Source organism: Poecilia reticulata, chromosome 14 (assembly GCF_904066995.2).
Source record: "Poecilia reticulata chromosome 14, P_reticulata-male-v2, whole genome shotgun sequence".
In the NCBI taxonomy this organism is placed as follows: Eukaryota; Metazoa; Chordata; class Actinopteri; order Cyprinodontiformes; family Poeciliidae; genus Poecilia; species Poecilia reticulata.
The window spans coordinates 25,691,209-25,835,387 of NC_088843.1; the positions used below are offsets into that span (position 1 = coordinate 25,691,209).

A 144,179-nucleotide genomic window follows, 5' to 3' on the forward strand; every position below is an offset into this window, starting at 1 on the left:
TACGAACTGGATCCCATTAACCAGCAGACATCAGCATTACATTCAGACCTCAGTTGACCAGACAATAGAAATATCACAGATGTTTTGTTTGTTGAAGTTCTTTGTGATTTTTATCTTGAAAGGTGCCATATAAGCAAAGTTCAATTACTTATTTACTACAACTGTTTTAACATTTTGTATTGACATTTATCAGTTCCTGGTTAAACAGAACCAGGTGTGTAGAATGATTATGACAAGTGGATCCGACTTTAATCCTTCAGCAAAGACTAAAGCAAAAGAACAAAATGTACTGAGACTGCAGGATGATTATAAATATCCACATTTACCTTGGAAGCAGCAACACTTTACAATCTTTAAGTGGACTTGAAATCTTCAGGGTCTTTTTCACTTTAGCTTTTCAGTTAAATGTGGTTCCTCCCTACCTCTTGACCGTCTCATTCCTCACCTTCATCCCATTGGTCCTTCTCAACTCTCCCTCCCATGTCCCTCATCTCAAACACCTCAACCCCTCTCTCTTCATCCCACTCATTTCTCATCCAACTCCTGTCAATCTTCATTTTTTTTGTTCTTCTCATCTCTCATTACAAGTTCCTTCATCACTCACTTTGTGCTCATTCATTCTTTCACCCCAGCCCTTATCATTCATCCTGCCTCTCCATCCCTCCATCACTGGACCTTCCGTATTTCATCCTCAACTCCTGACATTCCTCACTGCTCATCTATCCAACTGATCACTTCCGTCTGTCAAGTCCTGCATCCCTTAACCTTTGTGAAATCACTCAGTCTGAGTCTTCATCTCTTCAGTTGATCCCAACAAAATTCACAGGGGCTTTTCTACCATAACATCTACTGACATTTCTGAATCGTAATACCTGCCAGTGAAGTGGAAGTCAGAAGACATTTCAGGGCCTCAAATCTATGTGGAGCAAATAAATAGCATGTGAAAATCCTGACTTTTGTAAACAAATGCATACAAAATTGTAAACTTTTGGAATAACCTTGTAAAATGTTCATGGCGTCAGGCACATTTTCTCGTGAAAATGTGACTGCCCACATTGGAAGTAAAATATAGAAAATTAGGAATTTTGCTAAATTGGCTGTGCTGATGAGATCAGTTTTGACCTATCATACCCTCGTTAGGGTATTCTAATGAATATTCTTCCAACTCATTAGGGGAGTTATTTCACTCAATTTGAAAAAGTGGGAGAGTTCTAATAACTTGCAAGTTAGATGTCTGACTGGATCTTCTGTCCAAGCAAAGTCTCTTAAAATTGAGAACTTTCTGAACTTTCCTGTTAGCAAGTGGTGCATTTTGTCACTTTTATGGTTGACATTCCTGAAAGGTCCTTGTGAGTGAAACATCTCCCTTTTATAGTAAATCAATGTGAAGTTGAGAAGTGCCTGCTTTGAAAATGGCACAAACCCCAGAAATCCCTAGCAACCTCTCCTACGGACAACATAATAAGGAAAAAAAATACATGATATGAATGAGTTTGACTTGCTCTTTTAGAAGCAAAGGTTAACTTTTGCCTTTTCACCAATATATTTGAATCCAGGAGAATGAGAATGATGTAGGGTGATGGCAGCAACTGAACACACAAAAGTCTGCAGGAAACAGACTAAGGCTAGAAAATAATCTTTTACTGCGTATTTTAGTTTTAGAAAACATATCATCTTTGTGCTCATAAACTCTGATGTAGTTCTGAGTTTACTGGTTTGGTGCAAAGACACTTGTGAGCAGTGCCATCCCTGGTAGACATTTGTGACACAGAACAAAGCCTGGTCAAAGCTTCATTAGTCAAACCTTTTTGTGGACAACTTCCACATTTACATTGCCAATAACTATGTACAGATTATGGTGGTATTTGAATAGGTTCTTCATAGAAAGCAGAATCCAAAAACGTTGTGAGAGTCCTTGAAGATGCCCTGGCTTTTAAGAAGAAAGGATTCCAGTAACTGGTCCTTCCTGTTGGAACTGCATTCAGTAGTGAGACAAAGTTCCACTTTAGTCACCATGGATTTAGTCACCAGCAAATAAAATACATTGGACTTTAGTCACAATGTATTTTATTTGCAAATACATTTGCAAATAAAAGAATGCAAATGTATTGACCCAGGAATCCAGTGTGGTCCAGTGACAAAAGGAATGTCATTTGCCAGTAGTGGAGACTACAAGACCACTGGCCTTGTTGTAGGCCAGTGGTCTACAACAAGGCCACAACAAGGCCCTAACCCTTTTAGATGTGTCTCTTGTCTTACAGGTTTGAATTAAATTGTGAAACTGCCTCACTTGATACAGTCAACGTCTACAAGACTCTGCTAATGAGATTCTATTGGAGCTAAATGTGCTGAAGCAGAGAGACATCTGAAAGTCACAGGTCAACAGCCCTTGAGGACTGGAGTTTGAGACCACTGTGGGTAACAGGACAATAGAAGACCTCCATCAAAAAATGAGGCAGGGTACAACAGTTCACCAGTTCATCACAGGGCCATACAGACACACACAGGACAGAGTGACCACTTAACTCAGCAGTCATGATTTTGGACTTTGGAAATAATCTGGAGTACCTGAAGAGAACCTACATATGAACATAAAGTAAGCATAATTGTGTAGGCAATATGTCAATTACCCAAAGTCCAAGGAAAAACTTTGAAAGACTCAGAAATACCAGAGAATTACTGATCAGATTTTTAAAGATTACAATAAATTCTGGCTGCTTGCAGGGGAAATATGGACAAATGAAGAAAACTAAGTTCCTTTTACTGTTGTTGGGTTTGTAAGGAAATGTGTGATTATTTCCTTCACACACCTTCATTTTTTTCCTTCTTAAGTCTCTTGTCTGACAACAGAACTGAATCCAAAAGTAATACTTCAAAATGGTCACAATCTCAAAAAAAAAGTCAACCGGCAGCCCAGCGCCTCAGAGCGTCATTAACAAACTGTGTCATTGGAGCATCTTCCCTTTTATGCTGCGCAATCATAGTGATGCGTCGACCCACAGAGAGCCACAGAGTGAGTGATGCCTTTTTCTCTTTTATAATGGGGCCGAGCCTAATAAAGAAACTTAATGGAGATCTTTAATGGAAGACTGTGCTAATGTAATAGCCTGATCTCTGTCCTAGTTACAGCTCATGAGTCTGAGGGAATGCTGATTATTTGGTAATTAACTGGGAATAAATATAAAAGGGGAAAAAAAACACTGGTCAATGGAGAATCATAACCTTTGCTGATTAAAGTCTAGGACATTCACATTTGCAATTGCAAAAGAGGAAAAGAAATCCAGACACATTTTAATTAGGACTTTATAGCACCAGCACCATGCTTACTGAAACTGTGTAATCATGTCAAAGCTCCAATAAGACAGAGGCTATAAAATGTTCACCCAAACCCTGAACGAGCTCCGTCAGAGTCACCATGACGAGCTGAGCGAGAAACGAATTGCAAAAGCAATAATGGTCGGGCGAAGAATGAATCACAGAAAACTGGGAAACTATAAGAGTTACCAGGCCTGCAGAGGGAAATATGATTAGGGATTAATGTCGGTAGAAAGCGCATTTTTGCACCATCGGTTGCAGAAACGGTTAAAATGATACAAAGCCAGCAACAAGAAGCGACAAGAGAAAGAAATTAGGAAGCTGTGGGCACCAGACGTCGCCGGCAGAGTTATTTAGGAAACACGATGGCAGCAGGAATGAGCAGCCGCTTCGTCCACCTGCTGCTCTGGTCGCTGCTGTTGAGATGTCACAGACTGACTGACTGAAGGCAAATCAGGTCTGCACAATGAAGGAGAAAATTCATAACAATGTCATCTAAGACATCTATGACATTAGGAAACGATATTTCCATTATTTTCATGTTACTTAATCTTTTTTTTTTATGAATTTAAAATGTTGCTTTTAAATTACATTTAAATACATTTAAAGTTATTTAAATGTATGAGGAATTGATGCTTACTGTTGTGGCGGAAAGGTGACAAAATATATGATTATCATGATTGTTCACACATTTTCTACATCCGCTAATGAGAAATTACTGTTAAATTACTGACATCTTATTTTATTGCACTTGTGGCAAACGACCCGACACAGAAACATTCCTGCTTTTGGTTTTCATCCCGTTTACCATGTAGGCAATGAGCCGTGTTGCTGTGGTGTTGGAAATAAAAACTTTTCAGCCACTATATGGCAGATTCAAAGGATAGATCTGGTATATCCCTATACATGGATATATGTTTTTCTAAAGTGTTGTGCATTGACTGGTTTTGTCTCTGCTCTTATTTTCTGTTAACAGGAAAACTAACCTCAGCGAAGATAAGATACTGATGACACCCAGCCCAGCAGAACCCCAGTTTGAAATGATATCTCTTTAAATGATGTCGTGTTGGATTTCACTTTGCAATTTATTTTATAAAACACACAAGAGAGACAAAATTTCCTCCAAATATATAAACCTTTTTATTTTACAGTTTCAGCAAAATATCCTACATCTCCAGTTGCTCTGCACAGTTTGGTAAATATCTAAATACAGTTTGACAGTTTTAATCTCAGTAGAAAAAATACGGGATTTTTTTGTCCAGTTACAAAATGTACACAACATAATTCCCACATGTAGGTGACAATCTGTGACAGGCTGACACATTAAAAACTCTTAGAAAACAAGCTCATCCGCCAATTTCCTCTAAACTCGACATCCCGGGAGAGAAAAATAATAATAATAGTAATAATAATAATTTGATGTTACAGTACAGATGAATGGCACATTCACAACAGAGTTTACCCTCTAATGCTTGGAAATTACTGAGTAAGTGCCAGGAAATATTTTGTGTAGTTAAACTGCTTTTATCCCGTCATTCTGAGTCATGGTGAATTTCTGCAGTTGCATTATATTAGTTTGAAGTGCTTCACCTAAATACATGGAAAATAAAAATAAAGTGGAAGTCAATAGACCCGTGAAGGTCCAAAAGAATCCGTTTCATGTTTAAAACACACATCACAGGTGTAAAGAAAGAGTTCAGGGCTCAAATAAAACCTCCTGTAAACATAAAAGGACACAGCAGTTTAATTTACAGGAACAAATGTTCATGGAAGCTGCAGCTTTGGTCTCAGACTGAACCTCGGGAATCCTCTGAACCAGGTTTCAAAGAACTCAAATCGTCACACACTCTTAGTAATGAAACAAACAGTAGCTGTTTACATGAGGTTTGCATGAGAGTTGGTGGTTAATCAGAGCTTGGCCAATACAGCATCACTCAGTGAGCCTTTGCTCAAAGCTGCAGGGATAAAGGAGATCGGGGCGTGCTTAGAAGGAGGAAGTCAACAAATTTGTCCAACTTTTATCCTTAAATTAGTTACTGTGGTGTCTGCACCAAAACCTGAGACTAAGCATCCAGCTCCTAAGCTTATAAATCCTTCACTGTCTGAGTTTTCCGTCAAGCTGTGCTGCTCACACTGCACTTATTTAAGTTTGTCTGCCTGCAGCTTAAGACTGGGTGTGAAGTTCTAACAGGAAGAGCAAATCACTTAATTATATGTTTTTAAGATATGAAAGAAAAGAGAATACACCCTCAAGGAATATCACTTGAATGTCAAATGACTCAAAGTTAAATCATCTCTCCAGCTGTGGTTCTTGCATTAATGGCTCCCTGGGTGAGTCCTCCTCCTTACGCATATCCATTCTTTTTCTTTTGACAAATAGATTTCAGATTTTCCAAATGAAAACTGAGCTTTTACACAATCTAGGATATGCTTTCCACTTTATCTGTTGTTTTCATGATTCACTCAATTCCAAGGAAAAGCGTGAAAATGCTATTTTCCATGTCACACATAAAATGAGGATTATATAAAGAAACATAACACATCTAACCGAGGTCTTACAATGCAGATTACATTTTGAACCAAAGATGATTTAATTCACATCATGCTCCTTTTACAAACAGAATAAATATAAATCTGCAATTTAAATACAAACTTCATCATCATTAGCCTCTTCAAGTATACAGCCACATTTTATTACAATGTTTGGAGGATGGCCAGGCTGATTCAACTGGTTATGCTAGTTGCAATAAAAACCTTATCTGGGACAACTAATCATTTCATTTTTTTAAAAACTTGCACCATCCCTTACCAATTGACACCCTGGGTGATGAGCCCCATTGCTAGATCAAATCAAAGACTTGAGTAAGATGAGAAAAAAAAAAAAAACTCCTCGACTATCTCATGCGATTGGAAAAGTTCACCAACACAAAACAAAAGTTTGTTGATGGACAAAACAGGTTACAAGGCTGCATAAACCAGTCATAGAACTAAAAGGCAAAACTGCAGTCAAGTCATTGCAAAAATGAGGAAACTGAAAGTGAAAAAAGGATAAAATATCTTTGAAACAGTTGCAGCTTGTTTGAAGGTATGGAAAAGCAAAAAAGTCGACAAAATTAAAGAATAGTTAAAAATAATGTGTACAGCTTTGTGCACAGCTTTGCAAAAGAAGATGTTGCACACAAGATGAAGCTAATAGAAGTGAATGTAAGCATGTTTATTGTTGCACTAATTCAAGGAGCACAGGGTGAGTCAAGTACTGGAGAAAATTAAATCATAATATGGGACAAAGGGAGTGATGGGCAGGGGGGACAGATGGGAAGACATTTACACGTGTGAGTGTTCAAAAGACCAAAAAAAATAATAATAAAAATTGACTGATTACTAGTCTGCAGAAATGTGGAACAGGAGAATTTATAGGATACAAATACAAGCAGAAAACTAATTTATGACATGCAGAAAACCTGAACAACGGTGGAAAGTGTGTATTATCAGAGAAGTGCTGAGGTGATTCAAAGGTAAACATTAAGTGTTGAAAAAATAAAAAAAATATATATTTCCAGTATTTTTTTAAGGTAAATAATTGACAATGGAGTGTTATTTCCAGAAGTCATTCCCAAATCAGCTGCAGTGATGAAACTCAAACCATGCAGCTGTGGAGCAGAAGAGTCTGTCTCTGCTTTTCAGCCCGTAAAACTTCACAAAGTTTGAGATGTTTATACTAAACTTACTGTTTGATTCTGATCCTCTGAAAGTTTTCATTGAAAAAATAAGAAAAAACAGAAAGATAAAAATCAAGGCTCCTTTGCTCAGTATGTCAGACAGCTGAACTATTTGCACTGATTTGTCTGATTTCATAGTGTAAGACACCAAACCAACAGCTGCCAGTGATCATCACTATCCAGATTCATTTTCATTAAATCAATGATAGTCTGGCTCAGTACTTACTCTTTTTCCTTTTCAAACTAAAATATTTTGCCTGGAGTATCCACCACTCTACCAATCATTCACCTCTGTCCTGATCTGTCCAAGTGAATATGAGTTAGAGAACAGAACAGTCATCATGTGGCATCAGGCTGTGAAAAGGTCAGACGCCTGCAGGACTTTGGTCTGGCTGGGTTTATGAGTCGGTAACCGAGCTTCTGCAGTGATTCAGTGAATCACGTGTCGCACCCTAAACATCTGATGATGAACGGATACGTCCAGACATGTCGCTGGAAGGTCAGTGGCAACTTCTGAACAGACTCAGCATTTCCACCAGTCATTTCAACTCTCCAGATTAATAAAGTAAAACAAAGTTCCTGAAACATCTGAAACCAGAAGTTAAGAATACTCAAACATTTTTTTTTCTCTCTCTCTCTGCTGAAGTTAAATATGACCAAACTTTTATTGTGTTAACTTGGTTAGAACTGCCAGAATTGCCTGTGGTCCTTCGTATTTTGTAAATGCTAGAAAACTTGGTAAGAAAATTTTTTAGAACTAATTTTTTTTTTTTGTAAGAAATTGACACAAGTCATACATTTTAAAAGACAGTGGTCTGATGCTGACCAAACGTATGTAAACTTTTGAATTTGGGGAAAATTACAGAAAAAAATTCTAAAAAATGTTCTCACCAAGTTTTCTGGTATTTAGCAGAACTTGTTTGTGTCTTTTTTTTTTATTATTTATATGTACATATCTGATTTCAACATTTTCTTTTGCTTTTTGTGGGGAGGTCTGTATTGTCAACCCGTTTCCTGTGTTTTGTCCATAAATCAAACTATTCAACGTGAGAACATTCTGCTAAAACTGATGGTTCCTTTGCAGAAGAAGATTAACATGATTGAAAGAAAAACAAAAAGAACTGATGTTAATTTTAAGACCTTCAACCTTTTTCTCAGAATTCTAACTTCTCAGGATTCCAACATTAAAGTCAGAATTCAGTTTTTTCCCCTGTAACATTAAAACTCTTCCATATTCATCAATACAAGGGACAAAAAAAGTAAAGATTGCCTCTGAAACTTACATTTTAGCAGATTCCTTGAAAGATATTAATATGGTTATAATTAAGACACTAAGTTAGTACGAACATCTCAGACACAACAGGTGACCGAATGCTACTTTGTGTTTTAAGAACTTTTTAACCTCATGAATACTAATGCGTCAAGGCGTAAAGTATTTGTTTTATTTTGTAGTTCAGATGAATGATATATATGGACGCTGTTTCAGTTGTCATTGTGGTTCTAAAGTTGCTAATTTAACAGAATAAATTTCCATCTTTTTTTTTTTTTTGCTTTGTTTAAAATTCAGTTGTACTAAAGAAGAAGTGCTGAGCATATAGTAGCTTGCAGAAGCTTTAACCCTAATAATTTTTAAAGTGTTGCTATTTAAAACAAATGCTAGCAAGCTATGCTAGCTACAACAGCGAACAAACTCTTCCATGCTAGCATGGTTATGTTTGCTGGGTTTCAGTTTTAAGTACTTAAAGTTAATTGTTGTTAAATAATATCAGTGAACTGGGATACACAGCAGACGAGCAAAGAAAGGATGACAAATTATAAATAATATGAAAGTGAGCCGGGCTGCACAGTGGCGCAGCTGGTAGAGCTGTTGCCTTGCAGCAAGAAGGTTCTGTGTTTGATTCCTGGCCCTGGTCTTTCTGCATGGAGTTTGCATGTTCTCCCTGTGCATGCGTGGTTTTTCTCCGGGTACTCCGGTTTCCTCCCACAGTCCAAAAACATGACTGTCAGGTTAATTGGCCTCTCCAAATTGTCCCTAAGTGTGAGTGTGTGTGTGCATGGTTGTGTGTCTCTGTGTTGCGCTGCGACAGACTGGCGACCTGTCCAGTGTGACCCCGCCTCTCACCCGGAACGTTAGCTGGAGATGGGCCCTGCAATGAAGCGACTTCTTCTGAACGTTTGCCGCGTAAACTGCTGGCGAAGCACGGCGAGTCTTTTAGAGGAATTAAAAGCCTTTTCTTGAGTGTTTGCTTCACAGCTGATTGAATAGAAGTATGAAATAGTGCAGATGCATTTTCCCTGCATAAAGCACCTTTTTCTTACATAAATCTGTAAAAGCCTTTTTTCCAGATTTTTGCATGCTGTTGGTTGATGTGTTCATACACTAAAAATTTTGTGAGTTTTTATTTTATTATTTTATTTCACTTTAAAAGAAAATCAGGAATAAAATGTATATTTCATCCTCACTGATCAGGACAGATCCAGCAAAAAAAAAAAAAACCTGATTCTTTTCAGCTAACTGATGCATCTCCAGTTTGTTCACAGACAATAAAGCACTTGATCTGAAGAAAAAAGAAAAAACTTGTAATGAAGCAAAATCATTAATTATTTTCCAGCTGATTTACTGAATCTCTCCAAACTGAGTTAGGAAGTGTGGAGCATCCCAGAAAAACCCAAAAGGAAAACAAACTTTATCGAAACAAAGAAAACATCAAGGTGAATCTCAGAAAATAAAGAAAAATAAATTAACAGACAAAAACATCTGAAATTAGAACCACCACCAGGTCTTTCTCTTTACCATTAAAGTACTTTGGATTGAACACAGGTGAGAAAAAAGAACCAGAATCACAGCAACTTGCCAGGATTAAGGTCTAGGAAAGGCTGCAGTTAACCTTCGAAGGCAGGAGAAACTATGGTAGGAAAAACATTCTCTGTAGGTTTGTGCTTTTGGAGCACGCCAACTTTGAAAGCTTCACAGGAGTCAAGAATAAACAGCGCTGCCTTCACTACACCGCAGGTCATTTTAGCTTCATTTTAAAGTCACAGAAGCTCCACTGTGACTGCCTGAAACGCTCTCTGTCACTGTGAACACAAAACCTTCTGGTTTCCAACTAAAGGCACTAAGATTTCCATTCAAGTTTATCTGAATCCCAGCGATAGCTCGGTGAGGCCATCCGGAGTAATTCAGCCAAAGTGATGAATCAGCTTGGCTGGCGGCCAATCGGGCCCCGGCCTGCCATGAATCAGCGGGCCCGCCCGTCACACAGCCGGAGAACAAGACCCGCTGCTCGGCCGTCTGTGACGAGGTCGTTCCAGTGACTGAACTGGGAAGCAGCAGAGGACAGCTTAGAAACGTTTACATGTGGGGGAGAGCATGGGGAATACATCCCAGGTTTCAAAGTTGGGTTTGAAATCGGCGAGGGGCAAAAAAACAAAACAAATGTGCAACGTTTTACTGTACCAAGCAGGACAGATCCCAACATCAGACGGCAGTCGTGTTTGAAGAAAATAGAAGGCCAACGCGGCACGGAGACGAATCTGAGAGTGACTCATGGGTAAACGTTGGGAGGGCAGAGAATAAAGGGGGGAAACGAGCTGAACGTGTGCAGAAGGTGGCAGTCTCGTCCCCTCGGTCTCTCTGTCAGCTCCGCTCATGGCGTCTCTGCCTGCAGACGTAGAGGAGAACCCATTTGCTGGCTGATTCTCGGAGTGGTTCTGCCTGGCTTCACCGGGTGTCAGGATGACTTTGGCTCAGCGCGAAGCCGCCTCCCTCCCCTCCCACAAGCTCCCCCAGGGAGGTTGTCAGAGCCGGAGAGACATAAGGGGATTTAAAAAGGGAGAGAATGGAAAGGGTGGGCAAAATGCAGTCGAGCAGGGAGATTGAGACGGACGGAAGGGCAGAGGCACATCGTGAGGGCCAGGAGGGAGGGCGAAACAAGAAATAGGGGATAAAAGGGAGAGGGAATGATGAGGAATTTTGGGTAATAACTCAAAAGCAAAACCAGGAAGTGAGACAGACCCGCTGCCAAAGCACAACACCCTTAAGTCACTTTTACACCATTAATCAGAATAAATTTCAGTCTCTCCTTTAACTTCTCTTTACGATATCCCATCTTGATTTACTTCTGGCACCTTTGCAAGAAAAAAATAACAGCCTTCCACCCCCAAGCTCCAGGACAACAGGGAGCGCTCCTGTTCACAGCAGTAGCAGCAACGTCGGCGGCCGATTCCACGGCTGCACGAGTCCAGAGTCTCTGAGCTGCACAGACTCAGTTCGTCCCGCGGTTAAAGTTCTCCAAAACTGTGCTGTTGGTTCTCTCAAACAGCCACTGCTGGCTGGGGGACGAGGGGTCACACGTGTTCATGAAGACCCGCCGCTCGTTGGCGTTGCTGTCCACGCAGCTGTTGCTGATGGGGTGATAGAGGTTTTTGTCCTGGAGAACGAGAAGACAGACAGATCAGAGAAAGGAAGGATGGAAAACAACTGATGGGTTTAACAGTAGAGTCCAGTTCTCAGATCTGTATTGACTATTTAAAATGTTCTTCAATTTTACAGTCTGACACATCAGTACAATGTAAAAATGACCAGCCTTTAGCATACAAGTGTGTGTTTGTAGATGAGATTTAAAGACATCAGCATTGAGATGACAGAAGCAACTGTTGCTAGAAGCAAAGAAACTATATAAAAAACATGTTAATTACATTTTTTGCACAAAATCATCCTTAGATAATTAAATTTTAACCTGGTCAGTTTGGAATTAGCCGTTTGAGGACTCTGTCACTTTAAATCCAACTAATCTGCTGCTGGCCACGCCCCCCAACTCAACATCTACACTCACCAATGAAAATTGCTGCAAATGGATAAAACCATACATCTTTGAAAAGCAGAAGTGGAGCCTACTGCACAACTAACAAGAATGCAGCAAGTGGTTTCTGGATGGAAAGTGAACAACAAAGCAGTTGCTTTTTCCAGCAGCCGTTGTACGCATGCAGCAGTAAAACCTGCTGACCAAATGAGCTGGAGCTTTGCTTGGGTTGCTAGGTGACTAGAAGGGCACCACTGGCATTGCTAGGTGACGAGATGGACTCAGGTGGGGTTGCTAGGTGAGAGACAGTGGCTGCTGATTAGTGATGATATATCCTGGGAATTTTAGAAACGGCTCATTTACGGACACCAGAAAACATTAACTTATTACCAAAAATAAGTTAATGTTATTAACTTATTTCAGAAGCAGTAGAGATCTAAATAGAAATACAAAAATATGTAGAATATGAATTTTGCACAATATGTCCCCTTTAATAAGTAATTGCTGGATAGGATGAACTCTGTAGTGTACATGATTTTTGAATTTGTAAAAGGAGCAAATCATTTTTATTGTACATTGATGCACTAAAGATGGTTGTACTTTGCGTTATACCATAACTGTTGATTAATTTAAGACTCAGACCAATATAAATAAAATATGCTGCTTTCTTACAGCATTCAACAGAAAATAGTCAGCTTCATTTTTCCAGCTCAAGAAAGACAGTAGAGTACCTTCCTATAGCGCCACAGCTGGTTCCCCCTCATGCCGTGGCAGTCGTACAGCGTGACAGGACTGTGGTGGGAGATGGCATCGAAGCAGAGCTTTTTGGTGTGCATCGGGTCACCCACCCGGATGTCTTCCCTCCAGCCAAACGTGAACACCTGCAGGGAACACAGACTTCATGTTGGATCAAAAGAGACAAATCAGTGGGAATCTGTAAAAGTTGGAAAGTTCAATAACAGTCTCAATCAAACCAGAAAGTATTGCTTTGCTGTGTGTTTTTACTAATGGTTCAGCCATTCCGGCTCTCCGACCGGAAGAGTTTCCTCGCTTCTTTTGTAGTGAACCAAAAAAGATCTGACAAGGACATCCACTTAAGGACCTCCTGTGATTTGCAGCAAATCCATTTCTCCTTAGTGCCAAAAACGACTCGCAACCATGTCACAAATTAAACTACAATGCGTCTTTGGACAAAAGCAATTAAACTGTCGAAGCCATGAAGACGTCCAGGAAACAAAAGGGGACGTTCAATCCATTAAGGTTGCATTATGAGCTCAGTTTAAAGATCCTTGGTGTGACACACAAGAACAAACGCAAGCCTTCTGAGACATGGGAAGGTAATGAAGTCTTTGCCTGTATGTGGCGTTCATGTGTGTTTAGCCAAGGATGATGATTAATAAAGAGACAATAACAGTGGCTCAATCTATGGGGACAAACCTTCAATCTTCTTCAATGCCACTTTGTAATAAAAACATTTGAGGTGAGAGAGACAGTAAGGTTTATTATAAGGATATTAAGGGAGCTGGTCAGATTGATGCAACTCAATAACACCGTGATATAAATAAAGCTGAAAGAATTATGGATCTATGAGTACAACTTGCAATACGTTCCAACAGATTTGTTCACTATGTGAGATATAAGAAGGTACATTTTTGAACTGACTGGCCACCAGAAAAATATGAGACTTTGCAGTGCAATCAAGAGACCTGATTTGTTCAACTCAACAAACCAAGAAGATCTGACTGATAAAAATTACGTTATGGGGAGGATAAAGGTCACAAGACTCTAACAGCTGCATATATAGAGACGCATGATGCAGATGTTCTCTGTCTTTATCCAAATGAATGTTTGGTCAGACACCAATTAACTAATTGAACTACAGTGATAAGAAGTCTTAAGCTGTTGAGGTACAGTCACAGGGAGCCGAACATGGCAGAGATAAGAAAATTAATTACCTGCAGCAAATGGGATGAGAGAGCAGAGGCAGCTTCAATTTCTCTTGAAATAACTTAAATAAACTTAGTCACTGTTAGACAGAAATGATCAAGAATAAATGGTGACCAATAGGAAGTAGACTACTTTTTAGTTATTAAATCAAATATATTACGCCACAGAAACTAGAGCTATCACATCAAATCCACTGATAAAGACCCAAAATAAGATATTTAGTAATTATCAGTGATTCACTTTTTCTTACAGAAAATGGTTGACCAATGAGGATTTGGTGAGGTTGTCACAGCATATACATGATCAATAAATTAAATATTTCAATAAAGAAATACCTTATATTTTTTGCATAATTTGTTTAATTTTATCCTGATTAAAAAAATAAATAAACAGGAAACATTTTCTTATTTTACCAAAATACAGACATGGTCAAAACCTCCCATTATAATGAGACTATTATATGGAGTGATCAGATGCAGTTTTATTTTTTGCAAAAGTATCTCTTCGCATAATGTATTAATTTATTTTTTAACAACTAAAGACTTTTTTTTATTACAGGTGAAGCTGTGAGAGTCCAGCTGATATTACCTAGTCTAATCCAAAAACTGAAAGTTGTACATGAATGTGCAGATATGATTTAAACCAGTGTCTTCTTGTGTCAGCAGTGAAAAACGTTCCGGTATCAAAAATGCAGGAAACCAGTGAACGCAACATGGTAGCTAAAAGACTTCAGGATGTTTAAAAGTGTCCTTCAGACTTCAGGACTGAAAGCGCTGCAGGTTATTGCTGCCAACTGTGTAGAGTTTGTTCAATATTGGCATTATGGGTGTGAGAACATCTTCCACACCACAGCAATTTCTTCCGCAGCAATTTCTTCCAACAATATAAATGTTTGTCTGACCAAAAGAAAAAGTGAAGAAACAAGAGTCAACAAACTGATCAGTCCCACACTCTAACAGGATAGGAATAGCTAGAATTGGGTGCTGGAGGTAAAATCCATCCAACTTGACACAGATAAGGTGAAATGACTGAAAACATTGATTAACCTAACTACATTGGACGGATTTGCAAATCCGTCCAAAAATAAAACTGTTTAGAAACTATTTTAAATGATTCAAAGAGTGATACAAACATATAGAAAATATAAACCAGTAAAATATGTCGGCTAATTCTTACCTGTCCGTGACTCCAGCTGACATCAACTCGGCCCTTCACACAGTTCTCCAGTCGTATTGGACTTCCAGACACAAAGTGTTTGCTCTCCATGCACAGTCCACTGGCCACGTTACGGACCTGCAGTAATAACGAGAAAACAACCGTCACAAACAAGACTTTAACCTGCAACAGTCCAAAATGCCCAATCACATGTACTCTATATTATATTGTTAGTGGTGTCAGAAGTAGTGAATAGAACGAGAAATACATCATTCCAGTAAGGAAGCATAACATTCTGATAAGTCAGGCAAACCAGCTTATAATTCAGTTTAGAGTTATCTGTCCTTTAGCCAACAAATCCATGAATGGGACAAACTGTACCTCTCCCCACGCGGCAGCAGGGGGCTCCACCGGCGGGTAGTGTTTGGGCAGATCCCAGGCCACCTCATTCATGAACCACTTGAAGTTCTTGCAGTTGAGTTTGTTGCGCAGCTCCTTTTGCGTCGTGACGTCTCCGGCCGACAGGTGGCGGTACTCGGGCCGGCGCTGGTAGATGTACTCGGCGTACTCGTCCATCCACACCTCCGCTACACGCTTCAGGTTCTGGAATTAAAAACAGTCTGATATTATTCTGGGAATCTTGGTGTAAGTCAGATTATCGTTCTTGTTGAGTCAAAATCCACAAGGAAATCATAACATGCCGGGCACCTCTAGGCACAGGTACCAAAATTACTAGCAAAAATACATAAATACAATGAAAACTTCCATGCATGCTTCTTCCAATGTGGTTTCATTCTGAAACTTTTGTAAAGTAAGAACTGGTAATTTCCAGTTTTTAATATATATGTAGCAACTGCTCCATAATATAGATAAATTAGAGATTAAACTAATGTCATTCAGTGAAATTAGTATTTGAGCCCAAACGAATCATGACCTGGAACCCAGAAGAGTTCCAAGTCAGGAATTAAATTTTCTATTGGTCATTATCAAAGTTTGCAAAAAAATCTCAGGAGGAAATTTCTTCCTAGCAATTCTATACTGAAATCACTAAATCTTTTAAAAGTGTATGTGGAGGTAAATGCTGCATGTCACCCTGAACACATCATTTCTATGGTAACCCACAACAGGGGCTGCATCGTGCTTTGGGCCTGATTATCTGTAGGGAGGCAAAGAAAGGTGACAAAGACCAGAGAAAGAAGATCACAGCCAGATTTACAACAGTGAATCTTTTTGTTGCTTTGTTTATCATGTACACATTTACACAGGAGAGGGAGAGTTGGATTTATGGTCCAACACCTGGAAAAGTAAGAAAATAAAAAAGCTGTTAATTATTATTTTTTAATTAACCAATTACTAATTGGATAACAAAAGGTGCTTAATTGGAGATTATTTTATTAAATTTTTTTATAGAATTTGAAGCCAAGACTGCCACCTGAGAAGTAGTACAGAAAAAGGAGGGTTTTTATTTTTCTGAATTGCAAATGTATATTTTTTGCACAGTTTTGGCTTAATTACTGAATATGTTGTTCTTTCAGCAAATGACCTTTGTTTGAGTCTGCATAATTAATTACCAAGTTAGCTGACTAATCGGTCATCCTTTCAGTCCTAAACAAACCGAACAACTACAGGTGTTGCACGTTTGACATATTTTTTAAAGTGAGCCGTAAATGCACAGGTGAGAATAAAACACTTGCACAATCGGAAATCCAACCATTTGAAGCCTTGTGGGTGTAAAGGCTTATTGAGACGAGCTGCTTCTGAAGTGTGTTTGCATGTCTGGGAGAACGCGCTGGAACCTTAGAGCTACGAATGATGAAAGGAAGAATAATCTGGGTTCAGCGCGGCTCCCAGGGAGGAAGAATCGCATCTCCTCCAGCCTTCAGAGGTACAGATGTTTTGGGAAAGTGCTTCCAGCCACACACAAAGCCCCGCAGCACGGCTCATTGCCTGCAGCGAAACTAAAGCTCCGAGCTTCTTCAGGTGAATTTGAGTGCAGCGGCTGGTTTTCCCGGCAGGCTGAGTGCATTCAGAGAGTCCTGGGATCCTCTGATCCACTCAGGACCCAGACTGTCAGGGAAGTTGTCTTTTTATTCAGAACCACAGCACCTGCTGAAGGGACTTCCTGCTTCTCCTGGGCAAGCAGGTTATGAGAGAATTACAGGAGAAAGACGATTCCTCTCCAAGAAATGCTTTATAGTGAAATAGGATGAAAAAAAAAAAAAAAAAACACTTCCAAACATTTCATTACAAGATGCTCCAGGAGGGGGAAGACACATATATTAGCGGTGCACTGATTGCAGTTTTCCAGCCAATCTAAAAAGCCTGACCTACCAATTCTGTTTCTGGTCGATGCTGATTTTCTTCTCTGAAATGTAGCAAGAAAGTTGCTGTATTGGCAACAGAGGGGTGACAACTAACAACCCGCAGACAATCCCAGGATGTGGATCTGTCAGTCAAACCTCTCTCACAGCAGAGCAAAAGAAGACGGTGATTGATTTTTAGACTTTTGCCCTGAACACAACATTTCTATGGTAACCCACAAAAGGGGCTGCCATAGCCCCTGTTGACAAGGAAGACAAGGTCAGCTTCACATGTGAATATCGACTAAGTAAGATCTCCCAAAATTAAGGAAGCCTTTTTCTGCGGCCCGGGTGGGGTGGGGGCGTGAACCGTCAGATAAGGCTTCTGCATGTTGGTGTTCCCGCTAAATCCTGAATATATCCAATTAGGGTTGCCATTCCCTTTTAATCACAGCCTGTGGGGTTTTCCCTCACTGGGAACGAGAATACAACCTGTTGAATGTGACAGGTAGCCAATCAGAAAGCGCGGTGACGTAAGAACAGAGGGGAATCCCAAACAGCGGATATATCGCGCAACTGTGAGTCCGGTGGATATCGGAGATAATATGTGGAAATGTTTATTATTATATGTAAAGGTCATTATTATATATCATTATGTTTATTCAGTTAAAAATGTTAACTATGAAAAAACACAGTTACCTCCAAATCATAGTGCAGCAAATAGAGCGGCTGCTCCCGCCTTTTCTTTTTGTTACATCTTTTATTTCTTAAAATGACTCCACAAACTATCACTATTGTTTCTACATCGTCATCCGTGTTTGGTTATTCTAAATTCCAGTATGCTATGTTGGGAGTTTTGTGGAGTTTCTTCTGGAATCGCGATGTTTGTGACTCGGTTCGTGTTGCCTCTGCCGTGTGGCTGGAGACACGAACCGATCAAACCTGTGGGACTTTTATCAGCTCTGTGGTCACAGAGATTTGGAGAATCGGCCGACAATTCTTAAATTTTGCTGTCTAAACCAGACTTAAGACTCACAAGCTCTACTCATCTCCTCTCGACCACTGCCCAAACGCTCTCTGACTCTGGTCGCTATGGTAACGTTTACATATCCCGTCAAAATAAGATACAGATGCGCCACAAAAATGAACATTTTACTTTCGTGAAAATTTTAACTAATAATACTGACTAACGGAGCCCTGAGCTTGTTTCTCTGCAACGAGATGGTCCCTTCTGGGAGTGACGAGAGACAATGACATCCGAAGTGTTGCTTATATGCACAGCCTGCTTGGTCTCTACGTGGCGAAGCAGTTTGAAGCTTCATTGCCTCATTAGCAGCCGGTTGCCGCATGTTACGCAGAGCGGGGTTGTAATGTGGGACTCACCTACCGGTCCGGGATAAATCCATTCTCCTGTCTCTTCTCTGGGCCTTTTCCCCTTTGCAAAGAAACTTTCCAAAGACATCTGATCTGTTTCTTACTCATTTTGCTGCTTGTGGCCTCAGCGTTGTTGCCAAGTAACCGAGAGAATCTGGTTAAAGGATTTTCAAAATAAAAGATCCTCCAGACTCAAATAATACATAAAACGGAAATATTGAATTATTTCTTGCGCGGCCCGGTGCCAATTGGTCCACGGACCGGGGGTTGGGGACCACTGCTCTAAAGCGTCTGCTGGACGTCTCTTCTTTAATGCTGCCCTTGCAGAAGTGGAAATCAGCATGACCCTCACAGAGCCTGGCACTGGGACTGACAACAGGCTGGATGACCTTTTTCCTCCTTGGACTGGAACACATGACATCACTTTATTTACAGAAATTGTGTTTTTCTATCAACAGTTCCCGTTTCCACTCTCTGAGGATCCATCAAGTCAACATAAAGGTTTTTATGCATGACAAAATCTGAAGTGTCTTTAGACTGAATGTAAATCTATATTGTAGTGCTGGATAATGTAGTAATTCCACGTTGATGTGTTTTCCTTAACTATTAATTAATTACACTTGCTGCAGAGTCGTGTCAGTGACTGGTTTTAAACTTTGGCCTTTAAAATTCCTCAAACTTCAGCATGTTCCTTTATTTAATAAGGAAGTTGTTATATCATAAATCTGCCTTTAATGCACAGTTTTCTGAATCTTGACTTGTTTTTAAAAACACACAAAACTTTCACTGCTTTTGAGTCAAATTTTGAAAATCTCTCTCAAACATCTCTTGCCAAGGACCGTTTTTGACTCCCGTTTATTTTGTTATTTGCAAACAAAAACTCGAGCTAATAACACAAAGAATTAAATACTTTAAATCAATTCTCTTGTGCCTTTATGGACACGTAAAACTTGCACCGTTTACTCAAATTGCTGCTCGAATGGACTTTATACACCTCGTTGCAGCTCCAGATGTGGTCTCTGTTCCATACAGACACAGCAGCAACACGGGTCAGGAGGTTCAGTCATACATTCAGCAGAGCAAAACACAGAAAGGTGTCTGAATGAGTCATGTATAGTGAAGAATATTCCGCTCCAGGCCAAGTGAACATTTCTCAACAGTCAGCGTCATGTGAGCTAATTATTAGAAAATATTAGGTTACAGATTACAAATGGAGAGGTTTTGACGCATTTTTGAGCTAAAAGGTGAAATACATCGCTGACACAAAATACCCAATCCCAATAAACATTTCCTGATATGATATGTTTCAAGGTTTAGTATGAATCAGAAATCAACAAACTGCCTGGCCTCTCTCCATAAGCAATAAATCAATTAAATCGCATGATAAATAAAATGGGGTCCATAATTTCCTTTTGCATGATTCGTCTTTTTTTCTCTTTTCTCTATATTTCTACCAAAAACTGAGACAGGACTACAAATTGCAGTTTTATTTTATTTTTTTACAATTGCAAAAGTTCTTAAAGTTTTCAATTTGAAAGACTCTGGTCTGAAAACTATAATTAACATAAAAACAATTTTTCTACTTTTTGTAATCAATCCATTTTAATGTATGTCAAGCTTTATACATTAAAAATCCACAGGTAGCAGAATTTAGGTCAGTACCATTTTTCTGAGCTAACGTTAAACCTTTACCATAAAAATTTGCACCAAGTCTCAAAACATTTGTTGCTACTGGAAATCTGAAACTAAATCACTCCCACATCCTCCTACATCTTTTGAACCTCTTCAGGGTTTAACTTTTATTTTTTATCTATTTAAAAAAAAACAACATAAAAATATGTTTATATTAGTGCTCTTTAATCAAAGCAGCTTTGGTTGTTGCAAAAACAGAATGCACCAAATAATAAAATTAATTTTCTTTAAATTTTCAAAGGATAACATTTGTAGACAAACATTCCACTGCTGGACTTTATGTCCAACATTGGATTATGATATAGACATAAACAAAGCCTACACACACAGCTGGAGATTATAAACACATTGTCTAAACAAAGCTCTCTGTTTATCTGTTGACATCAATATGTCATTAAATGATGTGGATCTTACCCTGGCCAGGCTAACGCCTCCCGGAACCTTATAAGGGACGTATTTCCTGTAGATGTGTCCCACCCGGGAGCAGGGGATGTCCTCCATGCGACCGCCACACATCCACACCTACAGTGACATGACAAGAGGGGGAGTCAGCAGAGATCTGTATCAGAAAATGTTGTTTTGGACTCGGCTTTATTTGTGCGTCAGATTAGAAAAGGTGAACAGATCAGAGATGAAAGACTAAACAGCACTGCAGAAAAAAACAAAAGCTAACTGGGGTCAAATTCAAAAGAATAGATTAGCAGGACCAGAAGGTGTGATGTGTGCTAGCAGAAAAACATGGAGCGGAATGTTGGCAGCATGAGATTTCTACGAATCTCAATGTGTGATTCCAGAGTTATTGTAAAGGAATCCAATCCTCCAATTACACACACAGCTTATAATATGAAGAAAAGTCACCTGTGCTTAGAAGAATTGGAGTCTAGAAATGGAACACTAATTGAGAGAAAAAGAGGAAGCCTTCAAATGCACACTGAGGGAAATCTTCAGCAGCAGGGACTGGCTGATGAATTACTTTAAAAAAACTGTAAACTGTCAAACCATGTGGAAACCATCAGACAGGAAAACAACAAAAAATGCTACAGTAACTACAAATATCATTTTTCTGCTTATTACATGCTGATATGATCATTTCTATTAACTTAAACCCTTAGATTCTGTAACAATGTAATATTGTGAACCTCGTCCAAGCCCATCAGTTTTGCTTAAATCGTCTTTTTTATGTTGCACTTGCAATATAAAAACAAGTGTTGCATCTTTAATCCAATAAAGTAGGATTAAAAATCTATATAAAATCTTAAAACATTTCACAAATGAGCAAGCAGTATAGGCTGCAGAGACAAATGTTAATGGAAAAATAACAACAAAACAGCAAAAAAATATCACTCTGGCAAATGCAATACTCTCTTGAAGCTTGGATTCTTAATTATACATATCCATATCAAATGTAGAAACTCACGAATTAATCTTTTTTTTTAAGAAAAATCTCTTTTCAATCCCACTTACATCTTAAAAGTGGATTGAATGGAAGGAAAAAGCTTAGCTTGGTGATGTTTGTTTGAGATTGTGTTCGAGTGGATCACATAAATTTCATTCAAAAGTAAATCATTTGCAGTAATGTAAGTTTTGTGCATGTTAAGTTAATTTCATTCAATTCTAATTAGCAGCAAATCATCAAAGAGGCAAACATTAGAATGAAGAAGCAACAGAAATTCAAAGACGTCTGACAGTAAATTCAATTGTTGACAAAAGGTTTCTACTCAATAAATGCACAATGTAGTTTAAAGAACAACCACAACAGCATCACACTGCAGCATATGTCCAATCAAATCCACCTTCTCAGCAGTGGCCTTTGTGCTTAATTGAGTGAGACGACAAAAGTCCTTACTCGTTCAAAGTATAATTGAATTACTGTGACGGGCAGTTGTGTCTGTTTGTCCGGAGCTCACTGACAGAGGCAGCCAAGACGAGTCACAAGCAGTTACAGAATAATTCATGCTGAAGCGCCAGACAAAAACATAATCTAATATGGAACTCAGAGCATGATTAATGTGGAAGCTCGTCCATGCGATGCTTTGTACTCCAGTCAAGAGCAGAAATCATAACAAGGAACGCTGCGTGCTGCTCAACAAGTCTTAAAGGTTTTTCATGAGCTGTGGATGAAATGCTTAAATATTCTACAAAAGAGATTCATTTTGTAGAGCTGTTTAGCAAAACTTGTGTGCACAGATTAAACCAATAACAGCTAAACATAAATGATGCTATAAATGCTTCTCAGATTGGATGGGAAGTCATTCCAAAAACATACTTTCATTAGGAGAAAGAGAGGAAGAAAGAGAGGGGCACTTCCTAATGCTCCTATTTTCCTTAAATTTGTGGTACTGGCACCTTTAACCGCCACAGAGTTGCAAATCAAGCTTAAAGCCTCCTTCGAATTATTGGCTTTCCTTTTCAATTTGGCATGCGACCAAAATAGCTCCAAAGTAATGCTGCGAGCTTTGGCTTCACCGCTAATTTCCTGATGTTTATGTCTGTAGACATTCATTAAAATTCAGTCAGTCCAAGGATATAAGTTAAGTGCCTTGAGATAAACACTTGGTGCCATTTAAGCTAATTCAGGGCCCACAAATGGTGGAACATGACATGAAAACTGATGGATGTTTCTCTTTTTTACCATTATCATTGATTCATTTTTAGATGGCTGAAAAGAAACCATTACACAGAACGGACGCTCCCAGCTCAGATAATAGGAAAAAGGTAATTATGTAAATTGTGACAGGCATGAGTACACTGTCACTGCTTCTCAACATAAAACATATTCAGTATTTGTTCACATTGCTGAAGCGGCTCTTTGGAACTACATTTCTTTATTTACCTTGAAGGAAATCTCGTACTGCTCTCCTCCCCAGATCTCCAGCCCGGTGTCGTATCCTCCCAGCTCCCAGAACCACTTCCTGTCCACACCAAACAGTCCACCTGCCATCACCGGAGACCTGGAAGATGAAGACAGCTGACAGTCAGATAAAACAACACAAATACAAAAGGAAAGCAAAAGAAATACTTAAAAAAAATAAATAAAAAATAAGGCAATAGCTTTTTCCTTTGACTATTTTCATAATTTTTTTGCATTCAAGTATAAATAATTACTCTAAACTGAGTAGATGATCAAATGATTTTGTTGTTACTATGCCAACAAAGAAATACTAAAATAAATTGGGATAGGAGTAAATGCCATCAGTGGGGAAAGAAAAAACAAACCTGCTTTAATATTTTCCCAAACGATTATGTTCCTAGTCCCCTTCCACAGCACAGTAACACCATTTTATCAAATTTCTAGCAGTGATTCACCAATCCTGTATTGTCTTCATCCAACACTGAGGAATGTGGTTAAAAAGTCCCAGGCTCAAGGGACACAAAGGCTACGTTCACACAACAGGTCTAGATGCTCAATTCCTATTTATTTATTTTTTTTGCTGAAATCCGATATGTTTTTCTTGCATTCATGCTACTAATTAACCCAACTGCTGTCTGACTTGTGTACGAATGGTTTACGTCTCCAAAGCGAAGAATAAGAACATTGACGTCACACAGCAGCGGATTGCTTATGGCAGTAATGATGGATGCCACCGTCTATAGATTGCTTTTAAAGCTTATTCAGTAATGGGAGCCGACTTTATTGTCACAAGATCATAAGTCGAAGGAAGCTTATAAAAGGAAGTACAACTATAGCGAAGACCTATTGTGAAGCCTTGGCTGGAACTTCTGTAGAGAAGTCTGATTGGATGTGTAGTCAGAACCAAGAGTGGTGGAACTGTGATGTGATGCGCTTCACTTCTTTCATCATTTCATAATTGTGATGTATGTCTAACATCAATGACATGAACAGAGGCTTTAAAAAACAATCAGACATGGATATAAATTAGTACCACATATGGAAGAGGCAAAGTTCAGCTTTTCTGTGGGTGAAAAGATCAGAATTGGGTCATTCAGACAGCTGTAAAAAAGCCTAACATAGGTCACATTTCGGCAAAAAAAGTGGACTTGGGATGCATTTGAATGAGCAGTAGGGATGCCCCGGGGTTCCCTACCAGTACAATGCATCTGAAAATAAAGAATAATGAATGTTCTCAATGTATGAGGTGCGTTTCCTGTTTGTTGATGAAGCTTTCAAGGTTTCCATAGAATACAGTTTCATTTTCATCAAGTCAGACTAATACAGTTCTCTTATGTCTGTGGATGAAGTCATAATCCATCTATCCATTTCCTGCTTCACCTTCTTGAAAAAGACTAAGACATTGAAACGCCTCCACATCAAGCACAAAGTTATCATCAACCTGACAGGAGCCAGTAAATAGTTTACCAATTAGTGTAAAATAAAAAGCAAATTAAAAGACACATGAAAAGATTTGTAGAGTGTACTCTAAAATGTTTCTTTAAAACTCAGCTAATCCAATGTAGTGAAAACACATTCAGAATGTGTTTTCTTAATAGCACAGCTCCTATCCAAAGTGCAGTCATTGGAAATAAGTTGTGGTTTCTTTGATGAGAAATTTTAAAAGCTTTCTGCTTGTCTGAGCAGTGCATCTTGTAATCTTTCCTATTACAAAATGGAATAGAGGGAAAAAAATCTATAAGGTCTTTCTTATTTTCTACTTTTACCCTAAACTGGAGAGATTTTTTAAGTAATCCTACAGTTTTCATTATTTGGATAAAGGTGATAGAGATCATGTCACTGGTTTTGATCAATATAGATATTCCTCTCCCTGATAGAAAAAGTAGTGGTTAATTTTGCCATGAGTAGAAGTGAAGTAATAGCCTGGATTCTTGATTTTAGGGTCTATCTGGGAGATTTAAAGTGTTGCATAAAGTGAGGTGTATCTAAAATATTTAAAAGCAAACAAGTTGGGAAGCTAAAACACCTGGATGCAATACTACTTGATTTGCACCATTCATTTTCCTTGGTGCTAACTATCATTTCAAGAGAGATGAGGAAAACTGTTAGCTTCTGCGGTAGTGCTCACACAGTTTCCACTGATCATATGAAGGCATTTTAAAGTATATTTTGTGCTTGAGCAATCACAGTAGTTTACAGCATTTTCAGAGGGCATCTCGAGTATTGGCAGATTTCAGCTCCACAATATACCCGAGTATTTAAATATACACCCTATATACATACATAACATACAGTATGTGGCAAATGGAAAGGAAAACCATCTTAGCATCCCAGGATATTCATAAAAACCTAGAACTATGCACATTTAAATAGAAGGTACTATGTAGTGGAATGATTTAAGTAGAAATTGAGGCTCTTTTAATTCATATTAAATGTAATTAAAAACAATTTATTAGGGTTTGCTAACTGCTAGTTAGAACTTTAAAAAGACGTGCTGCTCATGTTAACGGCTCATGTTCAGAGACTAAGACCATTAGGTGTGACTCAGTAACACAAAATTAAAAAGACCTGGAACCCAATAAGAATTTAATCAATGTTCTTCAGATGTATGCACAGTGGGAACAGTCTCTTTTTTTCCAGGCACAGAATGTTCTCAACATCTTCACATTTGACCCGTGGTGCCATTCAGGAGAGCTAATTTTCTGCCGAGATGAGTCTGTTCATTGAAAAATGAGACAGAAGCTGAAGACTGATGAGATCTGCCTTTACCAAGACCACGATCTGTTACATCGGTCTCGCCTACGAAACGCTGTTTATTTTCCAATTTATCCGTCCTTTCCTCCTTCCGTGTGTTTTGAACAACACATCTGTATACATGTTACAGACACCTCACTGTTAGGGCCAAATTGCATATTTTCTCTCATCTTGCTACAAATCCTTAGATATTTTCCCCATTAATTGAAAGGCAGCATAACAGAGAGTCAGTCAGCTTTTGTTTGTCCAGTGAAAGAAACCTAAATCAAACATGATGGTAACAGAGACACACACCGTCCCTCGAGACTGAAACACAACCAGACAGACTCTCCTCATCATCGGGCGACAAAGGGTAAACAACGCCGGCTGCAAGGGGAAACAAGGAGGAGTGGTGCGTTGTGTGTGAACCGTGTGGTCATGTTCAGCGGAGTGTGTGAGGCTTGCAGAGGCATTGCAGAGACACTGTGTGGGCACTGATTTGCAGGGTGGAGATTGTTAGCTCTTGCTCACCGGAGGGGAAAGAAAAAAAAAAAACACACTTCACCTCCCAAGAGTTTTGCAGAAGCAAACACAGTTTCTTTGGGGAAGATTACTTTTCACAAGGTAGTTTATTTTAACCATGTGCAACATGATGACTAACATGAACATGTTTAGTTATACTGTAATAAGAAAATCCCTACAGTATATAAGCTTCAGGAAATTAGCAAGTCTTAATAAAAATGAGAAAATCTCACACAGCAGAAACTTTGAGTCTGAAAAGCAAGTTTCAACTTTGTAATTTATGTTGTATTAAATAAAATTTACTCTTGTTTTTCCTTTATGTACACTGAAATAATGTGCTACTTTTTTACTAGAAGTAAAACATTACATAATAATGCATTCATAAGTTTTGGGCCCAATATTTGGTACTATAATGGAGATTGTTAATCATGCTGAATAATTATGTGAATGCCCAAAAGCCCACAGCCACATTGGAAACCAATGAAACTAAACATGTAATTACGCAGTTTTTTTTTTTTTGTTTTAACCAGAATTCCTACAAGCTTCACTATATTAAATTTGAGACTTCTAGTGCAGATTTAAAATAAATTATCTGAATTATTCCGTTAATAACCTACATTGATTCGACTTCAAACCTCAGTAAGTTCAACACAATCCTTGTGTTTTAACTAAATCTGCTAAATACTATAAATAAATGTCACCAGTGCATTGTTATTTTCAAACCAAAACAAAAAGAGTGATGGAAATGTATTTAAGAATCAAACGTACTTACTGAAGAGACAAATACATAAAATCTAGGACTAAGTAAAGGAAATCTGGGGTCTTTTAAATTCCTAAAATATAAGAATTTTCATTTAAAATATATTTTAATGACACCACAGTAACAGCATTCAACTGTTTTGCATTTTTTTAAAAAGCACCTTTCTATTCAACATAGGAATGTTAGTTTGCTTGAATAAACAGTAAGTACGTGTTCTGTTCTGACAGAAAGGGTGGGGAGGAACCAAGGACACAAAAACAAACGTGGCAAATCAGAAATAATGAGTAAAAACACCCCAACTTAGTATTGATAATAATGACGATGAAACAAAAGCAAACTAGATGTTCCTGCTGCACTCAGACACACACCAGCAGCAAATATGTTAAAACTAAAGAAGAATCATAGTTGTTGGGTGGTTCTTGTGTGACTGCTCCCATTTTATAACTAAAATAGACATTAAATTTAACAAAATGTAACATTTTATTGAAGACTTATTTTAAAAGCTGACAGGTCAATTAAGGTTAGTTTGAAAGTTGTATTTTATTGTTGTAAAAAGAGAGTGAAATAAAAACAGCATGCTATAAAGCTTAAAAGAGTCATTTTTGCTCAACACCTCCCCTTTAAAACTGTGATGGTTTACACACGATGGAGGCCTCTGCCAAACCAGGTTGTGTTTTTTAATTAAGTTTAAGGTGTATTTTACATAGACAGTAAACATAGTTGTTACTTCTTTTTATGCCACTTTTCACAAAAACAACTTCAAGTGCCCTTTGTAAAAAAAAGGTTTTAGCACATTTATGTAAATATAACAGTTGACTACATAAACACCAGATAACAACATAATTTCCATCTGTTAGAAAATAACAAGCCACTTCTCAAAACCACACAAAATGCCCGTAACTGTATTTCCCTTCATCTAAAATGGTAATGAGTCGACCTCCTGTCACCACTCTCAGTGCTGATCGTGTGTTGCTAAGTGACTGCATTGTGTAAAGCTGTATGGAAACTAATGGTCAAAGATTATACGAAAAGAAGACGAGCAATATTTGTTCAAGCTACAATATCCACAAGGTCATTGTTTATAAAATTTTTTTAGATAAACATTATTTATTTAATAAGGTTCAGCTGACATTTCCAGGGCATCTATACTCTGGTAAAAGACCAACTTAAGGGAAAATAAGGGAAATTTAAGTGCCGTTCATGGGGTTCTGTTTAGACACTGTAGTACTCGGGGAAGTCCAAGTACTTCCCCAAATACAAATGTATATATATTTTAAACAGTTTTCACTTTATGAAACACTTTATGAAACAAAAGACCAAATCCAAAATTCAAAATCCCCCCAAAATTGAACAAAAGTTGGAAAAAAATAAGACATAGACACATTTGTCACTATGTAGGTGGAACATAACAAAATTGCAATGGTGATTAAAAAAGAGAAATTAAAGGTTATAAAAATTTTAAAATGTAAACGAATGAAATAACCCCCCCCCCAAAAAAAACAAAACAAAAGAAAAGATCTGAATAACTTAACACTGACTGAAACTGCCCTGAAGATGGGAACAGAAAATGAAAGTGATGCTTGGTTACTGGCTACATTTGGACCAATTTTTACTGGTTTACTGGTTTAATTAAAGATCCGCTGGTCTAAAACCCTTCTGGTGACAGAACTATTGTCTGGGACAGAGTATCAGTTTCTTTAGATGGAGGAAAAATCCAAGTCAATGGACCATTAATATTGCTGCTCACAATTTAGGATTAATTAGAAATGCTCTTGCTTTTATTCTTTATTTCAGTCTGTTGACCTTGAAGGAAGACTAGAAGCTTAAATTTGCTGCTAAGGAACAGATGAGAAAAAGAGAAGGCAGAAAATGGAAACAACAGGTGCTTACATTGACTAAATAGTCAATGACAGACAAGAAGATGGATAAAATCATCCTCACAAGCATTTTAACACGCACACAAGCACACACCTCCATGATGGATTTGCCATCCCACTGAGCCTCATTTTCTGCAGCAGCAATGTCAATCAGAAAGAAAATGAAATCTTTGTGACTCAAATTGAATTTGCACTGATGAAGGTCATTTCATTGAGCAAGAAGAGCAGACTAATTCAAGAAATGAGGATTGATTCTGATTGTTCTGCAGCTTATTTCTTCTTTGGTTTCTTATCTTCCTGCACAGACCCCTCTGCCTGATGATACCTACAGTATTTTTAAATAGTCTCTGGCATCCAAACAGACAAATGGTCACTCAAATAGTGTGTCTGGCATTACATGCAGTTATTTGGCCTGGGAAAACTGCAACGTTGAGCTTATTTGCTCTGGTTGCCGTTGCTAAAGGGCGATGCCGAAGAATGACATTACAGCAAAAAGTTTTCACTGAGAAGTACATGACAAATAATAATAATAAAAAAAATAACTGTTTTGGAAGTCAGACTTAAAAAGCTATATATTTTCTGTCAATTCAGTTTTGTAGTGTAAATTATTTATTCTCAACCAAAAAAGTGTTGTCCCCTTCCAGATTTTATTCTTTTTGCTTTTCTATCACACTCAAATGTTTCAAACAAGTGATTACCACCCTTTGAATCATGAATGAATAAATTAAACTAAACATGTTCAAGTAAAATCCAACTTGACTTTTACCTGACCTGCAGCTATAAGAAATACTTTAAAAATATCCACTTAAATGGGTGAAAAATATCAAAAGCAAATAACTCAAAAAAGTAGAACAACAGATCAATTGAAAGGAAAAAGTTACAAAGCCATTTCTAAAACTTAAGGATGTAGCAAACCAAAGAGAGAGACACAATCCACAAGTGGAGAAAACATGTAGCATGGGTTTCCTTCACAGGATAATCTGGTCAACTACAATAATTCTGATTATAAACTGTGTGCAGGGTAATGAACATTCACTCCCAGATCGCCAGGTGAACCCTACATATTGATCATATAAGAATAAATCCCGTAACCTGACAGAGCACAACACTGGAGTCTACAAGATAAGAAATACTATGGCACCAGTTTAAAGCAAGGGTAGGCTTTGGAATAACATGAGCTGACTCTCAAGCTCCAGCTATTTGTCTAAGTTTTACTAATTAAGGGGTTATATGAGGGTTAATGCACTATATGGAGTTGCTGCTCTTCTGAATTTAAAGCAATCATTGGAGGTATCTGATAAAGATGGTGGTTTTTCATCCACTCTTTACTTTAGAGAAGACCTAAAACTCTATGTATGTATGTATGGATGGATGTATGGATGGATGGATGGATGGATGGATGGATGGATGGATGGATGGATGGATGGATGGATGGATGGATGGATGGATGGATGGATGGATGGATGTCATAAATAGACAGAGATGACATCACTGCTGTTTTTAGACCTGTAAAGCGTAGCTGTGGTGACCTACAAAAACTTCGGCAGACTCCTTCTAAAACGTCTGAGAAATCCCAAACTGCACTCAGTAATGATCAAAACAAATTTACATATTTCTGATTAGTCTGACTCCAAGCTAGAACAGTACCTCATAATATATTAAAGTGCATGAAATAAGGAGCTTGAAGTTGTTAGTTTGAACAACTTTGAGTGCAAAAATGTAAAGAAAGCAGAAACCTCCCCATACATCCGCTTTCTGTTTACTGAGCTTTCAGCTGATTTACTGACAAGCTGCAGCAGATTACATTAATAAGCAGCAGGGATTTTTACCTCTCTATTTCTTTGTACAAAAAAAGCAGCATTTTGGCATTTATCCTTTTCCAAAAACCTAAAAAAGCTCAATGCACTTTTGAAAAGGAAAAATGTAAAAGGATTCATCTTCTGATGTGAGCTTCTGGAGCAGTCCTGCACCATGCAGGTGTAACTGTGTACTTGAACAGAGAAAAGCTGACAGAAAACCCAGATGAAAGGCCGCCACCCCCACTTGTCCCACAGATGTATGCATTTGTGACATAATCGGATAATTGTGAAGAATATTTCTATGAAAAAAAACATTGTGAGATGTGTCTAAAATAACTCCACTCACTCGAACGGCTCACTTTGGTCGTGCTTCTGCAGCTGAGGAGGGATGGGGATCCGTTTGTAGTACATTTCCCAGTCAAAAGCCCCTCGCATGGCGTCGCCTGCCTGCGTTTCGTAGCCGAAATTGTCGTGGTCGATGACGTCTATCATTGGGCAAACGATGGTCTTCCTGTTCTGGGCGATTCGGTCTGAGTGGTCAGAGGAGAATGCAGACATGTAGGCAGACAGTTAATAGCAACAGACTGGCTTTTTGCTTTCAGAGCTTTAAGGAACAAAAACAGGCCGGCTCTCTGGGAGCTGATAGAGAGCCATCTCTCTGCTGATTCAAACACCCAAACACAATGAATGCAGTGAGAATAAAGAAGTAAATCTTAAAATAATCAATACTTTCAGAAAGAAAAACAGCCTTTGGTTCATTTATTGTAAATGGTAGACCACAGATCAGAGTGCAACTGCGTTTCCTTTCAGCGTTTTCATATCAAAGAAAAAAAAAAACATCTAGAAGCAGAAAGAAGGTCCACTCACTTTCTAATGAAGCACTTAGGATTACCATGGCCTGGAAAAATCTGAATTCTTGGAAAATAAAAGATGGATGAAGCCTTGAGGTATGAAATGTGTATTCAATGTGACAGGGCCTTAAACTTTCATTCTTTTCCCCCAGAAAACCCAGAATCCTTCAGCGTTTTCTCAGAAAGTTTAGGCTCTCACTATTTTCACATCTTTTTAGCACAACAAAAGATTTTTAAATGTCATATAAAAACAATAAGTTCAAAACAAGTGAGAGCTTGGAAAGTGACAATTTAATGATCAAAGGAAAAACTGGTTTGGATTAAAGAAATTAACAAAACACATTTTAATAAACTCAGATCAAACGGCGCAAATTTCAGCAAATTGTAGTTGTTGACATTAGTGCCTAAAACAGTGTGATGGAATAATCACAATAAATATGAGAAGCTCGGAGTATGAAAGTGTTTATCCTTTGAGCAGTCATAATGTTGCTTTTTATCACTTTAAGTCAACATCTTATAAGCAATAAGTGGATGATCTGACCCACCACCTATTTCGATCAAGTTGAACCATGAGAGTAAAGTTAATTTTGAAATGCACGCCATGAAGCTCAACCTCTAACATGTTAGCTGAGGTCAGTAGAGTCTAACATGAAGATCTTGTCAAACTCATAAATATTAATCCATTTTGAATTAATGACAAGTTACAATTTCCTTCTCTTAGGTGAATGTTGATGTCTTTCCTTTCTGGTCTGATGCTATCACAAACCTGTCTGTTACAAACCATCAAAGTGCCAAAACGTTTACATGCATAATGTAAGAAATATCATCGCAACACATAGCATACATTTTCATTGTTGAAAATAAAATCTGTAAAGCTTTTCCATGAAGCTGGACAAGAAGTTTTAAAAGGTTGATTTCTGACTCAATCCAAATTATACAGAGTCCAAATAAAATTTTAAATCAGTTCAATTCAATGCAGCAGAATAGAGTGAGACGTTGTCAGAATTTCCTGAAGGAATCTAAAAAAGTTCTGGTTTGCGTTGTAGTGTTTCGATGAATAGCTGCAGAGAAGTGTTGTGTGTTCATTAAATTATTTAACCCAGGCTTTTTCTCTAGTCTTATTACAGAGTTCTGTCCCTGCTTTTACTCACCAAAATTTGAAGTTCAATTTAAACATTTCATGAGGGTTAGCACACAGAGACACACACACACGCAAACACACTCACATTAACTTTACTTATTAACCAAACTTGCACAGTTTTGTGAATAAAACAACAAACGTAGAGAAAACATGCAAACTTTGTTCAGCAGGGCATGCAAAGCCAAGACTTGCCCCGGAGAACTTGTTGCTATGAGACAAAAAGAGTTAAACAACTAAGCTACAGTAAGCAGTATAGTTTTCTACCTTTTGTCTTTTTCCATGAGCTCTTTGCAAAATGAAGCGTTAAAAATAGTTTTGTTTGCATATAAAATCTGCAATGAACATGCTTCTCTCATAATTCAATTTGTAAGGGGCATGGCTGCAGAGCTCTTCAGTGAGGTGAATATTTAATAAAATAAAAACAAATGATACACAAACTTAAAAAGTTTTCACAAGAAAGCCAAAGCATATGACAGGGGTAACAAATCAGATTTGCTCTTGCAATTCTCCAAAGACGTCTTAGCACATCTTTGGCAAAAATGGTCAAGATGGTTAACATAACAGTTCTTGGTAATGAACTGCCATTTATCCATCCATTCATCCATTTTCTTACACCCTTGTCCCTTAGTGGGGTCGGGAGGGGTGATGGTGCCTCTCCAGCTAACGTTCCGGGCGAGAGGCGGGGTCACCCTGGACAGGTTGCCACCCTGTCTCAGGGCAACACAGAGACAGACAGGACAAACGGCCATGCACACACACAAATCTAAAGAAAATTTAGAAACCAATTAACCCGACAATCATGTTTTTGGACTGTGGGAGGAACCCGGAGTACCTGGAGAGAACCCATACATGCACAGGGAGAACATGTAAACTCCATGCAGAAAGACCCAGGCTGGGAATCGGACCCAGAACCTTCTTGCTGCAAGGCAACAGCTCTACCAACTGTGCTACTGTGCAGCCCAACTGCTATTTACGAGGTGAAATAATGAGAATAATTATTTTAATTCTCATTAATTGCCAAGAATGGTTTTTGACCCTACAATTTTCCATTCTGACAAAAACGTCTTGCCGATAGCCCTCAATCTCCATGTGTCAATAGCTGTGGAAAATTCCACTTTTCATGCAGTATAACATCTGAGGCAACAGGGCCACAGCAGTGCTGTTTTAAAAAAAAAGTTGTACTTGAAGGCATGTGGATTTGCGTGAGAAAACACGCATTGTGTGTGTCTGATTAGGGCGCATGCAGTTGGAAAAAGTGGGATAACTTTGCTGAAACACCTTGTTTGAGCTTCCACGGTGTCTGTAGCGGCCCCGGACTGGAAGCTGTTTATTGTTTTTACCTTGGAATGGCCAACGGCCTGTTATTTCTATATCAATTTGATAAAATAGGAGTTCCCGCACGTCCCATATCTGTGTCCTCTGTTAACTTTTTCAGCAGTTAAAACAGTTTAATCCGTTGCTAACAAGTCATAACTTGTTTTTCCGAGCCGCCTTCAACCGCAACATGAAAGCTGAGACGCTCGCACTGGGTTTACACCTGTGAGGCAGCGAAGGAGACCTGCTGCTGCTGCGCAGGTGTGTGTTAGAATCATGGCAGCAACCCAGCAAAACGTAAATAACTGCACAGTTTTTTTCCCCGAACTAACCAACTGAGTTGAGTAAAGCTGTTGGATGCAGGTGATGATAGCTAAAAGATGACTAGCTAATATCAATGCAGCACGTTAAGCTTGTTAACAAGTAGCCTGTATGCTACTGATGTAACTGTTGTCTATCTTCAGCTACGTAGATTCATTTTGTCCCCCCAAAATAAGTTGATGCCCCTCCTGTTAAACTCGTCTGGAGCCGGGGCTGGTCCGTAGTTCTCTAGATAAGAGCGCTGAACAAGCAGCCGTGTATTTTGCCACCTGGGCGGTGCGGAGCGGTGAAGAGACGCTGAGGGAACCGTATCTGATGCAGTATTACAAGTATTTAATTTGAGTCAATAGAAAACGCCTGGTAGCTGATTAAATCCTACTAAAACAACAATTCTTTTACCATAAAATAATTGAAGAAAATTAAAATTGTTTGAATCTTAGTCAACATAAATGCTGCAAAAATGTTAGAAATCCACCAATTAATCAGCCTGAGATCTGCCGATTGCCAAATGATCAGCTCTGATAGAGAGACAGCAAGTTACTTTGAGAAATACCAATATTTCTTATGCCTAATGATTAAAACCATAAAAACAAAGACATTCTACCATATTTAGTCTATAAATAAATCAGCAAAGTATAGGTACTGTGTCATGCACTTTTCTTGGTATTATATTAAGCAGATAGAAGTTATGCTTTGATTAATGAATGGAGGTAAGTCTGGTTCCATCGTCAAAGAAAACCAAACATCGATAACCAAAAAACCTGGTCAGTTCATCTGTAAATAATATGAAAGCTAATAAACACACACAGAGCTCTGACACACACAGAGCCCTCTATATGACATGGATGAGTTTTTTTTTTTTTTATTTGCAAAACTTCACAAAAGACTTGCATTATCTCCCAATGATGTCACAATGCAAAGAAATGTAATACTTCTGCAATGTAAAGCAAAATAAAAGATTTAATAAAATATCCCCCATGTCCCCCAAGAGGTTCTGTACTAATAAAAAGCTAAATCCTTGTTAAGTCATTCAGGTTAGTTGTCCGGCACCCTTCTGAACAGCTATCTTTTGGGTCTTGATTTCTGTACATTGAATTACAGTGATGGTGGTGAAGCTGAGAAGCTTTCCTCACCCAGCAGAGGCGGTAGCCAGTTGACGTTTGCCTCGCAGTGAGAGTCCAGGAAGGTGATGACCTCCCCTGTAGCGGCGGCGGCTCCCAGCAGCCGAGTCCTGATCAGACCCTCCCTCTTCTTTGTCCTCAAGATGCGAACCTTCGGCAGGCGTACCATGTACTCCTCTAGTGCCACTTTGAGGTGCTCTGGAAGAGAAAACATGAGGGCAGAATCATCAGATTAATTCAGATGGCTTCCAGTAAATTAATACCTACTGACACAAAACGAGAGACGCTTTTAAAAGCTGTCCTCGAACATGCCCTCACAAAGCAAGATCAAAAGAAAGCCATTAGGCATTGCTGTGAAGCAAGACATCTGCCTGTGCCACATGCTGCAGACTGAACCCTTCCCCTTTAGGCCTCTATATCATAACACACTCACCATAACTAAGAAAAACTTCTTACTTCGTTTACTGTTCAACACTTTTTCTATCTTTACTGCAGTCATTAGACAGAATGTTAGCCTCAAGAGTCAGAGTCCAACTGTGAGTGATGAAAGAAAGGATTAAATCAACCCCTCCTAACATGTGCGAGCCATAAAGCTCTTGGCAAAAACTACCGCTTCCTTCCTCTAAAAATTATGATGCTCATCATTTTACCAAAATTCATAATGTGCCACCAGGGAATTATAGCTGCTATGTCCTCAGATAATCTCCTCACTTTTCTTTGTCAGAGGGAAGATTACTCAAGTCCACAGAATCATAAAGTTTATTTAAGTCCAACCAACAGCTTGGAGAACAAGACCAAGAGCAAAGGGGGAGCTTCTTTTGCTGAAAAAAATACATCAATCAGTCAAATGAAAACTATAAATGCATGTTTATTTTCCTCAGTATTCAATCAAAGCTGCCTTTGACAGATCAATTCGGTGGCAAATGGAGCTTGTAAATCTTTCTGTTTGAATGTCAATCACATTCTGACGAGTCAATAGAAAGATAAAGTGAAATCTGAGAGCGAGCTTTTATTCACAGTGCGACTGCAGTCATGGCTGTTCCAAAGCTGTCCATACTCATCAAACCAATCTTAACTATTTGGAACTCCATCAACCTGTCCATAACATACATTGTCTGAACCCATGAGATTCCATCCATCATCTGTTTTGCAGCCTCCGTTTCAATCCTCAACATCTTGCTGAAATTAATGTGCCTTTAATTCCATCTTTGTTGGCAAAAGTCTTGATGAGACACCATATGGTACAAACCAACCAGCCAAGAATGCTTTCATACACACACAAGTCTGTTTATCATGGGTAAACACAAATCAGATGCATCTGAAAAAAAAAAAAAGACTTTTCTCCACCTGAAAAATAATTATGTGTCAGCAGAGTCTTATAATCCATCTGTCTCTTGGAAAATAAGCTGTTTAACTGCGTCCAAGGCTGCTCTGGACAGTAATTCAGAGGGAGTAAACATTCATTGCCTTCAAACAGTTAAACTGCCTATAAAAAAAAACATTTTTGAAAAATACACTGGTAATGCTGCTTTATGTATGAGATTTGATCATTTAAATTAGCAGTTCTCAACGTGGGCGGTACCGCCCCCCAGGAGGCGTTCAGAGGACGGCAGGGGGCGCTGGCGGACATTTTTACAAAAGGGGGGCGCTGGGATGCCTGTGGGGGGCGTTTGGTCGAAGGTAAACTTTACACCTTAAATGCACAACAATGCCAGTTTAGACTTTGAGCAACTTGGTAAAACTGTATTGTGTAACATAAAATCATGCTTGGCTGCAACTGTATCGATGGCAGCTCTTCTTCTATTCAGTGTTTGTTAGATTTTGTTAGCTTCTTGGCGCAGCTCCATTCTCCTGCTAGTGGTAGCTAAAATCACGATACCCTCACTGTGTATCCCTCTGAAAAATGAACCCATTTAAATCCCTCCATGGGTGATACCACGATAGAGAGCGTTCATTTTATAGCGTCAACACCGGTGCTGTAAGTGGTCCGATCAGAATCGGCCGATTTTTGTGAGAAAGTGCATGATCGGTGATCGGCGATCATTGGCTCTTGTTGCCGATACCGATCACCTGCATCTCATTTCGCAGCCTGCCTGTGCAGCTGGTCTCCTCTTTCCTTCACACTGCGCAAACGCGCAGCAACAAATCCTAAGTGATGTGGAAATATAACGCACTGAGTGAATGGGGACGTTTGCGTGTTGCGGCGTCAAAATGCATCAACACAACGAAGCTAATACAACATAAAAACAATGCCATACTTGATGGAGTTTGGCTACATCGAGGCTGCAGTAAAAAATACATATGGAGGATCAGATAGCAGGTAAAGCAGCGCACAGCTACAAACACTCACCCGGATTAGCATGATGGTCAGAAAGTTAAACGAATAACCCGCAAAATTATTTAAGTCTTTGAGCTGCGATGTAAGACGCTGGTTCTGCTCTCGCAATTGAACCGCTGCTACGCGCTACAGGTAGTAATATTTCACAGACGGAGCACCGCTTCTGCTCCACCTGATAGTGACTCTCACACCAAACCTCTGTTTAAAGCTGCAGCATCTAACCTAAAAAATACATTTTACATACGTATTAAAACTTTCGCTGTCCTAACATGAGACAGATAATCTCTAAAAAAATAATCAATCTCCCTGCTCTGCATAATTACTCCGCTCAGTCAGAAACAGCCATTCAGAACTAGCAGTAATCAGTTAGCCGCCATGCTATCAGGAAGTTTTCATTTAGTAACTCTGGATTGTTTATTGAAATGGAACCTGTATTTGCCTTTGAATGTTAAGTTTAATACTTGAATTTTTTTTGGCAATGTTGAGAGGTTTTATTTTGGCTCTTTGCCTTATTTAGCCTCTTCAGAGCCTTCATATGTTATCAGTCTGTCAAAGATAGTATTACCGATAGCAGTACAATATGCACAATGCCTGTTTTGTTTAGTTTTCTTCTTGGAAAAAGTTATTAAAAACAAGTTTTTGTCTAAATTAAGGTGAATTCATGGTTCCTTTTTCCACATAATGTAACCGGTAGTGTTTATGATTAAAAAAAAAAGAATAATAATTATGCGATCGGCCCTCATGGCTGATCGGTATCGGTAGGAAAAAACCTGATCGGCACATCTCTACAAATAATCTTTTAAAACCTGTTGCCTGATAGTTTAACTCATATGACACAAAAAAGAGTCTTCTTGTTTTGTGTCATTGAATACAGGTTCTTTAAGAGTTTTTGTGGCCATCTCCAGTGGTTACTAGCGAGGCGGTGTAAACCCTGAACAGGTCACCAGTCTATCACAGGACGACATCAAGAGAGACAGGACAAACATCCATGCACACACAGACACCTAAGGGCAATTAAGAGAGACCAATTAACCAAATATTCTTGTTTTCGAACCATGGCAGAAAGTACCCAGAGAGAACCCACACATTTACAAACAAAACATTCAAACTTCATAAAGAAATACCCCAGAGTAGGGATGCAAACAATTAACAGACTTATGGTTAATTGTTGATTCATGGTTTATTAGACTAAAATGAATTCCAATATTAACTAATAACATTAATAACATCGGTTTAGACCTTTTTCAGTGTTGTAGTGTGGCTGCCATTCAGAAGAAGACGCCACTGGCCATCCTTAAGTGGAGCGAGTTGATACAGAAATAAAGATGGTGGGGCATTCCTTCCTGCTTTGCCATATTTTATCAATACGTCAAAGCTTATTGTAAGAAAACCACAATTTCCAGTTTATTCAGTTAATATGGAATAAAACTGACAAAACATTTGTTAAAATAGAGCTTTTTTACATGTATCCTTTCACATCTAAAGTGTTAATGCACTGAGACCCTTCGCAGTTGGAAAAAAAAGTAAAAAACATTTACCGGTACCCATAATATTTAATTATTTTTTTTTTTGCATCCAAATCCAACTTCCTGTATGATGTACCCATTTTATAGATAACTTTCTTTTAGTGAATGAGTTCAGGAGTCCAAGACCTGCTGAGGTTTGTTGTAGATGGAGATGAATCCAAAACACCCTTAACAATCAGTAATTCCTTCTTGGAATGCTCACTCCTTCTTATGTTCCTCACTTCAACACATGTTCCTCCAAAGCAGCACTGTGTGGGTTTTAATAGTGCAATTGTCAACCTTTCCTACTCAAATCATAATAAAGACAAGCTTCCATATCCATTAATTTTGTCAATAACTTTGTAACTGTTCACCATGGTGAAGCATCATGTGTGATTAACTACAGTCTGTTTATTCAAACGTTGATATGAAACCAAGGACAAACAACTCAAATCCAAGTTCATTAATGATGTGATTCATTCATTTAAATAAGATGGTACTGTCTTTGCCTTTACAGTAAAATATGATTGAAGCTAAAACTATATTTTTTAAAATAGTTCTGAGAAAAAAATAAATGTATCTCTACATGGCTTTTTTCTTATTTTGGTATTTACTTTCCTCTTTAATATCTTCTGCAGATCCAAGCTTCACATTTTTTAAATCTTTTGAAGAGAACTTATGGGAGGCTTAATGTTTGTTTGCTTAATTGTGTCTCTTTCCGTGGCTGAGTCAATGGCAAGGCTTTTGTTAAACATGTATTTGGTTCCTCAATGTTTCGGCTGAAATATAGAAGTACTTCTGGACCAATATTTGTGGAATTAGCCGTTTTTTCCCCTGCTAGTAAACTGTTCAACTCTTGGCTCGATGGCATAGATAGAGCCAGAAAATGAGCATTAGCAATGACAATTTCCCATATAAAGTATATAAAGTACTTCAGTGTTTTGGTGCGACATCCTTTTCTCCCCCAACAACAACAACACAATTCTCATTCTGTGCATCTGGGTTTTGCTGTGTCCTTTTCCTGGGCTACTACTTTCTTTCCTAACTGTTACTAGCTCTGCTTTTTTTTTTTTTTTTGGTATTTCTTTTCAGAAACTACCAATAGCTCAGTACTAAGGTGTTCCTTTAAGTTTAAGGTCTTCTTCCTGACCCATACTGAGGCCTGGCTCTTATATGGGTTTAATATTTTCAAAAATGAACAGTTCCTTTCCACGGTCACCATATGCTTGCCAAGAATGATACTGCTACAAAGTCTATGAGTAAATACAGTGTGCTGGGATTCAATTGGTATGTTTTGTTCAACTGATTTGGACTAAATTGTTTTAAAAACCAAGACTGAACTGAATTAATTAGATCTGAATTTGACTATCATTGATTGTGTATGAATGATTTGGACCAATTTGAACTGGATCCCCAGGCTGACAGACAAAAGCAGGAAGAAGAGCAGCCAAAACCACAATGATCCACTCTGGCTAACCTCCATTCTTCTTTCTCTTCTGCCTCCTGAAAATTATTTAATGACCCTCAGTAAATGACAGCCCTTCTCCTCGAGTCAAACAGGCCGCAGATCAAAAGCGTTCAGACAAGAGTTGGTCCAGTCAGATGTTATTAAAGCTTAGCAAAGTGAATTAGAAGAGAACAGTAATCAGGACCTGACTGAGGGATCCTGTCCATCAAACTACCACACTGTCACAAATACCTCTACTGGTTACGCTTGATGGTCTCTTATGGGATTGGGTCTGTCCTGAGAGGTCTTTAATTAAAATCAATTACATGAGCAATATAAACAGATTTGCTTGAAAACCGAGAAACATTCATTATCACAGTGATTATAAAACCTGTTTATGACATCAAGGTTTCAGCTTTAGGCTGTTCAACTATCATTAAATGCTTGTTAATGTTGAAAACAGAGCGTCCAGTTCTACAGGATTATATTGTAATGAGAAACAGCAGATAATAGTTTACTTAGAATTTGGACAGTTATATTAAAGAGCACCTTGAGTCACTCTCCTTGGACCTAAGATGTGTTGTATAATCACATTCAAGTACTGTTACAAAGCACAAGAGAAGGGTACTGTTTCTAGCAATTTGGCTCAACAACACTGAAAGATGCTGGAAGGATGGTTTGCAATAACATCTCTTTTCAGCTTTGATCAGCTGTTGGTCTCTTTAATGGAATCAAGTAAGGCTGCACAACATATCGCACATTTGTTTTCACTGCAACATCACTTGCAGTACAATTAATGTTGGCTATTTCTCTCAGTAGGAAGCATTCAGACTTTGTATGTCTGTACTATATTTGGTGTAATTTGCTCAATGCAGGTTACAGAGGTGATAAGGTGATTCAGTCATCAAAAAATCACAAGAAAGTTGTTTCTATGCCAAAACAGCAGATGAACGACAGAGGTCTTTTTGATAAACCTAGTTGAGATTAAATTATTGAATTTTCACCTCACACCACCAATTATCTGGGGCATATGTTTGCTATGAACCCAAAGCAGAAAAACATTACCACTGTTTAATCATCTTACCCCAAGTCGTGTGGTTATGGAACCATTCACCGATACTAATGCATAATACAAGTTTGCCTTATATTATACTGAATTCTTCAACTTTCACATATTTTTTTATGTCACAAACTATGTATTGTATTTGTATTTTATGTGATTGAACCAGAAAAAGCAGTGATTTTTTTTGTGAAGTGGAGGAAAACGAAGCATGGGTTAGCTGTGAGTGGTTTAACAGATTATTGAGTCAGAGGACAGGCTCTTCACAGACACTCTCCACTTTGTGTAGCGCCATCTCATGAAATCCCAAAGAAACACATTGAGGTCAGTGGTTGTAATATTTAAAAAATGGGAAGGTGCAAGAATACTTTTGAACCAGTTGGTTTCTGAAACATCATGGCACTGTTAAAAAACCCTTAATTTGATTACCTTCCAACACTTTGTCAGCATTTTTAAAGAAAATTTAAAGTAATGTTTGAGAATGTTGCTCAAATTAAAACTTTAATTGAAAATGATCATTCCCCCCCCCCCATTTTCTTGTATTGAAAAGAACAAACTGACAGGTTTTGGTCCACGTTGTTCCTTATGAAGAAAGTATTTTGGCAGTTGGAGCAGAAGGAATGGTTACTCTGACTCAACCTACAACTACTCTGGTAAAAAAGGGATCCAACAGACAAACTTTTGTCCCTGTACCAAATTATTGGAAAAATAGCAAAACCTTTGGTTTTTGCCAATTTAATTTGGTTTAAAATTAAAATACTTTAAACTTTGTAACAACTTAAATTGCATTTGCTAAATGATGGGTGAAGGATAACTCTATCCATAAAACTCGTATTACTGAAAAGTGACAAAGAATATTTTGCAAAATAACTATAAATTAATTATGCACCAAGTTTTGTAACAAGAGGAAATTGTCCAGTTAGGAAAAAATTTGGTGCACATGTACAAAAACAATACAGATACTGAATGATTTAATATGAGAACACACATGGATGAGGGGCATAAGTGTTGGTAAGAGTCAAATAATGTGTCAGTAGAGCAACATACTCAGAAGGTCACCAGACTCCAAGGCATTTTTATTAGCATTTACATTTTGGGTTGGCATGAGGTTAGGTGATCATATCGTCCACCTTGTCCAGTATGCAGACATCATGGTTTTTCATCTCAGTTTTTCGAAAATCAGGTCCATTGTGTTGAAAGAAGTATGCTTCATATGCAAGACAACGGCCTGATACAACCATCCAAACTAAGCTAAATTTAAATGAAACTGTTTCTGCTGAGTGGGTAACATCTTGTTGAACCTTTGTTGTCAGCCAGTGACCTTATTTTACATATTTCATGAATAAAACTAAAACTGTGACCCGACTGAACTTAATTTTAAAAGTGTTTGTACCCAACATCTACCCAGAAACGGTGAAAGTTCACTATCACCTTAAAAAAACCTTCAACTTCACATATTTAACATCCCATCAACTCGTTGCAGCTTTAAAGTGCTGCTATTATGACATTGAAATAATGTCTAAGGGGCTCCACAGGGTTAGTGTCACACCAAGACGGGCCTTCACCTTCATAACATGGCAATAAATCAGCCCATTAGCTATTAACCATTAGGAAATTGATTCAAGCTCAACTTTTACCCTCCATGGGTAGATTCTTACGAAACATTTCCTAATGACAGGCGGGAAGATTAAACAGCGAACATTTGCGTTGCATGTAAAGCCGATTCAGGAAATGATTGGGGAGCACGAAAGGTTGCGGTGTCTAATTATGAACGGTTAATTTGACTGGAATAAATTGGAATAAGGCTTGTCTAGTTTACAAAAAAACTGTCGAGGCAATAAATCACTTTAATGAGAAGCGGCTGATTTTGGCATGCATATCAGTCACTGTTTGAATGCAGAATCGAGAACACAAGGAGGAATCGGACATCAGTGACATCCAGGTCACTGCCAACACCCAAATGTCCACTATTATCCCTCAGTTTCTCCAGCAAGGACCCATTTACTGAAAAGTGTAGTCACAGTTATAATTTTACCATGCATATATTAAAAATTTATTGCACCTGCAACAAGTTCACTTAGACTTTTCATTTATAGATGCAATCATCATGCCCTGCAGAATAGTTTTTAGCCCTTCTTGGTTGATGCAAGGAGGTGCGAAGGGGGATTTAGATTCAATTAAGCTGAAATTACAGTGGAACCAATACTCTATCCAAATCACCTTTCCAAGGTGCCTGGATTGCTTCCCAGAAGCTTTGGCAAGGTATGCGAGAAGCCAAGCTTCCAGTTTATTGCTCCAAAACATTCAGCTGCTCCTGCACACTCCATCACACATCCCCCTGTTCTGCCGAATGCCAGGCTCCAAGCATGTGGAGCTGCTTTTTAACAACTGTCATTAAAAGGAAGAAAAAGGGATGCCAGGCAGTTTGAGGACTTTTTTTCCCCTCGATACAGACAAACACTTCCCGCATTACACCAAAAGCACATCCCTTATGCAGCTACCAACCCTGTCCGGAGTGATGTATTACATACATGTGCCTCACCGTCGCATCACAAAATGATTAATCTGATAAGCAGGAAAGGAGGGCAGGAGGTTTCATGTCTCTGTGTGCATTCACAGCACCAGCACCTGCAGCAAAGGAGTGCTGTTCTTCAAACCTAATTGTCCATTTTTAGTCTTTGGACTAATCAGATTTGACTGAACTTCAGAATTTAGATACTTTTGTTTATTTTAACCAGTTACATCAAGCCTTTACAGGCTCCTTTTCTATATGTGTAATGTATATCTGACTAGGAATCCATTGTGCACTTATCAATCTAATGAAGAATGTAACCACTATATGGTTTTAGATCTGTGCATCAATATGTTTACCTCTGAAGGGGATCTCAGGAAAGCCTCTCTCTTCTCTGTTTGTTTTAAGTGTAATTGCTCTCATGGGGAAAACATGATAAATATGTGTGAATTGATACATTTAGGGAGAAGCTCTTGTTCTGACAGCAGTTTAATGGTTTGGATGTTTGGGGGTCCACTAACGGTGCTCTATGAAGACAGTAAGGTTTGACCAAAACTACGAGCAAAACAAAGTTAAATACCAGAACAGAATTGGAAAAAAAACAAAAGACATCTAGGAAGTCTGACAATAGAACAAAGCAAGGGCTACACAAGGTGGAAAAAGTGACATGACAGAGGAAAAAGCAACTAAACGGCCTTCATAAAACCAGTAACAAGAGACATAGTGACTGTTAGTCATCGCTAACACGACAGCACTGATATTGTGTTCGGTCAAAATCAACAGAAAACATCCCGTCAAGCAGCCACTGCTGTCGCCAGCTGTAAAAATATCCCTTAGGGTATTGTTAGTCCTCGAGAGTCATTTTCAGTGTGAACAGCCGTCTGCCAAGTTATAACAGAGAGTTCAAGTTTTCTCATTGATACTGCTGGAAACCTCGGCTGAAAGAGGACAAAAATTAAAAGCAACCAGATCTGCAAATCATTTTTCACAGCAGGTTTTATTTTGTTCTGAAAGTCAACTACCAGACTTTGCATGTGATTCCCTTTTAATTATTTAGTGCAATTCTTTGTAGTTTAGTCTGTCATCTTCAGATTCTGCAGTAGCGAGAAAACGGCCACTAAAATTAGACTTTTCTAATTCAGATTCAACGTTTTTCTAAAGTTTTGTAGATAATGAAAAAAAATATAACTTAACAGTTGGAAACAAACTTTATATGATACTGTTTCCAAGATTTTCAGACTTGGAAATCATTTAAATCCTAGACTTTTCCAAGACGTTGTAGAAAACAAGACACTACATATTAATGCTAAGGCAGATTCCTTTGTCTTCACACACAGCATCAGTTGCTCATCTCCCAGACTTGTCCCCAAGGTGAAGCCAGCTGGGTAAGTCGAAACAGAAATGCATAACACAGACGTCGCTCTTGCTACTTTTGATTCCTCAAACATGTCGCTGTAGTTTCTGATCTTGAAAGGCAGAGGAAGCTTGTGAAAAAAGGGTTGGAAATAAGCAACCAAACCAAAGCTAGGGTTCAGGATCGGTCTTGTCTACAGAAAGATTCTTTTCATTTGTGTTAAAGCGTTTAGTTGTTCTCTGAATCCACCCACATCGTAATGATCAAACATCTGTACCGGGTATTGAGGGATTCATGAGGAAAATAAATGCCAACTTTTAATTTACTTTGGATAAATTTTTTCTGCTTAGTTGTAATTGGTACAAGCTATAAAACTTTGATTCTCCTGTCTATTGATTCTCTGTAGGAGGTGTGCGTTTTTTTTTGTTCGCCCACTCATTCTTCCACCCTCCTCATCTCTTCTTGGTGTCCTGGAATCAATAGGTAATTGTAGTTTAAGATCCACACAGCATTTTGGAAACTGGGACATTTTTATTGTTGAGCCCAAGATCAGGGAAGCTGTAAATAAAACAAAACAAAGCAGAGAAGCTAAAGCAGAGCGCAGAAGGCGAATTAAAGAAAGAAAAGTGGCCACAGAAACAAGGGACACAGAGGCTCTGTGACCATTAACACCAATTTTCATTCATCAAGGCCATCCGCTGTCTGCAGATCAGTAGACGGCTCATGCAGCAAGCACAACCCCAACATCCATCCTGAATAATAAAACACCGGTTTCCATCTGACTCAAATCGGTGCATTCAGCTGACATGCAACTATTTTCTAACGATTCTTCCCGGTTCCAATTTACCAAACAGCTAAAGTGGCCCCTGTGTTCTCCAGGGAAAGCTATTTAAAAAGAAGAACAGCCCAGACATCCTCCCTGTCTCTTCAGTCATCCATCTTATAATTCTCCTCTCTTATTTTCATGAACGTATATTTACAGTTTTGGTATTAGGATTGCTCCAATTAAGCATGAAGAAGGTCACTTGTTTCTGTTGTAAAATGCTGGTGGCACTCCTCGGAGAGCAGCTCCACTTTTGATATAACCAGAAACAATAATACTAATTATTTTTTATGCAACCAAAACAGAACACTGTAACATGACAGGCATCCTCCATCCCTCTGTTAATCTCCGTTTGCATGTTTGGACACTTACAGTTGCTAATAAAGTCAGATGCCCCACAGAGTGGAGCAGCTCTGATCTCCAAATGCACTTTAATTAAAAGGGTAAAAAACAAAATAACTTGTTAAACATGTTAGCATGTTTTCCCATGTAGACCACTGGCTTTCACTCTGGTGCTAAAAATATGGCTTTAGATGAGAAAAATCAATTCAGGAAACACAATTAAATCACAATTTGTCTGAAGATGATCCATATGTCCTAGTATAGTAATAAGAAACACAATTTAAATCACATGTGAATAAGTTTGTTCACACAATGTGATCAAAAAACAAGTCGCGTCATCCTCCTCCTACCACTTCCTGTCATCTTTGTCTTTTCTACCAGTCGTAGCATTCTGTTGTTGATCATGTGACTCGTGTGATTTGAAAAAAAGTGTTTCCATTGCAGTTTTGTGAAATAAACTAATTCTTATACGGCCAAAAATTCCCCTCATTCTACTAGTACAAATATGTTTTTTTTTAGAAATTGCAGTGTTTCCATTAAGCAAATTTATTTCACCGGTTAAATAGCACCCCAATAATATTTAAATTAATAATATTTTAATATTATCCAAACTACCATGTAATTTCCTCAGGATCAAAAAAGCACCACCTAACTTGTAGTTGGGAAATACTGGCAAGTGCTTTTTTAAAAATATTTTATGACAGAAAGGCATATTATGGTGAACTTTAAAATATTTATTAATGTATTTATTTTGAGAATTATCACATTTAAACTTCAGTTGAAATAACTGAAATAATTATTTTGGAACTTAGATAATCAATATTTTGTCTAGTTAATCACATTAATCTACTTTAATGATTTAAAGGTAAAAACGAAAAACCTAAATGTGATCAGTTAAAAGAAAATGCAGACAATAACTGAACATAAGCATTCAATAAGTGAGTATAGTTAGTATATTAGATTCTGTCTCAAACATTTGTGAGGCATTTGTGTTGACTGATCCAAAAATGTGAAACTTAATGGAAACAATGGAGGAAGAAAAGCCAAGCACATAACTGGAAAGTGTTTTTTTTTCATCTTTTTTTTTTTAAACAGTTTAAAGAAATTCAGAGGGGAAGTTTCTGACCACATTATACAAATCAGCACAACAGATTTAATCTCCCTCAGCTTGTATATGTATCACCACTCACAATCAGTCGACTAAAAGCAATTTACCGAGAACCAAACGCATTCAGTTCAAGCCTAATTAGAGTAAATAAACTAATTTAAACACAATTATTGTCTAATGTGATTAAATTCACCTGCAATTAAAACAACAGATTAAGCAGGACTTTGTATGGGAAGGTTAAAGGAGGACAGCACAGATGAAGCAAATCGTTAATAAATGTGTTTTTAGTCAAAATTCTCAAAGGAATTCAATCAAATTTCAAACCATTTAGTTGGTCACTGACCTGAATGATATGATGTCTAAGATACCAACAAATGTCTAAGGAGAAAACATCTTGGAGAAGCAATATTGACGTTTTATAGGTTTTCAGTGTTTAATGAAATTACAAATCATAATAGTAATGCCATCGGCTACAGACCGACTGCTGTACCACGAGTAGAGCTGAAACAATTAATCGGCTTTATCGGGATTATGCAATTATTGAAATAATCGTCAGCTAATTTAATAATCAATTAGCTTCATTCCTCAGAGCAGGAATATATACAAAATATATAAATTTTACATTTAAGATATAAGAAAACCTTTTTTGTGTGTCAATTTGTTTAACCCAGAACTCCTCAAGTAGCACAGTTTTAGCTTCATGAGGTTTAAAATATTTTAAAACAAACAAAAAAAGAAAGAAAAAAAAAGAAAACCAAGAAGAAAGGGATACGCTTTTCACATTGTGAGGTTAGAAGTAGGGGTGAACCAATTTATCAGCCAGATGATTTTCCTTAATTTCAGGAGCTCTGTTACTGGCTGATACTTAAAATGTGAAGCAGATCTTATCCACCGATCTTATCTACCTCAGCAAAGATCTAAAATCAACCACTGTCCCCTTCTAAGTATTTTTTAACTATAAATGTTTTAACAATTGTTGTATTATTGCATTTTAGGCAATAAAATCAAAAAATTTACAAAAAAATAAAAATAAATGATTAGTATATTTTCATGCATTTCAAATACTGTACAAAAAAGCTTGAATGGTTAGATGAAAAATCTGCAGAATGTGCCATTTTTTTTATCCAATGAATTGATTAATCATCAGAATAATTACTAACATAACTGGCTAGGCCAGCCCTAACCATTTAGATAAAAACCTACATTTTGTAATGTTTTTTCCATCTCTTTCTTTTAAAATCAATTCAGGAATGTTAATCTATTTTGCATGTCTTTTCATCGTCCTTCACCACATCCTGGTGTTTGCATCCTTCACTGGGACACAGGAGGTCCCTTGTTGAGTCGCCACCTGAATGCGTTTCAGCTGCTGCGCGGCCCAGACACGGCCTTCTGCTGTTCTGAGGTGTGTCCGCCCGGCTGTATTCCATTTCGGCGCAGTCACATAATGGAGCGTGTACTTGCTCACCTACATGGTCGGACATGCAGATGACAGATGGCGAGCGAAGAAATCCGTGGAGAAAGTAGTCCATTAGCCGAGCTAACCTTGAAAGTATCGGGGAGGTTGGGAAGCCAGAGCGAGCCAGCTCTCCCCTGCAGGGAGAGTGAGAGCTGAACATCCTCCCTGCACGGGCTGCGGAAATTCAATTACAGCCTAATGAAGAGTGAGCTGACCTCCCTGCACCATCACCACCACCCTGCAGCCTCCCTCCTCTCATCCCTCTCACCCAGCTGAAGCTCATTATTTACTGTAGCTGGGCAGGTTAGCATGGCAACCTGATTTCACTGGAGCCAGATCTGTCCGCAGAGCATCTGTGTCCCGTGACCTAACCCCATTTGTGTTGGACCACATTCATCTTATTCAGTTTTATTTTAGTCCTCTTTATTATGTGTGACCAACTTCGTTCTTTCATTTTAACAGATGGAGGCCAAAATTATTGTCAGATCTGTCACTCATACTCATGGCAGCCGGCAGCTTTTTTTTCTCGGTTTAATTCAATATAGAAAAATATGATCAGATTTAAAGTCAATGACACAAAGTCCAATGTATTTTGGTTTGCATCCATTAACACCCAGTTTAATTCAGGTCAATAACTTCCAATTCATTCCAAATGTAATGCAATTTAATTACTTTAGAATAAAAAAGCAATAATTTACCATCATCCCTTTGCTTTAACTTGTTCTACCTCAAAATAGTTCAGAGCAATTCATGTCCAAGTATTGCTAATGAAAAAATAAATAAATAAATAAAATAAAACATTCCACTGGTCAATTTCATTCAGGTTATTTTATTAATAAATTGCCTAATTTATTAAGAACTTCTCAGACTTAATTAGAGACAAGTGTCTGCTGTGTTGAACTCATTCAGACACTGGGATCTTTGGTCTGGTGGTGCCACAATTCAACCAAAGAAACTGAATTTATTATTCATTTATTTAATAAAAATAATAATAAGCAAAACATTGATGCAGCTGTGGAGTAGTGGATAGTCACAATAAGGGGGAAAAAAAAAAAGTCAATTTGTCCGACTTCATTCTAATAAACTCCAGTATAGTCAAGCTTTAATGAAACTAAAATACCTTTAAAATATTATACACATGCTTCAATGACCTGAATTATCCGACAGCAACCCACCAACTCATGACCACTGTGAACGTCTTAGTGGATCCTCTTTGAAATTTAAAAAGCATGGCTATGAATAAAATTTGTACATTTCTGTATCTCATTACGTCCTTCAGGTCCTTCTGGCAGCTGGATCAGACTCCAGTGTCAACCCCTGACCCTGAATAGACAAAACAAGGCTGCATAATTGAATATGTCACATGGGAAAATAGTCCCAGGTCTTGATGAGTGGCGGTGAAAAGGCCAAGGCGGCAGTGCAGATGCTGACCTGCATCCATGTGAAGGAAACAGGATGATGTTCTGACAGAACCTTGAATAAGTTCACCCTCACATCTTGTGACTCTCCCTAGGTGTTGCTGAAAAATAGTTTTCTGCCCTCGTTTAGACTGTATATTATTTATTTCTAGGAATACAACAAATTCCTAAAAATAAGTAACACATATAGACCCGTACCAAAGCAATCCCTCTCCGTCACTCTTTAATTCCCAAAGAGTCTAACTCGATTTCTCTACAGAGACAGGTAATTCCCATGTTTCAGCTTATTTTGCTGCGCACTGGAGATTTCTGTGCTGCTACATTTGTGCAGAGCATTTCCAGACTTGTCCAGTGACGGCACGCAGCTGCGTCCAGTGATCACACAGAGACACGTGCTATATCAACAAAAAGAGCCCTTTCACATCGACCTGGCAAACGCAGCAGTTTGCCTGGCTGTGCAGCAGGACGTTGTTCATTCCTGACAAACCATAAAAACATAGATTCAAAGCTCACATGAAGTAAATAAATAAAAAAAATAAATGAATTAATCTAAAATGTTCAAATATACTTTTTAAATTGGTGATGAATTTTGGTTACTTTCAATAATAATGACAATAATAATGACTGATATATATACATGTATCAGTGACGTGCGGTCAGGGTAGGCAGGTGAGGCAGAGCCTCACCTGTCATCATCGAAAAATAGTAATAAAATCATTTATATTGCTATTTTCAGCTTATAGTTTGTACTATAAAGCAGTGGTCCCCAACCTTTTTATTACCGCTGACCGGTCAAGACTTGGAAATTTTCCTGCATGTCAGTGTTCCCGCTAAAGCCTGAATATACCCAATTAGGGTTGGGTTGCCTTTCCCTTTTTATCGCAGCCTGTGGGGTTTTCCCTGACTGGGAACGAGAATACAACCTGTTGAATGTGACAGGTAGCCAATCAGAAAGCGCGGTGACGTAAGAACAGAGGGGAATCCCAAACAGCGGATATATCGCACAACTGAGAATCCGGTGGGTATCGGAGATGATATGTGGAAATGTTTATTATTATATGTAAAGGTCATTATTATATATTATTATGTTTTATTCAGTTAAAAATGTTAACTATGAAAAAACATGGTCACCTCCAAATCATAGTGCAGCAAATAGAGCGGCTGCTCCCGCCTTTTCTTTTTGTTACATCTTTTATTTCTTAAAATGACTCCACAAACTATCACTATTCTTTCTACATCGTCATCCGTGTTTGGTTATTCTAAATTCCCGCTATGTTGGGGGTTTTACTGGATTATCCTCTGGAATCGGGATGTTTGTTACTGGAATCGGTTCGTGTTGCTCCTGCCTTGGAGACACGAACCGATCAAACCTGTTGGACTTTTATCAGCTCTGTGGTCACAGAGGTTTAGAGAATCGGCCGACAATTCTTAAATCTTGCCGTCTAAACCAGACTTAATACTCACAAGCTCTACTCATCTACTCTCGACCAAATGCTCGCTGACGAACATTTTACTTTTGTGAAAATTTTAACTCACGATAATGACTAACGGGAGCCCTGAGCTTGTTTCTCTTGTCACTCCCAATGACACATGAAGTGTTACTTATATCCACAGCCTGCTTGATCTCTACGTGGCGAAGCAGGTTGAATTTTCATTACCTCATTTGCAGCCGGTCGCCGCATGAAGTTTCATTACCTCATTAGCAGCCGGTCGCCGCATGTTACGCAGAGCGGGTTTGTAATGTGGGACTCACCTACCGGTCCGGGATAAATCCATTATCCTGTCTCTTCTCTGGGCCTTTTCCCCTTTGCAAAGAAACTTTCCAAAGACATTTGATCCGTTTCTTACTCATTTTGCTGCTTGTGGGCTCAATGTTGGCCCGCAAGTAACCGAGAGAATCCGGTTAAATAATTTTCAAAATAAAAGATCCTCCAGACTCAAATAATACATAAAACAGAAATATTTAATTATTTCTTGCGCGGCCCGATACCAATTGGTCCAAGGACCGGTACCGGTCCACGGACCGGGGGTTGGGGACCACTGCTATAAAGTACCTATTTTTTACTTAGCTTAACCAATTCTGATGATTTTTTTTTTCAAAATCGCTGGATTTTCGTATTTTCCCATTCAAATGCTCAGAAGTGAAGCCGGTGAGGCAGCAGCGAGTTGAGCCTCACCTGGGATTACGCAACCTCTAGCTAACTGCACTGGCTGCCATTCTATGAGAGCATGCTCGTCCTGTCTGTACGCCGGCAATAAAATGGCTGGACTACCTTTGAGGGGGCAAAATTTAAAATGTGTGCACACACATCTATCTATCTATACAGGGTTTCCCCCAGTGTATTATAAGCCTGGCGGCCCGCCATGCTTTACTAGCCCCGCCGCCCGGCTAAGCGTTGTTTATGTTTCCAGGGAAAAAAAAAAAAAAAAAAGCTTTTTTTTTTTTTAAACCGGGCTGCAAGCGTCTCTGTTGCACTGAGCATTTCACTAGCAGAGCAGATTTATTCCTAAATGATAGGTTTATAGTTTATGCATTTAAACCCGACAGCGCGCGGATCAATCACACAGCTGGCGCCTCTGCGCTTTGCCTTAGTGGGATCGCGCTCGCCTCCTATCACTCAAACTGGACACAGGCTGACCTGTATGGATGTTTACATCAACTTACTGTGATGAATTATGATCCTTTGGAGAACTCTGGGTAAGAGTTTAAAACCCGCCGCGTTATCTCTGGTTGCGTAGCTCTATGTGAACCGCAGGAATAACTCGGCGAATTCAGAGGTTCGCGTTGTGGAGCGGTGAGAATGATTTATCTTTGTGAACGAACAATTATATGCGGCGTTTACATCTCAACACGCTGCCCAGCGTGTGGCTCTGTGTCTGTCTTCTCTGTAAAGTTTGTCTGTGGCCCCGTTTGGCCGGAGTGTTTGTGGATAACGACCAGCGCTAACCTCAGGTGCAGCCCGGTGAGGAGCTTTCGCGCTCTCCAGTCTGTAACGCATCACGCTGATTTTATATTATTTTATTTTATTTTTTTGTATTATTTTTCCGGTTACACGATGCATCAAACCATATCAAATGCGTTGTCTACTTAGAGTTAATGCACTCGGCCGCACTGAGATCTGAGAAACTCGTCCAGAAACTCGACCAACAAAACAGTTTCTGTGACTCAACAGTTAAAAACTCAACAGACACGAAATGAAAGAGCTACTGAAGCCACATTAGCAGCACTGAATTAAATATCTTGTTTGTTGCGCATCTCTGCGCAGTGCAGCGGATTACCTCATCATGGAGGGCCGGTCCAAGGCTGTTTAAGGTCTTGAGCAGACTTTGTCTTAGGGGCCCTTCTTGCTGCTAAAACATCAGCACCTCTAACAGCTTCTGTGTTAGATTTAGTGAAATATACACTCTAAAAAGTGTTTTTTTTTTTGTTTTTTTTTTAAATAACAAAAGTTGTTTCTTTTTGTTCATCTGATGAGCTAATTTCTGAATATTAAATCAGATGATCTGTTCAGTTACTTTAGTAAACTTTTCACCAAATACTTTTCCTTGTATTAATTATAGATCAAAAGATCTTGCCACGTTAGCGTATTACTTTGTGTTTCTCGAATGTTGTTCTTTGTGCTCATTTCATTTCTTAGCTTTTCTTGGTTTGTGATGTCCTCTTCAGTTTTTCTCTGCCTCCAGGCTCTGTTGCATCTATTCTCACCTGTTCCATTTACTTGATTATTCCCATGTGTTTCACCTGATCTGCCTCTCATGTGTGCTCTTGATTCTTCACTGTTCGGCGCCGGATTCTTCGTTTTCATGCCCAGATGCACATCTATTTCCTCGCTCTGTTCCATATGCTGTTTTTCCCGTTGTGCTTATTAAATTTCATGCCTCTCATCAGCGACTGTCTCGGGATCAGTCCTAGACAGTCGCTGAAGGTTGAAGGTTCACCACAAAGGTTGACAGGTTGTGTGTGCGAGCGGAGCGTTGCAGGATGGGAGCGGAAATGTGTGTCTTTAATGTTGTTGGTTTTATTTATTTATTTTTGCACAAAGCGCAGCTGTAGGGGGAGCACAATGATGGGGAAACGCAGACTAATATAACACCTGTTACAACACCGGAAAAATGCCTCGGTACGCACCGAACTCTGGAAAGAAAAAGTCCTGGAACGGTGAGGGGTTATGTGTACCGGTGCATGCTGACCCACTTAAAGCAGTGTGTGTAGCAACTGAGTATAGGCCTGTTACGATAACAAATTTTGCTGAGCGATTGTCTAAAAAAATTATTGCGATAAACGATAATATTGTTTCGATACCTTTTGACACTGATTTAATGGAAATGACTAATAATGCATGCAATTTCCTGCCATAGACAGATAGCTACACTTTATTTTCAAAAGAACACATAACACTGGAACTGATAAACTAAATAAACAAAACAACCAAAAATAAAATGGATTCTCAGTCTTCATTAACAAAAAACGTACTTGAATAAAAAGTTAAGATAAATCCAAAATGGAAATAAATACTGCATTCAACCAAAAGAGTGGAAAATATGAAGTCTGTATACTATATTGCCCTTCAGTAATCACTAGATTTAAATAGAAAAAACGGGCAAATCCGACTACCTAATGCAGTAGTTCACACTACACCATTTTTTGCCCCTATTTTCCAATCTTAGATCGATGGCTGATCTAAGATCATCGCTGGTGATTTCGTAACCGATCATCCTGCAGTGTGATTTTGATCGTCGTGGCCGCTTCGATCTAAATCAGGGGTTTCCCCCGACTGAGAGCTTAACGCTGAATGTGGCAGGTAGCCAATCAGAAGGCGCGGATTCTCCTCTGCGCTTTCTGGGGGGAAATTAGGAAGGGGAATCCCAAGCAGCTGACACGGCGCAACCCGAAGTCCAGCGGACATTGGAGATTTTATGCGGAAACAATATTTATTTAACATTTCGTGCAAAGAATATGGAAATGACAAGGAGAGGAATTGGAGCTAAATCCGGTAACTTTTCAGCTGCTCTTCGATAATGTGACATAAATAGGTTATAACGATTTTCATTCAGTCAGGACTTTACGCTGAATCTAGTCACATTAATCACAGGTAGATTCTAATAAAGCATTGATTAATACCTGATATTAAAATTAGTTAACTGGACTTGTAGCCATTATTTTGGGCTACAAGTCCAAAATAATGGCTGTGTGGCTGAACACCACACAGCACAATCGAACCCGATCGAACCGTTATACCTAGGATTTCTGTCGGCTAATGTGTCTCAGGTTTTGAAAATAGGCCGACAACTCGTGTCGTGTGCGCTGGACATTACACTAAGGAAATGAGGAAGGGAGGGTCAGTGGAGAGCAACGGAGCTGAGCCTTTTTTCATTCAGTGTCATCAAGAGAAAGAATAAAAGGCAGGAAGAGACGATGAAGCCGATCATTAAAATGAGGTCGATAGGTTTAATTTATCGTGCGATTAATTGATTTATCGTTTATTGCGACAGGCCTAACAGAGTTACATTTGCTAACAATTTAGGAGTGTTTGATTGAAGTACAGTGGGGCAAAAAAGTATTTAGTCAGCCACCAATTGTGCAAGTTCTCCCACTTAAAAAAATGAGAGAGGCCTGTAATTTTCATCATAGATGTACCTCAACTATGAGAGACAAAAGGAGGAAAAAAAATCCAGAAAATCACATTTTCTGATTTTTAAAGAATGTATTTGCAAAATATGGTGGAAAATAAGTATTTGGTCAATAACAAAAGTTCATCTCAATACTTTGTTATATACCCTTTGTTGGCAATGACAGTGATCAAACGTTTTCTGTAAGTCTTCACAAGGTTCTCACACACTGTTGGTGGTATTTTGGCCCATTCCTCCATGCAGATCTTCTCTAGAGCTGTGATGTTCTGGGGCTGTCGCTGGACAACACGGACTTTCAACTCCCTCCACAGATTTTCTATGGGGTTGACATCTGGAGACTGGCTAGGCCACTCCAGGACCTTCAAATGCTTCTTACGAAGCCACTCCTTCGTTACCCGGGTGGTGTGTTTGGGATCATCGTCCTGCTGAAAGACCCAGCCACGTTTCACCTTCAATGCCCTTGTTGATGGAAGGAGGTTTTCACTCAAAATGTGACGATACATGGCCCCATTCATTCTTTCCTTTACACGGATTAGTCGTCCTGGTCCCTTAGCAGAAAAACAGCCCTAAAGCATGATGTTTCCACCCCCATGCTTCACAGTAGGCATGGTGTTCTTTGGATGCAACTCAGCATTCATTCTCCTCCAAACACGACGAGTAGAGTTTTGACCAAAAAGTTCTACTTTGGTTTCATCTGACCATATGATATTCTCCCAGTCATCTTCTGAATCATCCAAATGCTCTCTAGCAAACTTGAGACGGGCCTTGACATGTACTGGCTTAAGCAGGGGGACACGTCTGGCACTGCAGGTTTGAGTCCCTGGCGGCGTAGTGTGTTACTGATGGTAGCCTTTGTTACTTTGGTCCCAGCTCTCTGCAGGTCATTCACTAGGTTCCCCCATGTGGTTCTGGATTTTTGCTCACCGTTCTTGTGGTCATTTTGACCCCACGGGGTGTGATCTTGCGTGGAGCCCCAGATCGAGGGAGATTATCAGTGGTCTTGTAAGTGTTCCATTTTCTAATAATTGATCCCACAGTTGATTTCTTTACACCAAGCTGTTTACCTATTGCAGATTCAGTATTCCCAGCTAGGTGCAGGTTTATAATTTTGTTTCGGGTGTCCTTTGACAGCTCTCTAGTTTTGGCCATGGTGGAGTTTAGAGTTTGACTGTTTGAGGTTGTGGACAGGTGTGTTTTATACTGATAACGAGTTCAAATAGGTGCCATTAATACAGGTAACAAGTGGAGGACAGAGGAGCCTCTTACAGAAGAAGTTACACGGCTGTGAGAGCCTGAAATCTTGCTTGTTTGTAGCTGACCAAATACTTATTTTCCACCATATATTGCCAATAAATTCTTTAAAAATCAGAAAATGGGATTTTTTCCCAGATGCAACCAGGAAAAGGGCAACAAATGTTGCATTTTTGTTGTGTTGAGCTAATCGTGAAGCAGAGACGTCAGGAACTGCAGCTTACTAAGGAGAACATCTCCGCTGAGCCACAGGCTTATCGCATGCATGCCACGACAATTTACGCAGAAGTAGTTCAGAGTGTGTGTTCTGCACTGTACATAGACATGGGTCAACGGTGCTGATTCGAACAATATTTAAGCATTTTTCCAACATTTCAAAACAACAATTTTCTTGCTGAGCTATTGAAGAGGCTCGTCTAGACAACAGTAGTGACTGTGTTGGAGCTGAAAGCACTGTACTGAGTCAGCTCCCTGTTTTTCCACAAGGCCAAATCCCTCACAAATGCAATTTATTCCATCCTCCCCAAATGAACACACACACACACACACACATATATATATATATATATATATATATATATATATATATATATATATATATATATATATACACAGTTTTTTCCTCAGGGAATGTATACCTGTGCATAAAGTCTGAGATTTCCGAAATACTTTATGCATATTTTGGGTTTTTCAAACCCAAAATATTTTAATAACAGAGCATCAAGAAAAAAAACAAAAAACAGCAACTTTCCTGTATCTAAATTTTGGCTACAGTTTTAGCAACTTAATCTTGTTCTCTCTCACAACCTGAATAGACATTTTGATATTTTAGCAGCCTGGTGCTGAAAAGGGGTATCAAACAAACTAAAGTTTTCTTTAATTTTCCAGGGAAAAGTTTACCCTAAAAACGTAAAGTTGTCAACAGACTGAATATAAGAGTATAAACTTCTGCTTGCTTTTATATTACCAAATAATAAATTATTTGCTTGCAGGTTGTTAACCAAAAAGGTTCAGTCAACAAAACAGAAGGCGGTCCTTCAAATGAGACAAAAAGTAAAACAAATATTTAAACTGAAATAAGTCTTCTTCATACAGTATACTGTCTTTTGCACATTACCAAAACATCAGCCTGTTTTTCTAATAGCATCTTAATCTTTACTCATCAAGCTTGTGCAAAAAAACAAGAAATTTGATGTTCGTTCCACTTTGCTCTCACTGACTACATTAAACTGAACTGACTAATAGGTGGTGAAGCTAATCGTTTCATTTAAATTGTTTTATTCCATTTAAAACCCATCCACTTTGCATCTGTGTCAGAGATCTCCTACTTCTGATGCTTTTTGAATATTTTATACTTCTGAGAGCAAATTAATCATCTTTAGCCTCATCACCGCAATGCAGCTAAACATGATCACAACTACATTTAAGTAACTGTTAAACAATTACACACTAAAACACTGTAATGCTTAATTCCTCATATACTCATTTTATTCCCTCATATTTAATGCTATTGAGTCTCAGACGGCCGTCTAATTAATCCCATTGGGATAAAGAAGGAATCCATCAGAAGTCAAAAACAGGTTTCTGTTTCCTGCTGCGGTGTGGCTCAGCCGTCCTGCTGAGCGCCACTGTTACAGAACACAGTTAACCGTGATGTAGAAATCTGGACCCACATTCTTCTCATTTTAATGAAACCCTACATTAAAGCCGTCTGAGCACAATAATAAGCCAGAGAGAAAATGTGAAATATTTGAAGCTGCTGTTTGGCTGACGATAATCAAAGCCACCTATAGCCGTTTCTTTTGTAATCTACTGCATCAAAAGTTGCTTTAATCATCCAAAGCAGAAATTACTGACAGCATGTTCATGATCTGGCCAGGTTTTGTATTTTTTGCTATGAGGCAAAAAGACAATAAAAGACTAGTAAAAATCTATAGCGCTCAGAAAAGACAGCATCACCAGAAGAGAAACACATCCAAAGAAAATGTGTGATCTGTGACTTTCCCAAAGGCACCGAACATTTGATGGGATAGCTGTAATAAACTAACCTAATACTCTAGATGTGGATTGAAGTCTTTCAAACACCCAACATGACACTAGTTTGTGTGAATATGTTTGGTAAATAAAAGCTCATTTGTGATGGGTGCGTATTTTAACTGAAGCTCAACAAACGAGGAAACCTGAAAAATTCATCAATGTTTTTCTCCGAACTTCAGAGCTCTGCTCATAGTTTGCCCCAAAACTGTAACATGTTGTTAAAATGAAAGAAAGCAAAAAGCGTACAACCAAGAGATATGAGGTACATATTCTGAAATCAAAATGTTCTGTTGCACATTTTCTACAGTTAACAGGCATTTCAATAAAATGCAAGAAACAGTTCCAGTGTATTTGGAAAAGAGTCCATGCTCTTCCTCACTTGTTTTTGTTCAGTGACATATCATCTTTAACAGTTTCTTATAAAAAAAATACCAGAAACTAGCCTGTTTGAAACGTTATTGCTTTACATCTGCTTCAGTAAAACTGTAGAAACCGAGATACAATTTCTCAATATATTTTTAACATTTCGCAAAGAAGTCTTGAAACATTTTTTTAAGCATCTACTTCAGAGTGTACATGTTAAAAAAAATCAAATAAAAAACACAAAGCCTTTTACTGACATTTTTCCTTGAAGGGAAAGTTTTTGAAAAATAAGTTGAAGTGAATGTTCAGAGTCAGTGAAGAATGCTTTACTGTGCATCATAATAGCAGCCTGAGATGACCCTCAAAAATATTACATACAAGACTACACACACAATTCTGTGAATCTAAGAAGCAAAAATCTTGAGTTGTCTAATTGTCACATTAGTTACTTTATAGTGTTATAATTAGGAGTGCCATCGAGCAAGCAGGTATCATAGAAACATAATATTTATGCCCTTTTTGGTAATGTCAGACAATCATTTATTGACTCCCAACTGATGATGTTTTTTTTTTTGGCTTAAAATTAAATGAACGACTGAAAATGAAATGAAACTGTTCTCACAGTGTGTTATGTAGAGCGATTATAGACTACAAATCACCAAGCAAAACCAAAATCGACTAAGTCTTGAGACCAGAAGCAGTCACAGGATGCTAATGGAAGTGTTAGCATACTCATACAAATACCCAGGACTAATTAGAACAATTTCAAGACTTTTATTTTAAATATAAACTATGTTTGTATTTAACCCATTGAACTGGGTGCAAGGGGATACACAGTAATTGTGCCGTTCCTTCATCTGCCGTTGGTCTCGCATGCCATTTCCAAATTATGATGACTGCTTGTGCACCTCTGGATTTTTTTAACTTTTAACATTTTTAATACAAAAACATGGTGGCTGCTGGTGGACTATCACAGCTCCCCTTACAACCAGGCTTGGTACATTTACTAGGGGAAATTATGTTCCTGGTTTTACAATAGAACACAATCCACAGAAATGCTTTCATTTTAAAATAATTTTCATTATTTCTAGATTAAGAAATATAAAAAAAATATCACAGAAAAGTCTGAAATGACAAATTGTGTGTTGGACTATTAATTCCATTAAGGTAAAATCAGATATATACATTCCACTAATAAGGTCATTTATTTTGAAATATTTCATTCACACAAAATAAAATGGCATCGCCTTAGCACTTAGCATCCCCAGGAAGCAGATTTGTAAAAATCTGGGTCGCTCAAAATCAGCACATATGCCCTGTGGTCCACTGGAAGCAGAAATCATGACTTTCCTTTTAAAATTCAATACATGTGTCTGGGAATCTAGATCACACAGTTGGAGGTTGGTGACAAAAAAGAAAGAAAGAAAGAAAGAAAAGAAGAGAAAGTCCAACTAAATGTTGTAGACAACAGTCAACAGCAAAGCCACTGTTCCTCATATTGATCTTTTTATCTCAAGGAAACTGCAAAGTCTGCAAATAATAAAACATGGGTTCCTCACTGTAAGCAGCATCTTCTACATCATGCCGGCATGTCATCCATTTTTAATAAAGACACATTGATTAGTGCATTTCTATGCATGTAAAGAGGCTCATTTTTATGTTAATAATTTAGAATACCTACAACAAAACAAAGCAGTTAAGAGATAATGGTCTTTTTTACTTCCTTTATTTTTTATGTATAAACCACTTATTGCTCTCACTGGTAGTTTTTGCCCTCCTAGCAACCTCAACTGAGTGTATGCTGTAATTTCAGCTTAATAAAGAATAAAAATACTCTTGTCTGACATTTTAATACATTTCCAGCTGGGTGTGCATATGACTCTACTTAGCAGTACAGCTCAGACATACTGTGATGGATGATTTGAAGATATATTTGGGAGCAGAAGATTAATTTTTAAGCCACAGAAATCATTTTCCCTGTTCTCACCCTTTAATCAAAACCCAGCTGGTTCTATGGCTACCATCATATCATTTTATTGTGGCGGTTGTTGAGAAAAAAATTAAATAAATAAAAGGTCCTGCTGCTTTTTCCTGTGATTGATTTCTTGCTCCATGACTGCTGAATGTCAGCAGGGATGAAAAAATAAAACAAAAGATACCTACTTGCTCTTTGATTGAGAGACAAACACTGAAAGGTGACATTTACTGCTGCGCACCGTTTTCCATTGAGTAAAGTTTTCCAAGTGTGCAGCGGCAAAGCTGAGCAGAGAGAAAGGTCAGTAACAAGACAGGCTGAAGTGTCGGAGGCTGAATGGATGAGCTAGCTTTGGATTTAGGAGGTTTTGTGATCCGATCCGCACAGAAGAACATCACAGTCACAGCAAAAGTCAACCAAATAAAAAAAAGAAAAAACAAGAAAACCTACGGCACAGACAAAAACTCTTACAACTCTTCAGTGCACAAAACATGAACATTCCTGCTAAAATTAAAGTACACAAATTTCCCATTCAATGATTTTATAGATCAGGACGCAAGTACCTACTCTTTAACCAGGTTTCTAAAATTGTTTCAAATACACTAAAAAGGTGCATACTGTAATTATAATAAAAAGTTATAAAACTAAGTAATCACCCTTTTCAACAGAATTCGTAAAAGGAGGCAGACCCACATTCTTCATAAACTAATATTTTAAGCAGTACAAGTGCTGTTTAAAATGCACTTTATCAAAAAGCTCCCTTTTTGGAGAAAACCCAATTACAAAACGGAAAGAGATCAAGAATGGCTTAAAGGGACAATGATATGTAAAAAGTTGTGTCTGAAATAATGCAGTTCTCTCAGAGAACAAGAGCAGATCTAAACTGGGGAACTTTACAGCATCTATTAGCTGACGCATATGCATGTTCAGAGTTCAGCAACTGGGTAAGACTCATACGCTTCCTAGGAGGCATAAGAAGGAGATCAAAACTACAGGTTCCGGTGCTGGTGTTATATCTGTGACTCAGTGTTCTGCCTGAATGAACGGCATCACGGAGGTGAGCGTGGGCGAGCAGGAGTGAGGAAGGTAGCATGAGGTAAAGAGAGAGCAGGACGACATCACGCTAATCCTGGAAGGTGTAAAAAAAAAAACATTACAATGGCTGCATTTACAGCTAATTTAACTTGAAAATACTGCTGAAAGAAGAACTGCATATGAATATATAAAAATCTTGAAATGATGGATAATTTTTTTTTCATACAATTGGTTCACATAATTTCCATGGTGTGAGCTGATATCTGTCTGCTAAACAGAGGAGCAAACACACAGAATTATTTTGTCATTTTCAAGGAAATTATTTAAATCAAGTTCAGTAAAATGGAGCTTTTTTTTTTCTCAAATTTTTTCTCAAATTCCAAAGGCCAACAATGGTGAATGCATATGGTGTTTTCTCTGCAGGAGCTCTGACTGAGTGGCCTGGTGTTTAATTCGTGTGTAGGCTCTGCCCACTCAGCGTAATAATGATGTGCATCTGCTCCTGCACATCACTCCCACAGTGATGCTGGAAACTCTCAACACTTGAGAACTTAGTCCATCCACTTTCACCTTCACTCTGCCAACCACTTCATGGTATGCTTTATTCAATCCAGTGTTTCCAAACCAGCTCAAGTACATCTTCAACCTAAAACACAGATTGATCCGCATCGATTAATCTTTTATGTTACGTCCTCAACCGCAAGGTTTGAAATTTTTGCAGCATTTCTGACTAATACTTGTTAACAGCTCAGTCCAACATGGATAAATGAGCAACACACATGAAAAAAAAAGCTTTTCCTCCAATATAATTTTCTTTAAATTCACAGTTTTTATATTTATTCTCATCCATTTCATGCTGCTTCAGCTGCAGGGCAACAACTCAGCAGGTGTGATGGAAAAGATGAGGACCATTTCCTCTCAAGTTAAGAAATAAGATGATGAAACAAAAGAGTTTGTGCTTTATGAAGCTACTTATTTTACAATAAACTAAAGCTAAAACACATATAAGCAGTTTTTTTCCCTCTGAGTCATAGGAAGTCTGTGATAGCAGATATGTACAGATGCTAGAGCAAGATACCTCAAACTTGCTCTAAATACAGTTTATTGGTTCAATTGGGGACCAAAATTGCAATATTTTGTAACATTTTCAGATGCTGCAGTTCGCTTTCACTGTGTCAAACAAACCAAACCCTTTGAAAAACCTGTTCACCCCCTCGCCTGTGTTGGCGCTGCACCAAGAGCCACTGAAGGTAAAGACATGGAAACCTTCTTCACAAAATGCATACAAAAATAGAACGGCATCAGATTTTAGTGGTTGTAAGATTTCTCTTTTGTCTTTGGCAAAACACCAAGAGCCATTTATCTCGCTAGAGCCAGACTTGCGCATTTGTTTCGGTTGTATTTACCCAGAATGCACTGTGCAATAGTTTCTTTCCTGCTTTAGGAGCGTTCTCCGGTCCACTTGGCGTTCACATATGTATTTGAATGATATCAGAGTTCACTTCAGCCAAACTGAATCCACTTTTTAGGCAGAGCAAAGTTTGCTCTTTTTTTGGTCTGTACCATAGTCTGGCCAGGAAATGCACTGGAATTCACCACGATAATGTAAAAAAGCAGCCATAGTCGGACAGAAAACTGATGGAATGTGATAAAGCCAGGAGAACTAACTATTAATCAAAATCACTTTAAAATACTAAAAAAAAAAATTCTGTCTGCTAGAAAAGTGCAAAGAAATAAGAAATAAAACATATAAGAACTTTGTGTTATGGCAAACATAAAGCTTGGGGTAGTTTGTCTACTTCATTAGGTCATTCTCCAGGCAGGAGTCTGATGCTGAGTGTTTCCTTCCCCATAAGGAGAGCTACAGCTGAGCTAAGCAAGAACACAAATACCAACCATCAGGTATCCTCAGAGTCAAATCTAAACAGATGCAATAATTATGATATTAATGTTCTGAAACACCGCTCTGCAGCAAGGCTATAATTACACAACACAATGCGGGCAGTGGTTACTAATTAGCCAGTCAGAAAATAAAACTTTAAAAAACATTGCTGTTATCCACGTGTCACTGGTGAGGCGACAAAACGAATGCGTCAATTAAAGACATAGGCCAGGGTATGATGAGCTAACGGATTTTCACACCATGATGATGGAAGTGACAGCACTGGAAAAACGAAACGCAGCTAGCTGCTGAACTCATAATAAAAAGCTCTTTCCCACCCTCTCCCTGTATAACCCCAGTACATTATTTAATATCTAAGGTAATAGGAAAGAGGACAGGAAATTATGCATCCTGCAGTCTCCATGAAACGGGCCCATGATGAATATCTTGTTCTCACATCTACTCTGATAACGCCACACTTGTCCGTAGATTTATTATGCAAGAGTTCAAAGCTGGAGCTTAACTCCAGAGTTCAAACCGATTAAGCTGCCGTCGTGAGACAAACTGTATTATTATTCTGCAATAACCTCGCCAACAGCAGCAGGGTCACATCATCACTGTACGCTCCCAGGTTCCACGCTGATAGTTTGTTTAAAAAATGAAAGTTAGAAAAGGTTAGCATATTTAAAAAACTGTCAGATCATATCAGTTCAAAGAAAAAGTAGATGGTGCATTAGGAGCAGGTTCAAATAAAGTTTAGTACTTAAAAAAATGATTTGACTGTTATCAGAAAATAGCTAAGATATTAGCAGGTCAAAGCTCTTCTCAGTGCACTTTGTGCACATGTTGAGGTTGGGCACCAATGCAATACTTCACTTAGTGGAGCCGTCTGCAGTAGGTGTGGTAAAGAACTGGCACTGCAAACTTGTTCTCCTGACTCTCCTGTAGAGGGGCCTCCGATTCATTCTAGGAAACATTGCTTATTTGTGAATTTGTTTGTTGAACGTTTCTGAAATATTCAAACTAAAAGGCAGAATGGGAAGGCAAAATGCATCGATATATATAGCGGACAGTATTTATCAAGCTTTAAAACGTTTTCAAAAGCTTGACATTTCTTTGAGGTTGGAAACAGCCTAACTGAAACCATACCATATTCATAACCAAAATCTGAAGATTTTTCAAATATTTTTTGTAATCAAGAATGATTACAAATGATTACACATTACAAATCCTGAAAACAAGTAGCTTTCCAACAAATGAAACAAGAAAGACTGACATGGCCATTCAGGACCACTTTCATTTTGAGGGAAGATAAATAAATCTCTCACATCTCTGATGTAAATATTCTGTGCATCCTAAACGAAACCTGCAGGACGAGTCTCAAAAGTTGTGACTCACCGGCACGTCTGTATGTTCCTGTTTAGTTTATGAAGTACACACACAAGTGTCTAGAGAATCCATTCGGTCCCCTGCAGAAACAGGCTGGTGCTTTTATTTCTGGGCAGATCATTATTTGTCTAACAGTCAACAGACTTAGCAAACAAATGACTCAGTGGTTTGTGAGGATGAGCAGATGTCTGTGTGCAAAGTAAGAGATATGAAAAAAGAAGACATGGTCCAGAAAAAATACAAATGTCAGATCCCAACACCGGCAGCTGTGCTAATGAGAGTCTGTGTGGGCACGTCGGGGTGTTTTGCATTCCATGTGTACCTTTGTCGCTGAAGTCGTCGACGAGGATGATTTCTGCGATCAGCTCTGGAGGAGAGCGGTTGAGCACGCTGTGAACGGTCCTCAGTAGAGATGACCAGCCCTCATTATGAAACGGGATGATGATGCTGGTGTTGGGCAGCTTCTCTGAGTAAAACTTCTTTTTGCAGCTGCAAACACACACAAAACATAGACAAAGGTGTTAAAGATGTCGGCCTGCATCAAGATATGTTGTACAAATTCTTGGTTTTTAATGACATGTAGACTGCAGTCGACAAGATTCATGCCAAGATGCAGAATGTTCTGCACGTTGTGTTGTTGTCATGGTTGACATGCTTCAGTGTCAAACATGCTTGAGAACATATCTGTGGAGTGACAGACATGGATGGGTGTGGTCCAGATTTTTTTGCAAGAAAGTAAGAAACTGTTCCAACTACCAAGGATCCCATTTCTCAAACCTGCCTCTACTTTACTACTTAAGAGTGTTTAACATTACATCTGTGACTGATTTCAGAATCTCCGATTCAGCATGGTTTTTGGAACGTGGGTTTAGTCCTGAGTTCTAGAAGAGCAAACTATATTTTCACCCTTGCAGAATTGCTAAAGGAGTCATACATTTTTCTGAGTCTTAAGAGGATTTATGTCCATTTCCTTCAAGGGATCTTGTGGGGTGCGGCATGTATGTACCAAGTGCCTGGGTTGTTTACGGTCTTTCCAGTTAGTGTATACTCAAAGCAAAAGCTGTGTCCACATTCTAGGCAGTAGTTTAAGCCTGTTCTCAGGACTGGAGAGGTGTGCAGCTAGGTTTGAAGAGGCCAGGGTGAGAGTTAGCAAGTTTGAGAACAAAATTCTCCAATGGCAAAGGTTCCCTCTATGTTGAGGCTTCAAACAAAATAGTTCAAATATCTCAATATCTAGTTCATGAGTGATGATAGGACAGAGCGAGTGATGGATAGACTGACTGGGGCACCACTACAGTATGTCATAGTGAAGAAAAAGTTGAGGCACAAAGCTAGCTGGTGATTTACCAGACCATATTCTGACTCTAACCTTTGGATCATGAGATATGGGTGATTAGCAGAAAAACGAGATGCCAGATACAATCGGCTTCCTTCAAAAGGTGGCTGATCTCAGCTTTACAGAGAGGATGACAAAGCTACTCTTGGATGACAGAACCAAAGCTACTGCTTCTCCACAGGGAAAGGAGTTAATGTTGTATAGAGCTTAAAGCTTGAGATTGTCCATATCAGTGTTTATTAGCTGTAAGCAAGATTCAGGTAGAAATGCTTGAAATAAATCATGCTTTCTGTAATAAATATATGAGTTTCATTGTTGAAATAAGTTAAAAAAAATATTTGGTGATAATATTTTATCAATTTCTAGTATTACATAGCATCACTTCAGGACGATGGTTCATTTGATTGGCCATATTTAAAACTCCAGAGGTAGTTTTTCACTTTTTGACAATTTGATTTGAAACCAAAGCAAAAAACATCCAAGCTTCAAGATTAGCAAAGAAACAACAAGAACTCACATTTGGCCACAATGCTCCTAAGTAGAGCCCACAACATCTTTTTCAGCAATAGAATGACTTACACGCTCCTCTTGCTTTGACTTCAATAGCTAAATACTATTGAAGTCAAACTATATGACTTTGGTTTTTCCTCCACTGCCATTCCAAAACCTCTGTTTGCTAATTGGTCCAGTTGATACTCAGCCAGAGAAATCCAGCTCAATGGGAGAAATTCCTGACAGAGAACTGAAGAGAGATGACAATAGAGTGGAATTGCATAGGAAGGCAATGGCCAGGCTATAATAAATGTGTTGGACAAAACATTTCCATGTCATTACTACTTTTATATTATTTTTTTAGGTCATTATTGCCATATTTGAAATGCTAATTGACAGAGAAAAAGAAGCCTTCTCCTTCCAGTGACACTGGCCTTTACCTAATTGTAAAGCTGTGCTCTGCAGCAGTCCAACCTGAACAATGTGTTGCTCTTTTAATAGGATGTAATGAAGCATACCACCTGCTGCTTTGCCCTTCAGTTGCTTTTTCTTTTCTCTTCCCTCTCTGTACGCTCTCTGTGAGATCAGAAGGGGAATCTGCAGAGACTGTAATTACCTCGGAGGCTCTCAGGCTTGTCTGGCTCTCGCTGCGTCTCTCCATCGCATCATTCTTGTAGCGAGCGCGAACGAGACAAGTGAATGAAAGCTGTAGGAAGGACCCGGGCCCGCAGAGAACCCAGGTGGCACACGGTTGTCAGACACCTGTCACTCTCCTGTCGCTTCGACTGGTCTAACTGATGCCAACATCCATATCGTCGGTCCAAGAACCTGACAATAATGTGGTTCTGTTGAAAAGATTTAAGCCCCAAACCATTTCTGTTGAGCCTGACTTTCATTTAAATCTTGCCAGGACAGACAAAGCAAAAACTGCTCTTTAGAGAGTGATGACATGTCTTGGCACAAGATGGTTTTACAAAGTGAAAACGTTAAAATTCCACCAAAATGATGGCATACTGTTTGCCAGAATGTTTAAGCATTTACTGGACATGTTTCAGTCACGCTTTTCAGAGTTTTACTGCAGTAAAATAAATAAAAAACTGCTTAGTCCACCTTGAGTTTGCAAAGTTGAACTGCAATTTTTTGACAGCTGCACCGTGGGAGCAATAACAGGATCTGTTTGATAGAGTGCACTTCAGTGACGCCACCCTGGTGGAGACTGTGGCGCGTGGGATGGAAAGCATGTTTGATGTAAAAAAGAATCCACATAAGGTCACAGGATGTGGGAGATTTATAAGTCTGAGGGATAAAAATGAGAGAGAGCATAAAACGTAAAGTGGGGACCTTGAGAGTGAAAGCGTTTAAAACTGCTTTCCACATGAAAGTGACAGAGGAGGTCAGAAAGAAGCACCTGTCAGGTAGAGGAAGGCGCTGAAGGCTGATCTGAGACGAAGCGGGTCAGCGGGTCTGGAGGTGTTTAGACGGCTGTATTTATAGTGTTTCTGGTGTATTTTTTTAGTACTTCTCTTCTGATAAGTCACAGGTCTGTGGGAACAAACTCACCTGTCTGCACTGCAATCACATGTCCATATGGTCCCTAAGCACGATCGGTTTTTAAATGCATCACCCTGCTCGGGTTTGGAAGAGCCTACTGTGAATCAGAGATGCAGTTAAAATGGGCTGGTGGCAAAAATCTGCCACTTTTCATTTGGAACTGCTAATTTATCTGGACTGAATGTATCCTGACAGGCCCTGATCAGTGATTGCCTGTCGGTAAACTAAATATTTCTTTCTGATTAGTGAACGTACCCCACAGAAATGTCAGCAGGTCACACTGAGAGCAAACATTTTTCAACAACTCTGTGTTGAAGGAAGAAGCCTCAAAGTTAGCCACATTAAGATTTTTAAAAACAAAGTAAGGGAAAGCACAAAAGGGGAAGCTGGAGAACATTTAGAAAAATGTATGTTTATTCTATGGAGGAATAAACTGCTGTCTGAACATTCAGCCAAACGTATCACAACAAGGTCATCAGTTACATGCTTTCAGGTTAATGTTATCTGTCATGGAAGACAGATAATGTTTGCAGTCATGTGGAAATCTCAAAGTTATGGAACTGGTCTACCAACCACAGTTAATAAACACAGACACTGAGTAAGCAGTAATGTTCATATATTAATCCATCCATTATCTTCCCCCTAATCAGGGAAGATAATTGCCTCATGTGTGAGCAGCACAATATTTTTTACTCATTCACTTGGTTTTATTTAACCAGGTGAGTTAATAAGAACATTTTCTTATTTACAGTAACAACATGGCAATATAAAAAAAAGCAAATAAATAAGACATGCACTACCTTCAGCCCAGACTGCAATTATAAAACTTCTATTTTTCCAATCAATGCATATTTTTTATGATTACCTGCCCTTGTTGCTCCTTTACAATAAATTTCATTTACACTCAGAAACTTGTGTTTAATAGTATACCTTTTTCTTTTCTTTTTTTTTTTTAGAAAATCAACAACAACCTGCACCAACTGAACTAAGAGTGTTTATGTTTTCAATACAACGGATAACTTCAGCAGGTGATTAATTTCTCCCCTCTCTGGTAGATGGAGTGCCAATCTGTGAAATAAACTGCTGTGGTCTTTGGTTGGAATGAAAACCTGCAGACGTTTGGCCCTCCATGGCCTATTTCAGCCCTGATTCAGATAAAACTGCACACACTGGCCCAAGGTGTAATTATTTTTATTGAGAAATGATTTTTTTTTTTTTGTGTGTGTGCCTGGGGGAAGGTGAGGTGTGCGTCTTAAGAGAAGGTGGGTTCTTTTGTGCTGTCACCATTTTACAGGCTGATATGGCAGACTGAGATAAGGTGGAAATCATTAACAAGACCTCATCTGTTGGAAAGCCGAGTTTTAACATCTTCAGGGAAATTAAATGTGAACAAGAATGTTGGCAAAAACAAAAAAAAACTTGAAAACTTCTGAAAATTGGTTCTTTTTATCCAGAAAGAGAGGAAGCTTAGTTACTTGGTGCTGCTTGGGTCAACATTTAATGGTTTGTGTTTGTTTTTCACTATAAATATTTTATGAAAATTTTAAATTTTAAATTTCAGGTTGAATAAAAAAATATGTAACAGTTCTTTCAGAACAATTCGATTCAAAGTTTTGCAAAAGTCCAATCATCCAAGATGTATTCATATCTGCAAACATCTGATAGCTAAAAGTCACACTGCAGCACTAAGTCAGGCTCCAGATATTTTTGGACAAATTTCGCAGCTCAAAGACAAAGTGCTATGAAACTGACCCAAAATAACGCTACTTAATCTAATGCTACAGCAATGCTGGTGAAATTCCATTATATTGCCTACAGTAATGCATTATGGTCTGGAACAGAAACACACTGCAGTTCAAACCAAGACAAGTTTCAGCTTTGAAATGACGTGTGCTAAATCGTCTGTCATTTGTAACATAAAATACAATAGAGATACAGGTTAAAGCCTGTACTTATCAAGTTTTAAATATACAATAAAGTCTAACCTGCTGTTAAGATTTTGGCCAATTTCAAAAATTATTCTAACCTCTGCCACACATACAAACTCATCTGATTAATTTTTTTCAAACTAAACTATTAAATGTAATGAACACAGAGAGTGAAATAAAATGTGTTATAGGTTATTTATTAGTACTAGCAGTTTTGAATACAAAGAAAAGGAAAGAATTTGAGTTGTGATGCATTACTTGTATGAAAAAAAAAAGGGATTATCTGCTGCGAAGTATCTAAAATTGATCAAGGGAAGACAGACCAATTTTCATCACTAATGCAGTGTTTGTCTTTCCAGTCATGTTAGAAAAACCACATAAGCTATTTTAAACAACTGTATGCATATATTTTTTTAAATGCTGTAAAATTATGTCTGTTTCCTTCTGGGCCTTTGCCAAGTTTAGGAGGTAGTTTATGTTTCTGGCAAATTGAAAGACATGTGCATTCATCCTTTTTTTGTAGGTTCTGCCTACATTAAAATGACAACTGATGTCTCTTTAAAGACAACACCTAAAGCCTAACAGAGCCAAAGTCAGATAAACCCCAGTGCCTTGCAAACTATGATATTAAATAAGAAAATTTGATTGGAAGCAACATTTGTTCACAACTTTTTGCACAACAAAAGTTTTAAACTTTCTGTTGACAACGCTGGTGCTCAACTCACTTTGGATGCCGAATGTCGGGGACAGAGCGATTCAGGGAGATCCTGTCACTGACGTAGATGTTGAAGCCGTTCTCCCTGTAGGCCTGGTCCACCCTGTCAGCATCCGTCAGCGGGAACGGTTTCCCCTGCTCACCGTTTCCTAAAACATGTGCACACACCGTCATGTCATGAACACTATGGCAGATAAAACCCTCAAACTGCAGTTGTTGCTGTTCTTTTTCCTTTGGGCAGAAAATAAATTGAACTTAAAGACAAAAAAATGCAGTTTTATTACCATATTTTCCGCACTATAAGGCGCATCTAAAAACCTTCAATTTCCTCAATAGCCGACAGTGCGCCTTATAATCCGGTGCGCCTTATATATTGACCAATACTGAGCCACAACAGGTCTAGCAACTACGGTAAGCAGCCACTGACTTCATTTTGCCCGTGGAAGAAGAAGCGCGTGGTGCATGTTGGGATAATTGTCAGAACGCTGGTTTGTTAATAAAGTTTGACTGACCCATCTACCTACGGACTTGATAATCAGGTGTCTGCAGATCATTTAGCATCACGTCCTCCACAAACATGCTGTGCGCGAACAGAGCGCCTTATATATGAAAAAAGTTTTAAAATAGGCCATTCATTGAAGGTACGCCTTATAATCCTGTGCGCCTTATATTGCGGAAAATACGGTATTCTCAAAAGTTATTGTGTTGATGTGTGGCCAAGGCTCAGATGCAACTGGAGACCACAGGCTGGCCTATTTGATTGGAAAATAAGAGCTTTATGAAAGGAAGTTCCCCCTAAGACAAAGACAGGTTCCTATACCGAGGGACCATTTAAAACCTACAGGACAGCAAAGAAATGCAAAAAAGGAAACATTTTTTAGATTAAATACTTTTGGAGTCAGAGGTAAAGATCGGCTGATACTAAAAATTGTTTAGAGTCACATTTTTCCCCGTCATTAGAGAGGCTGACAAATACATCTAGCCATAAACAATAATCAGAGATTCTGGATGCCCAGAGACCTTAATCAAGCTACATCATCTAGCAGTATAATCTATTGAGTAGAAATGACACTATTTTACCTAAACATAAAAAAAAAGATAACTTTTAGTCTTTGTGGCTCATTTCAGGTATGAAACTATTTCAGCTCATTTACAAGCTGATTTCCCTGGAGTGGTAAATTACAACCAGTTGGTGATTGTGGTCAATGGTGTAAACTATATTTTGATGTTGAATTTACATCACAGCAAGAACAGGACATGGTGTGCATGAGAGAAACATGAGGAGGGACCAAGAGATGCTTTGAACCAACCAGATCGAGCGGCATCTCTTCTGATCGTCTCATAGTCATGCCAGTCTTTCCGTCGTACACCATCACGTCCCACTCTGGCGTCCTTCCCCAACCTGTTCACCCCCTGCAAAGAAAAATACTCACAATTAGGGCAGATAGAGCATCAAATAACCAAATAACTTGACTGTAAAATGTATGGAGGGAATCTATGTGATTCAATACTTTGCATTTAATCAATTTAACTTGGTTACATCTGTAGCAACAGGTTTCACAGGGAGGAAATACTACCACACTGTATGCTACTTGAAAATTAAGTCCAATGAATTATGAACGAAGGTATTAAAGAAGAAGTCATACACAAATGAATGTTAGCAGAATGTTTCTACAGCCAGAAAACCAAAGCATTTCTGACTGAAACAGAAGTTCTTATGGACACAATCAGTCTTCAGAACAAGTCAACCCAGCATCTCAATTAATCACTCATGCTTTGGTTATAAGGTTATAACAATGTCAACAAAACGGAGCAGTAATGTGACTCAGCATGTCTTTAAACACTGATTTGTAACATGTTTGCAAGAATGCTGAATCCTGCTTTCATGAAATTGAGATCTTGGAAAATAAATCTTGAGCTTTAATTTAATGTGACAAGGTTATTAACACATATGGTTCTGAAATGAAGATTTTTTTATTATTCCCCCAAAAAGTTCAACCAAAGCATCAGTCTGTTCCAAATTAATCACAAAAACTTAAAAAAAAAATAAATAAATAATCAAAATGGAGTTTGAGGGACGTGGTTTTAAAATGAACTAAAAGTTCTCTGGTTTTACAACCAGGCCACACACTCAATAAGATTTATCTTCCCTTGATCCTAAGTCACTATCTGTTTCAGCTACATTATTTCTCCAAGGTTTCAGCACTCACTATCTAACAGTGCTCTGCTGAGAGTTCATCCACAGAAAGCACACTCTTCTATTTCATGCTTGACAACCCTGTGAGGGGAATATCAATGCTGCGACAATCAACTCTGTTGAGGCTTTCTATACACAACCACACACATACAGAGATACGTCGCAGCTCGGCATACAAAGACGGAAGTTGTTACTTCTTGCACTCTCTCATTTCACACGCAGAGTGCTTTCAGTGATTCCGTGTCATGATTACCGGATCACAAGACAATGGAGAAATAATTAGCTCGAAAAAGAGGGGGGCAGCAATTAGTCAAACACTTTAAGTACATGTGACATGACGGAGTGCATGACATACAGTGAATTAAAAATCCAAATGCAGAATTGGTGGAACAGGACTCTGAATAGCACATGGTGGAGCTGAGAGCTTCCCAGGTTTTTAGACAGACTTTTTGTATGACCATTGTTTCTTTGCAAAACATGAGGACAAGTCTAAGCATAAAAAAACGCAGGAAAAATTAGACAGTCATATTTTGTCCCTACTGATTATGTTATGACATTTGATAAACATTAATTTGGGTTATCAAAACACATCCTCAAGGGTCCATTCTTGGTCTTCTTTCATTTAACATCTCACACTGTATGCATGCTGATGTCAACATATTCATTTATGTGTAAAATGTTTTTGTGCTAACCTAAAATTTTTCCAGGTCACTCTGGTGAAAATTTGTACGTGTTGTAGCTCACGTACTTTAAAATGTTATTTTCTTAATTTTATGTATGCCTTGTGTGTGACCCGAGTTATATAAATAAACTTTCTTCACCTTGCTGGACAATCTTTAATTTGAAGTTTGGGAAGAGTTCACCGTAGCAAAAATGGAATTAAAATGTATAATGACAATTTATTTCTGTTTAGAAGTGCAACAAGTGCATGAAGTCTGATAAAGAATAGCATTTATCTATGGGAATTTATCCATGTCATTATAGGGTTTGTTTAAATCCATTTATGAAACCTGATCAGCCACCCAGTGGACCTGATTGATTGCTGATGACTGCAAACCAGAACAACTGAAAAAAAAACACTGGATCATGCTGGTACCTCTGCAGGCTTGTGCAGTGGACATGATGAGTTTTTCAAGAGTTCTGCCTTCTATCAGTCTTTAAAGAGTTACAGAGCCAGTTTGGGTTACGTACGCTGTGGATACCTATGTATTAATCACTGGGCTGCACAGTGGTGCAGTTGGTAGAGCTGTTGCCTTGCAGCAAGGAGGTTCTGGGTTCGATTCCCGGCCCGGGTCTTTCTGCATGGAGTTTGCATGTTCTCCCTGTGCATGTGTGGGTTTTCTCCGGGTACTCCGGTTTCCTCCCACAGTCCAAAAACATGACTGTCAGGTTAATTGTCCTCTCTAAATTGTCCCTAGGTGTGCGTGTGCGTATGCATGGTTGTGTGTCTTGTTTGTCTCTGTGTTGCCCTGCGACAGACTGGCGACCTGTCCAGGGTGACCCCGCCTCTCGCCCGGAACGTTAGCTGGAGATAGGCACCAGCGCCCCTCCCGACCCCACTAAGGGACAAGGGTGTAAAGAAAATGGATGAATGGATGGATGGTACTAATCACTGCAGTTTTTTTCCAAAGCAAAGTTTGTGCCGTCTGCTTGATAAAATGCAGGTGGCGACTTCTTTCCTCTTGCATTGCGATTTATGCTACTGCTGACATTAAAATTAGCTTATTAGCCCACATTATCCTGATTCTTCCAATGGAAGCTTTTACATGCCCTGCTTTATCCTCCCTTTATGCAATATCCAACTGTCTAAGTCGAAAGGACATATTAAAAAGCTTCAGGCTGCTTGCACAATGAAAAAGGTTTCCTAATATAGAAAGATGGTGTGAAGGAGCTTCATATAGGAACCCATGCTACTCTACTCCTGATTTCCTTCTTTCTATCCAACCCTCCCTTAATTTGACCTCGCGTTTCCTTACTCCATCGCAAGCAGACATCCTCGGTGTGTCACATAAGGGTCTGACAAGCAGCAGGAGTCCATCTGAGCAAATTTATACTAAAGAGAAGCAAGAGCGTGCCGCCCCATTTCCTCCTGATTAAAATTTCATCGCACGTCGCCATGATATTCCTCCGGGACGTTTTGCGCTGCTCGACAAGACCTTGAAAAACAAGACAAGGAGAGGGGGGGGGGAAACTTCTCAGCTAATGCATGCACATGTTTGGTTTTGTGAAAGTAGAATGTGGGCGGGTACTGAGACCAAAGACAGAAATTGAGACAGACAGTGAAAGGTTGAGCGTAAAAAAGAATCACATAGAAAAACAGTTGCAAACTCAACAATGCCACCATAAAACAGTCAGACAACAGGAAGACTTCTTAAAATCCATTTAAAGATTAGAACACTGGGGTCAGAAAGATAAACTTTGCATGAATCATGGATGAAACACAAAATGTGGAACATCACTAGTTTAGTACAGATTCCAATCTTAACCCAACTTTATTTAAAATACTTTGACCACAAACTCCTCTCTTTATCACTGACTGCAAGGTTTCATTTCTGAAAATATAAAAAATAGTGTCTGGTCCAGTGGTTCTTAACCTTTTTAGAGGTACCAAACCCCCAGCTTCATATGCGCATTCACCGAACCCTTCTTATCCCCCCCTCGCCGACACATAAAAAAACATGTGCGGTATTCTGATTTAGTAATGTAATTATATTAGCCGTGTTACCACCCCCACGCCACTAGAGGCAGTAGCAACCCCGAAAAGATGTGACTAAGGAGCAGATTTAGACTATAGAATTTGGTAAAAACGGTGAGTTTTGCTGAAGTAATTAAAGACAAAAGTTCAAATCCATATACATAATATAAGAGTAGACCCCGCATTGGCTGCTCCGGCGCAGGAAATACGGCGGCCATCTTGGAGCGGTCGTCCCTCCTACTTTGCTCAATCAAAACAACAGAAGATGCCTCAGCACTGAGGGATATTGTTGTTCGGATTGATGGACTATTGATGTGAGGGCTCCACAAACAACATTTCACAAGTAAGATGGACATATTATTGTGTATATATTGTGATTAGAATATTACTTTACTGTATTTATGTCCACTGGCGAGATACCAGCTAATATTAGCTACAGTGCTTGGTGTAATACGGGGTTCAGCCCCGCTATGAAGGCTATCTGAGATTCTGTAAAGCTAAAGAGATTAAATATTCTCTAACATTTACTTAGATTATCTGACACAAGAGCCTATATTAGAAATTAAACAATGTAACACATATTATAAAACTTATGTGTTGTAACATTCACCAGCAAAGTTTAAACAGGTGGTAAAGACTATTATTTATATGTAATTCTTTCACAAGTAAGATACATCCCAAATCTTCCATTTTTGTTTTGAAAGTTTCCTAAAGACACGATGTGAGGAAGAAGAGGGAGATATCTATAAAGAGAGACGGATTCACTGCAGCACGGATGAATCTCACATCGGATTTTGGACTCAATCTCAGCTGCTGAATCTAGCTAGAACTCGTCGGCTGAAAAAAAAAACACACACATACATACATACATACATACATGCATGCATGCACGCACGCACGCACGCACGCACACACCCACACACACGCACACACACACACACACACGCATACATACACATACATACATACATGTATCCAATATATATTATTCAGTATTAATCATTATTTATTTGTGTTTGTATAGTTATATAAATATGTATTATTATAATAAATTATACACACAGCCGTTCACGGCTGTGTGCTTTGTAATATGCTCATCAAACATCGATATCAGAATATTCTATTCCTATTCTATTGTTGTAGCCACTAATCATATTTAAATATGCTGAACTATGTATTAAAAACATAATTAAAGAATACAATTGTTTATAAATGTAGCTTTGATAGATGTTTGAATATGGTTTCCAGTAACAAAAAAGCATGTTATGATCGATTAAATCGCTGATACGTCATTGTACCTGCTAAACATATAACGCTGAGTGGAGTGGAGTACCGCTCCAAGATGGCCGCCCTAAATCTAATCAGCGACAATAGGGGAGAGCGGTCCATGAGGCGTCTATCCTTATATTATGTCTATGTTCAAATCCATGCTGAGAGTGGAACTCCTTCAATCAGTGCTCCTCCGCAGCGCTGATTGGCTAATCAATGTAACGTGATCCTCTGGAGCAAGTGATGGCAAAGCGGGGCGAGTCATCACGACTTGTGCGCAGCCCTTACGTCCGCGGCAGAGGCTCCGCCGAACCCCTGAGACCGACTCAGCGAACCCCTGGGGTTCGATCGAACCCAGGTTAAGAACCACTGGTCTAGTCATATGTTACTGGGGATTGCCCAAAAACAATCATACATTTATAAAATCCTTCTTACTGATAAGGAAAGGTTGATTTCTATTGTGAGGTGGGGGTAAAACAAGCCCAAATCATCAGCCCTCCATCACCGTACTGACTTTGTTTTTTTTCTATGGACGCAGCAGTGATGTCACAGGGGTAAACCACACGACTCATTTATGGAGCCCTTAATCCTTGACGAGTCTTGGTCTGTTGACCTTAGTCGCATGTTTTCCGCCTCTCTCTCAACCTGCTCTCCTGTCTGATCACTGTAAAAAAAATGCCTTTAAAATATGATCAGGAATTAAGTTGATTTTGCTCACATGAAATAAATAGTTTAGTGTTTTTGTAACAAATGATGGCATATAGAGAAGACTGATATAGCAAATGACAAAGTGAAGCTGGACCTTTTCCCCCACCAAGGCGAACAAAATACTTTTAAAACATGCAGTTCTACTACATATTTTTGACTCCAGCTTTGACTTGTCATCAACGATGTGAATGTGATAAACTTTTTGGAAGATGGAGTTAAATTCATCTCATCCAGCTCTCAGTAATATAGCCTCACTGCCAACAGACTCACAAAGCCCCACCAGCCCAGATGAGCCTCTGAAACTGAGCTGAAAACAAGGCCAAGCACAGTCATCTGTTTCTGTGCTGCACCACACAACGGAGAATTGCCTTCCCCTACTCTGCAAGTCACTATCATCACAAAGCTAAGGCTCCAGGCTGACACAAACTCATTCCACTGTGGGCACTTTTCCGCTCTGTTAATATTCAAGACGCAGCAGAAAAACACTGATAGGACACTGAAGGAGTGACAACGTGATCCACAGTGGCTGTGTTGTCTCCATTCAACATTCTCAGAGCAACTGATGGGAATGTAAAGTCTTTAAAGTGACACACAAAAAAGAATAAAATAATGCACACACTGCAGGTTGGAAGGGAAACTTAGAGAGCCCAAAAGTACAGGAGTATAAATCCTGTCAGCAGGCAGCATGAGGCCTCATTAAATTTAATGTAGCCTTTTAGTGGTCTATTTAACTGATGACAAAAGGCCAGTGTTTGCATATAGTTTCATAAAAAGAAACTTGTAGTTTCAGTCCACACATTTCTGAGCATATTTGCATAAGATATGGACACACACATTGTCAATCTGAGATAACATTAGTTCTGTCCAAACTGCCCCAATCAAAGCCCATGAACGTCTCACACCGGATGGCTCAACACAAGCCATGCGGATGTTTTCATCATTGACACAATGATGAAAGGTGCATTCAGGTTGTCCTGTTCAACAAGTGAAGTCTAATATTTCCATATTTCCAGGTTTAGTCACCATGAGGCTGCTCAGAAGAAAAGTGGGAAAGTAATGCTGTTCAGTCTGTCTGGACAAACTGTGGGATGGTGATCATACCAGGAAAATTGTCAGCTTCAGTGCAAGCATTTTTCTTATTTTAACAGTGATCCTCAAAATGTTCAATATTTGTCAGAGAATACCATTTAGCGACATTAAGATTTAAAACTCCTCTAACTGTGCAATTGTACAAAATAAATGTTTTGGACTATGGGGGCCAAAATTGCAACATTTGTTACATTTTAAACTGGTGCAGTTCACTTTCACACAACACTGTGTCAAACGAACCAAACTATTGAAAAACATGTCCCCCCCGTCACCTGTGGTGGCGCTGAGTCAAAGTCTACCAAAGGAAATGACATGAAAACCTTGGAAGAAAACATAAGCACAAAAGGTAAACAAAAATGTAGTAGCATCACATTTTAACAGTTGTAGGAATCTCTCATCTTTGATAAAAGACCCTGAGTCATTTTTCCGTCCAACCCTTGACTTGAGTGTTTTGTTTTGGTTGTATTTACCCAGAATGCCCAGTGCCATAGTCTGCATCTCGCTTTTGGAGTGGTCTGTGGTCTGTTTGTATCCACATGTAAATATGAATCGTGCCAGAGTTCAAGTTAATCAGAGACCTAGGTTTTTAGGCAGACCGGAGTTCTTACCTTAAAATAACACTTAAAATGTTTTTCTACAGGGCTAATAATCTGGTAGGACAGCTGCACAAGTACTGATTCATACTATGTTGTAGAATAATAAATCAGTTTGTTCTACAACGGTATATTTCAAATTTAAAGTTTTCGGGGGAATTCTTGGAAACTGGATTCAAAATTACGATTTCTATAAAAGAACTCTGGTTTGACCCTTATCGGTGTCGCCTTGAGGATAGAAGTGGTTCCACATCAATTTGGTATAAAATCAGCAGGTCAAAGATTTAAAGATACAAAAGATTGGAAAACGGCCACAAATTCTGATTGGTGGATCTTTGATGGTAAACATAATATGAAGTGATTCCATAAAATAAGCTGAATGAATTTTATAAGGGCCTGCTTTCAAAAGCTTTCATTCTGTGAAAATGATGAACTGTAAAAATATTGAGTAAAGTGTATACAGGTGTAACTCTACCAGCATCATATTAACATCAACACAGACCCATTTTTTTCCTTCTTACAAAAAATAAAAGCTCTGAGTCAGCAAACACTTTGAACAAGAAACATAGAAAAGACAGGAGAAAAACAACTGCAGCAACTGAGTGGCGGTTTCAGAAAAATAATAAATCTGTGAATTTTCAGTCTGAGCCAGACACAATTAGTCATCACCCAACCTGAACACACAACTGATGGATATTTAATGAAAAGCTGTTTAAATTGTTCTGTTTTTACAGACTTGGATCAATTCAGCTTCAACTTTTAAGGAGCTACCATGAGAAAAGGATCAGATGTTTTTCTTAGCAATCTCCCCTCAATTTCTCAAGAAACCCAAGAGTTCAAATCTATTTTACTATTTTTCACAGAGAGCAGAGCAGTTACAACAGCCCAATCTCAAACTCCAGAGCAGTTAGAAATCCTCCCTTAATTAATAGCGCATCTTCCCCAATAATCTTCAATGTCGGAAAACAGCTGCGTTTCACCAAATCTCTTAATTCTGCAGCTTTATGTTAAGGTCACAACATCTTTCTCGTGTCTCTCGCAGCATACTCTTTCATTTGTGTACACCAGATGGCTCTAAATGTACTCTGTGCCTGGGAGACTCATCTGCCATTTCGCTGCAGAAGAAGCGGCGCTGCAGCCACCAGCAGCCAGCTGGAACCACACAAACATGGTGTTAAATGGATGCAACGTCTGATAATAAATCCCATTCGCTTTCACACAGTTCACAACTTTGGAAAATATATTTGAACGCAATTATTTTGGGGAGTGATTTTTATTTTATTTATTTTTTTTTTAATCAGATGAAGATGTTCCAGAAGTTCAATGGGAAAATTATCCCAATTAAATTTTAAATACAGGATTATAGATTTTGGATATGGCTGCATGAACTATTTATACAGTTGTTTTAATCCTTGTCTCACAAACTAAAACAAGCTCTCTTTCCCTATCGGATTTTAAATATGGGGGACCAATGAACCAGCCCCCAAAATGCTCTTTTGGCTGCTCTTCCAACCAGCCAAAATCTATAGATACATACAGTACAGATACAGCATATGTATCTGTACAGATACATATAGTATAGATACAGTATATGTATCTAGTACAGATAAATACTATCGGATCCAATATTGAAAACTATTCTAGTTTGGGTATTTATTCTACATTATAGTTAGCATTCCAGATAGCACTTTCTGAACCGTTTGAAAAAAAAAATGCTTATTGCAGTTTATTTTTTGCATGTTTGACCAAGGTAGTCAACCTGTTTCTGTCAGTTTCAGTTTCTTTGTGATTTATCTTACATTGGCAGTTATACTCCTAATTTCACAAATCTAAGTTATGTTGGGTTTAAAAGCTTGACCAAGCTTGTGAAGCTATTGGTGTATTTAAGTGTTCCGTACTTTTTAGACAAAAATAAATACATAAGGCTTTTACACATTTTAAAATAATGATTTCAGAAATAAGAAAAAAGGAACATCTTCCATCAAAAGCGAACATATCCAACCAGGTCCAACCAGCCGAGTTAGGACATTATGGTGAGCACTAGGATCAAAGTGACTGGTTTTCCTCCCAATGGCCTCAATTGAGGGATTTCCAGATTACGTATGTTGAGTTTTTCTGAAATGCTGGCTGCCTAACCTCGTTTCCATGCTGCAGTGGTCTTCTGTTAATCTGGCCAACAGCAGATTATGTCTGCTTTATGGTCAGACAGAGAGCCTGACGCTGTGGCAGCTGCAGGAGGATGCTGCACAGTAACAGCGCTGACATGGCCCAGAGTTCTTCACAAAGTTCCTACTTAATCTAATCTTTCTGGGTTAAATATCACAAACTTTAAGCATCTTTAGTGAACCAGCATCCACTGGCGTCCCAGCTGCCTTCATTTCCTTCAACGTGCACAGAGCAAGTTTTAAGTTATCCGTTTTTATTCTTTGTGGAAAGTTGTTTTTTTTTGTCTTTTTTAAAATATTTTATGAATAAAGAAAATACTTAGCTTTATTCTAACTCCATTCAGATTCACTTGACTAAAGTCGGGGATGAAATGTTTCATCTTGAAGAATTCAATTGAAAGTAAATCAAAAAATGTAAAACACTCCAGGAGACAAACAGCATGAAAGAAAATAAAACATTCAACTTTGGAACAATGAACAACAATATATGCTGTTTGGAAGTTTTCACTAACATCATATTTTATTGTTAACAGATGATTTTCCTTCAGTAGCTATTTCGATTACCATTTGTGAAATTTAAAACTTTTCCTATATTAACAAAATAAAACTTTTCAAATACAAAATGTGGTTTCAATAGTTAAACTTTTTTTTTTAATCTCTCATCATTTAATCCATTTGTACAAAGAACTTGACCTGCAGCTGAAGGACCTTCCACAAGGGACAAGGGGAAGCAACATCTTAATGTTTGTTTACTGTGGTTTTATACTTAATGACCTGAAAGATCCAAGACAGACATAGAAAAATAAAACATCTAAAAGCTTGTTTCTGATAGATGTTTTTTTTTTCTTTTTAATTTTGAAGATGAACTGTAGGTAGTTGACGGAATAAAAAGTCTCCTAAATGGACCTGAAACTGGACCTCAAGTTAGTTGTCGCTCTTAATTAGGGCTATGCAACACGACACATTTATCGCTATGACAGTACCACAGTTCACAGTATGCATATGAGTGCAATAAGAGTTAGGTAATTATTTAAGCACCATTCGCCATGTTAAGTACTCCCTATGTATTTGGCTCACTTGTTTAAAGAAGCATACAAGATTTTAGAAGGAAGAGAGATGTTCAAGTCAACAAGAAACTACAGCAACAAACGAAGAAACTTATTTTTACATGGTTGACTATGTGTCTCAACTTATTGTTTTTGTCAGTTTCTTTATTACTTATTTCACATTAACTGTTACACTTCAAATTGCACTGACTGAACAAAGAAACGTGTTTTGCATGTTTGACCAAGCTTGTGAAGCTATTAGTGTATTTGAATGTGCTGTACTGGTTCAGAGTTGTCAAATTAATTCATTACATTTTTGTCTGTGTTTAAAAAAAAGAAGCATCTCAAGTCAATTCAGAAGCATTTTTCTGAATCAGATTGATATCCTGAAAATCAGATATGTGCATCGGTATCAGAAGTGGAAAAAGTAGATTGGGGCATCTCTTGGGTTTTAACTTTGAATATTTTTGAAAATAGTGGAACATCTAATTGCACCCATTTCATTAATTAAATCTAAAGCACGCTACAAGAAAAGCGACTTAAATTCTAAATACCGATAGATGATGTTTCTTTAGCTAAAAGGCTGAGAGATATTCTGAGTTAAAGCGGTACAAAAAACTTCAATTAGATAAACATATCTTGCTTAAATAAAAGAAAATCCATCTCACTGTAGATCCATCTGCTTTAGGGCACTTCGTGTCCCTGGCAAATCATGAATAAATAAAGTCATATTCTTCTTTTCTTTTTAATTCAGGTCTGCCTTTGTTTGAAGAAAAAGAAAGGCTGGTACTCTGAGCAGTTCAGCCTGTCTGATAGAAACAGGAGGGCAAATCAGACCACCTTGGGTCAATACCTCCCTTTTTCAGTTTCCTGTGTTCCTGCTGAGAGCAAACAGGAGCCTGGAGTGTGAGGAAGAGGCAACTTTTGTACTCCTCTTTTCTTTCCCTTCCTGTTCTGTCAGATCACAAGCAGATCCACCTCAACCCCACGAGACACAATTATTGTACCTGTCTACTGTGTTTCTCCTCACCATCTGCTGCTTTTCTCCATCTCATTCTCTCTTTGGCAGCATCACAGGCAAGACAATTAGCTCCAGCTTTCCTGCTTCGCCGCAGACAAACACGCATGTAAACTGCCCACACTTTCCTAAAATAGTACACCGTACCACTGCAACCAACCAGCAACCAACACGTCCTCCAGGAAACAACTCCAAAAAGCTGTTTATGACATAGGGAGACATGTGAATCATACCTGACAAAAGGTCTCCAGTAATGATATAGAGATTATGACATATTAAAATGTGGGAAATACAGTATCAACCGTAGGAGCCAGTCAGATTATTAGCAGCAGTTTACAGCAATATAATAATGTATTACTCAGCATTTTATGCATACAAACAATGTGGTAACACGTTATCTGGACAAATTAAATAGTGCATTATTTGATTAGACAGGTAAAAACTAATTACTACTACAAATAATAGATTCAACCTTAAACAAAAACAGGTTTAGTATTAAATTAGTTGAACACAGAAAATATAGAATCTATGTCAGGACCAATTTGTTTTTTCTGAAATATTCTAAATCACTGCTGCCAAATAATAAAAATCTTACTGCCAAAAGACATTTATGTCAGATATCACATAAGTATGAACTTGAATAGCATCTCATTACTAATATATAGGGTTTGATTGATGTCAGCCCACCATTTGTAGCAACAATAACTAGGCCTGTCGTGGTGACAAATTTTGCTGTACAAGTAATTACTGCGATAATAATATTGTTTTGAGTCCATTTTCAAGTAAAATATAGACAATGGTATGATAATGCAAGTATATAAACAACACTTAACACTGGAACCGGAAAATATTTTAAGTAACAACCAAAATCAATGCATAAAAAACACAAGCAAAAACCACACAACCAAAGCCATAAATAAAATGGATTATGATGTCTCTAAAAGAATTCCATTTGAAAAAATATTAATCTGAATGAAAATGATCAAGCTCATTTTGAGTTATTGTGTGATTAATTAATTATTTAATAGCTTATTACAAGAGTCTTAACCATTATTCTATAAAGGATGTCTACAAAGTTTATGAATGTGTTAATGAGACTTTCTGACCGGTTCCCCAGATGCACATTTGTGAGGTCAGAGATTAATGTTGGACAAAAAGGTTTGATTTTTAAGTCTATGCTCCATTATGTCACAAAGCTGTTCTATTGGGTTGAAGTTAGGACTATGTGCCAGCCAGTCAGGTTCTTCCACACAACAAAGTCTGGTCAAGTCTCATTTTTTCTGGCAATTGTTGTGTAAAGAACAGTGCAGTCACAGTGTTCTTTACATCACTGCGTCCAACACATTGTACCGCACTATGTGATGTACATTTTGGATCCAGGTGTCATGGAAACTCACTCCATGAATCTGTCGTCCACTCGTCTTGTCCAAACCTGAAGCTTGTGTTCTGTTGCTGCTGATCATGGAGAAAGCTGAAAATCTGTTTGCCTCATCATCAGTTGAGTCCCATTTGTGATGTTGCGCAGCCAGCCTACCACTTTCTGAACAAGCACAAGTTGGTTTTATCATTTGAAGGGGTGACCCAATAAAATTTTGAACTGTCTTGAACTCTGTCCTGTGTGTGTGCATGGGCTGCTGGGTGGGTGTATTCGCTGAGAGTGTGAAGCAATCATACTGAATAAAGAATCTGCTTCACTAACAGATTTGCTAGGTTATTATTTTACTTATCTTAGTTTGGTTTTTGAACACCAAGGGAATCTCCATTATATATATATTTCAAGCTAGGAGGCGATAAACAGGGTTTGGATGCTTTTCAAGGTTTATTGGTTTGACGAACAAGTGATGCATGAATGTCAGACAATACTGCAAAAATAAGAGAAAATTATTTTATTTTATTCTGCATTATTTTAGTTTCAAAATGCACTCTATTAAGATACAGTCAGCTACTCTTGCCATTGAATGTGTGTTTGAGGACATGTTAAAAGAATTTAGGCTCTTAGCTGATTGATTAACTCTGTGTCAAGTGTGTATTTTTGAAGATGTAACCAAACAAACCATATCTGTTTTGCTTCTGCCTTTATTAAGTTCAATAAACTGTGTATATAGTGTAGTGATCTGAATGAACAACAGTTAAACTGCACAGCCTCATAGATAACAGTGTTAATGCAACCAATATATGTATTACACAGAATATTACAGTCCTTAAGCAAAATATATAAAAGAAAGAATGTTTACTTTGTTTGCAGTCATGATTGAAATCCATCCATCCATTTTCTTTGCACCCTTGTCCCTTAGTGGGGTGGGGAGGGGTGCTGGTGCCTCTCCAGCTAACGTTCTGGGCGAGAGGCGGGGTCACCCTGGACAGATCGCCAGTCTGTCGCAGGGCAACACAGAGACAGACAGGACAAACAACCATGCACACACACACTCACACTTGGGGACAATTTGGAGAGGCCAATTAACCTGACAGTCATGTTTTTGGACTGTGGGAGGAAACCGGAGTACCCGGAGAAAACCCACGCATACACAGGGAGAACATGCAAACTCCATGTAGAAAGACCCGGGCCGGGAATTGAACCCAGAATCCAACCTTCTTGCTGCAAGGCAACAGCTCTACCAACTGTGCCACTGTGCAGCCCATGATTTAAACCACCGTTAGGTTTTTATTATTTTTTTAATATGTAAATAAAGTATTGATTTTACTTATTTCTTCCATGCTGAGGTTGGCTATTTGCTTTTATTTCCAAGGACCACCTCTGCACAGGAAGATTATATAATTTTATCTTCTCTCCTTGTTCAGACATTTCCTCAATACTACAACCGGAAAAGGTCAATAGGAATTGCCCGTCTTCAAGACATAATGAAAATGTTGGTGTACTTTTTAAAGTTGAATTAATTAAGGGACAAGAAGTAAAGATACACATTAAAAATGTAAGACAAAGATTCCTTGTACTTCCAGTAATTCCACTGCCATTGTTACTTGAAGTTTCTCATCATAAAAAGAAAGGACACTGAAAAGTTGGTTGGGAGTTTTAAGTCTTGCTCTCTTCTAAAGCTCTCTACTCTCTTTCAAGCTCCATTACTTTTTGCTGCTTTTCCAAAGAGCAATGATGCTCTCTGGGCAGAGATCAAGTCAAGGAGATCTCCCTGGAAGAGAGACCCCTGCATCTTTTGCTACAAAGTCTCTCTCATCTCCCAACATACGTCATTATTAACAGCTGTGCTATACCCAGAAATGCCAAGCATAGGATTGGACAAAGGCCAGGAACAGTAGATGCTTTTCTGCCTTTTGAAAAATGCTGAATTCTCAGATTAAAGATGAAGATAAACAAAAAAATACTTGAATCTTTTAGTTGCAGAAGATATGCAGGAAAACTGAGTGAGTGTAAACAAACAAACAAAAAAAAAAAGAATTCCTGAGGATCTCGTGGGAAGAGCAGCACTATCAGATCCAGAACTCAGAAAAATGTGACCGACAGAGTATATATGTTCCAGTGCTGATGGCAACGCAGCCAGCATTAAGCAAGAGAGATTACCTCATGCCACTCAGGATGAAGCTGAATATTAAGAGATGCAGCAGTGTGATTGATGTTTAAGAGGCTTCAGCGTGGTCATGATGGCATGTTTCCAAACCCTTCTGAGAAAAAGTTTCATCCACATTGGGGCAGGAAGAAGGGAAATACTGCTTATCAAATTGTACGACAACTAGATGGTCTATGCAGTGTTGATGTAGTTTAGTTGCTGAGTCAGATGCCAATGGAGCTGGCTTTCCTTCAGGCCACTGAACATCAAATTATACTGTTGCACTGATGTAGTACCCATCATGATGGGATTCATTTATCTGACACAGTTTGGTTTACCATAGATCTCAAACTGTGATGAAAGTGTCACTGACGGTACATGAGCTGCCTTTAAGGTCTATCCATGCTCCGCAGGAACAGGACATTAGTTCTCTCTCCCAGAGCTGATCAGCACAACATTATCATTCTGATCTTGCACCTTGTTGTTCACACATCGTCTGGGCAGAACTTTTTTGTAGTTGGTCAGAAATTTGAAGTAGACATAGTTATTACACTGAGACTTGCTGAAGTGAGTGTGTTTTGTACTTAAGCCCCCAACATACTCAGGTCCACGCATGCTCAAAACTGACCCAATGCGGACATCCACCGGAAAGTACATTTTTACGATACATGTCTGTGTAGTACAATAAAGTGCTGAGTGTGAAGCAGCGTTCACATGGAAATGTTTAGTATGCGACACTGAAGAGAGTCACCGTAAACAGTTGTAAGGGTGCACAGCAGGCAGACTGCCACTTTGTGCTGTGCTGACAGTTCTGCGATGGCTACTCTGGTGTAGCTGGACATAAAGCTAGGTAGCATCCATTCAGATAGTGGAAAATTAAGTAAAATCTTTATGAAAAATCTATGCATTTGGTATGTTTGACTCATTCCAACCATCCAGTTGGAGTGTGTGGAGTCTGCTCAGTGTGCTCGAATATGTGGGAGCTACCACATATCGTTCATTTGGAATGTGGAATGTTATTTTCCTTGCCGCCTCAATTGAAAATTGAATTTCCACATGCAGAGTGGCATGCAGAGATATTTAGAATTTTATTTGGCAAGGTTAATATGAACAAATTCATTGAAAGTGTAAAAAAGACCTCTTGCTGTGGCAGTAACTGTGTTTTAAGGCAAATATACAAGATATTGAGGCCAGGGCATTTAGGAAACTCCAGTTTTCCCATGCAAAATTCCAGTTTTTTCCAGTAAAGGTTCAAAGGACTGCAACCTTCAACCAATCAGTCAGAGTGAACAGTAAAACATTCTATTTTTAATCACAAGACACAACTAACTGCAGAGGTCCATGCCCTGTTTTAGAATACTTCTAAACGGTGTCTGAAGATTGAACTTTAAAAACTTGGTATTCATAGATGGTACTGAACCACTGACCTTGATGAATTTAGTGTTCCGGAAGGGCAAAAAGATAAGTCTCAAGTAAAATATATCTAACTTCATGTGAGAACAAATTCTACAAAGGACAGATTTTATGATCAAAGGGAAGGCTTTCTTTATGTTATCAACCTTTCAAACTAATGAGGAAAGAAAAATAAAGGGAAAAAGTACATTTACTATGTTCTCTATAGCATAAAACATACTGATATGACTGTTATGTCAAGCTGTGTTGCCAAATATGCCAATCAGACTAATTTTCAAAGTCGAGCCTTGGATTCTGAGAAAACTCTGACACACATGTGTGACTAATTCATGACAATTCTAGACTAATCCCTGCAGGAAACAATTGTCTTGAAGCTGTGGGGCCAAAACAAATGAGATTAACTGTATTTTTCTGTAGTCTTTTGTGTTGGATTTAAAAGCATTTGGCTTGTCAGTCTCTCAGCCATGATTTTGGTTCTTTTATTTTTTTGTGTTTACTAGCATCACCATATTCATGTTTCTGGTACCAGCAGCCAAGAATATGTTCTACTCCCACCACCCTCACGCCATCCCCTGATTTTCCCTTTTGTAAGCAGAACTCAGAACCGCATCCCGCTCAGCGTAGGAGGCCGGGTGCCACTGAGGGGACAGAGGACAGATGTGGCTTACATAATGATCAGCAAATCACTTATCTCAGTGGCCCTAATCCTGCAAGCATTGCTCCACACATCTCCCCACGGCGGCCTCGTCTCACTGCGCCAAGTTTTGCCACATTGTGCTGAACCAAACGGCCTGAAGGCTTGCTGCTTCTTCCCAACACTGGCTGTAATGACTGAACCAATGGACTTGATGGGAATAACTTTACAGCTGCCCTTGAAGGCAATTACCATCATTTTTCAATATGGACAACCAGATCATAGCTGAACAGACAACAGCCCAATATGGGAGCAGAATGTGAAACAAATCAGGTCATAAACTGTTGGAGAGCTCTCTGTTCATTGGCCGCTTCATAACAGAAAAATACAGGTTGTGCATCTACCATTTTGTTCAGGCCTTGTTAACTACATCATACAAGCTTCAGCTCTTTCCACAAAACTGTATTACAGCAGAATTGATGTAAAACCTAAAACAGTAGGCCACAGAGTGCAGAAGTAATCAACAACTCCAACATTGATTGGTTAAAATTCCCTGGACTAATATCCTAATCTTGTGATTGAGACAGGATCAGGATATTCCCACCAGATGTGAAAACAAATTTTAATTTGAGCTACACAAAAAGTTGTTACCATCAGGAATGATTTTTATCAACCATTTATTTTGTGGCTATGTCCAGTACAGTCGGCAAGTTGTCCCTTGTTGAAATGTTGTTTAGTTTTTTTTAAGAACAAGAGTATCAATGCTTTGACTGCAGAAAGCCAAAAAAATGCTTCAAATTATTGGATTCAGATTTTGAATACTTTTTAAAACACTTCCACAATAAATACAGCAAAATAGTGATGCATTTTTAATTCCATATCTTCTGTCCCTAATTTGGTTTTCAGGCATTTCTTCTCCAGCTCCTCACAGCTTGTGTTGTCATGAATCATTTTGTATCTCTCATCAATGTCAATGAAAATATTTAACAAGAGCAGAAAAACAAATCCAAGCCTCATAAATTCTGACATTAATACTACCTGCTGTTTATGGAAGTCCCTCAAGAAGCAAAGACACGGCCTAGCAGAGCAAAAAATCCAGCGATTTCTTCAAGAGGCAGCACGTCCATCTTCAAACAGCTGCTCAGCATCACTTATGGGTCTGTGGCCTTTCTCCACAAAATCCCTTTAAAGACTAAAAAACAGAATTAAATGACTCTGCTCACACCTTTCCTGTGAAGATATGTAAACCTAAAAGCACAAACAGCATGCCAATCTGCAGGAAATTAAAACAAAGTCATTGTTCCCCACAGGAAACGGAATAAGAGTGGTAGAATGGTGAAAAATAGAAACTAATTCTACAAAGGACTGTGAACATTTGGACTGAAACAGAACTTGCATGAAATACACTAGCATTAGATGAAAAAAGATTTAAACTCAAGTTTTAAACAACTACAAATGAAAGACGTATTTTTGTGACTGTACCAATAGTTTTCAGATTATTGAGCTCAATTTAGATCTGTGTAATAATGTTGGGGGATGAAATTATTTTACTACTCATCAAACTTGATAGATTTCCAAATTAGAATTTGTTAAACAATTTGAGACATGACACAGGTGAAAGTCAGTAGCGCAGCAGCCCAGCAAGTTTATGGTAAACACATTAGGTTGCATGGACCCAACACTCTGCAGGAAGCAGAAATTAGCTGGACATTAGCTACATTGTAAAACTAAGCTAAAAATTATGCTACGTCTATAGAACTGTTGGTGATTTCAGAATTTTTTAAGAATGATGGAGGACCATAATATGAGACAGAAATGATAAAAAGTTGTTAAATGTAAAACTGTGGTGGTGAGAAAGTCCCCAGAAATTTGAACTGAATTGAGAACCTGTGCTAAGTTATCAACAAGTATACTTGCTGAGAACTTTGTCAACCTTGGAACTAACCTAGAACTATTAGTTAATACAGTCTATAGAACTAACTATAACTATACAGCTAACTATATAGTTATAATTGTATCCATAACTACATGACTTAGCCTTAACTACTACATACCCTTCACAGGATGCTTATATAACTATAGTTACTATTAGAGCTAACAGTTGTAACTAATAGGGTGCCACTGAGTGCAATAGTTCATAAAAATAATACAAAGAATTTATATTGAAAATATTGCCTCTCTCCATAAACTGCAGGGTTTTATTTTTTATTATTATTATTTTTTTTCAGATCTTTGGATTTCATCTGGCATTTAGATGGGTAAATGCAGGTGGGTAAAATGTTTATGATCCAGTTCCTTGTAAACCTTAAATTCAGCATTAAATAAATGAAGAACAAGCTCACCATTTAGTAAACGAATGTGCAAACTCCCTGCACTGCTCATGTTGCTGCTCAGTTGTTAATGACACAGCAGAGTAAGGGAAGCATACTGCAGTATCAACCTGCCTAGGGTAAAATGGTTCATCTGCGATGGACACTTATTCTCCTTTCCCATGATGCTCGGCTGATTTAACTGCCAACCCTGTCGTTTGGCTTATCAACTGATCTTTACTGCTGTGCAGCCAGGCGGTTGATGTGGAAAAGCTACAGTGTTGTCCCTCATACACACAGAAAGAGCTTTTATCTCACATGTGCCAACCCCACAGCAGATTGTATTCAAAAGCCACAGACTCGGAGACAAAAATGCCAAAGAAAGACTTGAGTTTCTCGTATCAAGAGCAGATTGTTGGAGGAGAAGGGGAAAAAAATGTCCTGAATAACAGAGCTGGTGCATTTCCCCTGTGGAAGGTAAACTCATCACAGGTCAGGTGGTCAAGTGCCTGAGGTAAACCTCTCCTCCCGCCTGTATACGACAACCTGCTGTGACAAAGAGAAGTCGATGTGAAAGAAAGCTGGGGTCAATTCACCATCCAGCAGCTAATAAGAGTCTGGACGCAGAGAGTTCATCAGTAGCATACTGCAGCCCGTGAAGTCGGCAGAGGAGTAACCATAATGGGTACAGCAGCTAACGTTACAGTTCCTCAAACCTGAAAATGAGGACGGTTAATGGTGGAGTGACAGTTCAAATCACAACACTGAAAAAATATTACTATTACAGCTTAATACCTGGAAAAATTATGGATGATGAAATTACAAAGAGCAACAAATTTAAGAACAAAACAAAGCACCAAGCACAGAAACACCACTTGAAGGTAAGCATGAGAGTGCAGCTATGATTAGTTCTTGACATACATCCTATACTCTGAAAATCAATAACACATTATCTACCTTGTTAGTCTAAACAGAGAAGGGAAAGATGTGGAAACTTATATATATATATATATCCCTGAAGTTATCCAACTCAGGGATATTATGCACCAAACTCAGGATAAATGCACCAAAATTTAGATGTTTTAAGATCAGTTAATCCATTTTTATTTGCAGCTCTGAGCTGATACTTTCCTTCTTAAATTCAATGGAAGCACCAAATAATTAGAGATGCATCGACCCAATATTAATATATGTATTGGTCCCGATATTGAAAAAAAATCTAGACAATGTGCCTGATCCATAACGGTAGATCTATTCGCTTTGTACTCTGAGTGATGTCACGCTTTATTTTACATTACATTTGGTATTCCCAATTTCACTTTCTGAACCATTTGAAAGAAGATTTGCAGTTTATATTTACACATTTGACCAAGGTAGTCAATCTATTGTTTTTGTCAGTTTCAGTTTAGTTATGTTTCATTGGCTGTTACACTCCTTATTGAACTGACTGAACAAATTGTGTTATTTTAATATGTTTGACCAAGCTTGTGAAACTATTGGTATCACATAAATTTGTAATTCAGTATATTTATGTCTGTGTTTTTGAAAAGAAACACTTTAAGTCAATTCAGCACTGTTTTTCTGCATCAGATCATATTGACCGATACTAAGCCTCAGATATCCATATTGGTATTGGAATTGAAAAATGTGGATCAATGCATCCCAACAAATGTGTTTGTGTTCAACAAACGGCAACAGTGTGGAATCTGTTGAGTTATGTACAGGTGAGGTTAGATGAGAAGAATTTGAGAAACTAGTAAAGATTATTTCTTTTACGCGGCACAGCACAGAAGATTTGAAAGATTGTGTATAGCTGTTTAAAAAAACTGTTCAAACCACTTTATTCAAATAGAAAAGCAATTTTTTTAATAAAATTATGAAGTTTGCCTTGTTTTTTCTGGGAGCCTTTGCCACAGAGAAAAACAGAGTTGGCCTTAAATTAAGATCCTGGGATACGCTTAATCATAAAAAATAATAAAAAAAGAAGGATCCTCATAACCCATGTGGCTGTAATTAAAAGCCTGACTTGTCGCTTTGTATCCTCAGGCTGTCTGCTGCACCTGTCCCTCATTTGGCTCCTTGCGCTGATCTGGGGCAGCAGATCCCTGACAGGCATACAGAACAGCTTCTGCACACGCTCAGCCTGAGCCGCAGCCAGCAGCGAGTCAACGTGCGCCTTGTACGGGGAACCTGGGGAGGAAACACTCTCTAACAAAGTCAACCCACGAACAAACACCTCTTTTACCCTCTCTAGCCGTCTGCTCCTCCAGAGGTGCTCCCTTCCTCCTTTTATTCAGTCGCTCTGAGTGATAAAACTCAACGACTCAAGTCTGCGGCGAGTAACTCCACTTGTCTTTGCAAATGACTTTCACCCCTCAGTCTACCTCGTTTCCAGAGGCTTAACACATTAAAGATAAAATCTTATTTCCTAGTCTAGTAGCATCGCTGGCTCTTCGCTTAGTGAGGCTGCATCAGGTGCTGACATTAACAGCTTTTCTCCTGCTCACAAATTCCTGAAGCTACGCCAATTATTGCCTCTTTGACAAATCTAACAAAATCTCACACTAAACTCTGTAAATTTATGTCTCCTTTATGTACTTAGGATTTCAGACTGCAAGGCATATTATTATCACTCGTTTCTCAACCCAACCTTGAAACAACCTGATGTCCTGATTTAAGAACCAAGAACACAAACATCGGATCATCAGTTAATAATGACAATTCCGTCATTCACATGAGCCTGATGTAAGAAAACAGGCAGACAAGGCTATGCAGCAATCTGAGGAGACCTTCGGCGAGAGCCGCAAGATAATTTAATGGGAGTTTTCTCATAATGATTACAAGAAGGGAATTGAGCTTCTGAAGCTTCTGGCTAGGTGTGTGAAAGAGCAAATCAAGCTTTGTGAGAAGTATTGAGAAAGGCAGGGGCTTTATTAGAAAGCAGACAATGGTGCAATGACTCAAACTACTATGACTAGGAGCTACAGGGTTTAGGTTTAAGCTGTTCTGTAGCCTGAGAAATTCTTTTTCAGACTTTAAAGACATCCTGAAATGCCTCAGTGCTCAAACAAAACCGTATAGGAGCACGTTAACTTGATGTCTTTGGCATCTATCTCTCAAAATCTTCATGTTTCACCATCTCTGGCCAACACAATAAAGGTAAGGCACATGCTTAGGGTGTACTGAAGAAATAATTATGTCCGGATTCAAGAAGAATTAATAGATATCTGAGGACGCACACATGCTGTTGTGAAGATTACGCAAAACTGAAAACACAATGGGGCAATGGACAGATGGATCCCAAAAAAACAAAACAAAAAAAACCTTGCAGAATACAATGACATAATGCCATATTGCAACTGTCATCTAGATACAACGTATGTACTGGTGCCTTCATGTACACATTGTTTACTAAAAAAGTCCCATCACTTATGTAAATGTCGTATTATGTACAGCTGCAGACAGCAATATTATGTGCTGGTAATAATGTCTGAATCATCCGCAAGGCTTCCTCTATCTGGTAAGTGAAGGTGGAGCTAAATATCCAGCACATTAAAATGAGAAATTACACATAATTGGGTGTTAGAGAATGAGACAAAGTAATATTTGAAAAAAATATTTCAGGGGTTAAATAAAGAATATTTTCTTTTTGTTGTTGTTTTCACAAAGTTTTTAGGAATTCTGAACTTTTTAGTTTTAAAGAATATGTAATGAGTAATAAATCAAGGTTTGACCAGCTCATGTTGTCATGTTTTTGTTTTGTTGACTCAGGTCATTCTAATTGCAAAAAATGTTTTCTGTTTTTTATAAATATAAAGATAAACCTGTTTTCAGTGTAGAAATTTCCAACATCTAAATAGTCAATGAGAAGCTGCCTAAAAGATGCCAATTTGTATCTAGCTGACGTCTCCTCACATTGTTGAAGAATCATCGCTGTTGCTCCATCAATGTTTCCTTTTCCTGCTGAAATGATGACCCATGAATTATTCAAAAGTGCTGGAGGTTTCTCAAAGTGTAAAATATTCACCTTCATATTCCAGGCTTATCATAATAGCATCACCAGATGAACTTCATTTTGATGAGAAATATGGTGGCATTTTAAGATGGCAAGATCTCATGTCGTAAAATTTCGCAATATTCCCAACGGGTGACCTTTACTGGCTTAAATTATAGTTCATAAATCACGTTGGCAGTTTGGACGAACTGTCAGATGGTCTAGGAACTGCCGGAAAAAAAGTCTATGTGACAATGATTTTCTTGAGTCTGCTTTATTTTAAAGTCCATTGTTGTAAATAGTCCCATTCTGGGGCAAGAGCAAATGTTCAATTTCAGCTTTTAAGATGGCACATACCCAACATTTACTCATCTGGACAGAATGCAAAACTCTGCATGATGTGCTCAATAAAAAGGTCTACAGGCTAGCATTAGGAAAACATACCATAAATCAATTATTGAATCATTGACTTTCTTGTGAAGGAATTATCCTTACTTAAAATGTAAATTATACCTGCTTTTTTTATGGTTTTTTTGTTTTTTTTATTCTCATGTGAGAATTAAAGAAAAAAAATGACTGTTGTGACATTCAAGATCACAATTGGTTTGTGCACACTGCTAAAGCACCAATAAATGATCATGTTACTAGGAAATCATATGCAGTCATGTGTTGTGTAATGAACTCCTGCAACAGTTCTCGTAAACCATGGTTAAACTGTCTTAATCCTCCTGTCTCGGCAGCTCTAATTGCTCTTAAACCCTGAGGATATAAAGTGCTGATGTGCTTTCCTTAATTGTAGACATCCTCCCTTTCCCCACACTTGTTTGCTGCCATATGAAGAAATTCATAGCAGGTTGAAACGGCAACCAATTCCACAATGTGCCTTAAGGACACCAATTTTGCAGAGCATATGTGTGGTGCAATCCGCGAGAAGCATTTTGCTAGGGCAGCCTGAATCCATTCAATTTCAATTTGGATTCATATTTCCTGTAGGTGCAGCCTCAAGGTCCCTCGGTGTTCTGAAATCACTGCTCGCTATTGGCTTGAAATATCACTCACTTTCTGCTATATGATGTCAATAGAGCAGAAAGGAGAGATTTTTCGGAGGACTCCAGGCTAAAATCTTATTCAGCTTTAATGTTTATCAGAATAACAGCAGACAGGAAACAGTTAGCTGCAGGTCAAACGCTCTGACACTGCCGAGGAAAAGCAGAGAGCGAGTTTTAAGGCAGTTGTACCAAGTCGTCAGAATCTAGGACATTCAGGACTATGTTGAGTTGGCCCAGTTCCTGGAGTTTAGCTGTAGAGATGTGAAAAATATCACCTCCTGTTTCACACATTTCTTATTGATTCAACTTCTACTCTACAAACCCACTCACTCAAACAACAAGTTCTGGCCCGATGGTTGATTAATTACAAGAGAAAACGCATAAAATCAACCCCATGCTGAGGCACAAGTCACAATACTCAGAATCCTGATTTGGTTTTAATGAAATGTTGGTGACCAACTTCATGAGGAAAGATTTCCGTAATATATGAAATTCTCCTAACCATTCTAATAGCCTGTTTATAAAGTAACCACTTGAAATTTCAAGTGTTCAGTGAAAAAAGGGTTTATAGCTTATAAAGTCATTCTGCTGTGTTAGACAAATAACTGTATCAGGCCCTTACCAGCTCAATGATTAGTATGCTGGAATTCCACAGCAGTCCTTGAAATTGTAAATCATAATGTCAGAGATAGCGAGTTAGTCAGAAGACGACAGACATTAGAGGATGTTTTAGCTCATCGGTTTACTGTACCATTCTCATTTACTTTCAGATTGAAGTTGAACTGATGGGATAAGATTTTTTTAAGAAAAATGTTTTTTTTTCCATGTCCTTATAATCCAACTGAGATATGCAACTCCAGTGCTACATTTACCGATGACCTCCTGAACCTCTGCCTTGGTGTGTTGTCTTTGCTTGTTTGTTATAGAGTAATGAATATCATTTACGGTAAACAAATTAAATGAATATTGAGTAGCAGACAAAATAGAGAAAAAATGTTCTAAAAGTAAAATTTTGTAGCATTTTCTGTTAGTTATAATGGGGCTCCAACCCCAGAAGTTAATGCTGTTTGCGATGCCCCTGCACTAGAAGACCACCTGACCTCATGCAAATCTGACGTCATCTATGTTAAATGTGAGCATCTACTGCCACAAGCCTCTGTCCACCTGGTTAAATATTACATTAGTATGAAAAAGGCAAGTTCATAACACTTGGAATACTTTACCCAACAATTATTGCACTCCAAATAGTCCTGCACACACATTGATGAAGATTTGCGATTTATTATGCAGTCATAATGTCGCCTCTGTCAAACTGTCCTGTAGTTAGCAAGATTTAGCTATAACAGCAACAATAGTCCATAAACACCATTCTGACAAATCAAAGTCTGGGACTCACTGAAAGGTATATTTAAAACTCAACACACTGGAAGCTTTACCTACTAAGTTGGAGGACATGTGCAAGTAGACAGGTAAGACTCAACTCCTCTATCAACAGCATGCCTACTGTAGTCATGAAAAAGCTTCAACCACTTTAGCAAATGAAAATCCTCACTTCATCAAACCAGAGAAATATTTCTCAATAAAATAAAATAAGGGATGCAAACAAACGTTATTTGACATCTCCAACTAAGGCTGGTGGATACCACTAGGGCTAAAAAAATACTGAATAAAATTAAGTGGCTGAAAAATCTTACATTTTATACAGCAGGATTCTATTATGGTTAGTATTACAAATCCACTGCATTAGGAGTTTCCCCTTTCATAATGTTTGCTGCACATAAACCTCCCGAGGGTCTGCTCATTAATAAGACCAAAGTTGCCACTGGCTGACCTTCCACAACATGCAGACATGCATCTCAGTGCATGAATCAAGGATGTGTGTGTCCTGCAGCGATAAATGAACAGTAATCTTAGTGTTTGTGTGTTGCTCATAACCGCAGCCTCCCATGAACAGAAGCTGGTAGGATTCCTACGTCTCCACGACTGGCCTCTGAATCTCAGCCAATTTGTTTCTCAAGACTACGCTTTATCTTGTGGACTTTTGTCAGGGCTGATCAAATCCACTCAGGAAGAAAATCCTCCAGCAAGTTGGACCAACATATTGCGAGTTCCCCAAGAGCTCAGAAAATGCATGCAGTTGAATTTAATCATTGTTGTTCCTTTTTTGTTATTGTTTTTAATCGGTTTCCTGTAATTTTATTCCCTTTAAACAGCAGTAGCTGTTTAGCTAAAATAGCTAAAATTGGTTTAATAACTCAAGCTATGAGACTTTATCTTTATCAATAAAAATATTTTAGACAATGTATAGCTATTTTTCTAACAACATGAAAACATTTTGCACTTTTGGACTTCATCTGAAGCTGATCTGTGTGAGCAGCCTCTCTTCTTCTGTCTAAGATGCACAAATGCAATAACTAATTAATGGTTTCCATAATTCATGATAGTTTCATCTACAACTGCTTCATTCCAAGAGAATCAGTTTTCTTTCATTTAATGGAAGAAGAGGGCAGTTTTATGTTGTCCTAAACAGGGCCGCCATTGATGTTTATTCTGGGATCTGTTGATTGTCATTTCATAATAAACCCCAAAAACCTACTCATAACAAACTGTTCTGTCTTCAAGGAAAAAAAGTCCTTACAACCAACCAGTGTTTTTATAGAAAGTGTGATAATGCATGATAAAATGACAGAGGTTGATTCACATTATTCATACCTCTTTTCCACTTTTTATTACATTACAACCAAAAATCTGAAGTGTATTTTACTGGAATTTTATGTGAAAAAACAAAGTAGAAATCTGGGGGAGAGAAAAAAAAAACAATGCTTTACGTTTTTTACAAATCCAAATCTGAAAACTGCTTTATGTGTTTTCACCTCCACTGAGTCAATTTTTTTTATCCATTTCAGGCATGCCTTTACCAGTTTTCCACATCTGAAGACTGAAATGTTTTACAACTCTTAAAACACACTACACAGAGCATTTTAGCAAGTAATTCAAAGTTTAACCAGTACAATTTCTTCCACATGTTTCCACATTAATCTGACACATACGTATAATCGCTACAAAATACAAACGTTTGTCTGGAGATGAACAGAAATAAGGATCAAATGTAAAAAGATGATCCAATCCAATGGGAAATGAGGACAAATTGGATGTGATTGATTCTGTCTTGCCAGCTTGACACAGCCAAGGGCCAAAGCCAGAGCTTTCCAGGTGGAATCAGGGATGAGCTCTCTCTCTGGAAACCAGTTTAATGTTCTTCCAAACCGCTTTTGTAACCGATTGTATTGAGCGTTTCTTGTGAGAACTGTAAATACAGATTAACTCACACTGACACAGAAGACACTGTGGTGCTTCACGGCCCTGTTCACATCAACAAAAATGGGTACTGACTTTAAAGAAAGTCAGAGTCAACAAACTCACCGCTGTTCTCACTCCCTGCACAAATGACCCAAAAATAATTACCACTGGCTACTGTAATAAGTGCAAATAATTTCTGGTAATATTCAACAGCAGCATAGACTACAAACTTATTTTTCTAAATAAATGCAGTTTAATGTTTAACAATTTAACATTTGTATTTTAGTACTGAGGTATTTTTTCTTAACCATGTCATACAGCGAAGGATTTACTAAAAAGACTCTTAGACTACCTGAAATTTTGTTGAGTCAATCAGGCAGCTAGCTGAGCAGCACAGCAGGTACTAGGTCAAAACAGGCAGCCTCCTTTCACTTCTACTCTCTGCTCTCATCTTTTCAAACCTGCACTTAACCCGAGCGTCTGGAGCAGGCGGGATGAGGCTGAAGCCAAGCCACCTCCGCTTCCACGGCCTGCCTCATAATGAGGGAGACGACGAAATGTGCAAATGACCTTTCCGTCACTGTCACAGCAGGGATGCTTTGAGACAGGTCTTGTTTCCCGGTGCACCATGGAGCGCTCACTCAACAACCATATGCATGAGAGAATTTCAATCAGTTTACACTGGCTTTGGGTTTGGGATAAAACATTTAAGTTTTTACATCCTACAGGACAGGACATTTAATTTCACTCCAAAATCCATTAAAAATAGTTGCATGCATCGTCCATGTTCATCTTTAAAACAATCTCTGATGAATAATCTGGCATCCAGTATTCCTGATTCTGGACTTTTTAATTATCCTCAATCCTATGGATCTGAGTCTGGCTGTTGATCACTAAACATCCTCCTGAGCACTCTAGCAACAGTTCACTTCATTCCTTCAAACCCCGTTTGTGCTCATTACTTAAGGTGCTCCCGAAGGTTCTGTCCTGGGGCCTCTGAAGTATTTATCATCCACCTCCTGCCATTTTTCATCCATAGATCCTTATCCCTAGTGGGGTCTGGAGGGGACCTGGTGCCTATCCCCAGCGGTCAACAGGCAAGAGGCGGACTACACCCTGGACAGGTCGCCAGTCCATCACAAGGCATGGCCATTTTTTATAACTTCAAAATTATTTTCCATGATATGAAGATGACACATCATATCTTGCCAATTTTCACATTGGACTTTAAATAGTAAGTTGGTATAATTGCATTATTTTGGCTGGTTCAAATCAAATTAAACACAGTGAGGTCTTTTAAAGTAAGTCTTCCGTCATCAACAGTCTCCTGTCTGCAGAATGAGTATGTGGCTCCTTGGCATCAACAGTGTTTTGTGTCGCAAAGGAGAACACAGGTGTAGTACACAAACATTTAGAGAAGCGAAACTTCATCTGAAGTGTTTACAGTAAGGAAAAAACAATTAACATCTATATACCGATGCAGCACAAAGAATTTGAAAATGAAAAAACATTAGAAGACCTTAATACATGGTAGGAATATTTACAATTTAGCAGAGGTCATGTAAACACCATGCAGAAAGACTGCAGGCCAGGAATCAAAGATCTTCTTGCTGCCAGGTAACAATGCTACGAACAGCTCCACTGTGGAGCTAAATTATCATTCTTGTATATAATAATACAACTGAAGGTATGGCCATAAATTACAGCACTTGATTACAACAATCAAGGATTGGAGCAATTCCAAGTAAAGTGATGATTTTGAAGACAATTTCGTAAAATTTTACAGTGACAAAAAAAAACAAAAACTCAACAATTAGAAGAAGTCCTTTTCTTCTTATTGTCCTTTCAAACTGCTATATCTTTCTTTTACACTGACTTGCTGTGTTAGACCATGAGGTTTAGAGCCATATGTTCTCTGTCACCAACTTTTGGAACTCTACCTTTGGCACTGGATCACTTTTCAAATCCTATCTAAAATCCATCTAGTCATCCACTGCGTGTTTCCTTAACTTCTTCTATCATCGACCTTCCTTCAATGTTTTAGCCTATTTTTTCATTCCACACCATACAGTTGTGTTCAAAATAAAAGCGCTCCAACACCATTTTTAATGGTTTAGTTATATTTCTACATGACAAATAATCTAATAGATGAAGCAGAGTAGTAAAAAACCAACAGCCCCAGCAGTCATAACATGCAGGCTGATGATTCTGAATAAATTAATCATCAATAGAAAAGAGCCTTTTCAAAAATAATAGCTGTGTGGAGTTCAATCAGTGAAGCCATTTATTTTGTGAAAATGCGTCAAGCAAGGGGCCCTTATTTAAGGATGAAGGCAGCAAATGTTGCACATGCTGTTTAGTGCATTCCTGCAAAAATCTGAATAAAGTCAGCTGTTCCAAACATTGCTCAGGAGAACAGCGTTCTTTGATTAAAAAGTTTAGAGGAAAGTGTACAAAGTGGAGAAAATGATAGGCTGTTCACCTGAAATTATCTTAAATGCTTTAAAATGAAAACCCAAACCAGAAAGACACAGAAGAAAACAAATCTTCCCCTTTGAATGGATGTGAGGAATAATCAAAATTTTAAAAAAAAATGTAAAAAAGCACCCAATGACCGTCTTCAAGGTAGTCAAAGAAAGTTTCCAGTCTCTGTAGCATTGTAATAATTACTGTAAAGAAAATAATAGGCATACTTTCTGAGTATAAAATGAAATATATATATTTCACAATACTTGCTGCTGAAGAGAAAGCTGTTGAAATGAGTGTCTAAACAATGACCTCAAACACACCAAAAAGTGAGCAGCATCTTGGTTCCAGACCAACAAGATTATTGCTGCCAGTCAAGTCCTCTGACACTAAAGCCATAGAAAACCTATGGGGTGAATCCATGCCGTTTCTGAAACAAAACAAAGAAGGGGAATTGAGAAATGTAGTCCAGTCAGGTCCTTGGCTGGACTACCTGAATCCCTTGTCCAAGCAGACATGAAAGCAACTGTGGAGGAGATCATGCGAGGCAGTGGGAATGAGGCAACAGGAGGACAAGATGGGAAAACATGGTTGAACTGAAAGACCAAAACTAAGATTTAGAAAGCCGAGCCACACCACATTAAATTCCAGGTGATTATGATGTGCATCCAAGTTCAGATATCTTGCACAAAGGGAATCACTGAATTACCTGCACTTGGAGAAGGACGATGTTGGTGCAGGCATGACCAACGCCTTAAGACCATCACTGAAGCAAGGGATTTTAGTGGGCAAACCAATTACGTCCCTCCGAGAACACCACCAATTTAGTTGTGTATTTCACAGCCCATTTCTTGACCAAGGCCTTGAAGACTTTAGGCATAAGAGTTTAATCATCCACAGTATTACCAAAGCAGCAGAGAGGGCCTCAACCCTTGGCTGTGGCTCAAGAGATGACAGTTGTTGAGTCATGGTAGCAAGCTAGCCATCTGGGCACAAGCTTATTAACCCTGTCCTCATCACCTGGTGATGAGGACATCAGTTGTATGATGATGATCTGAAACATCCAATGATTCCAAGAACATTGTTGTGTCAAAATGCATCAAAAAATGTATTGACAAAAGTTGGTGAACTCCATGCAGAAGCAGCACCTGACTCAAAGGGAACTTAAACTTCGTGTCTGTGTGGGTTGGTAGAAAATAAATTGTTATTCCTTTAAGAAGTGCCACTGTTAATAAAATAGCAAAAATGCTTGAATAAAAAAAAATGCTTCGACTAGTAATGGGAATGCATTTGCAAGTGAGAAAATAAAAGATATCCATTTTTAAAATAAGCTGCCAGCTGTTTGGACATACCTTTACTAAAAAGTGACCTTTAGTGTTTTAAAAGCTGACAATAAATGAAATGCATAAATTATTATTTCTACAACTGATTTGATGTGACACATTGTCTGCATCTAGGCTTTGGCATCAGGAGACTTTGACCAAATAGCTGCACAATCATTTCTGATGTGTGAAACAAGCTTTGTTGAATTCATTAAATCTTTAAATTCTTCTGCGCTGCTGGCAACAATTGGCCTCATTCTATTTTATTTTTCACATATCAGCCCATCGCTCCCTTATCAAACGGTTCTGGAGGCTGACAGCAGTTATCTCGCCGTTTGCTAATACGTACTAGGCTTTTCCTACTGCAGCAAAATTCTTTTAATCTCCATTTATGGTATCCTGCTGTCTTTTAAGATGTCAAATATAAAGCGCGAAAAACGTAACCAGGGAGAAAAGTTTTGCTGGGTCAGCTGGTTTTCTTGTCCCCACAATTCCTTTTTAGCTGCTGATAAGACATCAAAGAAACCATTTTGGAATTTCAGTAGAACATGTTTTTCAGGTCTCAAATGTGCTGATAATGAATGTTAATATTTACAGAAGGTTAGTTTCATAGTTACTGTACCTAAGCAGGTTTGCACACAAAAACTGAACTCTAATCCGAATTGGGTCATTTTTACTCCAGTTCTCAGGTCACTGAAGTTGCTGAATTTGTTGCAGAACTAAATTAGACACACATACCATTCATGAAAGCCTCCATTCAGCACATTTAGCCTCATTTGAATTGGAGAAGCTGTTCTTCTCTGCCAAAGGGCTTCTGTTTATTTGGGAGCTCTAACTCCCAAATAACCCTCCCCCTCACCAAAAAAAATGGAAAGGGAAAAACAACATTTTTATAGTGTAGAGTAACAACCAACCAACGTCTCGTAATTTTTTTCCGCTGTTGAAAACTTTTAATAAATTATGTTCAAGTCAAGAACAAAAAACAAGATCAAAAATGTAAACGAGAAAATATGAGGAGACTTTTCTTTGCAAAGACAGGGAAAGTAGATGGAGCTAAGGTAGGGCTGCACAATATCACCTGCGTCATTATCAGACCATCAGTATGCAACATTAATCAAGCAAAAGTACTGCTTAGAGTGCAATGTTTGTTGCTCAGAATATAGCAAGTAGAGCTGCTCAATATATTGATTTGGAATTTTCCTCACAATATCATTGAGTGCAATATTGTAATCGCAAAGGATAGTTTTGGATGGAATATTTGGTAGGTATTATTTTTCAAGCATTTAAACTGCACATTGATAATATATTTTACCATTTGGATCAGTGCCCACAAAGAATATCTTTAGTAGCAGAGATGCTGAAGCTTATGAAGAGTCGTGGGGGCCAGTGAATAATGGCACAGAAAGAAAGGTGTCCAGAAAACAATACAGTATTCACAGGAATTAGAGACCACGACTACTTGCAAATAGCTAAAATGTATGAATACTTGAGAGAGCAGAGAGAGGAAAATGTTATACATGTAATAATTATATTGGCATTACATGATCAGTCAGCCTTGTACAGCCCTAGGGAAAGCCTTTGAAAAAAATATATATTGTAGATACTATGAAAGGCTTGAGACAAGGCAAGAGGTCAACTGTTGAAAAGGAAAACAGCTCAGCCATGCAGCCAGAGCTACAAGAAAATGCCCACGTGAAACTGGCCCAGTCAAAGTCCAGACCTAAATCCAATTCAGAATCTGCCCTAAGGCTTGAAAATGTATGCTCACAGATGCTTTCGATCCAGTCTAACTGAGCTTCAACTATTTTCACAAAGAATAAATGGCAAAAAAAATAGTTTCCAACTGTTCAAAGTTGGTAAAGACTTATTTCAAAAGACTTGCAGCAAAAGATTATTCTACAACGTTTTGATTTAGGGGGGCTAATTGCAAATGAGTGCCATACATCAAGTTTTTGTGAAGAATTTGTAAACATTTAATTTTAACTTACGTCTGATATAAACATCTGACTACTGGATTGTTGGGCAGCAACTGTCACCCTGAAGGACATTAATGCAATCACACCATGCACCATAACATTTATGGTATGAAATATGAAAAAACTGAGCCACTAAACAGTCAGTGCCCATTATAACATGATGAATGACCTGCAGCTTTATACATCTGAACTTCACATCACAGTAATCATCTCTGTTGAGTGTTTGCATGTGAAACATACAATATAGAGTGACATAAAAAAATCTCAGAATTTTGATTCTGTGCAATTCCAGCAAACAACAATTTGGAAACAAAAGCTTCAGAAACAAGTTAACGGTTCAGTCACATTCATAACACTAAAACAGAACATTCAGGTTTGGTTGAGGCTTGTGGAGGGCAGAAATTTTGGATTTCTTTCTGAAGTACTCCAGTTCAAATGTCCAAGTGTCCTTAGGTATTGTGTGTAGAAGATAAAAGACCTATCAGAGCAACATATGGCTATATAATAATCTGAATATGTCAACTCCCCCTTTTGTAAAGCAGAAGGGGGAGAGCAGACTTTACAATGACTCCTTGAGAGTATTCCCAGCATTCCACCACTTCCAGAAATATCGCAGATGTGATCATCAGCTGTCTCTAGATCCATATAAAACACATAGATCAGTCAATTAAAAGTCCATGAGCCTCTTAGCAACTCTGTAAGGGTAAAGATCTTTACTTTTGCTCGAAAGCGTGTTGTCTTTCAACTGTTATCCACCCATCCTCTGCACTCCTTGTCCATCACAGGCCAGCATAGAGAGACACAAGACTGACAACCATGAACAAACACACACACACCTAATGGCAATTTAGAGAGACAAATTCATTACAATATCACTAATATGTGCAATATTAATATCCTAAAGGACTTTTTAGAATGCAACAATTATTGGCTATCATTTTCTAAGTGCCATGAATTCACACCTTGGAGGCCAGTAAGCGATTCAGCCTGTTGCATATACTCTCACTGCACCTGACAGAGGATAACGCCAAAGGGCTCAAAGAGCCAGGAAACACATGAGTTAGATTGAAACTATTTTTGCTATGCAGTGACGGTTTGTTTTTGAAAACTCGAGAAAAATATGAGGACGTTATGAGTCACAAGTTCCTGAGTTATTGCAATACTTTTAATCCCGTGGCTACGTTAAGCATGTTCCTTAATTTTAATATTCAATGGCTATGCTTTTATATCCTTCTTACAGTTCTTCAGTGAATGAAACTTTGCTATTTCCTGTAACCTGTAAACGCACCAGTTTTACGTTTTTGACAACTTCCTGAAGTCACTGATATTGTAACTTCTCTGACGTCTAGCTCCGGGTGAACTACGTGGCTCCGCTGCTTAACCTGGACGTAAAACTGACATTTAAACACGGATAAAAACATGCTTCGTGGTTTTTTTTGTGTGTTTTTTTTTTTACAAAACAATAGTCACAATGGAGGAATGAAGCAAAAGTTCCTGCAGTTCAGACCGTTCAGAGCAGCAGGGGAAGGAGTACCGGAGGGGGCGGGAGGGGATTGTGTTGCGCTGAATCTCTGCCTCCACACTGAAGGAGTGCAGCAAAACTCACACATTTGAAGTGGTTATATCGGTCAACCGTTCACGCCATTACACAAACGGGCGAGAGAAGAGTAGGCAGCCGAAGCCGAGCGGTGCCGTACCTGAATCGCAGGGATGCCGCCCGGACCGTCCACCGTGTCGGGCGAGTTGTCGAACACTCGGTCCCTGTACAGCGACCATAGACCGACGTTAGGGAGGAATAAGAGAGCCGCTATGAGCAGCCCGGCGAACTGCAGCAGTCTCTTTTCCTTTCGCCTCATGTCTCTTCTGGGAGAAGGAAAAAAAACAACAAGCGTCTAGAGCGACGAGCCCCCAAACCTCGCTTCTTTTTCCGAAGCGCAGACAAGTTTCACTCCGAGTGTTGGAACGGACACCGGCTTGTGTGACGCTGTTGAAGCTCAGAGCTCCGCCGCCAGGGGGCGCTCAGCTTTTTGAAGCAAAACTGGGAGGAGGACGCAAAAGCCAAACACGACTAATGTTTACTTAAGGTTGTTTTTGAACTTGATTGTGAAAACTTTATGTTATGCAATTATAACCACAACAGCAAACCAATTTACATCAAGAATTTTTAATTTCTATATGTATTCACAGCAACTGCAAACATGACCGTAATAAAATTGATCATTTACCAGGTTTAATTATTTCATTCCAACTTTTTTAGTACAAGAAGCCATTGTCTATTAAACTAAAATGAAGCCAATGTGATGCTGTTAAGTCCAATGCGTTGGATTAACTGATCACCAGCAAGTGACCACCGCTATAAAATCAAGAGATGGTCGTTTACTGCTCTGGAGTATTGTGTCTTAGCCCAGTGCCAAGATGGAAAAACAGCAGCAGTCACCTCCATCCACTTTTATAGTCACAATTAATTATCCTGTTTGAATTACATGTGGATTTTAGCATACAATTATTTGATTCCATTTTTTTTTCATTTGTGAACTTGTTTAAGACTTATTAAAATTTGTATTTCTGAGAATTTTGTTATCTACAGACCCATTCAATAAGGTAGAATATTCTTGAAGAATCCTATATTTTGTGAACTTTGAGTGAAACACATTATAAACATTAGACACAAGTGGATGTTTGAACGTATTTATTTCCGTTAGCTATGATGATTTTCACCTTACTGCTAATGAAAGTAAAACATTTAAGATTAAAATAATAATAAAAAAAAAACATTTTAAATACAGAAATGTGACCTCAATGAAAAGTGTCTTTAATACCTGCTTAAAGGTCTCTAGTTTTCCAAAGATACTTTTAAGCTGACAAATGTACCTAATTGGAACATACATTCTAATTTATTGAATATGACTATTGATGTGAGTTAACACAATGACAGAGTCTAAAGAAATAGCCAATGACATTTGAAGAGTAGCAATTTTTACCCTTCAATCAGAAAAAGACAGAAAGGCCATTTCCAAACTATTTGAAGTCCATCATTTTTCTAAGAGCATGATTATTTCCAAGTGGGAAACATTTAAGGTAGTTTAAAGGAAAATATTTTCCTTGAAAGAAATACAAGGGTGAGGCATGATGTCCATACACACAAATCCCCCAAAATCTGCATTGCAAAAATAAAGTACAGCTGAGGTAACCAAAAACCAAACTCAAACAATGATCTGGCTAATGCCATCTTGTAATCTGTGATATTATGCTAAGTTCTTAATTACTTCAAACACTGAGACATTGTGAAAGATGAGCAAACAAACTAAGGTAAGTAGAAGAAACTGAAGAAGAGACTTTGTTAAAAAACAGCTAGTCGTCAACCAACAGAAAATAGAGACAAGTTATCATGTAACCAGACAGTTTTGTTGATTCAAAGAACAATCTTCCATCAAATAAATATAGGGAATCATAAATGGGGAAAATTAACATTTCTTGCAGAAGTTTCATGCCTGGAAAACCACCAAACTTCCACAGATGAACATTATCTCAAAGGTTCAGTTTTCACTTTATTTGTACTCAGCTGCATATCAATTCTGATTTTAGTCATGCCTCAACTGTAAAACATACTCACTGCTTCTTTTTTTCACATTTTATTTATTCATAATAAATAAACCTTAAAGTTCAAAGCTTAAACACCCAAAACTAGTTTGACATCCGTTACAGTACACAATAAATGCAACTTGAGTGAAGCATGACTTGTGTAATCCCTTTGAAAAAGCATGGAATTCTGATGACACTCATCAAAATCCAAATTGACTATCCCTGGCATGTTTCATCTGCTTAAATTAAAATCTCACATCAAAAGAAAGCCATTGGACACCAAAACGGAAAGATAATTTACTGAAGCGGCGTTGTTTAAAACATCACCATCTGTTCATCAAGACCCTGCAGCTTCATATTCTCGGACAACTGAGACTAGAAGAAGGAGCCAAGACAATTGTGTGTGAGAGAGAAATCCCAGAACCCGTCAACAAAACTTTCTGAAAACACAACAAACATCTTTGCCTTGAGCTTCTGTCAGTGTCCCTTCACAGTTTGGAAAAGTCTGGAGAAATGTGGAATTTTATTTCAATACTTTATGAATCAGGATTGGTATGAAAAAAGAAGATGAATAAGGGAGAGGTCAGTCCCACACAACTACCCAAACATTCTCGTTAATTTTGTTTTCATTCTTTGTTATAAACTTTCAGTATTTCCATCATCCCTCCTCTATTTCACTGCATTTCTTACTGTCCTTCTTTCCATTTGTCCAATCCTTCCTAACACCCTAAATTCAGAAATTCTGCATCTTTTTTTATGTAAAATCTAAATGTAAGACTGTGGACTCTGGAAAACTAAGTCTGGAAAATAATGGAATTTTTGTCTGAAAAACATCTTGGAACTGTTTCTCGTGAGTGAAAGATGAAAATCAAATCAAATCCACCATCTTCTCATCAAGTGAGAGCTCTTGGGCTTCATCTGAACTATTCAATGAAACAAATGACGTGCCGCCATCACAGGTGTGTTTATTACATCTCTTTCCTAATGGTGATTTAAATAACTGTCTATTACACACACAGCTGCTGTTTCAGTGGACATTAAAAGACTTAATGTTGCTGCTTCTGCAGGCGTTTAAACGTTCAATCTTTTAGCTGCGGCTGCTGTTGTTAGCAGACCTATTGATTCATTTTACCGCCTTGGTCTGTCTTCTGAGAATCCTGGTTGCGTCAGCCTGTGTTGGTGTGTGCTAGACTGTGAGGCCATACATCCATCCTGGAGTCCAAGAGTTAGATTTTTTTTCCCCGTTTAGTTTTCTTTTAGTGTTTGTGGTTACCTGTTATGTTAAATAAAGGTCACAACTAGAGTAAAAAATAAATTAGATAGTGAGCATCTCTTTGAAAACTGGAGAACGCAATGTTGTCGGGATAATGACAGGATGTAAGGTCATCCTTCTTATATATTATAATTGCTCAACAAAAAAATCTACCAATAGGCAAACTTTCCAGGAATAATTTGGGATTTATGTTCCATAGAATAATCCATAAATACTGAACTGAAACGAAGCCACTGCAGGTAATTAACAAAAATCTCATTTTGTAACCAACATACAATCACAGCTTGGATCATTTTAACCTCACTTCACTGTTGGAAGAGAAAAGGTTCATTCTTACACTCATTACTGCAGTGAGCTCTACTTTGCTCTGTCAGAAACCAATAGCAGCTGCGTTTCCATCCACTATAAAATTGCACAAATTAGAAATTACAAAAATCAAATTACTTAATGGAAAGACAGCAATTTTGAAAAAACTGATGTTTTTTTATTAAAAGTTTATGTGCTGGGATGAGGTGTTTTTTTTTCAGCCGTATCGAAAAAGATGTATTTCTCAAAATAGATCTTTATCGCATCAAACGAGTCATATGAGCCGCAACCGGATGTTACTACTTGCAAAAATGAAGAAGCCGACAACAGCAAGTCGTAGGAGGATGTCTTTTTTTGTGACAATGTGCAGCTGATTCCAGCACAGCTCTCACAGCATCACCAACTACTATTTCCCCAAAATGATGCACACACATAACTGCTCCCAATTACAAGGGGCTTGCCGCGCCAACGCCAAGATCTCCACTGGTGACTGATGCTGAGCTCTACCGTGGCTGAAATATAGATATATCTGATGTAACTGTTTACATCCGTAGCTGCTATCATTTTTTACGACTTATCTGTGAACAACCTCATTCTGGTGTGATTTAATTTAATTTCTTATTTAATGGAAACACCATAATTGCGAAATTGTGTTTTCTCAACATCAGTAGTATATCGGCAGCAATTGGAAATGCAGCTAACGATTTTACAACTGATGGGAGTCAACGTTGTTCTTTATGACAATTCTCCCTAACTGCTAAAATTACATGCTGTTCTTGCCAGAAATAAAAGGACCACCAAATTAAGCGGTAACACGATTTTTCTGTACAAATATTTTCTGACGTAGAGCAGCACATTCAATTTGTGGTTTTATAAACAACACTATCCAGACTCAAAGTCTTTAGAAATGTATTAGCACAGCTAGCACATGAGCCTGGTTTTCACAAATCAGTGGCTTTTGTTTATCTGGTTTGTGTGGGACCATCAAGACATTGTCTGCCAGAATGGACTGATGCTAACTAATTGCTCATCAGAGGGAGCTCAATGAAACAGTGAATGCCGGTAATAGGTTTCAGCTCGACAGATAATCATCGGTCTGCCACTGAGGGAATACCAGCATGCTAACAGGATGCTCCATTTGGATTCCCTGCAAATTATACAGATATTTTACCCCTTTTTTGTGCAACCTCTTTCAAATCCACACTAAACCTGTAATACGAACAGGAGAAGTTTTAAAGCGTGACGCTGCTCAATCAACATAAATCCCCTGCATGCTCTGAAGTTTAGGGTTCATCCATAATTCATGTTGAAAGACTCTGAACAGATTGACTTGTCACAACTCAGGCTGATACAGATGGGAGAAACGAAGAGGACTGAGCTTGAGTTCTGACTGGGAACTGAAAAAGAAAGATTTCTGCATTGTGACATCAACTTAGTTTGGTTCAGTGTTTTAGTCTTTCACCTCGGTGACCCTCACCTGAGTGCCTATAGTTAGAGAGGTAAATATCTTTGGTTTAACCGTTCTAAGATTAGTTAGATAAAACAAACTCAGCGTAAACAGTTTTCACTCACTTCAAAACAAAAGCATTATTAGAAAACATCACAATGAATATAAAAAGGATTAGATGTTGCAAATCAACTTGAATACGCTGCAAAAACACAGGATTGTACAAAGTATTTTTGGTTTTTGGTCTAAATATCTTAGTAGACTTGAAATAAAAAAAAAAACATATAAGAAGTTATTGACTTAAAATAAGTTCCTATATCTTGCTGAAAATTTATTTTATGGTAGTTTTTATTTCAAGTGTACTAAGGTATTTGAACTAGAAACTAACAATACTTGATATGATTTTATGTCTTTGCTGTGTATAATGTCAAAACTGCCACATTTATTAGGCATAAATCCATTTTTTGGAGATTTTTCTTCCACATTTATTTTGATTTCTTCTCTTTCCGATCATTGAAAATGGCAAAAGAAAATGGAATACTTTTCAATACTTTTGACACTGTTTTGAAACATGCTTTTTTGGAAATGTTGGCAACCTTTAAGGAATCTCGGTGCTAGGAGAGGATTCAGTCTCTAGGATATGCAATCAGGCAGCGTGGATTTGGGTTATGCCAGTAACCGTAACCGCTGCAACCGCTGACGTACGCTGCTAAAGAACATCCCTGTTTTTCAGTGATTGTTTTCTCACACATGCAGCATTACATCAACTCTCCTAACATAAATAATTCATGACCACCAGGAAGGCTTGAAAAAATATTTTGAATGCTGTTATATCTTTATACACTTCAGTGCTTTCTCATGGCATTCTTACGGAGGGAGTTTGGATCCATCCAGTTTGGAGGATGCTTTAGGAGAGACACGGGGCTCGTTAGAGAAATATCTCACAGCTGGAGGAGGAAGTTGAAGAGATCTTGGCTGCTACCTTGTCAATCATATGTCTGATAAGTAATAAAAGGTGAATAGATGGAGGTAAGTGTATCTGCTTATGTTCTAAGGTCCATATGAGCTACCTGAGACCGAACACGTGAAGGTGAAACCTGATTTTTTTTCTTTAAAATTAACAAATCACAATAGAAAAAAAGAGGATTCCCAAAAATCTGATTTAATCCAGTCTTATTGAGCTCTCCAACTAACATGTGTCTATGAAATTTCCAGTCATCTGCTTTTAATCCTATTAAATTCCTGCAGCTCTCTCTGAAGGCTTGCACATTGTGTTTGTAGATATTGTGTTTGCGTGTGTGTGTGTGGCGGTGGGGGGGGGGTGAACTTGCCTGCCAAACGAAACCCATATAAACACTGATGCATGTAAAACACACATCTGACACGTGGAGGTTGTGCTCTGTGCTGCACGGGTGACCGAACAGTTTTATTTTAATCCCCTCATGTGGAGCATGATTTTCTCTTGCTGAGGAACCAATCAATGATAACCTCATGACTGACAGCTGCAGTGCAGTAAAATGCAAAGCGCCTCACTGACTCAGCATGTCAAGCATGTTCCTGGAAGCTGCAACAGGGAATCTGTAATCTGTGCTGGCTTCACAGGAACTTGGTGAGCGCTAAAGGAAAGTGTGAAAACTTTTTAACTTTCAGCGTGATTAAATAAAGATGTTTATACTAGGCAAATGCTTTGAAACAGCCTTTATTCTTGTTGGTTTTGTTTTAAAGCAGCAGAACTTTCAGGTTATATTTTTAAGAAGTCTTGAGAAATAGTTCTCCAGTTTTTTTTTCTCCTTTCTTTTATATGTACCGTCCTATTTTAGCCACCAGATGCCACTACATCTTGCAAGTATGGCTCTTTAAGAAAGATTTTTCAACTTTTTTTTTTGTTGAAATTTTTGAAAATCTAAACTTTTATAAACAGCAAATAAAGAAAAAAAAATCTCCAGAAAGAATAACATATATACATGAGATGATGACGAAAAAGGAGATAATTGAGAATTCTCAATCCTAAGTGTTAATAGTAGTAGAACCCCTAACAATCTCCTGTTATGATTACTTACAGCCATATTGAATAAATTATAACATTGTTTCAGATGAGGCTCATTTGTCAGATTAAAATGCCTTCTGTGAATAACCTTTGAGCAGGTAACCACGCTTTTCATTAGGCCCACTTTTCTGTATTAAAAATGTGCATTAATACAGTTGCTGAAATGTGCTATACAAATAAACTTCATTGATGTTATTGATCTCATGTAATATTTTAATTTTAAAAGTTGTGTTTTCATTAGCTGTAAGTGGGAACGATCATGATTAGCAGAAATAAAGACTTGAAAACATCACTCTTTGTGTGATTAATCAACATAATGTGTTTCAATTAGTGAATTGGTTTACGGAAATAAATGCACTTCTCAATGCATTCTCATACATTGACTGGATCTGTATATTTAGCTAATTGGTTGATTCTATTGCCCTGGATTATAAATATGATATGATACGCAAAGTCATTGCTTTCAACTACTGACCTCTATGCTGGAGGAGGAGCTGTATTTGTCTTTCCACAACATATTGCAAGGAGAGTGGCTAGGAAATATCTCACAGCTGAGATATTTCCTCATACACACACACACACACACACACTGATGTAGTCAGCTGTTTTTTAACAGCTGACTACATCTAGCTGTTAAAAAACTACAGGAAATTGGAAGATCTTGGTACAATATTTGAAAAAGTCCCAATGAACTGGTTGGTATTATTATAGTTTGATGATCTCACAAAAATTCAATTATATATATATATATATATATATATATATATATATATATATATATATATATATATATATATATATATATATATATATATATATATAACCTCATAAGAAACAATTAAACAGAGCAAATCTAAAAATTTTTTAAGAAACTTTGATTTTATTTAAAAAAATTAAAGTAATACAATAAGCAATAGAAAGTGAAGAAATGCATTTTTTTGTTACAATTTTTTTTTTTACAAAACATTTATTCCCACCTAAAATTAATAGATTCAAACACAAGTTTATATTAGCTGCACATAATTAGACCACTGCAACTCAGACATTCAACTAGCTGACAGTGAGAGAGTGAGAGTGAATACAAAAGATCCAAAGAGTCAGAAAAAAAGATTGAAGCTTATAAGTCTAGTATAAATGCCATATAATTGGCAGCAACTATTAAGTGTAGAAAAAAATACAGCAAATCTTGATAGAGTGTTATGTTTTTATTTTGTTATGTTTATAGTTTTCAACTCAGTTACACAAAACATTCAAAAGATGACATCATGCGTTTTGGTGTTCAGGGGTTTCCCTCAAAGAGGGAAGACAAGGAAGCCGCTGAAGGTGCTGAGCCGGCTTTGATCTGCAATGGTCAGGTCGTTCTCCCAGATCTGGACGTAGACCCGGTTCCCCTCCTCCAGCTCCAGTGCCACTCCGTTGGAAGCGCTGGCTTGTGTCCCTGCTTTGTGGTAGATTGCGACAATGTTCTCACCGTTTTTCTTCAGTCCTGCGTTCAGCTTCCCTGTCCTGCCGACTACTCCGGTGAACCGGAAGTAGTAGAGTCCTTTCACTGGGGCTGTGAAAATTCCTGCAGGAAGATAGGAACAAAGAGCGAGGTCCAAACATCTCATCAGTGTTAGAGACAGAGATGCCGACACTTGGAGACAAGACTTTCATGCTGTAAAGCAATAGTGAAATCGACTGCGCCACCTTGCAGCCCTCCCTTTGACATTAGCAGAACAAATTAAAACGCGTCGAGTGACCTCTATGACTTCATTATCAACCTTTCCACTGAATAGTTTATTAAGTTAAAGCATGGATGGAGAATCTAGTTTAACACCACAATGTACAATGACCAGCAACTTCCAAACTCTCATTGTTGTCCAATTTTAACATTTTTAATTGCAGACCAATGCAATACAAGGTAAAATCATCATTAGTAGTAATAGTTGAAGGTACCTGTCTCTGGATTGTACGCATTGCCAATGTTCGTTATCACTTTCTTGAACTCCAGTGTGTGATAACGATCAAAAGGCCCCACGGAGGTCCAAGTCTGCGACTCGATGAGTGCAGCAGAGAACGCCACTTGAGAGCTGTTGGCTTTGGAAGCACAGATAATTTCCATTAATGACCAGAAGATTGAAGCTTGTACTCACTACAACATTAATATGACTGAAAGAGATGAGGAATTCAGCTAACTAACCTCTGTCTTCATTCTCCCTCTCAAGTTTCTCCAGTCTGGCCATGACCTGCTGGAGCTGGCTTTCTATGGTTTCCTGGGATCCAACCAGACCACAGACCAGCAATGTCCCAAAAAAAAAGAAGGACTTCATCTTTGCTTTAGGCAAACTTCACCTGCTGCAGTACAAGCAATACTGTCCTGAACTTGTGAAGGATTTACCTATTTATACAGATATGTGTCTGATCTTTGGCCTGTGCAAGGATTTCAAAATCAAAGTCAAACAACGAGCGGCTTATTTAGCCATTTTGGAGGATGGAGTCCAATGTGCAATTCTAAGAACTTTCATGTGAGACAGGTCTGAAACTACATGCACCGCTAACCAAACAGCTAGTGTTAAAGTATCTCAAGGTTTTGCTCAAGCATGTCAGAAGACTGCAAGTTTGTTCAGTGTATAGACAAATATTCATGTAAATTTATATTTTGTTGATCTACTACTCTACAATTTGCATTAGTTGCTGTTATCTAACTTTACTGTTTGTTTTATCTCAGACATTGATCTCTGCAGGAGGGAGAAAGTGATGAAAGTGGACAATTTGTCTATGCACTCAAATAAAAAAAGAGAGATGACATGTACAAGTTTACATACACAGAATAAAAATATACATTCATATTTTTCTTAGTTTGAAGCTAAATTAGACCTTACTTATTTAGTTTTTGATCAAGTTTATCTTAAACTGTAAATGAATGAAAGAAATTCAGTGATAGATTAATTTAAGAATGGATGTAACCAATTAGAAGGGCAGCGTTGTGCTAATGAAGGATGCTCACTGAAACGTTAAGCTAACAGTATTCATCTTACATGCAAACTCTCCAGATCTGTCCTGTGTTCAAATCTCACATGTATATGCTTAACCTTGCAGCGACCCGGTATTAAACACTTTGTTTTCAGATAAAACTGAAAAAGGTCCTCTGACGTTCATGCATCATGCTTTGAAACATGATGGTTTTTCAGCAGCAGAACTGGGAACCATGTTGTAATCACAGCTGATCAAAATGTTGTTGCATATTTGTGTGTATTTACATATTCCAAGAAGCAGGCTTGATATGCAGGTAAAGAGTTTGTGGAGGATTTGTTCTGTTTCGCCTGTGGTACCCAGATATGTCCCATCAGCTGGTATTAAAACATTAACAGATATTGATCCACACTGCCAGTAAAGCTCAACAAACTCCTGGTTGTTTGTCTTCTTGTGATAATTTGATCAGCATACAAACAGAACTGTGACATTTACAACCTTTTGTGTAATATGAAATATTCACCTTTCAGTACTGATGCACAAGCCCTTTAAAATTACTTCAAAACACGCTGATGAATATTTATCATAAAATAAAACTTTTAAGGGAGGTTTTTATTAACTGGTCATGTTTGGGAAGTCAGGAAAAATGTCTATGGAGATCAAACTGGTCAATTCCCTGCCCAGGACTACAGAGTCTGAAACCTGTCAGCCTGTAAAGCACCTAAAGCAACGACTAACTGCTTACAACTGAAAGGTGGACATAAAAATGTGACAATTGTGACTGCAATTAGGTAAGTGTTGTATGTGAATCCACTCACCCTCCTCCTTTAATGACTGTGTCACCAGGAACTTTGCAGTAGCTGCATAGCAGTTTTCAGGGCTTAGCTGCCCAAAGTAGTGAATAATATTTCAATTTAATAGATTTTTTCAACATATTCAACTGAGTCAAAATCAATATAAACTGGGCTGTTTCCATATTTTCAAGTTGGCACACAGTTTTTCTCAGTAACCAGTAGAAATATTGATCCTCAGCCCATTTCTCTTGTAACAGCTCACCTGAACAATAATGGCTGAGAGTCTAGTTTATTTGTATAGCACATATCACCAACAGATCAGTTCAAAGTACTTTACGTCATAAAAACCTGATACAGTAAATATATTTTACTGTACCAGCAATAAACATTTTCCATTTTGTCAAATGGTTTCATTAAAATCACCAAGCAAATACACATCTAAAATATTGATTCATTTTCCAGCTATTATGAGCCAAAGGCAACAGGTGGGTTTTGGCCTCGATTTAAAGGAACTCATTGTTTCGGCTCTTTTACAGTTTTCTGAAAGTTTGTTTCAGATTAGTGGAGCATAGAATCTGAATGCTGCTTCTCCGTGTTTGGTTCTGGTGACGCAGAACAGAACCAGAACCAGAACCAGAACCAGGAAACCTAAGAGGTCTGGAAGGTTGAATCCATTCCCGGTAGTTCAGGGATTTCTAGTCACCAAAACTGACCTGAGTAGACTATCAGGCAGGCTGAATAGTTTTTAAAACTACGGTAGTAATAATTCTTCACAAACCTTTGCTGAATGACTCACTGTAGTAATGCTGCAATACAACTGCTACAAAAATTCTTCTGATAAGACAAATGTTATTCTTGTTTCTCTCCATTATGTTTGTCTTTTGTTTAATAATTCCTTTTTGCAGCAAACTCCTTTCCTTTTCACTCTTTGTTGTCTGTGGTTATCATCTTTCTCACAGTTTCAGACAAATCCTGTGAGCATGTCCCTCGGTATGCAATAAGCTGTGGCCGACTGCAGCTTTTAGTGGCGTCTTTGAAACAAGAGCAATAATGTTTCTACTGCATGGCCCATTTTCTTCGGCCTTATAGGATGCTATAATGCTCATCTTGTCACAGCATCTCTCAGGACAAGGAATACATTAACGGAGCGGATTATATATTAGATGATCTTGGACAAGTGCCTTACAGGATGGAAATAATGAAGTGCATGAGGGATTTAGTTTTTTCGACTTTCTTGGGCCCTCTAAGGCACTAAAAGAAGGAGGGATTTATCATTTATTCTGCTGATATGATTTATAATTTTCAAATGAAGATAAAGTCCATCAGGACAGTCGAGAACCTTCCTTTTCAGTAGAGTAGTGCAATTCCATCTTTCCAAGGCTTCAAGAAATATTGCAGTTAGGTTTTTATAAGTTCCTGTGGAACAGGAAAGAACAGGCAGAATTTTAAGAACAGGTAGAATTTTACATGCAGTAGAGGTAAGAGTTATATTATTTGAAAAATCATTGGGAATGTTCATGGTGGAGTGTGGTAAAATAGCCAAACAGATTTTGACATATGGATGTTCAATGTTGTGAGTCTGATAAGGGATTTGAGGAGTCCTCAAAATGATTTGAAATAAGCAATTCCAAGCTGTGGCAAATGATCGAATATTCAAAGTTGAGGACCTTCAACAAAACTGCCAACATGACCAGGTCTTGCAGTGAAAGCAGACTTTAGGATGCTAAAATAAAACTCCATAAATGCTACAATGTAAGTTACGGACCTAAGGGAGCAGTGACATACGAAGCTTTTCAAAAGTGAGGCTTGAGAAACTTCTAAATATTACATAAAATGCAAACAAAACATATTTGTATGCTTTACCCCAAAATCTTAATTAACAAAATTCAAATGTGATATTATCATGTTCATCTGGGGTTTTCCCTGGGCAAGTGCCATGTTTTGCAATTTCTTCCAGTTAATGCAGTATTTTGATTTGCTGGTTGTGGCCACTTCTTTTTCATCCAAGTAATTCTCTGATTGGATGAAAACGATCTGGCTGTAATTGTGACCAGCCAAAATCAAACCAAGAACAAACTACAGATTCTGAAAGCATGAATACTAAACTTTCTAATGATGTTAAACACATAGAAATCAGAAAAAAAAAACAAACAAAAAAAAAACATCAAGATGTGGCCGTTTGATTGCTGGAACCCTGCAAAACAAGATTAGGAAGAAAACAAATATCAAAGTTTCAAAAGAATTATCTCCAAATCTGATCAGCTGCCTGGGGATGTTCACAAAAGCTGTTCATTTACATTATTTGCAATAATTCCACATTCTGCTTTGACTGTCAACAGGTATGACTAGGAAGGTGTGCAATAGAAATATATATTTAGAAGTTTTCATCTCTTGTTCCATTTTCCAGTTAGCGTTTGTGCTTATTGAGTTTCTCGGCTGGCTGGAGAATGCCTTGGTGTACATCTACTAGATGCAGTCAGTCAGTGTGGAATGCATTACAATATTTACGTCTGGTACAGCATTTACCCTGTCAGCAAAATGTATCTGTTATCTGGGCCAAATATAGTGAGAACCAGTGGCCCAGTGAACAAACCTGGGCCTTTTTCTTTTACCAACAGGGTGTTGTGATGACGATGTTAAGTAGCAAAGTGTTTCTTTCAAACTTTCATCTTTTTGGCTGAAATCAATAACAAGTGTATAAATGGCCATTCAAAGTTGGTATGTTAATCAGCTGTGAGTTTCCCACACATCCCAAAGCAGGTCAGATTTACTCTGTAAACCAGCTGAATTCAAACACAAAAGTTATCATTCACATACCTCCTAAACTGCTCTCTGTAACATGGAGTGGCTTCTTCATTACTTCAGCTAATATGTTTTGTTGAAAAAAAAAGAAATGTAATTATTTTCTCAGAAATCGGTAATTTAGATTTTTCTCACGACATTTCACAAAGTGTGGTTTATTTACATACACTTGGATGAGTTGTGAATTGAGCAGACCAGGCAGAGCAAGAGTTCAGAGTTGACAGCGTCCCACAACATGTACTGAGAGAGAGAGAGTAGAATTTAAATGTACACAACACAAATTAGTGTTTTTTTCCCCACATGTCCTCTCATATCAATCTCACTGTGCATTTAGGTTGGTGGCATTAAAATAATGCCATAATAGTGCAGAAAATGTGATTGTCTTTAAACACTAGGAAAAGATGAAACATCCACATCCCTTATGGGCATGTTGTTATGAAAGGACATGTCTGTACAGATCAGAAATGAGAAGACATAATTATACTTGTATCATAGGTGTCAGAGGAGGAGAGCATTGCTTTCTAAAAAAAACCATGAACACCTGACTAAGGTTAGCCAGAGAGAACAAACACAATGACCAAGACTTCTGCAGTAATGTTTTTTGGCAGCTCAGTCCAATATTACTTTGAATATATATATTATATAACTATAGCATTCCAGAAAAATCACTTCATAACTTCTGTGAAGCAGAAAGCTAGTTTGAGGACGCTTTGCTGCAGTAGGACTATAGAATCAACCACATATTACAACTGTAAATAAGTAGCTTTAGTGTTTCACCTCCAAGCTAAAAATATTCTCTAAACACAATCAGCTAAGGTTCTGTTTCAAGGAAACACATCCTGGTTAGAACTGGGACTTTTGCACTGCAGTCATGTTGGCAAATAAAAGTCAGCGCTTAACCCATACCACTGAGACACAGCAAGATTACCTGCTCTGGATTTTCAAGCAAAACCCCCTCAGTAGCATTTGAGGCTGCAATTATGTGAAGAGAGCTTCAAAGTCTCCGTAGCCGCAGTGTGTTATGGATGTCTATTTTCTTTAGATTGTGAAATGTGTGTCTCTGGGATGCTGGCAGCCAGGTGACACCTCTGACTCCCAAACTTTATTATCTCGGCCTCTGGTCAGTGAAGGATGATATGAGCTCAGTCAGGTAAGGAATAAGCCACCCAGCAAGTCTCAGTCCAAAACAAACTGCACAGTTCATGAATTTCTAAAAGTACAAGAAAAGAAAATGGGAAGATCACAGAACATTATTCTTTAATAAGGACCTAACTGTAGTTTTCACACTTTATTAAATATTACTGTTCTGATGAAAGAAAACTCACCTGTTGTGTTTGTTTGTATCACACAGATTGTTGTCTGTCACAGCAGACGTAGGAACTGTGCGCTGAGCAAACTTCTTTTCTTTTATTCATCAGGGTGCCTTTGTTCTTTTATGATAAAAAAAAGGTCTGATGTGTAGGTGCCAGAGAGCAAGATCCCACAACATGAAAGACTTGAAGAGAACGAAAATAAAAAAGAAGGCAAAACCTTTACTTTAGTCACACATTTGACAGGAGCAAAGAGAGCAGCCTGCAAGGTCACCTTCAGAAGAATACTTCAAAAATCTTAAGACGGAAAAATGCATAAGCTCTATGAGGTCTGGGGAGCTGAAACACCACATCTTATCTGCCTGTACAGTCACCTGCCAAAGGAAAGCCAAAGGAAATATAAGCATATTCTTAGCTAAAATATGTGACTAACTTGTAACAATGTATTTTATTGGCATTTCGTTTGGTCAAATATCAGCATAAAGTGCTGCATGATTGGAAAGTAGAAGGAATATGATTCATGGCTTTTAGCATGCTTTGCATAAAACACCTAAAAGAAACAAAACCAGCAAACAAATGAGAAAAACCTGGCGGCACGTTCCTTCTAAAATGCAGTGTAACATATTGCCTTTAGAAAGTGCATTGGAAATGGACATAGACAGAGTGCGCTGATATTTTTTAAAATCTTAAACCTTTTGTTAAACATGCAAAATTTACATTTTGCACTTATTTGTAGACATTCACATAGTTGTATCATCAATAAATCAGTTTTACTCAGGTTTAAGTGCCATATTAATATTACACATCACAACCCACAACTGAGTATGTGTCCTAAGACAAAATGGAGGCATTTGCATTTAACTTACCAAGTTAAATTCAATATATAAGTTTAGAAAGTTGAATTATGTCACAATTGGCTCCAAATGCCAGCCAATCAGCTAGCATTAGCTACAAACACCTGCATGCTGCAGACAAACAAACAAACAAACAAACAAACAATAAACAAAACATTTTATTCATAACTCACCAATTCCATTGAAACTTCATGGCTCCAAGCTCAGTGGTTTAGTGGAGATGTAAATCATATTTGTATTGTGAGCCTTAAAGTGCATACAGAACAAAGTGGATGAAACAGGAAGTTGTTTGGAGGTACAGGCCTCCAGCAACTTTGTCTCCAGCTCTCCCTCTCACACCTGACTGGGAAAAGCTGGAGCAGGCCTGTAGTGATGCCTCAGACAATGTGATTGGCTGAATGCATCATGTTATTATGATTGTCATATGAAGCATGACGGCAATCCAGAGCAGTAACGCATACTGAAGGGCAGGTTTTACCCGGGGTTACACTTGGTAAGGAGATCCTGACTCAGACAAATAGTCAAGAAACTTATGGTAGCTCTGGAGGAGCTACAGAAATGCACACCGAGTGGGAAAATATCTAGACAGAAAAAACTAGCTACACACCCCATAAACCTGAAAAGGTTGGAGAAGAAAGCTTAAGACTTTGCATGCAAGTATTGATCAGCAATAACTCAGACTGAAATCTATTTGGCTTTTTTATTTCCTAATAATCATGATTTTGTAATTTTGACTGACATCAGCCATTGTTGTTTAGTTATGGTTTGCTAAACCAATTAGATTGCTTTTTTTACATTTCTGGATCTACTCAGGGAATTTTACACGTAGAAGACCCATAAGGCTCACATTTGCAAACAGACAGTTTGGATACGGAGAGTTCAGTCTACAAAAGTAAATAAATCAAATCTGTGCAGCCAGTTCACAAGACGTTCAGTGGTGCTGGACTTTCAGAGGCTTCTTGCTCTTGTCTGAAATTTAACACACATATGAGAGAGTGGTATTGATCTTGTCATCCAGCAAGTCAAAAGAAAGTGCATTCGTCCTTTCACTTTAATTTAGAGACTAATAATAAAATAGTGAACAACAAATCAAACTGCATCGAGCAGAAACTTTTATAAGGCAGCAGAAATGTAAAGTGCAGGCAGTAAAGAGCACTCAGCCTGTTTCAGTGGGAGAAATCACTCTGCTTCATGCAAAAACACAAAAATGGCCAAACTTGAAATGTCCTGTAAGGCTTCCTTTAAAGGGGATGTGACATCCTGTGCTGCATGTGTGGCTCATATGTAATTAAAGGTGAAAAAAGCCCCTCTTTCACTTATTGACTTTCATGGTGGCTGTGCTCAGATCGACTGAGTGAGGTGTTGCTGTCATGCTGTGGTCTTTGTGTGAGTGCTGTAGCGGGGCTAGCTGAGAGCAGAATGGATCTCTGGGGAGGGGAGGTTCACATTGATCCCCTTAAAGCCTGAACTGCAGCACTGTGTCGGAATGACAACAACATTCATCATCTCACCGGTCATTTGTAACGACAAAGCAAGAGTACAGTGCAGCGTGGCAGGGAGGTGCCGGAGCAAGTTGTGTCGAGAGAACTTTGCTTGGAAAGGAGTGGAGAATCTGCATAAGACTATAGAAGTGATGAGTTTCGTAGCATAAAAAGCTTCAATTAACCGATTAGTTCTGAACTTTTCATCTACCTTGACCCATATTGTAGTGCACTTAGCAGTTTATTCAAGAAATCGTCACCTTCTTAAAATAATTGCCTAAGTCATTTTTTGCAATTTTTCAGGAAACACAAAAAACTGAACCATTTGTTGAATAAATGATATTTACAAACAATTTTAATTAAAAAAAAATTTGTAACAACAGATGTCTTTTGACATACAAACAGCAAGGTCAGTCAAACATGGAACATGACAGAATTAAATGACTTAGGCACATTTTTGAACATGCCTTTGTGACCTAGGCAATTTTACAGCACAAACTAACAAAACATAATGCTGAGGAGGCATGTGCATTTTTTCCACTTCTCCTTCCAGCTCTTCTTTGCTGGGTTCTTGTCTGATGCCTATTAGTGTGGCACATTTTCAAAGAAGTGATGACACTCGACAGGCATGATGGGTTTCATTGACTGGAGGTCCTGGAACTTTCTCTCTTTGATTGGCCGAGCACATGAAAACAAACTTATCCATGCCATTGGCCCATTTGGCACCTGCACTCTTTGTGGCAGTTCTTCCCACACACAGTCTTCTGAAAAGGACAGCTTGAAGTGGACCTTGCCTTCACTGCTAAACTGAAGACCCCGCAAGTCATGCACAGTTGGGTCTCCAACTTTTTTGCCTGGTCTGATGCTGAAGAAGTAAGATCCGTTCAGCTTCAGGAACTCATCGTACTTGAGCACTTTCACATAGTAAGGTGATGGCCTGATTCTTGCAGTCTGGAGTACAACGACAGTCTCTTGGGGTGATGATATCTGCAACTATTTTTCGTTCAATAGTACTATGCATACTGTCACACTCCATTTGTGTATCACCTGCAAGAAGGTATTTCTGGGTTATTAGCACCCCATATTTCCTTGCAAGCTCAGAGTATGCATTTTCTACACATGTATTGCGATTCTGATAACCGCAACCGTTGCTCCAAACTATGCTCTATGACCTCAAAGAGGTCAAACTATGACCTCCTTCAGTATCATCAAAATGATGATACTGAAGATGTGCAAATACCTCGCTACAGAGGTCCCCTTCTGATTCGTCCCAAACATAGCAGTAGCCTTCCTTTGATCTCAAGCTGAAAAGGGGTAAAGTTGTGGACCTGCAGTTTCGTTTTGTAATACAGGCTGCTGGCTTGGGTTTTTGGACACAGTAGCACAGCTTGCAAGTCCATTGTCCAAACAGACTTCTCTTCATCAGCAGAATCCTTGCCCCTAGATTTCTCTTGCCTCGCTTCATCCTTCTTGGTGACATGAGCGTCGTATGCAGCCTTACTGATATTTCCATGTTTGAATGAAACACAAACATCACACTGATCTTTTCTTGGAATAAATACGGAGTAGTTCTCCTCATGGAACACAGCTGTGAAATATTGGATTCCAACAGCTCTCACTCCAGCAGTTGCAGCTGCCTGTCCATATTCACGATGTAGTTGGGAGATGGTTGTGCCTTGGTAAAGGAACTTATTGTCTTTGTAGGTAGCTGTGCTTCTGCAGTAGTGTGAGTCAACACTGGGCAGGTCCCTCAACCAGTTCGTAAGGAAATCCTTGACATCAATTTCAACCTTTGTATGCCTGCCACTTTTGGGTCCAGATTTTGATGGCACTTCTGCTTGTTTTTCAGGGTTGATAGGGTCATCCAGCCATTTTGTAATGGTTCTTTCAGGGAGACCAATTGTAGAAGAAAAAAGTGCCTTGCACACTTTAACACTTGTTCCATCATCAAGCTTCAGTTGGTAGGTAAATGATGAATTGCTTTGGGATCCCTCAGTAACTATTTTTTGCTTTATGCTAGTCTTTGTGACCAAAGTGGTGACATATAACCGACGTTCTTCCCAGGTGTTCATTGCCCAAATCTGGTCAAATACCCACTGCCGCTGCTCTTCTGTAAGGACTGGGCAGTCTCGAGTTGAGACTCGCTGACAGAACTTGGAGTTGCAGGGAGGATCCATAGTCTTTGCACTTATTTCTTTGCCACTTTTGCTCTTGTATGACATTCCTTTTTGACGTTTCTGCTTGGATTCATTTTGCTTCCATGTTCTTGGACTGAGGTGTTTATTTCTTTTCTTTTTTGCCTGCATCTTTTAATTCAACATCCTCAACCTGCTGTTCTAAAGTTGTTGCCACCATAGATAGGCTGTTTTCATCTTCAGGAGAAGAGGACTCATCACAGGTTGGGGTATAGTCCGGATCTTGAATGACATCATCACCATCATTGCCATCATCATTTGATATTGCCTCTTCTTGGTGTGGATGTGTCTGCTAGGCGTCTTTATCCATGGGAGCAGATGGTGCATCATTATCAACATACTGCACCATCTCTTTATTGATGGTCTCATTGTCATTCTCAGTAGATGAGGACAGACTGGTGTCATCAATATCAAGTGCATCTCCTAACAAAATGTAAAAAAAAAATATTCAAACCTTTCAAAAATGTGTGATTATTCTGACAAACATGAATTGCCTTTGAGGTCAATTGTATTAAGATACATCGTGGATTCCCAAAATGGTTTGCAAGTTGCCTCTAGATACAGCAATACAGGCACACTATGACACCAGTCAAATCATTTACGATTACTTATGTTCAACTGAAATTTTCATTAGTTAAAATCAATCAAGTATAGAGGGTCCTTTGTGAATTTTTTCTAGATTACATTACAGTATTGAAAACTTTCTTAGTTAGATGACTCTGGAGTCTTTCCACTGTTTGTGCTTTTTAGCTAACTTACATCCATCCATCCATCCATCTTTTATCGATACCTTTTATTCCTCATTAGGGTCATGGTTAATGCTGGAGGCAATCCCAGCTGGCTTCGGGCAAAGGCAGGGCACACCCTGGGCAGGCCGCCAGTCTATCACACAGCATTTTTAGCTAGCTTCCTAAACTAAAATTTTCACAAAAGATCACATTTTATGCAATTTTGATAGCCTAGTATATATTATAGTAAACATCTTCACTTACCAACATGGGAAGAGTCCTGAATCTTGGAAATAGCATCAGCAGCTGTGTAGAATTTTCATCTCCTTGAATCATCCGTCATCTTGAAAAACTTCTAAAATTGCCTAAGTCAATTTGTCTGGTGACTTAAGCAAAATAAAACTGCCTAAGTCACACTCTTGACATAGGCAATTATACAAAAGGGGTAGAATGGCATGATCTGTTTAATTGAGGATGTAGGCAATTTTACCAGAGGTGGCCAGCATCACGAAGAAAAAAATCATTTTTGAAAAAAAATGACTTAGGCAATTATTTTAAGAAGGTAACGAAATAGAACATTTTCATAATTAAGGTTTGGCTTTTCAGTATTAAAAAAATAAATTTCTCAGAATATTTGAATAGTTAAATAAGAATAAAAGAAATTTCACTACAGAAATCTTTTATGACTAACATAAAAACGGGTAGTTCTGCTGACAGTTGTCAAGCAGATGACTGTTGTAATGTTTGATTTAGGCCTTGATCCAAAATGCAAAAAGGAACTTCAAAACATTGTTGAATAATTATGTAATGGAAAAAGGAAAAATACAGAAGAAGCACAGGTGACATACAACGACTTGCAAAAGTCATCACCCCTCTTGGCATGTTTGTAAAGTAAAATAAAATATATATATAAATATTTTTTAAATAAAAAAAAATTTTACATTGGCTAAGTGCTACGGCGCTTCTAAAGCATTCAGGTGGACCAATTACCTTCGTAAGTGAAATATTAAAAAAAAGTAAAGTTCACCAATGTGCAATCTAAGTATCATATGTAGATCTTTTCTGAAAGGTTCCAGCGGCTGCAACATCAACGCTAAACCAACAACTCCATCAATACCAAGGAGACCTGAAAACAAGTCAGGGACAAAGTTGTTCAGAAATATAAATACAAAAAAATCTAAATTACAGATGATCTTCTGGAGCAACATCACAATCAAGATGTAACAAACTCACAGAAATGTATCCTTGTCCTGCTCACACTGCTAAAAGTACAAACAGCTGCATTAATAGTTAGAGTATACTAGTGGTTGATTGGTCAGTAAATGTTGTTAGATCGAAACCCATTAGAGAATCTATTGAGTTCTGTGAAGAGAGACACATTGACAAACAATTTAAATGAGCTGAAGGCCACTATTATAAAACCTTTATTAAGGTTTCTGCAGGGCAACCAGAGGATTGCCTCCAGGCCACACTGCATTAATGCAATAATTCATGCAAAAGTATCCCTACACAAATATTCAGAGGGCATACTGTAATGCATATAAGCATTTTTTTCCATCAGCCCTACGTTTCTGTGTTTAATTTTTTTTTTTTTTTTATTGGTCCAAGTTTAAATGTCAAAATTTCATATAAAAATAATAGAACTGCATATAGAACTGAATCACTGAACACATAAATGTTCTGATAATTATGAGACAGACTTAAAAATAAAAGCTTCCTGTGATGTGAGAGTGGGTCCAAATATCCCCCTGGTTTCTCTGTGCGTTCATAAATCACAGCAGGAAGACAGAACTTGAATGACAACACTAATGACAGGCCACCTGGGAGTAAGCTGAGCAGATCAACCAGAGTGCAGCAACATGACATGGAATTGATGAGTTATATGTCGATGGAAACAATCCTTCACAGCAGAGTTTAAAGCCAGGGCTTTGTCAGAGGCCACTGAAGCTGCTGAGGCAACACATCGCATGACATGCAGGAATCGAAGTGGAACTGCGTCAAGCCAACCTTGTTGTTTTCATCCTCTTTATCCTTTCAAATAATGCTAATTTTACATTGTAAGCGTAAAATAAATTGGACATTTCAAGCCAAATCTACAAACTATATTGCAAAATTTGCAGAGATGCACAAGCACTTTTCCTTCATTCAACAACCTACTATTATGTTTTCTACTGCACAGTCAAGACTACTCTCCTTGAACACTGAACAACGTTTTGTTTTAAACTCTTGCTAAAGTAGTTTTTCTTTTCTCTACAAATTGTTTTTGGGTGTTAGATTGTCTCATTTAGTCTCCTGGAGAATCAAACATGTTAAATTTCAACGACACATTTTTTTAATTCTTATTGACACAGCTAAAACCTCTAAAAAACAATATAGTACAACATGTTTATGCCCCCAACATTGTTTGGATAATTCAATTTCACTGCATCAATTATCCAATAGCTATCCATGTAAATACAGACTGTGTATCATGTTATATTATTAAAAAGACCAGAGAGTTAGGTGGGACTCTCTGTTACAGTATTGACTGATAGAAAGCTCCTACACTGGAATGTCATCAAGTGACTCAGAACCCATTCATGCCCTGAACAGATACTTAGAACAAACCAATGTGCCATAACTTTCTGCAGCTTATATTAATATTTCAAAATGCAGAGTAACGATCAGCGTCATCATACAGCTTCATTTATTACAACTAGAAACTACCAATAAGGTCCAAAACCTGGATTGTATCGATGGACTCAGACCTGAACATTCAGAGTCGCATAAACACAATTACAAAATCAGGCTTTTATCACCTGAAGAAATGTTCCAGGGTTAGAGGACTAATGTTGCAACAAAATCTAGAGAAACTGTGTGTTTGCCTTTAGCTGTACTGACTGCAGAAGACAGCAGTGTCTTCACAGGTCTGCCTGAAAAGTGCATCTCTGCAGCTCCTCCAGCTGTTTTGAAACATTTGTCGCTGAAATGTTCTTTACACATAAACATGACCTAACTTATTTATGTGACTCTAAATACATTGCTCTCCTTAATGCACAATCATTGACTCTCTTGTGTCAGATGTGAACACTCTCAGAGCTCCATTGAGTCACAAATCTCATACCACAATGTGAAAAATAAGGTATGAATGTAGTGTCTGCCAGCACACAACTCAATGTCACATTTCCTGGACAAACAGACTTGAGAAGAGTGTTCAAAAGCGCTGCAAATAGGTCGGAAGTTAATTCCTTGAAGGATCATTGGAGTGTTTATTTCCTGTTTGAAAGGTACTCTCTCCTCCTCGTGTAATACTCAGAGGAGACGCACTTCCTCAACTCCTGGGCAGCACCAACAGCTCACGATGCAACAGTTAATGCACAACAACAGAGAGCAGCCAGGGAAGCTGGTGTGTGATTAATAATTCCTTCTCATGCAGTGATATTGCCAGACCAACCTCAGCAGGAGAGTGCAAACATATCAGCTGTTGGAATATTAATGTAGCTGTTTGTGTTAAGTAAAAAGAGCGATACGAAAGAAGTCCTGCACTAGTGATTGCCTCATTGCTGAGTGAAACGGAAAACAGATTGCTGTTCGTTTGCAATTTGTTGTGTAATATTTAAGTCTTTCACAAAATATACGATCAGGAAAGAGTTTGTTTCATCATATTCTGACTCTTTGTCTAGAGCTCATTGCATCAGTTTTTTATTTTTTTTCACTGAAAGGAACCTCTCTAGTGGTGCTTATTGCCAGTTATCACACTGATACAAAAGGTCATTCATCACTGTAAAAAATATATAGCCTCATTCACTACTGCTCTGATCTTCAAGTTTGCATTCAGTTTGCAGCAACTGATTCAGGGCTAAACTAAGAGGCTATTTCCTGTTTTTAATTTATCTGGACCATTTGATCTTTTTAAAAAACTAACAAAAACATACAATAACTTAAACAGATATAGTGTCTCCCAGCAGTATCAATTCCCCGCTGAACTTCCATTTTTTGTCTGGTTATAACCACAAACTTTATTGTGGTTATAATTTTGTAGAGACATTTTGTTATAGACCGGAATAACAAAAATTGTTCAATCAAAGGAAAATAACATTCTGAAAAAGTGTCTATACCTGTGTACCTGAGTGAATCTCTTATAGAATATTTTTATTCAGGTGCCATCTTTGCATGTCTAGAGATGTAATAATAGATGTAAGTCTGAGCTTGCAAAATATCACAAGCTGGGGTTTGGGGTTCCCCAAGGATGTATCCTGAGACATCTGCTGTTCTTACTTTACACATTACTGAATATCAGTTTACAGCACACATAATATGATAACATTTATAGACGACGCTCCTGTGGTTAACTCAATACAATAGACGGCATCATTCTCCGTCACCTAATTGATATTTAACATCTGCTAAACCAAGTAGATGATGAACTAAATCAGACGCCAATTCTAATGAGATCCAGTGGAGAGACTGTCCTATAAATTCTTGGCCACATACAACCTTACATTGGAACATATATATTACTACCCTGGGAAAGAAAGTACTGCAGTGGCAGTTTTTGTTCCCTATAAAAACAGGACTTTCTCAGCAGCTGCTTGGTACCTTTTACAGGTGTTCTGTTGAAAGCGTTCTCACCTATGTCATACTGCTGTGGTTTGGAAGCAGCACAGCAGCTGACATGAAGGCCCTGTAGAGAGTGATCACAGCAGCACAGGAAATCATTGGGACTCAGTTTCACACACTGCAGGACATTTATAGGATATGGTGTCATTGGCGTGCTACTTAGATTGAGGGAGACTTTTCACATTCAGGTCACCATATTCTCACCTTGATGTCCTCAGGAAGGTCTGGAAAAACACACATTCAGATTCAAAATGGCTTTTTACTGTGTTTTATCCATGTGCTGTGAGAGAAATAAATGTTATTGCTCCATGTGCAATATAGAAAAAAAACAAAAAAAACATTTGAGTTATTGCCTCTGCTACAAACTCTGCATTTGTTTTATTTATTCACTAATTAGGGGATTTCTGAAAGTAATTGGTTGCACTTGATCTTGATAAACTGTTTTTTACATTTTTATTTGGACATTGGGGTTTTTACTTCATGGTCTGCAAAAAATAGTGCACTGGTCATCTACATCAAAGCACAAGGACTGTGTTGCGTAGATATCTGTCAACAAATATAATCCCGGGTCTCTTAAAGGAGTTTCTGTGTGATTAAAATAACAGTAAAAGCATTGGTGTATATTAGTATCAGCCCTTTCCCATGTGGACAACATTTTAGTTTTCTCAAAATGATTTGAAATCTCATCATGTTCTGTTTTCCCAAACCTGATTTTATGAATGAAATGAAACCAGCTTCATTTAAACATTCTGCAAAACACTTAAATGGCCACTAAGGACATAGCAACCGTGAGAAATATGGTTAACGTAACACAAAATGTATTGCTAAACACATATTTAATTTTCAAATTCTATAGTTTTACAGACTCACGTTTTTAATAAACAGCTGTTTTCTTTTTATTTAGGTCGATTCCACAAATAAAAAGAAACATCAGACAACATGTCTCAGCTTCAAAAGTGAGCTGTTCTAAAGCATGCAATTCATATATAGATGAATGTGAAAAATATCATGTTTATTGAGTATAAGGACATTTTTGGTTTTTGGAATATAACAAAAACATTCTGGAAAATCAAGATTTTCCATTCTTATTTTTTTCCCCATAATTTTTAAGACCTTTATAACAGTCAAAGGGAACTTCATATATTTCAAGACTATGTAAGATTTCTGCTTAAAGTGTGCTAATTCCAACATCAGAGTATGAATGTAGGAGGACACACTAGGAGTTAAACACACTCCTTTAGTCTCTGCCTGTTTTCTTTTTCCTTTTTTTAATTCTGCTGAGGCAGGGACTTTGAATTTTGCCTCAGAGACGCTTCCTTCTGTTCTGAGCATCCGACTGGGTAAACAGCAGTCTGTGGGCGATTAATTATGCCTGGTATAGAGACACACGGAGGGATAGGGAAAGGTGCAGAGGACAGAAAGAGGGAGAGTTTGGCCTTGCAAACAGAGATAACTGGGAATCTGAAGAAGATATTTAGATGGGAATAGAACATACTGGAATTCTAAATGGAAAAATTTTACCTTATATTCAATTTAATCCAGTTTATTTAAATAATGCTGACTCACAATAAAAGTCATATATATATATATATATATATATATATATATATATATATATATATATATATATATATATATATATATATATATATATATATATATATATATATATATATATAAACTCAATACAATCTTATTTTTAGAAAAGCTTAAAGTTAGTTACATACATCTCAGTTTGTTCTTTCTTCCTAAAAAATCTTCAGTTGAGCTCAGTTTTTATCAAGCCAAAGGCAGAAAATGTAACACTCCATCTGGCTTCCCTGTACTGGCGAGTTTTCATTTTTCAGCTGTTTTTACACAATGTTGTAGGTTTTAACTGGCTTCATCATTAATTATTCAGTTTGCTTTTCTCTGGTGTATCACATCTCACCCTTAAAATGAAATTTGTGTTTGAAATGAAACATTAAGTGTTTGATATTTAAAATATATATATATTTCATCCAGAGGGAAGCGCATCAAGTAAAAAGCAAAGGCAACCTTGTTCCTCTGAAATGGATGCATGCGCTGCCATCATAACATCTTGTTTCTAAGTTTAAACTCCAGCTTTATTAAACTTTCAGCTACGTTGTCGTCAACTTGTGTATTGCTTTAAGTTTTGGCTATCAACTCTCCATTTTATGTAAACAGACATAATATCGTTCGGGAAGCTGATGAGCACGTAGGTGAGACATTCTAATTTATTTTTCATTTTTTCACTGCATTTCTTAGAAATCATAACACTAAACATGGCAAGTAGTTGCCATTAAAGTGTAATCAAATCAAACAAAGGAAGCTTCATTTAGCAGTGAGTTGTTCTACATCTGAAATGATAAACCTGCTCCACTAAAATATGTTTTTTTCTTTTGCATCAGAATAGAATTTCTCTCTGGCAGCCATATTGAAGTGATTTGGAAAGTGGGTGCTTGAGACACAACACAATATAAATTTTCAAAGACAAGTTTATTTTTCTGTCCTGAACTATTGACGTCTAGACTGGAGTGTTTCTAACTAATTTCAAGTTCAGGGTCTGATTTAAAAGACATCAGATACTCAAAATTGTGTTGCTGTTTTTTTGGCTCAGCTGAAATAGCTCAGTCTAAGGTGAAATAAAAAAGCCATTATATAAATCTTACTTTTTTTAATGATATATACACACGTTTACCAATGTTTCAAGGATGTCGTGATCCGTGTTTCTGTGTGTTTATTTTTGAGTTTCTGTATGATCCTGTTCCCTGTGAGTCCTGTCTCTGTGTCTTCCCCCGTTGATTGTCTCCCAGGTGTCTCCTTCCCTTGATTACCCCATGTGTATTTTGTCTTACCAGAGAGATATATAGACACCCTTCTGTCAAATTTTAATCTGAGTTTTATGGATTAAACGTTATCAAAGCCCGCCCCCTTTAATTACCCCCTGCCCCCTCCCCCCATAGGACGTTTGTGACCTCCTGACCTTCCCCTATGGAAACTTTGTAACCTCCCCCCATAGGACGTTTGTGACCCTGTGACCTCAGATACCCTTCAGTCAAATTTTAATTGGAGTTGGAAGGATTAATTGATATTAAACCCCTCCCCCCTTCCTGTGACCGGATATTCCCCCCCCACGAAAAAAGACTTTAATCATACGGAAACTTTGTAACCTCCTGACCTCCCTCTGTGACCATCTGCTCAGCGTTAACTCCTCCCGAACTCTTTGAATTAACCAATAGGAATCATTTACTTGTAAATGAATAAATAAATATACTATATTCTAAACCATGTTGAATTAGATTAGGAATAATGTAACTATCTCAGGTTTTAAACAGATTGTCATGCTGCGTGTGCGTGCGTGTGTATCTGTCATTAAAGAATGGGGCAGGAGAGCCTTGCTGCATGTGTGTGTGTGCGTGTGTGTCCTCAAGCATGAGAAACCCACAGGATATGTCAGACATTCCTTCTGACAATAGCTTACACTGCATTACTTGGTGTTAGACAACAGACTTATAGCTAGGTATGAGGGATACCTATGAAGGAAAACAACAGTTTAACTGTTTTACTGCAAATATTTAGCTTACGGTGCATTATTTAGTGTTGTTGAACAACAGACTTATAGCATGGTAAGAGGGACTGACCTCTGTCCAGCACAGCAAAGTATTTGTGTGTGCGTGTGTGTGTGTGTGTCCCTGCATAAGAGTGGGTAGGAACCTCTGAATGAAAACAACAGTTTAACTGTTTTACTGTAAATATTTAAGGTAGCATGACTAGTTAGTGCTGACTGAGTTTGTAATTTCCTTCATCCGTTCCAAAAACAGTCACTTAAATTTTAAACTCTATAGATACCTTTCTGTAACACCTGCTAGTGTGATACATTTCAGTAAGTTCCTCATCTGTAAATGTATTTCTTAAAGATATGTGGCAAGTAGTAAACAGGCCTACATGAGGCTACTCAAATTTAACTTTTAGTTTTCTGCAGTGAAAGTGAAAGACAAACTGTAACATCACTGCCTTTCCAGGATTTGTCCTCCGCATCATTGTGAATTCTACTTTACTTCAGTCTTTTTCCAGCTGTTGAATCAACACTGATCTTCTCAGTGCTTCATGCTTTCTCCAAAATAGTAAAGGTTGGTTGAAACTTATAGATTTGTTTTTTCTTCAACACTTGCTAGTGTGATACATTTCAGTAATAGTTCCTCATCTGTAAATGTATTTCTTAAGAATATGTGACAGGGACTAAACAGGCCCACGTGAGGCTACTGCTCATATTTATCTTTCAGTTTTCCCCAAAGTTTAAAGTTTTTACACTGCACCACCACGCTCCAAGAGTTGCTCCAACAATTGTTTTGTTACCTTTAAAATTACGTACAGCTTTTGTCTCTGACTTATACGTTGTTTGTTTTTTGACACTAATGATTCTTTACTTCCATTTGTTATCTTGCATGCTTAAGTGTGTTCACTAACAAAATATAGTACACATGTAGTTGTTAAGGTTTCACTACTAAAAACTTATAAATGATCAATGTCAACCATCAGTCTGTATTAAAATATTTAGTACAATTTCTATTTATTTAGATTTGATGTTTTGATGTGAGCACTTAGATTTCTATCGATTTATTGAATGATGCTCTATGTAAATATTTATCAAACTGAATGATCATTCAGGTTTTATATAGTTTTTGCTTTCCTTTCAATGTTTGTTGCACAAATTCAAATATATGCTGGCTATCGACCAACAATTCAATCAGTGAATCTTAGTTTTTTTTCTCAAGTAACCCCTCTCACAGAGACTTACTTACATCTTCTGACACTTGGTCCTGCTTATAATAACATTGACTTGCTATTGCTACACTTTACCTAATAATAAAACTTGCTCACTACACAACCAGGCTCCGAGAGTTGGTCACAATGTGGTCAATTGTTTTGATACCTTTAAAAATATTTACAGCTTTTGATGCTGTCTGTTCACTAATGTTCACTAACAGACAGTAACTGATAAGTAACTGTAACTAATAAGCTTATAAATGATCAATGTGAAGCATCAGTATGTGTTCAAGAAGATCATATCAGTCAGACTTCGTAAAATATGATACTCAAAGGAATCAAAATTATAGTTCACAGAAAGGTAATGTATCCTTTTTAGGGAGCTTCAACTGTATGAAAGGAATGATTGAAATATACTATGAAAATATTCTATTTGCAGAATCCTGATAATAAAACTTCAATTGTGAACTGAATAATTAGATTGCAATTAGACACAAAAGAATCGACTGTTAATTAGTAATCATACTATGGAAATGACTAGCAAGATCTGAACAAAGAAGAAACTTGACTACATCAAGAGATTTCACTTGTAATGAACCGTTTGACTTTCTTTAGCCGACTAAATTTAAGCTTACCAAATTTTTGCCGTAGAGCAAACAGGTACTGAGTTTGAAGCAGGTCAGATGCCTCCAGCCGTCTGCTAAAGCTAGACTCCGGCCTTCCTCACTGTAAAATAAAACATTCTGCTTAATAAAAGAGTTCAAGTGAACATCACTTAATTCTCATCAACTTGTTGTTTGTACTCATCTTAAACAAGCGGCAGGAACTTTTGGATTTAAAAAAGAAAAAAAAAAAAGATGCTTTACAAGTTTATATATTTAAGTTGAGTCTGCAACAACTAGAATAAAATAAAAAGTGAACTATTTCAAAGTGGTGAGAATTTTGGGTGGTAAATGTTTAACATTTCAACATACACAGACATTACTCCATTTCTACTCAAGCAAACCGAGAGGTTTTGAACAGTACAACTATGTCATGTAATGACATGTAGTAAATATATTGCTGCTGCTGCTATAAGCAGAAAGTAAAATAAATTTGCATTGAATAATATTTTGGATGAGTTTAAGAATATTGTTTGCCAAAATCACACAATATAACTACACTTGTCTTTTACATGTTGCAGTAATTGAATCTTTTGAGACAATTGGTTTGCATAAATTTAAGTAGCTACAACCTATGTTCCTGCTCCACATACTTGGCTAGCAATGTTCCAGTTAGCTTCCCAGTCTGAACTTCTGGACAATGTCTTGATTCAGTCAAATCTTCAATCCTGCATCCCCTGTACTCTGATTTTCTACAGAAATCTTTCTGTGAAAGCTTTGCTTGCTGGTCTTCTTCATGCTTTGAATGCAGTATCTGGTTTTTCTTACTTTAAACCGCCCAACTTGCACCTCATTGGCATGTTAGCCTTTCGAGTCCCTCCCAGTGAGGCGGTGCTTCACAAAGCAAGCTGTTTGTCAAACTGTTGATCTCCCTCAGAAGATATGGTGCCTGAGTTTTACACACTACTTGACAGCTCATCCAGCTTTTTACTAAACGGCAGTCCTAAAAGTATGTATCTTTAAACTATGAATAAATACATACAATTGTATAATTATTCAATCCAGCGGTTATAGAAGTTTGATAATGCAATTCAGGGATTGTTGTTTCTTAATGTCAGTGTTTCTGCTACTGGAGTGAGATGGTGAGAAAACAAGGAATAGGGTTAAACGAGGATTTAGAAATAAAAATACAAAGATGATAGTTTTATTTACTGGGAGAAAGACTATGGCTAGTTATCAAGACAGAATGAGACCCTTAAAACTGTTGGGTCCATACAGTCATCTGCAGTCACCTGCTCCAACAATTTATTACCCTTTAGGAAATGTTTGGACACAAGGAGCAGGAACATCACAACATCAGGTGTATTTTTCATCCTTATATAAGTGATTTAAAACTATTTTTAATTTTTGATACCATACGACAGAAAGCAAAGTTGTGCATGAATGTAAAAGTCAATTATTTTCTTCATCAATAGAAAAGTGTAACATGTTTATTATGAGTAGGATTAACTGAGCTGAAGGAAAACAAAGGAGAAATAAATATTCATTGATACAGAACCGAATCAGGAAATATGAACTTATAAACTATTGAAACCTTCAAGAATCTTATGTTGTGTACGATATTTAAGAAAATAATACTGAAACCGCACTCATGAATTTCTTTATTTGACTGTTATATCTAAAATATGTTACTTTTTTATGTTGAACACCAGACACATCTCACCTCTTTCCCACAGTTTTTCACTTAGTTCCACGACTGCAGTGGATTTTATAGTCAGTGTTTAAAGCAGCACTGAGTCTGAAGCGATGGAGGACATTTACGTCAACATGGAGCCTGTTAGACGAACTGCATCTAATCACACAGGTAAGAAAAACGTTACAGATAAATCTAGCATGTACTGCATTACATTTTGCTAAGGTTCAGGTTTTTCTTAAGGTTCAAGCAGCTCCAAAGAGAGGCTCTGCCTCGGTGTGGCTTTGGGAATCCTGAATGTTTTACTTTTGGCCAAACTCATCGCCATCAGTGTACGCAGTGAGTCTTGTTCTAGTCATCTTAAAGATGAGTAATTTTTATATTTCTGTAATAAAAAATGTCATCGGCTCTTCTGAAATCAAACTGACCAAATAGCAACGGTTTGGAAAGCATAAAGCTTGGTGACTCAAAGTGTTTCAGAGGTGAATCATTACACTGTTACATGAGTTTGATTCATTTTCAACAATGGATGCATTTTCAGCCATTTAAGTCTTTAATATCTCCTCTTTTTCACACTATCTACCCAATGATTTATTGTTTAGTGTTACCTCAGTTTAAATTCTACAACCATAACCAAAATCATGAAACAATTTTATAAGTCTTAAGTGAAACTACGATGCGACACACGGAGGGACAACAAGCATGCAAACATGCTTGTTGATTTTTTTTCCAGCTCATGACATGACAGCAGATTTTTCTGACATTAGTAACTTTCTGACTGAGCAGAACAGCGACAGCAAGTTTCCCCCCACGAACGCTAACTTTACTGAAACGACTCCACGAGCTGAAGACACTTTAAGGTTTGTCAAAACTTTGAAAAAATGTGGATCTCATTAACATGTCTAGAACTTTTTCCCCTCTGAATTGTAGAGTATAACTAATAACTTTCCTTTTGTGGCTAAATGAATATAATGAACAACTTTTATTTTAATTTATTAAGTACTGTATCATTTGTGTGCTCTATAAACAACAATGTAAAAGAAACAAAACTTTGTTGATTTTTTTTTCTTACAGAACGGACAAACGTCAGATGTTCCTGTTAATTCAGGAGCTGCAGAAGAAGAGAGGAGCAGATCCAGTAGAGATTAATGATTAGGATTTGTGTTCAGTGTGATATTATTTACCAACTATTAGCATGGTGTTACATAAAACCTAAAGATAAAATGTACACTTGTGACTTATAAAGTAACAATTTCACCGGTTGTTCTCTGTGTTTTTCTTTCTTGTTAAAACTCTGACATGTTAAACAAACGTTGGAGGATGGTTGTGTTGAGGATTGGTTCAGCATGAGGCGTTCTGATAGCTTCTTAATGTGACTTTTACTACGAGACCTTATGGAACTCCAGTTGTGTCCATTAATAAAGATACAAAAAAAAGAAGGCAGCAAATGTACATGTTGGTTCCACAGGGTCCCCCTGAAAATATAGATCAAATCAGACATTACAGGGTAAAAGTAATAAGAACAGGGGGAAGCATATAAACAAGTCAAGTCAATAACAAGTCAATGACATGATACAATCTGCATTTTTAACTCAGATAACTTAACTTTTTTTTTTTTACTGACTTAATACATTTTAATTTCTAGGTAGAATGGAAATGACTTTTTTGTAAATTGTCTCGAGATTACCTATTGTAAATTAGTGTTATATAAATCAACTGAATTGTTTTAAGAAAGGTTACAATTTGCCCAACGGACTGGACCGTTGGTATGGACATGCCATAGCCTGGTGTCTGAGCAGGAATAGGTCACCCCTTGCGATAATAAGAAGCTGTTGTCAGAAACTGTGATGTTAAGTTTGACTTGCGAAGCAATTTCCTAAGACACTAGTCATAATATCCTGTTCAACATAATTCTCAGTAAACAGAGTATTAAAAGTCTAAAAACGAGCATAAGAATCAGCATAAAGTCATGAGAAAAATGCTTGTGAAAACATTCTTGCTCCTGAATCTGGCTCAGAAAAATTACAATTTGAAAAAAAAATAAAAAAAATTCAGCTAAAGTGGGTGGTGCTTTAAGGTACAGAGTGACACAACCAAGTGTTGGGGTAGATGGAGAGGAGTTATGCAAGGCTGTAGTAGCGCTGTTACCAACTTGGCACTTTATTGTTATACACCGCTCAAAAAAATAAAGGGAACACTTAAGTGAACACTTAAGTGTTTCCTTTATTTTTTTGAGCAGTGTAGTTTTCTCCAAGTCCTGCTTGAAGAAAGTATCAACATGTGCAAAACTGAGAAACTCTATCGGTCAACCAGCTGAACTGCAGATGTATGCCATCAAGTACATTTCCATTTTTTTTTTGTTTGGTTTGAGACAAATATCTCAAACCTCAAATATCTCAAATAAAATAAAAGCATAAATACATATTTTGATAAATATATTATTCTTTATATATTCATTATTTTATTTATATATTTATATTTATATGGAGGACCAAAACTGACATAATAAAAATAAAATAAAATAAAAAAATATATATATACACTGCTCAAAAAAATAAAGGGAACACTTAAGTGAAAACTTAAGTATTCCCTTTATTTTTTTGAGCAGTATATATCAGGCTGCACAGCTGGTGGCATGGCTGGTTCCTGAATGCCATCCTGTTTTTCTCCGTCCGCCGCAGTCTTCTCGCCTCCGTCCGCCGCAGTCCATCCGCCGCAGTCTTCTCGCCTCCTGCCGCCGCAGTCTTCTCGCCTCCGTCCGCCGCCTCCATCCGCCGCAGTCTTCTTGCCTCCTGCCACCGCAGTCTTCTCGCCTCCGTCCGCCGCAGTCTTCTCGCCTCCGTCCGCCGCAGTCTTCTCGCCTCCGTCCGCCGCCTCCATCCGCCGCCTCCATCCGCCGCCTCCATCCGCCGCCTCCATCCGCCGCAGTCTTCTCGCCTCCATCCGCCGCCTCCATCCGCCGCAGTCTTCTCGCCTCCATCCGCCGCCTCCATCTGCCGCAGTCTTCTCGCCTCCGTCCGCCGCAGTCTTCTCGCTTCCGTCCGCTGCAGTCTTCTCGCCTCCGTCCACCACAGTCTTCTCGCCTCCGTCCGCCGCCTCCGGTCGCTGTTCACCTGTGCTGCCTGGATTTTGTGTTTTTTGTCATGGGTCCACTATGTCAACCTCATGACCTACAAACCGCAATTTATGACGATCTGTCCAAGTCATTCTTCATGGGCTCTGGAGAATGAGCCCATTCTCCAGAGCCAAGGGAACTTGGGTGAACTTGGTCTTCACCCAAGTTCCCTCGGGTGTAGAGGGAACTTCCTCTACACCCGAGTTTCTCCCTTAGCGACCACCCGAGCTGCATGCTAGTTGGACTGCCAGTATCCATCAGCTGCTTCCAGGGTGTCAGTCCAAAAAAACCTGATAGTTCTCTATCTTTGGTTTGAGAGC

At 38.2% G+C, this 144,179-nt stretch overlaps 2 protein-coding genes across 2 annotated transcripts; both read right to left on the reverse strand.

Annotated features, from left to right (window-relative positions):
- Positions 1-4,431: 4,431 nt before the first annotated feature.
- Positions 4,432-109,279, reverse strand: galnt10 (UDP-N-acetyl-alpha-D-galactosamine:polypeptide N-acetylgalactosaminyltransferase 10 (GalNAc-T10)). The gene is made up of 12 exons (XM_008428460.3): positions 109,004-109,279; positions 73,853-73,955; positions 72,553-72,691; positions 66,843-67,009; positions 35,607-35,792; positions 31,193-31,376; positions 23,138-23,255; positions 20,719-20,826; positions 15,320-15,541; positions 14,960-15,076; positions 12,568-12,717; positions 4,432-11,464 (listed from the first exon to the last, which is right to left on the reverse strand). The coding sequence occupies exons 1-12, from the start codon at positions 109,160-109,162 to the stop codon at positions 11,300-11,302; spliced, it is 1,818 nt and encodes a 605-aa protein (XP_008426682.1). The 5' UTR covers positions 109,163-109,279; the 3' UTR covers positions 4,432-11,299.
- A 7,868-nt stretch (positions 109,280-117,147) lies between these two features.
- Positions 117,148-118,326, reverse strand: LOC103476253 (cerebellin-1-like). The gene is made up of 3 exons (XM_008428459.2): positions 118,144-118,326; positions 117,900-118,040; positions 117,148-117,528 (listed from the first exon to the last, which is right to left on the reverse strand). Exons 1-3 carry the CDS (start codon positions 118,271-118,273, stop codon positions 117,254-117,256), a joined length of 546 nt encoding a protein of 181 aa, XP_008426681.1. The 5' UTR covers positions 118,274-118,326; the 3' UTR covers positions 117,148-117,253.
- Between the last annotated feature and the right edge of the window lie 25,853 nt (positions 118,327-144,179).

Coding starts and splice junctions, on each gene's coding strand:
- galnt10 (XM_008428460.3), bottom strand. CDS start 109,162: ATGAGGCGAAAGGAAAAGAGACTGCTGCAGTTCGCCGGGCTGCTCATA. Junction 15,077..15,319: donor CTGCTGCCGCGTGGGGAGAG/GTACAGTTTGTC, acceptor TTATTACTGCAG/GTCCGTAACGTGGCCAGTGG. Junction 12,718..14,959: donor TCAGCTGGAGTCACGGACAG/GTAAGAATTAGC, acceptor TGTTCCCTGCAG/GTGTTCACGTTTGGCTGGAG.
- LOC103476253 (XM_008428459.2), bottom strand. CDS start 118,273: ATGAAGTCCTTCTTTTTTTTTGGGACATTGCTGGTCTGTGGTCTGGTT. Junction 118,041..118,143: donor GAGGGAGAATGAAGACAGAG/GTTAGTTAGCTG, acceptor GTGCTTCCAAAG/CCAACAGCTCTCAAGTGGCG. Junction 117,529..117,899: donor TGCGTACAATCCAGAGACAG/GTACCTTCAACT, acceptor ATCTTCCTGCAG/GAATTTTCACAGCCCCAGTG.